This window comes from Abramis brama, assembly GCF_963993115.1.
Source record: "Abramis brama genome assembly, chromosome: 15".
Taxonomy (NCBI): domain Eukaryota; kingdom Metazoa; phylum Chordata; class Actinopteri; order Cypriniformes; family Leuciscidae; genus Abramis; species Abramis brama.
The window spans coordinates 7,076,770-7,220,948 of NC_139977.1; the positions used below are offsets into that span (position 1 = coordinate 7,076,770).

General features: G+C 38.7%; 2 protein-coding genes across 12 annotated transcripts; one reads left to right on the forward strand and one right to left on the reverse strand.

Annotated features, from left to right (window-relative positions):
- Positions 1–728: 728 nt before the first annotated feature.
- Positions 729–104,457, reverse strand: LOC311097905 (rho GTPase-activating protein 26-like). Of its 11 annotated transcripts, none has more exons than XM_084137894.1 (25): positions 103,949–104,457; positions 61,758–61,853; positions 59,597–59,658; positions 58,276–58,347; positions 56,961–57,062; positions 56,703–56,813; positions 56,174–56,278; positions 53,544–53,673; positions 51,730–51,830; positions 49,136–49,230; positions 42,261–42,339; positions 41,363–41,399; positions 41,134–41,199; positions 40,624–40,698; positions 38,820–38,904; positions 37,312–37,370; positions 34,783–34,888; positions 32,957–33,116; positions 26,588–26,738; positions 23,272–23,307; positions 22,066–22,216; positions 9,326–9,355; positions 8,605–8,715; positions 1,793–1,884; positions 729–1,335 (listed from the first exon to the last, which is right to left on the reverse strand). In XM_084137894.1, exons 1-25 carry the CDS (start codon positions 104,100–104,102, stop codon positions 1,247–1,249), a joined length of 2,355 nt encoding a protein of 784 aa, XP_083994020.1. In that variant the 5' UTR covers positions 104,103–104,457; the 3' UTR covers positions 729–1,246. The 11 variants fall into 11 exon arrangements, with proteins under 11 accessions (XP_083994020.1, XP_083994017.1, XP_083994022.1 ...); XM_084137891.1 differs by having other exon boundaries at positions 22,066–22,219; XM_084137896.1 differs by lacking the exon at positions 23,272–23,307.
- Positions 104,458–119,033: 14,576 nt separating this feature from the next.
- On the forward strand, positions 119,034–120,670 carry fgf1b (fibroblast growth factor 1b). The gene is made up of 3 exons (XM_084138212.1): positions 119,034–119,277; positions 119,632–119,735; positions 119,974–120,670. Exons 1-3 carry the CDS (start codon positions 119,073–119,075, stop codon positions 120,175–120,177), a joined length of 513 nt encoding a protein of 170 aa, XP_083994338.1. The 5' UTR covers positions 119,034–119,072; the 3' UTR covers positions 120,178–120,670.
- Positions 120,671–144,179: the final 23,509 nt, after the last annotated feature.

The window sequence follows — 144,179 nt, forward strand, 5'->3', positions numbered from 1 at the left end:
TCTGTATTACACCTCTCCTGTAGTCAATGTCGATCATTACACATATTTGATTAAATGTTGGATAAAATGTGTTCAGAGGAGGTCTGTGTGTTTTATACTGTGAAATCAATGTGCTAATTTGCTATTTTTCCCCATTGTATTTTGACACAAATCTACACTTGGACATGCTGGTTTATTTTCTTCTCAATCCTACGTCTGGTCCGCAAACTTCAGAAACCGATTGTCGTTAAAAAACAACAACAAAAAAGACCTGTACAATATTTCTTTTGAACCAATTGTATTCCGATTAAACCAAGCAATTTCTAACAAAAATAGAATAAAAAATTAAATAAAAATCGACATCAATTTGTATTTAAATGAAGATTTATTGAACAGAAAAAAAATCAAAACAACTGAACCATATTTTTATTTATTCAATATTCTAAAGAATATTAAGGCTCATAAAATTGTACACGATTTTTTTTTTTTTTTTTTTTTTTATGTAAAAAGATCAATTGGGCTATCAAAAAAATTAAGTTAGTGTGCTACAATAAAAATATATATCATTCACATTTTACAAAAAAAAATTATACCTTATCAATTGTCACTTATTTACATTGTTAATACACTCCAAAAGAACACAAATCTCATCAGAGATAATGCTTAAATAAGAGTGGTTTACATGACGTTAATTCACATTAAGAAATAATTTACGCTTTTCCACTTACATGCTAAGAAAGGAGAAAAAATGAAATTCAATTATTTATTTTTTTAATTGCTTCCTGATATACAAAAGAGTGCAATAGTTTCCCCCCACTGATTAACAGATATCTCTTAGTAGTTCTAAACAAAACAGTTACGAGGACCTGAAAGACACAAAACACATTCAAAAAGCCCCAGACTGCATAGAAACAGCACACATATTACATCATGGAGAACCAGGAAGTGCTCACATATTTATATATATATATAAAAAAAAAACATATAATTCAACAATAATTCATGATAAGCCTTGTTTGAAAATCTAAGGAAGAGTTTCTTGATTGTGGCCGAAGCGGCAGCAACAATTTGGTCCCAGGGTTTATTTTTTTCTTCCCCGTTCCCTTTTTTAAACGGCTGCAGTGCACTGTGGGATATGTGGGACGATGATGCGCTAGTGAAATGCCACAGTTGCCAAAAACCCATAACATTGGACAGACACGCTCAGGCATGCTTTTCTGTCGAAGTCCAATTCTTTAGCCTCGCCAAAGACTCCAACCAAAAGCGTCTAAACGAACTCCACGTAGTTCTCCGGAATTAACCCCGTCTTCCCATCCAAGGTGCCCTCCAGCCAGCCTGGTTCTCTTGACCGATGAACTATGAGACAAAGATGCAAAAAGAAGACAACTTTATCCTCTAGTTATCCTCTTATTTCCACAGTGCCAAAGGAATAAGTGTTCCAGATTCAAGTTAAGCTCTATGTGCGGCATCTGTTGCTTAATGTTGATTACCACCAAAAATACCGTCGACTCATCCCTGAGTTCTAATAGAAGTTGACTCTATCCCCCAAAAAAATCATCTGGAGAATTTGAAGCCTCTATTGAATCTTGCAGTAGAGCACGCCTGAGGTTTCATTAAACACTAATCTAATCTACTGCTCCACGGTGTCAAATGTCAAACCGTGGAAGGTCCGATCTCTGATACCTGTTGAGGGGCAGGAGGTGGAACAAAGCAGATATATCGATTTGCTGCTCCAACGCCAACGCTCAAGGCTCAAACCTTCCTAACTAACCAAATATAGTACAGATACTGAGGTTTAAAAATGGAGACGTACCATTGTCGAATATGGTCCCTGCGATAAAGGACAGCTCAGAGTCATGTTCAGCCTTGCAGGCGTATAGTGCACGTGCTTTTCGGAGCGGAGTACTGGAAAAGAAAAGAACATTTGTTAGGGCTGTTAATGAATTCAACATTTCAATTGAATTAAATGCATGATATCAGTATCTGCTCAGAAAAATACATCAAGACAATTCAAAGGCATTATTACGTTTGCAGACTTCAAGATAGATAGATAGATAGAAAATGTGTTTTAAAAAATAAAGTACCATGATATTATTATGGGTTGTTCATAATGTTGACATGGCAATGTTATATTATTATTATTATTATTATTTTACATGTTTTAAAGGGCCATTTTAATCTTTGAAGTACCTTGGGATGCCATGTACAGGACTCATAAAAGAATACACCCCTCGGAACGTAAAGATATTTAAATTTTTCTTGATCACTATTACAACTCATGGAGAGATGACAACATTGAAATTTATTAAACATATACAGCAATTGTAAAAAGTTTAGAAACTTTTTTTATATATATTTTTGAAAGAAGTCTCTTATGCTCACCACGGCTGCATTTATTTAATTAAAAATACAGTAAAAACATTAATATTATTTATTACAAATACTGCGAAACATTGTTCGAAATTAAAATAATAAAATATATTTTAAAATATAATTTATTATTCTGATGGCAAAACAGAATTTTCAGCTTAATTACTCCAGTCTTCAGTGTCACATGATCCTTCAGAAATCATTGTAATATGCTGCTTTGCTGCTGAAGAAACATTTATTATTATTGTAATAATTGTATTGTAATTATAAACAAACTAAAGGTTACGGTAATTAAAAGCACAAGAGAAAAGAGGAATTTTTAGCATGGATTTAAATTCAGCTAATGTGGAAGCTGTTCTCATATATTGTTCCACAGCTTAGGGCTGACCACTGCGAAAGCTCGATCTCCCCTGCGTTGTAAGCGAAATTGTGGAACAGACAAGAGATGTTCATCTCTTGATCTAAGTGATCTGAATGGGTTATGAGTGACAATTATTTGGGGGCTTGGTTTGCTGAGAGATTTATAAACGAATAATAACATCAGTTCTGTATCGGAATGGTAACCAATGCAGATAATGTAGGATTGGGGTGATGTGATCTCGTTTTAGACCATTTGGAGACGAAAGATGGAAAAGAGAGGTAACCCGACATATAATGAGTTACAGTAGTTGAGTCCTGTTGAAATAAAAGCGTAAGTGAATAACGGTTTCAAAGCTATCCCTGTTTAAAAATGGTTTGACTTTGGCTAACCGCCGTATGTGGTAAAAACTGACGCTGACTTGTGGCATTGATTTGTTTGTTCAATTTAAGACTGCTGTCGAGATAAAATCCTAAGTTTTTAACGTCGGAGGTTCATGAAGACTACAAGTCTTGTAATCTCTTATATGCAGAGTTATCTTTATGTTTTATAGGTATGCAGAGTAGGGTGTCATCCACATAACAGTGGTACGACACACCAAATCTACTCATAATTGATCCTAGGGGTAGCATGTACAATGAGAATAGTAGGGGTGCCAGAATCGATCCCTGGGGTACCCCACAATTGAGGTGAGTCGCAGGGGATGAATGAGTAAAAACTTCTGTTAGATAAGAAAGACTGGAACCATTTGAGTACCGTACCTGAGATCCTAATCTAACGTTCCAGCCGAGATGAAAGAACCCTATGATCTACAAAGTCAAAAGCTTAGCTCTAGTCTAATAGCACTAAAGTCATGGTGTCGCCAGCATCTGTCGTTATTAAATTGTAATAATATTTCAGAATATTACTGTTTTCACTGTATTTTTGATTAAATAAATACAGACTTGGTGAGCAGAAGAGACTTCCTTCAAAAATATAAAAAAAGATTTTAATGTTTCCAAACTTTTGACAGGTACAATACTTAATTAATAGAAAAAAAACAATAATAATATCTGTAAAATAAGAAAAGGAGGATTGTGCATAAATTAAGGGTTACAAAAATAAGTACACCCTTGATTAAATTCAACAATTGTGTAATATTCTAGTATGTCCTCCATAACTAAGTATACTCCTCTGACCCTTCTTGGCATTGAGTGTACAAGTTTATGACAAATAATTGTCACATCTATTGTTGAACTCGTGAAGGAGTACCCTGATGTTTGATGCAGAAGACAAATTCTGAGTACGGATTACCTTACTTGGCCTTCACTTCACTTCACTACTAGGATTTTCACCTTGGGAGTATGTATTGAGTCACTGTCATGTTGAAAAAGTGCCCACCAATGCAAGGAATAAGGAGAGAGTTGCATTTTGAACTACAGGTTAGGTTAGGGTTAGGTTCTAGATTTTGAATTACATCACACAATGGTGTGTGAATTCATGACACTATTGATTAGGCACAACTCCCCCACATTCATCCCTATATAAGAACTTTACTATCACTGAACTTCCCTGTGGAGACTGACACCACAATCATCAGTTTGAGGTGTTCAAAACTTTTTAGTAAATTTGGGATAATCTTTTCCAGTTCATTTATTTCTCCTCACAAGTCTGTTGCGATCAGACGTCCGTGAGTCAAAACATGAACACACTGGAGGAGCTGCTTTATTGTAGAAAATGAAGTTGTACTTCTGATAAAACAAGACACTGACACTGATTTTTTTATGTTTAATACGCTAAAGCTACTGGATTTTAAGCAATCTATTTTATAAAGTACTATATATATAAACGTGGCGTGACTTCACTAGAGTGCTGAATTGCAGAGCTTGTGCAAACATATCCACATTTCTATGATCAGATTATTTTCTTATGCGTTATTAAAAAAAAATGCTTGATGTTTTTTCTCAATTTTGTTATGTATTTAATATGTTACAGAGAGGAAAGAGCACAACACATATTTACATATTCATCTAACCATCGCTCTCAGCAGTGTGGGCAGTGTCAGATGTTCGCTAACTGTATATTGCTGCTCACGTATTTCAACCTTAATTTTACCTAAAAATGAAGAACGAAAAAAAACTTTGCCTTGAGTATATCGGGGCCTTAAGCAGGAGGAGGCAACAGACAGGGTCTGCAGATCTCCTACTCCTTTAAACAAGGTAATTGCAAGAAAGAATGCCATCTTAAGAGTCACAAATTTCTCTGCCGCTTACTCTAAAGTCTCAGAGGGTGCCATAGTACTACGGCCAAGTCCCAGGCCGGAACTCTTGCATAACATGCAGGCCTCAGCCGTACAGTACCATGTAGGAAATGAGACACTAATTTGTCTCTTCAAAGACTCAACTCCGACAGGTGTGGTAAACAGCAATGGCCGCCACGTACACCTTCAATGTGAAGGGTGTTAACCCAGCAGAAATGCAATCCTGAAGAAACTCCAGCACTGAACTAACCGGGCAGTTGACTGTGTCCAAATGATGCTCTCTGCACCATAAAGTGAAGCGTCACCATTTAAATGCATACAATTTCCTCCTGGAGGGAGCTCTAGAGTTAAAGGGTTAGTTCACCCAAAAATGAAAATTCTGTCAGTAATTACTCACCCTCATGTTGTTCCAACCCCGTAAGACCTTCGTTTCATCTTCGGAACACAAATTAAGATATTTTTGATGAAATCTGACAGCTGGATCACTCCTCCATAGGCTTCTAGGTGACCGAAACTTGCTGGCCCAGAAAAGTTATTAAAGAGATCGTTAATATAGTCCAAGTGACTACAGTGGCTCAATCTTAAGTATATCAAGCGACGAGAATACTTTCTGTGCGCAAAAACAAACAAAAATAACGACTTTATTCGACTATTCATTTCCTTCTCTCTGGGCCTCGAGTTAGTTTATGTAGTGTTTTAGTGCAGCGCGTCTGTGTTGCACGTCACCACGTAGGCTCACTATTGGCCGACGCTTGTCATGTGTGTGATGCGTGTGACGTGCAACACAGATGCGCTGCACTAAACTAACTCGAGGCCCAGAGAAAAGGAAATGAATAGTGGAATAAAGTCGTTATTTTTGTTTGTTTTTGCGCACAGAAAGTATTCTCGTCGCTTGATAAACTTAAGATTGAGCCACTGTAGTCACTTGGACTATATTAACGATCTCTTTAATAGCTCACCTAGAAGCCTATGGAGGAGTGAGACAGCGCTCAGATTTAATCAAAAATATCTTAATTTATGTTCCGAAGATGAACGAAGGTCTTACGGGGTTGGAACAACATGAGGGTGAGTAATTACTGACAGAATTTTCATTTTTGGGTGAACTAACCCTTTAAGGATGGTCTCCACAACCTCGTTTGAGAGACCAGAGTTCCAAGAGTTGATCCCCCTCAGGGGCCAAACCCACAGATTCCATATTTCCAGACTGTGGTGATAAATATTGCCTCCTACTTGAGACAGAAGATCCCTCCTGAAGGGAATCTCCCATGGAGAGCCGTCCAGGAGAGACATCAGGTCCAAGAACCAAACTTGGGACGGCCAGAATGGGGCTACTATTAACAGACGAACCCCGTCCTGCAAAACCACTCTAGAACTCCCGGGAGCAGATCGATTGGGGGAAATGAGTACAGATATAGCCTCAGCCAAGTCTGAAACATGGCATCCAACCCCAACAGAGCTGGATTCGCATGAGGGAGAACCAGGGGAGACGGTGTGCCATTTCTTCTGATGAGAACAAGTCCATTTCTGCCTGGCTGAACCTTTTTATGGGTGGAGTCCTTGATTTAGGTGCCATGGGATGTAAACTGCCATCACCGAGATCAGCTTGCCCTGGGCCCAGAGGAGGATCTGTTGCGGCAATCTGCATAGAGAGTGTGCAAACGCAGACCTTCCTGGTGATTTGTGTATGGGACTACTGATGTTGTTTGAATGGACAAGGACATGGTAGCCTCTGAGATCTGGGAAGTATAGAAATACAGTCATCATCTCCAATCTATTTATGTTTCATCAAAGATGAAGACCTCTCCACAGACCCTGAATTGAGCGGTCATCTAGGACCGCAAACCAGCCCATGAGGGAAGTGTCTGTCGTTAACAACTTGGCCTAGCCTGATTTTGCCTACGGCTGTAAGTATTGACTCGATGAGAGCAGGAGACAGATGTGCCTGCATAGTAGTTAAGTCCCAATTCACCCCTAGAAAAGTGGTTCTCTGTAGTGGAGAAAGCGCACTCTTCTTGGAGTTCAGTCTTAACTCCAAACACCTCATGTGAGTGAGGACAATATCTCAATGCCGAATCTCCATTTCCTTGAACTGTGCTTGGATCAGCCAGTCGTCGATGTAACTGAGTACACAAATGCCCTGGAGTCGCAACACAGCCAGAGCTACATCCATGCTGCATCTTTGTGAAGGTGTGAGGTGACAAGGCTAGGCAAACAGAAGTACCCGTTATTGATAAGTTTTGCCCCTGAAAGTGAACCTGAGGAACTTCCTGTGTTAAGGAAGGATGGAAATGAGGAAGCGTCCTAAAAATCTATTGTCACAAACCAGTCATTGGGCTTGATTTGAGAGACAATAAGTTTCCGCAGAGTACGGTTCAGATGACGCAGATCCCCATCCTTCTTCAGAACTATGAAGTACTGGCTGTAGAGGACCTGTCTCTTTCGGGAAAAGGGAACACACTCTATGGCTTCTTTCGCCCAAAAAAGAGAGTGTTCTAACAGTCTGCTCAGAGCTGGCCACAGTACTCCATTTAAGCGTGGTGGATGAAAATCAAACTGAATTCTGTACCCTTTTCTACAATTTGCATAACCCAATAAGACATTTGGCAGATGTCTCCATGCTGCCGGATAGTCTACTAAGGGTATTAGCCTCTCGAGACTGACCTCTGGTAATATGCCGGGTACCTATGAAACCGGTACAGAACGACCGAAAATACTTTCCCAATACCCTCCCCAGAGGGAGCGATCACCCCAGTTTCATAACATACCTGGGCAAAGACTGGGCGAGAAGCTCGCTGGAGACCGCTGCGCCCCAGGACACCCGAAGTGGGGTGGTTGGCAGACCGGTCTCCCGAGGGCCATGAGAAAAAATGGGCACACTTAACCCTGGAGTTGGCCACTTCTCCTTTTTTGTTTTTTTTTCTCTTCGGGATATAGACTACTCTGATATAGCCAACACCGGAAGAAACCACAGAACGTACTTCTGGCTGAAGTAGCAGAAGCTTCCCATAGCATCAACATTCTTACGCAGCACTGAGTTCCCGCTAAAGGGAAACAATGCATTTCACTTCTGCACATTGCATCACTCTTCTCACAGCTCTTGTCGGCTCTGAGACACTTGCTGGCATTTCTCCAGCTCTTTTCTTAGCAAAAAAATCACTCATCAAAAAAATTAAAGCTTGAGGGGAAGGCATGATTGCTTCAGGGACTTTGTCACAAGTCCATTCTTTTTGAGTTTCTGTTTCTTTAACTATATTTTCACACGTGCTTTGGAAATCCTCCAAGGAACCCTAATATGTATTCTACATAAAGAATAGAAAAGAAATTGCTGACTTTATTAACTTTCAGAGGAGGTGTAGTCATTTATGTACAGTAAATACATTAGGACAAAAATGCAGTAATCATTCTGTGCAACATTATATAATAGGGATGCCCCTATATGAAAATATGGGCTAATAACCGATAAATGGTTTTTAAAATTTGATTCTGTCTTTTTCTAAATAAAAAATAAAATATAGCACTAAAAACTAATATTAGTGGAGTTTGTGTATACGCTCAGACTTGAGGGGAAAGGTGTGAATTTGCAAAGCTGAAGCTTAACACTGACAATTAGAAAACCGCTATAGATAGTGGTCTAAGCAAGCCAGAGCAGGACACACACCTGAGGGGGGAGGATTCGCTGGAGGGGCTGGAGGCCAGCTGGGGGCTGGAGGGGGCAGAGAACATCGGCCACGAGGGGGAGCGCGGTGAAGTGGGACTGGGTGAAGCTGGGCTGTGACAAACACACACACGCATCCCAGCACCAATGTTTATGTTACAGCTGTATAGCAGATGCTTAGAACTTTCACAAGAGACTTTAAGAGGAAGTTGGCATGAAGAAATAGACATTAACACAGTAAAACATGCTTGAGAGTTTGATGCTTACTGTAACAATTCAGCAAAAAAAGAGACAATTTTGTCATCATTTACACAACATGTCTTTCCAATGTGTGAACACAAAAGATGTTTTATCTTTGTGCAACAAATGCACACACTGAAGCACCAGAAAGAACAGCCCTTTGTTACTGTATGTTTTTTTTATTCCATACAAATATACTGTAGCAGCATAAATATTTGCCAAAATATCTTAATTTGTTTTCTACTGAACAAAGAAAGTCATACAGATGCTGGTTTGGTGAGTAAATGATGACTGAATTTTCATATTTAGTGGAACTGTTCCTGAGTAAAACATGCTGAGGAAAAACATTAGTGATAATTTGTTAATGTAGCATAATGAGTGGGGTCTCTCTCTCTCTCTCTCTCTCTCTCTGTCTCTCTCTCTCTCTCTCTCAAAATTGTCAAAAAATACTTCAATGCTGGCTGCCAAAATTTGATCAACTTACCTTGTACTGCTGCGAACCTTCGGATTTTGACTGTAAATTACAGAAAAAAAATGTTAAAATAATTTTTGCTATCTTAGCTTAATTTGCATGAATATAAATATGCAAAAAGGATATATATATATATATTATTTTTTTATTATTATTTTTTTTTTTGTGTGTGTGCTATAGCAAAAGGGCTAAAAAAAGAGTTCTACTTGCTCTGCCAACATTTTCACATATTATTATTATTATTGCTATTATTTTTTTTACTTTAAAAGTATAATCTGTATATTTATTATTTACAATATTTTTTTTTACATTATTTAAAAATATTTATTTTATACAGTTTTCATTCTGTATTAGAAATCTATATTTTATTTAAAATAAAAAATGTCCAACAATTGCAGGAAAAAACATGATAATGGCATACATGTCAAAACAATAGTGATTGGTTTGTAATTTTAACCCATTCTTACTGCTACTACATGATCTCAAATCATTCTTCAAGCTTTGACAAAATCTCATATACAGTTTGTTATTCAGTTAGATCATGTTGCATAGCTGACAAGTTTAATAACAATCAAAACAAAAGTAGTTTAAGTGTAATGTGCATGATCAAAAACTGTAAGATATAGCAGTTCCATCAACTGGCCTGAAACTCTCTCCCACTGGCCTCGGGCCTTCCTAAATATTGAGGAGCCATTCTGACCTCCAACAGTGGCTCAACCAATAGCATGAGTTTGGGACGGAACTATCTGTTTGTCCAACCAATGTAAGATGAGAAACCTGCATGACCTAAAACATTCATTATTTTTCCAGTTCCGTTTGGTGACATTAGTGGCACAAAAACCACACAATTCACCTTTGAGCAGAGGGAAACAGGCTGTATGGACTGTTCTTACACGTCGGAAACATTCGGCACGACAGAAGCAAACATTTTGTAAACATTTATGGACATATAGTCCCACTTTAACTACAACGTAATAACATTTCAATTAAACATTTGATACAATGCACATATTGTGTGCATACATGTTCTATGCATTGTACTTATCTTTAAAAAATGTAATTACAGCTGTAATTTATTTAATTATCCATAATTCCACTGTTGACCCTTCCTTTAACCCACCCTTAAACCTAACCATACCACCAAACCTGTCCCTGACCTTACCCGAAGCCCATCTCAATAGCAGCATCATGAACACAAGAAGTAAATTGTACCTAACATTACATTACATAGTAGTTAAAGACACCTAATATAAAGTTTGACTTCTAATCAAACACATCAGACAATGATGTTAAGCTATCATGGGTGGTTGCTAGTAAGTAGTTGATACATTGTTGCTGCAGAATGAATCCTCTGTTCCTAATTCAAGCACATCTATGTTCACGTGTCCAAAACAATCCACAGTAAAATACAATCTCAAGTGATACATAAGTTAGTGGATATCATCATAATCAGTTTTTTATTTGCACGGGAGCAAATAAAGCTGCGTATTGGACAATGTGGAATTTGTAGCCTAGCATCCATCGCACTCATCACTAAACTAATGAGCGTCTACTCACAGTAGATAGTGGGGTTGTCATGGGAACAGTGTGACCTCAAGTGGCGAGTTAACTTTAATAATCTAAATGTCCATACATTAGCAGTGTTAATGGACTCTCACTCAGTGAAAATACATTATGCTGTCACATTTAGTCCCTACCATTCTGTATTCCCTGTTTAAACGATGGAAAGTTCCAGTGCTCATTGGTCAATAGAGTGTTTTACACGTAATATTGTGAAAGAGTTTTAGGTTTTGTTTATTTATTTATAAAAAAAAAAAAAGTATTCTAGTGATCAAAGCTAATCCGCACCATTACTCCAGTCTTCAGAGTCACATGACAGTTCAAAACAACAGCGTTTATTTGAAAAAGAAATACATATTTTGGAACACTGTAAATGTCTTTACTGTCACTTTTGATCAATTTAATGCATCCTTGCTAATGAAGTTGCCAAAGAGGAAATTGGTCATTATCTCAGAAACTACTTCTACATATTGACATGAAATGTACTGTTAATGACACATACCTATCGTTGGAACATTGATCTGTAAATACCATGCGAAACTGGTGACATCGCCGGATGTTATAAAGTAATAAAAATGTAAATCATGGTAAATCTAATCATCTCTCTACTGAGAATGATCCAACAAATCTGCTCAACATGACAGTGTGTTTGGCCCACTGCCAGACGCTATATTATAAGAGGCATATACACACAGCTGATTCACCTAGTTATCTCGACAGTTTTCTGCATCCCTCTGCCACCCCAACTCCTCACTCTCGTCTGGTTCCTATTCCCAGCCGAGGAAATGGGGGAGTACTCTGGGTTTGGGCTAAATCCCGAGCTCGGAGCCTGATCCCGTCGGACAGCACGCCAAATGTGCCTATTTTACTCTTTTACTCTATTCAATGTAAGTATAAGTGTGAACTCGTGAAACGACTGCCACAGGTAATTGGACTTTATTTTCTTTTTAATTGATATACTTATTTATTTTCAAAGATTTATTCTTGCCGTTTTTGCCTTTTTATTATGACAGGACAGTGAGTAGACAGGAAGTGAAGTGGGAGAGAGAAAGGGGGAGGACGGGATCGGGAAAGGTCCACGAGCCAGAACTATTTTCAACTTGACCGCAATGTTTTATTCTCCATCATTCAATGCATTTTGCCTGTACATGAATAAACCTTTATGTTATGTCATTGCAGATTAAAATCTATAAATCAAAATATTTATTGCATTTAAGAGAAGGCTCTATCGCCTGTTGCCTCAATAATGTACAGTGTCTTTGGGCGGACACCAACAGCCATTTTAGGATTGTTTGTGATTTGGTCTTAGTGACTTAGGAGTTATCTTGACTACCCCTACGTTTTCACATATTTAGGAGCTACTTTAGCCTTAAGATGTTTTGTGAATATGGCCCCAGATGTGTTTCGACTATGTTCACACTGCAGGCAAAAGTGGACCAAATTTTTTTCTCATATGTGACTCAAATCTGATTTATTTTTTTATTTTTTTAAATTAAACCACATGTAATCTATACTTTTTTATTCTGATTTGGGCCACTTCCATATTTGGTCCTAAACCCGATAGAGGTCAGATGTCCACCGACCGAATTACGTCGGTACTACAGAGTACCGATTCAAATTAAATCAGTCAGTGCCAAATTTTGGTACCTGAGAACGCATCTGGGCGCTAGAGTAAGACTTTTTAAATACGAATCCTGCATGTGGTCGTTCCTCAACCAGACGGCCCGGAATTTTCGAATTTCTCAAGTCTTTCAAGTCCTTCAGGCTTATTTAAAAAACACAGATATGTGTGTTGGAGCAGAGTTAGAACTAAACTCTGCAGGACTGTGGCCCTCCAGGAGCTGAGTTTGACACCACTGTTGTAGATAATTGCATACACTTGGCCTTTGCATTCAAGGTGCCACTTTCATTTTCTAGAATGTGACATTGGCTTCCTCGGCCAACGTAATTCAACTGATAACACCTTTTCTCAAGTAGTTCATCACTCTCAGGCCACCATTGATTTACAGCCTGCCGGGTGCTCTGGGGCCTTTGAGATGAGTATATCAGCACACAGCCACAATTAATATATATGTCTATATATAGATGACAGCATTCATCTCAATCTTGTGGCTTTGGACCGCTGATCCTCACAGCTGATATATAGGCCTTTACCACCGATCACGAGCGCACACACATCTCTTATGTTATGGGGACTTACCAAAAACATAATGATTTTTATACTGTACAAAATGTATATAATATCCCCTAACCCAGTGGTTCACAAACTAGGGTATGTGTACCCCTTGTGTGTTTGTGAGGTGATAGAGGGGGTGTGCAAACAAAATGCTGAGTTTTGCCGTACATTTAATTCTACCCCACCTTAAAATAACATTAAAACAGAGCATGTATTTCTAACTGGCAAAATTCCGCCTCGTGTAAAAACAGGAGAATGGTAGTGCCGTAAAAGTTCAAATACATGACATCCAATCAAATTACCTCATCTTTTGTGGTCAAAACAGACTGCATCAACAAAAGAAGAGTGCATATGATAGGTTGCATGCAGAGTAGGGGTTGAACAACTTCAGATTAAAAAAATAAAATAAAAATAAACGTATGTCTTTTAATGACTTTTAAAGTCGACTCGACGTCAACTAGTCACTAATGACGTCATTAACGAACAAATAGGCCTGAACCTTGAGCTGAACCTTTGAGCATCAAGATATAATCAAACATATATTGTGGAATGCAGAGTATGTAGTTATTTGTCATTCCAACTGTTGGAACTTCAAAAACTTAAACGATTTCTTATCCTGTTGCGCCCCCTATAGGCCAGCGACTCTGTGCAACTCCTAATGCAGAGTGTGCTGCCTTAGGAAATCACCCTACATTACTACCATTCTTGACTATGTATCTGTAAAAGTGGGGTTTCAGCTCTTACTAGCATAAAGAACAAATATAGAACTGCCAATGAGCTTGCGTGCTTAACCTTCAAATACATGGGTAGCATTTGCCTTAACAATGCAGTGTACTTTCAGAAACACCCCACCTTCCCCAGCTCCACCTGTATAGATCTGCTATGTGTAATTCATGTACGCTATATTGTACAGCAGCAGCATGTTTTACTCGCTCACAGCAGCACGTCTGTGTATGTATTGGCAGTAGCAAGTCCCGTACTTGCTCTGCAGCAGCAGCAGCGTAGCAGATCTATTCCGCCAATTGTCATATCCATTACCAAGCATCACCATATCACTTAGAGAGAGAGTTGTCATGACAGAAATATTGTTTGGTCTATTTGGCAATGAAATAACGATATGTGAAATGAAGTTCCAATAAAAGCCAAAATAGAACTGTCCCAAGCAACACACAGCGGTGTTACATTAGTGAAAAAATCTGCAACTTTGAACAAATTAGCAGAGACAATGATTCAATGACCCATTCATAAATACAGCCACTTGCTTCATTACTGAATGAATGATTCAATTACGCACTCATTAAGACTTAAGACAAAGACTAACACCTACTGGCGGTTTTAGTTTAATATTTAAAAGTATTTATCACTTTGTTTCATATTTCTCTATTTAGCATTTTTTATTTAAAATATCTCATAACATTATTTATGCCATTGTAACTGCATTGATGCCACCTCTGAGCAGCATTAAACAGTGTGGAAATACATCTAGATGCAGCTTATGCCACTGCAGTGCAAAGATGGCTTTTGTTGATACTGATTTAATTAGATTGAAATTATTGATTTTGTTTATTTTTTTATTTTATTACATCAATTAAATTAATGGAATTTTAAGAATTTGACATAAAACACAACATACATTTAATAGGGTTACAAAAACGTTGCCTTTATATAGGTAAAAAATGCACCTGAAAATCAATTTAAGGGGGCAAATATTGTCTCTTAATGGAAATCTGCAGTCTAAGTGAAAGAGAAGGGGTACGCAGAAGGATGGGAAATGCCTCAGAGGGTACTCCACTCTAAAAAGTTTGGGAACCACTGCTCTAAACCCACTACAGTAAACCTTCTGCATTTTCATAATAATAATAATAATAATTTGTTTTCATCATATGGATGAAAAATATCCACACAAGATAAATGATTTCTGGTATGATGTAGTACTCGAGTCCGGTCTCAAGACCGATTTCTGCTTTCTCGGACTCGACCCTTCAAAGACTCGGTCTTGACTCGGACTCGGCATAGGCGGTCTCGTCCCCATCACTAGTCCACTAGAATACATACCACTAGAAAATTTTAATTTGCTCTGCATGTCCTAACTATGATTAAAAAAGTCAGGGTGGGCTTAACATGTTGATGACCGAGCATCACTGTTGAAGCAGTTTAGAAAAATAGGCAGAAGATGATGCATGTGGTAAGGATTTTTTTAATGATAGTTAAAGCATAGTCCATATTAAGACGTTAAGACTGCTCCTCTAAACAATTCCCAATCTAGCTTAGTCTGTAGGCCTAACTGTTGATTATTAACTGGGGTGATATTAAATCATGAATATGAAAACTGACATGTTTTTATGGTCTCGGTCTCGACTCGGACTTGCTTCCTCAAAGACTCGGTCTTGACTCGGACTCGCTTCCTCAAAGACTCGGTCTTGACTCGGACTCGACCCTTCAAAGACTCGGTCTTGACTCGGACTCGCTTCCTCAAAGACTCGGTCTTGACTCGGACTCGACTGAATTTGAAAACCAACGGACTCGGACTCGGTCTCGACTCGGACTCGACCCTTCAAAGACTCGGTCTTGACTCGGACTCGGCATAGGCGGTCTCGTCCCCATCACTAGGTATTACTATCCTTGTGGGGTTGGTTTCTCCATACAACGTAGGAAATACCTAAACCACACAGCAGTGCTGTGACTATTAATCTCATGCTATCATGGACGCTTATCTGGATTAACCTTCAATGACTACAAAACAAACAGATTTCCATGTTACAAAAGCAGGACTTTTCCTCCTAAATCCATGAAAATATTTAATGTCATACTGTCATCATCCTATTTTGCTCAATGTCTCTGCATTGCACAGCAGTAAGTAATATTTTTATTTTATTTTGGCATTTTAATCTAATAATCTAAAATTGGTTAAATTAGTTAACCTTCAATCTGTTCCTCTAAAACTGTTGAGTTATAAAAACAATGGGAACAACTATCTAAACTATCTATCCTATTAATACTTCTGAAAATGAGAATTCAAAGTGTTTAAATTTCATACAGTGTACTATTTACTATAGTGTTCATATTAATATACTATTTATTACAAACAGGTTACTTCAAAGTCTCATCAGCATTTTTTTATTACAACAGCAATACATTTGTAAAAAGCATATTTTGTGTAGATTTTGTTACTATCGTTGTTTGGCCATTATGTTTATTAGTCACCTTGTTTTTAGGTCATCTGTCAACAAATCTGCAGTAACAACTCGATCTTACTGGAAACAGTTATATGTCACTGGGGCGGAAACGTATGAATGAGATTCTACGAATTCATATGAATAAGCCACCCATTATCCCAAAAAAAAGTTATGAATCGTCATGACATTAGTCTGTACATTTCAACCAGTTTGACTCATTTAGGCCAATTTGTGTACCGGCTGCAGCGATGATAGACAGGCACTACATCATTGACAGGGTAATCAGCATTCAATCACATAACTTTTTTTTACCTACATTTTGCAGTTACTCTTCTCACATTCAGGCCATGCTTCAGGAGCTCAGTGAGAACACAGTGAGCTCAAGGGAGTCAGGAGAGTTGCTGCCTCCCCCTGAAACGTTATTGTTAGTGTTGCTGAATAGATTTATTTTTTTAATACACACTATTTGATCTAATATTTTGTAACATGTCTTTGGTGTCTTTTTTCTGTCTTACACACTTGTTTGAAAAAGCACCACCTCAGATGCCTCTACGGACAAAATGTTCCTGCTATCCACATAACTGATCTCATAATGAAACTTCTTATCAGTGAGGGAGATACAATGCTATCACTCACTTGTTGCAACTGGCTTTATTATTTTCCTGTCAAACTGAGTCATAGTGAATATCACTAAGAAAAAAAAGCATTAGCACTTGCTAATACCGAATACCCAGAATTCACACATTAGATCAATAAAATCTAAATTATACACGCTTATTAATTATGCATTCACATTTGATACTCAGTTCTCTGTTTACTTCTAATTATGCATGTTCTTGTGCATGTTTTTGGCTTGTGCAGCGCTTTGGTACTGGGAAATACTAGAGTTTCGAGCTTGCTCTGTTAAACGTGGCAGATTTGGAAGTTGCTTTAAAATAAGCAGACATGGCATCTCGATTTTGAATCAAATTTTGATTCGATATATGCATACCCAGACAGCAATATAGTGTCGGCCCAGATCCGGGCCACATCTACATGTGGATTCAACGCGTTCCAGATTTGGGCCAGATCTGGGCCGACACTATGTTGCTGTCTGAGTAGGTTACTGTTTTGTGTTACTTTTCTTATTTGACTGTGGTAGACAGTTTAATAGGTCTAGAAGAAAAAAAATCCCACTGAATAAATTGTAAACCTTGAAATGTATTGTTTTCCCCCCTCCATTTTAGTCAACCCAACATTATAAAATAAATGTTAAAGCTAACTGCAATCTTTACACATATGACTGGCAATCTTCTGCGAATTGCAGTAGATAGAATCGTGATTCGTATGAGAATCATTCGATTGCAATGTGTGTTTCATGAGTCAATTTTTTATATATTCCTGTTTTCATGCGTGATCTACGACACCAAACCATTCCACCCCGAGGAAGATGACTTTGTGTATGAGGGAAATATTTATATGGCAGTATTCAATGAAAATGTCTGAAGGGACAGAATCACTGGATGTTAGCTTTTTCACACTAATCTTGGTATCTGTGTGAGTATATTTCACAGGAATAAAACAATTGTTTATGACGTGAAAGAGTGTGATCTCTTACTGGGAGTGGGAGATTGGGAAAGGGTCGAGGACAGAATCTTGGGGAACACCGGTTAAAAGCAAGACCTTGGCAGTCATGCCTCTCTCAACAGTAAATATGTTGGCAGGAAATTGAGAGAATCTGAGGGCTGTGCTGGGTTCCATAATTTCCGTTCACATAATAAAAACCTCAAAGCAAGCAAAGATTGGCCAATGTAAGGTAATGAAATGAATCACAGATTGTATCAAAACGTTGTTCAGTCTAATAAAACAATCTACCCTTTTGACCCTGAAACAAAAGCTAAAACTAAAAACTATCTGCAAACAGTAAAGATCTCCTAAATGTAAGATGCTGTCTACTTCATAGCAAACATAGAGATAAATCATTGTTCTATTCCACATACTAATTCAAACAGTTAAAACAGATGATGGCAGCAAGGGCGCTGTTATTATGTTCTTGTATTTGCTAATGTATTGTTATGATGTTGCTAGGGTGTTCTGAGTGGTTTCTAGGGCATTGCTACTGTAGTGATTGCTAAGATGTTCTGGGTGGTTGCTCTATGATGTCTCTATTTAATTCATTTTATTTTTATTGTTTATATGACAGGGACAATACCCTCTATATGGTTCTAGATAATAGATGATTTGCAGAAATTAAGAAATATAACAGCCAACAACCAAATTCAAAACACATTAATACAATATATGTGAAAACAACAACAACAACAACAAATAATAATTTAATGTTAGGGTAGGCATTTTTTTATAAACACTTGCTGTTATTCTGGAAACTCTCTTCACATAAACATAATAAAATAATAAAACATAATAAAAGTGGTCTAAATATTAAAACATGTACATATGTTCGTCCAATCATTGAATTCGGTCTGATTAATTAATTCATTGACATTGAACATTGTATACATTTTTGCCCCTAAGGTTATAACTAGTTTTTTTGTTTTTTTTTTGTTTGTTTTTTTGTTATTGGTGTTATAATAATATATTAATGCCACATCTAATCTATAATACATAATATATGATCTAATGCATAATATATAATGTAAAAAGAAGCGGTCCCAATACTGACCCTTGTGGAACACCCATTTCAGTACTTTGATAAGAGAACCTTATACCATCTATTTGAACACTGTTCTCAAGACTCAAAATACGAGTTTCTGGTCATATGATATTCTGGTCTCTAGTTATGGATTGAAACCCTCCTTCAATGTTATTCTAGGGGATTTCTTTACCTGTCTTACAGTATATCCACCAGGCAAAAAACAAAACAAAAATAAATAATAATAATAATAATAACAATCACAAGTAAGCAATGACAAACCTTTCCCCAACAAGGCACATGAATTTGAGAAATCGATTTTGAAGCTAAAGAACTTGGATGAATATTTGAATGCTACCGATCCTGATCTGAATTCTGACTTGTGATGCAGCCTGAATCATATTCACATCATAACTGATCCCCTGACTGAGCCTGGTTTCTTCCTAGGCTTTTTTTCCTCCATTGTCACCCGATGGAGTTTGGGTTCCTTGCCACTGTCGCCTCTGGCTTGCTTAGTAGGGGACACTTAATAGTAAATAATATTATTGATCTGACTGTACTGACGCTGTTGTGTGAGAATTGAACTGAGCTGGAAAACGACATTAGATTTTTGCAGAACTGCTTTAATAATTGATGATCTTTACAATTGAACCGAATCAACACTGAACTGACTTCAGCTGAACAACAGCCGATATCATCATCATTTTCCTGTTATCACTGTGAAGCTGCTTTGAAACAATCTGTTTTGTATAAAGTGCTATATGAATAAAGGTGACTTGGCTTGATATCATTCATATCTATAGCACAAACAGTGCATTATAAGATACACACCAAACTGTAATCCAACGTATGTACAACGCATGTAGAAATGCTTGCCTTATCAAACACCACTAACAACATACAGACTTTTTCAAAAAGTTTAGACTGACTAAACTGCACAGTCAGCAGAGTACAATTTTTGCGAAAATTGCTTGCATTCATATTTCTAATTGGTTGCCAAAAAAAGCAAAGCAATAAGTGTGTTTCACTGAGATCAAAATCTTGAGAACATGGGGACTTTTTGTATTTCTGCTCCGTATGTGCTTATGCTGCAGAGGAGCAGCATTAAAAAAACTCCTCTCATCTCATGCCATAGCTGTGCACAGCAAAGAGCTATCAGAATGGGCCCAAGATAGTGGTTCAAAAATCCATTACCGACCCATGGCCAACCAGAGACGGTGAGATGCATACTTCAAACAGTGTGCCTTACAAAGTGCACACAGTGGAAAAGGGCTGTACGAGATTGGAAAGGTTACAGGGAAAATCATTACTACAGCCCATGTGAGAGGGTATATGTTTGCTTTGAAGGGGATGTATCATGGAAAACAGGATTCAGGATTTTTTTTTTTTTTTTTTTTTACTTTGGAAGTAAAAGATCTATTATGTTTTATCTATTTTGTAGATATGCTCTAACATTGAACCAACAGCAAAGCAGTTAACACATACGCTTTAGACATGAGCTACAGTGCTAGTGTGTTCAACAAAGGTTCAAGTCCGCCCTGCATCTTGCGGCAAATCTACTTGCGGAAAATACATCTCAATTATGCTTTGAACTTCAACATTTTTGCTGCACCTCATTGCATATGGGAAGAAGTTGTGTCATTTACATAAAGAAGTCTTAAAGGTGCAGTACAGGTCAGAGAGAAAATGGTCAAGTAAAACTAGATTCTGAAAACTTTTTGGTGCAAGAAACCCTGACTAAAGGTACCAGGGTCAGAAATTAACTTTTGCATTAAGGCCACGTGTCCACCAAAGCACATTTAGCCAACTGAAAACGCAAGGCGGTCTGCTGAAAACGCCTAGCTGTGGGCGCTTGAGAGCGTTTTGGTAGTGCAGCAGGATTTTTTTCAGTTGAGATGCTTTGCTTGCTATGATACAGAATATCCATAGTGTTACTAGTATCTCATTTCACAGATAGTTTGTTTCTGTGTTGTTTCTATATAAAAATGTCGATACAATGTAATGTATTTGCTCTGGCTCTTGTTTTAAATTATTTTTTTCTGTTATTATGCTTGTTGCCCCTCCTCCACTGTGATTGGACGGCTGGATAATAAGTGACAGTGATGAGTGCTGCGGTTTACTTAAAGTTGAACATTCTTCAACTCTTGGTGACCGGTAAAAAATGTATAGTGTTTCAGCGTGAAATAGACACTCAGCGCCTCGTTACCCTCCTGGCATTTTAAAAACGCGGCACTCCCATTAAAAACAATTGGAGAAATAAGCCAGCCGTGAAAAAACGCTTTGGTGGACACAGGGCCTAAGGGTCAATATTTGCCCTATAAAAGTCATTTTCTGGGACTTTTTTAATTTTGTAAAGTTATTATTATATAAAAATATATATATATATATATATATATATATATATATTTTTTTTTTTTATACAATTACCTTATAATTACCTTATGCCTCTGTGTTTTTATGTAAAATATTACAATTTAGTAAATTAATTCAATCCATCAGAATAGTATAGTCTGTTAACAACAAAATTCAACAAATGCCTTCAACAAAAGCTATTTTGCCTTTGCATTGCCAAAATGGCACAGAAGCCTCATCTGTCATGGCATGTTTCTTTACATAGACTGTTCAATGCTGCTCAAAGGTGGCATAAATGTATTTTCACAGCAATTGCATAATGTTATGAGATTTTACATTTTAAATATCCTACATAAAGTATATAAATATTTATAATAAAAAAAATAAAATAAAAAAACTCATTACAAGGTAGGACTGCAATATTATGACACAAATCATTATTGTCAATTATTGCCCTTGATATTGGAATAAAGTGTTTGTGTGTGGAGAAATTGCATATTCTTTTAGTCTACACTGGCAAAACCATCTGAAAACCAATTATGAATTAGTTTATCAAAATCCAGTCATTCCAATAGGAATCTGCATGATCTGGAGTTTTGCGTGAGGGCAAAAAAGTTCCACACACAGATTTTCAAGTTGGTCACAAGCACTGGCCAACAAAAAGCTGCTTGGTTTGATGATTTAAAACGATGGTTTTTAAATAAGTTTCTTGAACACTCCCCCTACCTGCTGTTGGTTGAACAAAATCATGGCATTGGTTCGGCCAGTATTGTTGTGTTGGGCTGGCTGGGATGCTCAAATAAACAAAGACAGTATTTAACACACTTTTGCTTTAAAGCATGTACTGTACACTTACAGTGAATTAGGCTGACTCGGTTTGGCCAGTTGAAGCCCATCATGATCTCCGTCTCCGGTGGGCAGGCTGTTGAGTCGAGTCCAGTTGTGTGTGCTGTTGCAATTTACTGAGTCTGCACTGGAGTTTACAACCACACTGTTCCTCTTCTCCACTGCTGATGGAAAAGCAAAAATGTTGTTATCCTAATGAAGAGTTAAAGGTATGCTAATATAATTACTCCAGCATGTGGCTAAAACATGGCCAGGCGGGATCTAGTGGTTTGCATTTTTTATGTGGTTTGTATTTCAATAAGCAATTCAAGTTACACTTCCAGTGACTAAACTAAATGGAATCTAATATTGGTGTTAATTCGTTAATTCGTCACATGCCCAGAAGGGGTTGGCAGCATTTTTTAGTAATTGCGAACAGGCTGGTGTCTGGTCATTCTGTAGGTGTGCCAACTTGAAACCCGAAACTATTTCAATAATTGATTCCATTGTCATTTATAGCACAACAATTTATAGACCTCAAACTGAATTTCCTTCTCCAGCTGACCTGATGCACAGAGCTTAGCAAAGTAAAACCGTTTGCATGTAAACAGCCTACTGGGAGACTGCAAAACAATCTTTGGGATTTCCTTTTTACAATTAAGGTTTCATTTGTTAACATTCGCTAACTACACTAGTTAACATGAACAATAATTCTACAGCATTTATTCATCTTAGTTAATGTTAATCTCAACATTTACTAAAGCATTTTATCTGTTAACATTAGTTAATGCACTGTGAACTAACATTAACCGTTTATTAACTAATATTAACAATTGTTAAATGCTGTAATGTATTTGTTTTGTGACGGTTGAGTCCCTTGTTTGTCCTTCAGAAAAATCCTCCAGGTCCCCCAAATTCTTTGGTTTTCCAAAATCTTTTGCACTGATGCTCCAGAAGGAGAAACAATGCATTAAAAGCAAGGGGGTGAAAACGTTTTTAAACAGGAACAGGATAAAGATGTGTTCATTTTCCTTGTTTTGTTTAAAGATATATATATATATTTTTTTTTTATTTTTTTTCATTTAGTGCTGCCCTTCAGAAGCTACAGAAGATACTTACATGTTTCCCAGTAGACAAAATAAGTACAATTTACCTTGATCTTCAAATTCAAAAAGTTCACACTCCCTAGTTCTAAATGCATTGTGTTTCCTTCTGGAGCCTCATGGAATGTTTTCACCTTTTGTAATAGTTGCATAGGAGTCCCTCAGTTGTCCTAAGTGTGAAAAGATGGATCTCAAAATCATACAATCACAGCTGGAAAGGGTCAAATATGCAAAAGATGTATTTTTCTAAAAAAACATTGGGCAGTTTAACTGCTCAGGCTGCGTTTCCCAAAAGAATCATAAGCATAAGTTGATCGTAGAACAATTGCCACCAATGGTCTCTACGAGCATCTTAGGCTTCCGATGCTTTTTGGAAACACAGCCCAGGACAAACAAATCAAGGATCATACAGGTAACGACACACAGTATTAATAATCAAGTGAATGTAAACTTTTGAACGGGGTCGTTTTTATAAATTCAACTTTTATTTTGTCTTGTGGACTATATGTAAACATCTTTTATGTAAAATATCTTATTCAGGACAGTACTAAATAAATAACATGCATTTTGTATGATCCCTCTTATTTTGTTCAAATAATTAACATTTTGCAGATTCTGCAAGGTGTATGTAAACTTTTAACCATGAGTGTATAAACAATATTTGATGTGAAATATATATCTATTTATATCTATATCTATATCTATATATATATATATATATATATATATATATATATATATAAGAGGAAGTTGACTCTACCTAACCCCCAAACATCCAAAATCTCTAGATATCCTTTTTAAGATATATCAAAGTGGTCTCAGAAAAATTCCCTCAAAAAACAAAAGTCTTATTTGTACAACAAACGTGATTTTCAAACCAAATTTCTTCGAATAAGGTCAACGTCACCATATTTGTAAGCCACACTAGAGGGCGAGCTGTCAGGAGATTGTACATCAAATTAAACTCGCTCCACCTGCGCGCAATCATAAATAATGCAATCAACAAATTCAGGTGCAATAACCGCCAGTGTCACGTATTGGTGGCTGAAATTATTGCACGATGCAGAAAATCCAATAACTAAGTCTTTATTTGGAAACATGCAGGAGAATATAGGAATTCTATAACATTACCACACAAACTTAAATGGTAACGGAGAAAGAATTGAGGAAACTAAGGGCTTAAATACACAGTTAAAAAGAAAACTAAACACAACTCTGGTGAAAATAATCAGTCACTATGGAAACTAACTAACGAACAGAACTGGGAACAGAATGAAAACAAAACCAAACACAATGAAACTAAATAGACTTAAACAGCACCAGCACATTCTCTTATTTTGGCGACTGGCACCACATAGTCCCAGAGTGGGTGACAGTTTGACTTTATTCATAGAACCTCTGTTACCTATGTAACCCCCATTCTGTTTCATCCTGGTCAACATGCCACCATATGGGTAAACAGCATACCGAATAAAGTCAGAAGAGAAATGTGGTGAGGCCATAACCACAGGATACAGGACTCTGGCATGTGAGCAGGACTCTGGCTTGTGAGTCTTGAATCTTGGCCAATACTACTGATAGAAGAGTTAAAGGGGGGGAAGTATATAGAAGGCCCCGATGCCACTTGTGTGCTAGGGCATTTGCCCCCAGTGTCCCCTTCTGTCCCACCATTGAGTACTGTAGGGGACAGTTAGTAGTCTCCTGAGATGCAAAGAGATCCACCTGAGCCCTTACGAATCGAGCCCAAATGACTTGCACAATCTCTGGGTGCAGCTGCCAAGACAGGCTCTCATGATCATTGAGTCCAGAGCTAAGCCCAGATGTGATACTATTCTGCATGGAGTAAGCCAGCTCTTCTATTTGTTCAACATCAAGCCTAGTCTTTTGTGTCGTTCCTCGCTTGTTTGGTTTAGGCACATATCAGCCAATTGTCCAAGTAATTTATGATGTAAATTCCCTGCCAATTCCCTGAGAGGAATGAGTGCTGCATCCATGTACTTGGTAAAAATTCGAGGAGCCAGAGACAGTTCAAAAGCGAAGTTCTTACGAGCTGTCTTGAAAGAAAAAACAGAGGTACTTTCTGTGATCTCTGTGGATGGGAATGTGAAAAAATGTATCACAGAATTCCACTGTAGTGAACCAGTCCCCCTTGTCTTCCATTTTAGACTGCTGGAACAATACCCTGGTAATCTGGTGGCTTGGTTCTGAACTGGAGCCTGTATCCTGATCTTAGGGTATTGAGTACCCAGGGATCCTAACAGTTGCATTTCTAGCTGCTTTGTTGGCTGCTGCTGGCAAAAAGAGTGGTGACTGCCCTTCCTCGGGTTTGCCAAGGAACTCTGGGTCAAAGTACGCTGTGAACCTCCCCAGTCTTGGACATATGAGGTTGAACGACCCCAGCCTCCTGTTGCCAAAAACAGTCCCATTTGCCCCATCTGTCGCACTGCATAAGTTAACTCCCTTGCTTTCCGTGCCTGTTCCAGGGCTGCTCCTGATGATGGGCCAAAAACCTCCCCTGGTACAACTGGGGCAGCCACCACTGTTGCACAATCCTTGTCAGAAACATTTGCTTCTGATAACCAAACCTGGCGGCGTGCTTGGACCACTGAAGCCATGGACTGGAAACTTGTGCCAGAAAGCCTTGTCGCTAAAGCTGATGCCTGATAAGCTTTACACAGCTGAACATTCACAGCCCTGCTGCGCTTGTCTGGATGATTTTGTCTCTATCTGTTCCTGCTGTTGCTCCAGCCAACGTACCAAATGTAGGTCCCACCAGAGGCACTGCGGCAAGGCCACAGCTATCCGGCCACGACACATTAACTAACTGTGTTTTGGGTAAGGCGTTAGCGCTAGTGGTGTCTTCCAGGAAGACTGTAGCTCTTCGGCCCTTCGGATTTCTGACGATGGGAGCCTCTAACAAAAACAGATGTCGTTGGTACTGCCAAAACCGGCACTTGAGCTTGCTCTGCTGCCCTAGAAATCACAGCTCTATCTGATGGATCAAGGAGTGCTGGATCTGAGGCCTGGGAAGTATCTTTATCCAGCTCAGAATCTGAAAGATCCTCTGAATTTCATACTTAAATATTACTAATATTTGAATTATATTTAAATTTAAAAGGCACAAGTTCAGTTAGACAGGCAGCCTTATCAGTGGTGCATGATATGCAATGATGTCGTTGTTGATGCAGTGTCGTTGTTGGGTTTTAATGTTTTTGAAATAATATTCGAAATTCGAATTTTAATATTCGAATGGTGGAGCGTGTTCAATTCGAAATACGATCTACTGACAGCTTGCCCTCTAGCAAGGCTGACCCATATGGAGGCGTGTTGACCGGGATGGAATAGAACTGGCTACAGAGTCATGAAGGTCATGTACAGAGTCATGCATTCTAGCATTATTTTTAGTTCTAAAGAACTATAATTTTTTTATATTTTAAAGAAAGCACGTACCTTTGTCTTTCTCTGAGAATGTGGGTGTGGGGAAAAGTGTGAGGGGTCTCTCACTGCAGGACGGGGCCTTGCTGTCTGCACTTCTCCGCCTGGGCAGGTTGAGCTGGGTGTTGCCCTGCCCTCCTCCAGACACTGGCATGTCTTTGAAAATCTGCAGAGCCGAGAGGAAATTCAGATCAGCATAAAGATGTCAGAGAGCCACAATGATGGGATGAGTGTCTGCATAAAAATACAACAGACTGAAATGCTGCCACTGATCCTGGATGAATATACCTTATACCTATGCAATTAAAAAGTTTGATAGTAATGACATTAAGAAAGAAAGGCAATAACTGTGGATGAAAAGTTTATATAAATTAAATTTTGTGCTATCAAGGAGAGAATTACAGGGAGTTTAATGTATCATCATGATTATGTATATAATGTATATAATTATGTATATAATAACTTGTAAATATGAATATTAATTTTTATAGATCTGACTGAGTTTAAAGTGCCATTTGGCCATCACTAAAATACATCATACCATGAGCAGTTAAAATATGCTAGAAAACCTCACTCATTTAAGACATGAATTAAATTATTGACATTAAATTTAACATTTAATTTAATATTCAACAATGATATTGATCTGCCTGTCTTGACACTATTATACAAGAACTGAACTGAGCTGGACGATGACATCACGGTTTACTCCAGAGCGGCTATATATATATAAACTAACTAAATTAATAACTTTTTTAAAACAAAAATGAAACATCACTGAACTTACTTAAGCTGGACTGTAACGCTATTTTCTCCTGGAAACTAAATGTTTTTCGCGTTCTTTAATCGTGTTCTTCAAATTTCTTTAATGACGAGTTTAGTTGTATAACAATGAGCTTTCGCCCCAAAAAATAAGTAAATAAATAAATGCACTGCAATAATTGAATCAATGAACTTTATAGATCTTGCCTCTCATTTACATCTGGTCAAAGAGTTTCATCAACATCACAGCATATATTTTCACCAGTCATGCATCGTGGGAAAAAAAAGCTGTGAATGCTGGATCCATCCTTGTGCCTCAACTTCTCCAAAGGGCTCTTCCATCACTTGAAGAAGACTAACTTGGCTTAAGGGTTGCAAACACATACTTTCCATCTCCAAGAGGAGAATATGCTGGAAGGAACACCATCCTGACATGTGTGTGATGCTCAAACCACTCTTGCACCAGTGCTAAATGGTGAAATTGGAAATTGTCCCAAACAACGACACAATTTCGCTCAATTTGTTCCTGATCACACTGCGGAAAGTGTATTTCATTGTATTTCAAAAAAGCCTTACTCTGTGTTCACACCGCCGCCGGCGAGCACGTCAAAATTTGCGTTCGCCGCCCTGCCAACCATGCCAAAGAAAGATTCCTGGACGCTCTCACGTAGATCGAATGCTTGGTTTTGCAAACTTTATTTAAAGGGGCCGCAAAGCAAACAAGCATGTTGAAGCAAATTTGTGCAGACTGACCACAAGTAGGTTATAAGTTAACCTCATGTAATCTTTTAAATGTGAAAGGGAAAAAATTATCGCTGGAAAGAACTCAACAATTATAGTTACATGTCTTCTAACAAAATAAACCAATTTAAAGCCATGTGTGTAATGTGGCTTTTGTGCTCACGGTTAAGTGCTAGTCTAATCTCAACGTTTATAGGAGACGTTTACATGTCTTGGTCTTTAATTAACATTAATTTGTGTGCAGCCTACGTTACAATAACTGTCCAGGTTGAAGTGTAACCTTAATGCAATTGGTCGGTGTTGATTTGAGCAAATTAATTGCATTCCCGCTGAAAAACAAGCGTTCTAGCATGAAAATGTTGCCTATAAATAGCGTTGCACATCTTCTTATCAAATTCACATGATCAACCTCTTCTCCATTTTGCTTGGGAACTAATGTGGTCGGAAACAAAGTTTACTTGACTGCTCTCTCTGGAATCCTCTCAGGCGGAGGACTTCTACTTTCCGATTGGTTGCCGCCGAACCGCGTCATAGCTCATTACCATAAAGTTGACCTGACTTCAACTCTCCTTGCCGCTCTCACCGTCCAAGACGTGCCACGCCCTCGCTGGTCGGCGGCGGTGTGAACTCACAGTTAGAAACCTTAGAAGCCTTTCTGTGTTGTGCGGCCCAAAGACAGTGTTGTGTGCCACAACATCAGTGGACTGAAGCACTTGCTGACCAGGGACATTGACTGTGGCACAATGTTTATATTGGGCTGAACTCTTTGTCCAGCTTCCCTCAAGGAAAGACCATAATTTATATCATGGTCAATTAGGTTGGCTCTGATTTCATCTGAAACCTGTCTGTATCCTATCCTTCTACCTCTCCTCCCTCCTCTTACACCTTGCTCTCCCCTTCTCCTCTGTCCAGGTCTTCTTATATGTTCTTCTCTTGCTCCTTCTACTAAAACCATTGCCTTCCACTCTACCATCTCTTCTCCCTCTTCCTACATCCTTAACTCTTCTTGCTCCATCTCATCTTCCTATACCATCTATTCCCCTCATCTCTTTCTACCTCTTCCACTGTTCCTCTCCCTCTCAATATTACTCTTTCTCTATCCTCTCCAAAACCTCTCACCTTAAGCAGCATTTCCACCGCAGGAACTTTCCCCAGACACTAGGGACTTTGGGGTGGAACTTCGGTGTGTTTCGACCACAGGAACAAGGGTCTAAATGAAGTTCTGGTTAAAATTTCCCCCTCAGAAAGTCCCTGCTCACGAGGTACTACTTTTTCAAAGTTCAGGAACTTTCCGGGGTGGTTTTAGAAGTCAGTTGCGGTACATGCAGTAAGAGTTGTTTGCTATTCGAATCAACAATGGAGTTTAAAAAATATGACCGATGGGACGACGACGAGGTTCAGGCTTTATTAAGCTTAAATTCAGAGGAAGAAATCCAGCGGGAACTGTAAAGTAGCGAGCAGTCCTACGTCAATCTTCACAGTACTTTAGACCGCGATGGAAACGCAGACAGCAACAGGTCTGGGGGACAAAAATTTTCCCAGACAAATTGTTCCGGGTAATTACGGTGGAAATGCGGCTTTACACCTCCTCGTTGTTGTTTTAGCCGCAACGTCACAGAAAAATAGAAACCGTTTCTAAAATAGAATCATCTCGTGTCGACATCGCGGCTAGTTGGGACAAAAACTCTTTTTATCACGTGTCACGGCATTGCGTCTGGTAAGGATATGGTGTTAGCGTGAACTATCCCTTTAAGCACACTAAATAACTAAATATGTTTTTTTATCGAACAAATGAACCAAAAAAATGCATTAAGAAAATAGACAGAGGGATTTTACATTTTATTCTGGCCTCAGTGAATGCATACAAGGAAAAAGAACAGTGGGCATTCTGTAAAATTTCATATGAGGGGGTCAAATGACTGTGGAACAACATAAGATTGAGTAAAAGATGCCAAAATATAATTTGTTTGGTGAACTATGCTATTAAGAATGCTGAGAAAAAATCCCTTTCTCTTGAGACACAAAATGAATGAAGGTCACAAGTTTTTATGCAAAGAGTCTATTACGTGTTTGTAAATGAAAAGCTTTTTGAGTATCAGGTTTACGTTACAGTCAGTTTACTGTTTATTTCCTGCAGTACATAACTGTGTATATATGCTGACAGATATAGGATAGGTAGCCAACAATGCTTGAAGGATTCATCACAGGCTAACGTCATTCACAGAGTAACAAAAAGACATGGGAACAAAAACGAGACATGGGAAGGTTAAATGCACAGGACGTGGTGACAGCCTTGATCTTAAAACTTACCCAGGCCACTTCACCCCTTCAGGCAGGGGGGAGTGGCTCTATGTCATGTGACTGTGAGGTCAGCTTGAGGAATCAGCCATGAGCCGATTTGCATGTTGCCATGGCAACTACTCTAAGCTGATTTACCCTTAAGCTCCTGTTGGCTTTGAAGTTACCTGTTCCAGCAAACATGGTCTGAGTGTGTCCCTTAAAAAGGGTCTCGCTGCTGAATCAGTGTCGCCTCCTTTAATAAAAGAATTACATCCTTCTTTCATACTTTGGTGTGAGCACCTTTATGGTGAATACGGTGACAGATTGATAAAAACAATCTAATGAGCCATTTAAATCATTAGCTGTGGAGATCATCACCAAAGGTTCAGAAGAAAGAAACATGCTTAACCCAAGTTTTATAGTGTATGACTGGCTATTCTGGTCAGCTAGCAACCATATCTTACAAGCAACCCAGTAAACACAGAACGTTCCCCCAACGTTCCCATTTGGGGGTTTTTGGAACCAAATAACGTTCTAGGAACGTTCTCTGTAGGTTATGTTTTTTTGTAACTCCCAGAACGTAGCAGGAAGGTTCCTTGCAGGTTATTTATACGTTTTATTTTCATAACTATGTAAACTTGTGAGATGACCAATACAGAGATTATTCTAATGCAGAAATGTGTAATTTTTCATAACCATAAACTATATTTTGCAGAATTACATGAAATGAAATTAGTTCAATACAGCTTTTAATAAAGAGTAGAAATTAGATCAGTCAAACGCATTATAATGCTCAGATAAATCCAATTTCATAGCTAAAAATATTAAGCCGTTTGTCTTTCTCGGAAAGCCGTGCCAACTTGAGTAATTAAAAAATTAACGGTCCTTTCATTTTACTGACTGAGTGACTAACATGTTTATCGGTCTCTTTATTGAATAATTACTGATAATTAACATATATACATACATACGAGAGTAAATAGAGATTTCAGAGAGATTTGACACGTCTAATCGAAGAGAAAATTATATATACTGAGTATGTCCAGCTAAACTGTTCAATCCAGTGGTAAGAAATTATGTAATGTTATCCTATTTTGTAATGTGCCGGAGAAAGCAGGCGGAAGCGTGGATCTAAACGCAAGGTTTTTAATGAAATAACACATAGAACAAATAATAAAGAACTTCAGGGATAAAGAAACAAAACCACGAGAATGACAAGACTAGAAGCAACCCTTACATGTACAACAACTGACAAAGTAACAAGTGAAACACAAGGGCTATAAATACACAGGGACCAACAAGCTAAACAAGATAACAAGGGGGTGTGGCTAATTAGAAACACCTGGGGATACTAATAAACTAGAAAAACTACAAAGGACTACAAAACATGACACAGAACAGGAAATAACTAAAGTCCACACAAGACGAGGGAAACACAAGACAGGAATTATTACATATTTGAAGTAAAACAATTATGGAAGCTTGTTTCCACCTCAGAATAAAAAAAATAAAAAAGGTAATTGCGACTTTTTATCTCACAATTCAGACTTTTTTTTCTCACAATTGCGAGTTTATATCTTGCAATTCTGACTTTTTACCTTAGAATTGCGTGATATAATGTCGCAATTGCGTGTTATAAAGTCAGAATTGTGAGATTTAAACTCGCAATTCTGACTTTTTTTTCTCAGAAATACATGTTTATATATCGCAATTTTGACTTTATAACATGCAATTGGGAGATTATTCGCAATTCTGAGGAAAAAAGTCCTTTAGTCCTGAGTTTTTTTTGTTTTTTTTTAGAATTTAGTTTATAACTCACAACTCTGAGAAAAGATGTCAGGATTGCAAAATATAAACTCGCAATTGCGTGTTAAGTCAAAATTGACAGAAATTGTATTTCACGCAATTCTGACTTTATATCTCACAATTCTGACTTTATAACACACAATTGCGACTTAATATAATGCAATTCCGAGAAATAAAGTCAGAATTGCAAGATGTAAATTCGCAATTGTGAGATAAAAAGTCGCAATTATCTTTTAAAATGTTTTATTCTGTGGTGGAAACAAGCTTCCATAAATAACAGTTTATTCATTTTGAATGTCTGTGAATAAATTTCATATTTTAAAAACCCTATTGTGTTGAAGTTGTTATTTGGTGCTGAAGAAACTTAAAATCTGGATTATTGTGGTACATACAAGTTCTATGAAATCTTACATTTTAATGGTCAAATTTAATCCTCCATATAATGATTTATGTGCTTGGATTATTCCTATTGGTTAAACAATAGATCAAAACAAGACAGTCGTAGGCTATACTGATTATTGATGTCCATCCATCCATCCTATGCCGCTTATACTACATCATGGGACACAGCAGTGCTGGATGATTACTGACGTACAGCAGGGTAAATGATATCAGAGTATAGAGGTTAGGAAAACCTACTGGGAACGTTCTGAGAACTTACTGGGAAGGTCAGGGGAACGTTATATTTACGTGAAGAAAACTTTCCTGGCTAACCAACAGAGAACGTTAGTTCTATCTAACGTTTCCAGAACGTTCTGGGAACTCAAAATTGTCAGCTGGGAATAAAAAACATACCCGTTCATGGTTCTCGATCAGGATTTCTACCACAATGTTCTGGAACTTGATGTCCATGATCGCTGCGACGGTCTCTTCCTGAGGCCTCAGAAGTGTAGGGCCGAACACTACGCCGAGGTTAGCGACCGTCATCAGATTCTGCTGGTGGTGACTGGCCACTCTGGTGAGAGAGTAACATTTCTCATTCAGTCATTTATTCCTTATTATAGTTTAGTGCTTTTCTCTATATTTAGCTTTATTTACAGTGTAACAAATATAGGGCTGCATTAACTAAACAAAATCAACAAAAATGAATTATGGAAATAACATAAAATTTGATTAAAAAAATAATTTCATGATGTCATTTAAAGAATAAGAAAAAAGTATTTACTAAAAATGTGCTCTTTTATTCTTATAATGGGATAATTTTCATTCTAAAAAACATCACATGAGTAAATGTTGCTGTCTTTTTAAAACTTGCTGTAATATATTATGCATTCCTTAACATCAAATTCATGTAATAAATTTACTATAACTGAAATCCTAAAACACACACACACACACACACACACACACACACACACACACACACACACACACACACACAGAGTAAGATTATTTTCAGAAATAAGGGTTTTGTAGACATTAGCGCATTTCAGACAGACTGGGAATAGAGGACCTAAAAATAAAATAACAACATTTTAAAATAGTATAATTTTGCCCCTTTTACCACCCTTGTAGTTACACAATTATTACTAAATTTGAAATTGTTTGGTAAAGTAATATGGGTGTTTTGCTTGGTTTTTCTATTGATTGTACAAATCAATCAAACAGCTGTAGTGTGTGTGAGTGAGTGAGTGAGTGAGTGAGTGAGTGAGTGAGTGAGTGAGTGAGTGTGTGTGTGTGTGTCTGTGTGTGTGTGTGTACACAGGTTTATATTACATTGTACCAAATGTCACCACAAGGATAGTAAAACCTAAGATCACCTACATTGTGGGGATCAGCCAGCGGTCCCGACAAGGAAAATGTATTAATAAACATACTAAATTGTGTTTTTTTTGAAAATGTAAAAATGCAGAAAGTTGTGTGTGATGGGTAGGTTTAGGGGTAGTGATAGTGTAAAGGGATAGAAGATAGTTTGTACAGTATAAAAACCATTACGCCTATGGAGAGTCCCCACAAAGATAGCGAAACTGAGTGTGTGTGTGTGTGTGAATTTGATGAGCAAACTCAAAAGTCTGTAAATGATGATTTAGTGTAAACAGAAACCAAGCTAAAAATAAAAAAAAAATCCAAATGAATCCTATGCACATGGCCATTGTGTTCACTGGTATTCTCAGGTGAAGAGATTTATTATAATTTATTTATTATATTAAACAGACAGAGATTTAAGATAATTTCCAGCCGACGAGGACAGCATTCAATGCCAGCGATTCCAGCGAATAAAGGTTATGCAAATAAATAAATTGGGTATATTCAAATTCCACATCCCAAAATCGTTACGGATTATGAATCTGTCCGATCTTTTAAAAAGGATTTTCGCTTAGAAGTTTTCTGTCAAAATCTGCCAGCTTCAGTGAGAAACGGCTCTGCAGAGCTCGGCAGTCAGGGTGTCAAATTAGACTCGCACAAAAGAAAACGGAGCCGGGTACAGGAGGGAAGGAGACTGAGGAAAGGACAGGTGGAGGAAAACAAGCCGCTCTTTTGCTGGACAAACACAAAGGGGAAGTTGAGGCCTTTATTGTCGTCAGCATGCTTGAGGTTTTTACAATGGCAATCCTCTAAGGTCTTTGGCTCTGTTGGATTTGTAACACCGTATAAAAAGGGGCGTCAACCCCAAAACTCACTTGGCCAAGTGTTTCATGAGAAGTTCCAGCATCTGGCGGTTCTTCTCTGGGAGACGGTGCACTATGGAGTGGATCTCTGCCACCCTCGCCTCGGGATTGTCCAGTTCTAGGAAGACGGATAAAAGAGAAAGCGAGAGAGTGAGGGGTTGCAAAGGAAAACAAGCACATTTCCTTTTGTTCCGCATGAACTGTAGGCGTTGTACTGTTGTATTTAACTAGAGTCCAGTCTCTTTGGCTTCGGCCGTGGAAGTCTCGATGTATATTTCAACATTCACTGACAGACTTCAGGGCTGAAAATCTGCATCTGTTGCTGCTGTTGTAAACGGATAAAAGATCCCGTTCCCCACTGACACAGTCTGCACCAACACAGACACATTATTCCAATTAAAATGATATTAATGCTCCTGTGTGTGTGTGTGTGTGTTTGTGTCTGTCTAGATGTAAAAGCACAGAAACTGTGCCACCTAGTGCACGTGACGGCTGCAGCAGTGTTTAAGGGCAAGGATAAGCCACCAGAAGCGGCTCTTAAAGGTCACTGAAATATTAGAGTAATCTAACCGGCTGCCTTGATATCCTAATAATCCCCAGTAACAAGAGTATAATAGATGACATAACAAGGTAGAAAAATATATTGTGGATTATTATATCTCTGTAGCCTCACATTCATTGCGTTAAAAAAAATGGACCTGGATTTGAACAAACAATGCCTGCTTTATTTATTGATTAAATAGTAGAAAAAAGCAATTATTAAAGTTTTTTCAGAACTTGTACATTTTAATATTTAATACCGTATATCTATAATTATTTTGTTCTTTTTTCCCCCTTTTCTTTCTTTTTTTTATTTATTTATATTGTATTGTTAAGCATGTGATATGTTCTGATGTAATATAAAAGTTACCCGTGTACTGCTATTTGTTGGAAATAAAGCATTAAAAAAACATCTATAATTATTATGATTTTAATTAGTTAATATTCTAAGAATTTATTTGAATCATTTTAGCAAACTTTTTTTACACACAAAATACAGATAAAGCAAATTATCTCCTGCAAATATTAAACTGCAAGTCCCAGTTATATAAAGATAGCACATAACCAGACCAGACATGTATTTCATTGTGTTGAACAGAAACTGAACCACTAGACTGTACACAAACATTTTCACACTTTCTCGTCTCTCTTGATTTAGTCTTCTCCAGTTACACACACATTCACAACGTCTCTCACTCCCATATTCCCATCTCTCTCTCTGATGAGGGGCAAACTCCAGATGGTACCTTGCTCTTTATCACATAAACGGCTTGCATAGACAGGAATGAACGAGGGGAGGGGTGGAAAAAAGAGAGAATCTGAAAGGCAGAAAGGGAGGAGTGGAGCACTCTGAAAAAGCCCAGTTCATATGAGGACAAGGGCCTAACGTCACCCTGAAAGGGTGGGAAAGAAAGCAGAGAGAAAGACAGACAAACAGAAACAAAAACGGAAACAATGACAGAGAGCAAACCGAGATCAAATGAAGATAGCATGAGATACAATGGGGTCAAAAAATCATCTTGTTAATCAGTTTTTTTTTCTCGCTTTTTTCTTGTTTTCCTGAACAAAATATTCAAACGTCCTTAAAGCTAGATACATTTACTTGCAAAATTACATTAAAAATGATTTTCTTAGAATATATACTTTAATATTTAATATATTTATAATCATTTTCCCGCAGTACTTACAAAAATGCTTGAAATTAATTAACCATTTTAATCTTTTACAAAGTAATTGGGATAATTTTAGCAAACTGTTGTTTTAAGCAAATATCAAATTGAATGAAATCGGTGCTTAAAGCTGAAGTGGGACATTTCTGACTGAAGATCACTCAAATATTAGTGTATGATATAATATATATCATATAAAATATAGTCTGGCTGCCATGGTATACTAATAATCCCCAGTAAAAATATAAAGTGAGAGAGAGGTATAAAAGAGGCTGACAAGGGGGGAAATATATTGTGCATTAATATATTTCTGTATATTTCAACCTTCATTGCTTTATAGGAAATTAGCCACAGCTTTATTTATTTATAAAACAGTATACAAATATTTATTATAAATGTGTTATATTATATTATAAAAAAAGTATGTATTTTTTTAAGAATAAACTTGCTTAAGAAAAGAATATAATGTCTGAAAACAAGTCTGATTATCTCAGACACAAAATACTGATCAAGAAAATAAATCAAAAATCCAACAAAATGTAAAAGTTTGTGCTTAAAGCTAAAGTCTAAGTTCTTTTTTGCAGTGTGAAAATGAAAGTTGATGGTCTACAAAAAGAAGATCTGGAGGAGGGACAACATCCCCTGAGGTCTCAGACAACAGCCGCCACGCTGTGAATCCATTTTCATTTTTTTGCACTCTGGTTTCCTGCTTTGGACCGAGTCTTACTAGCTTGAGCACTCCTACTCTTTAAACGGTCAAACTGTAGTCAAATAGTATCAGACAATCAAATTAGATCAGTGGAAATAACCAGACAGATGGAGAGAGACTCACTGGCTGCTTTGATGAAGTTCCTCTGGTACTGGTATGTCATGAGAGGGCCCGGCAGCATCCTGATCGAGAGAAGAAGACAGAAGATTAGATAACAGACCAAACAGACAAATAGACTCAAAGACTCGAAGACAAAAGGAATCATGGCGTCCAGAAAGAAGTCATGAAGGTCTTCCTTGACCGGTTTTAAAGTTGTATACTACTTATTCACTAACTTCCGAGAGGTTTTACTTTTAGACTGGAGGCTAATTTGTAGTGTATTAGCAATGCTGTTGAATAATATGAATGGTCAGACGGTTTGTTAGAAAACATCTTATGCTTACAACATTAATGACTATTTATTTTTTTTACATTTTCTAACACAAATGTGAGTGGTAATTGCCCGTGCAAAACCTGATGCCACAGTGCTAGCATGTTGTGGGTGGTTGAACAAATGGGTTCCCTGTGATTGTGAAAAAGTGTGTGTTGAAAACTTGTAGTGTACTTGCAGATTCAGTTTAATTCAATTCACATGTATTTGTATAGCGCTTTTCACAATACATATTGTTTCAAAGCAACTTTACAGAAAATGCATGTCAATTTAGAGTGATGTGTTATCAGATGCTACTGTGTCCAAGTTAAGTATTTCAGAAATGTACATACAAATCACACAGTAAGCTAATAATGTATTCATTTATGCTAGATGTACTTGTTCTGAGTTTTTTCTTTTTTTTTTTCTCGACAAAAAGCTGTATTCCTCTAAACAGATGAAAACGTTAGCAAAATGATTCCCATTATCACGGATCTGCGGAAAACGACTAAAAACGCTGTATTATGAATGCCAGACAAGTAATTGGCGATGATACGCCCGCGCACATACGCATTCAAACGCGCATGCCTACCCAGACAGCAACATCCGGGCCCAGATCCGGGCCACATCTGGTACATGTGGATTCAACGCGTACCAGATGTGGGCCGGATCTGGGACGACACTATGTTGCTGTCTTGGTATAGACTAAACACTTGATACGCATGTGAATGCCGGAACCGTTTTCACAGATTCACGTTTTTGAAGTTTACACAGAGATGATAACAGGATCGCTTTCAAAAAACATATTTCAAAGATTGCGTTCTCAGGCCACCAAAACGGCGTTGCCGTGTAAATGAACGGCCAGGACGCATTAAAAGTTTTTTGTTTTCCGTTGAAAACTCTGTCGTGTAAACTAAGTTAATAACTAATAATATTTACAACAGAAATGAATCAATCAAAAACGTACTTAAACTGGACATTGACTTTCTTCTAGAGCTGCTGTACATTAATTTCCTATTATCACTGTAAAGCTGCTTTGAAACAATCTGTATTGGATAAAGCGCCATATAAATAAAGGTGTATATAAATGAAGGATTTGTAGAAATGATGCTTGCTTTAGCGGTCAAGCTAACTTTTGAAATACTGCAGGGGCTAGTCAAAGCGAGGTGTTGCATTGACTGTTATAACAGTCATGGTCATGTGTGAGTGGGACGGTTGGTACCTGAGGTAGTGCTTTATTGCACTGGTGATGGTCTTGATCTCCCATTCTGTGCTGTCCAGCTCCACATCTGCACAGGTTTTGGGGTCTAGAGGAGGGATTACAGTATCTTATGGTTACCTCTGCTCAACATTAGTACGGAATTACCAACCAGAGTGAAGCTTTATACACAAATGAGGCAGATGTGCTTTGAAAGTACAGTAAGAATACTGTAATATGAGAGGGACTTGAACATGGATTTCGCCATGGTAGCAAAGAACAAGGTCAAGGTATTGACCTTGGTTAGGATTTAAATTATCCTAATTTTCATTTGATTTGACAAGATGAACTGAGAAAAGAAAATGTCTACCATGCAAACGATCCAACTCCACAAAAAAAGATCATCGTTGTTGTAGTCAACATATCTGTCTGCACAAGAGCAATGCATGACACACTGTAATCAATAACTCTGTCTGCACTGCAAGAGAGGAATGTGGCAAACCTAGATACATTCCATTATAATCAACGAGCAGTTTACAGTGTAAATCAATGACGCAACGTGACAACTAGACCCCTCACATTACAATTAAACACAGCTGTCTAAAAACTACAAGTGAGCGTTGCAATACCATGGTACCAATAGACACCATGGTCAATGGTATCTATTTAGTTTCACTGTCTAATTTGACAACATTCGCTCTCATTCACTAAGCATGTGTATGAACAAATTTGTTTCTAACAATATAAATCTTTACTATCACTTTTTATCAATTGAACACATCCTTGCTGAATAAAATTATTAATGTCTTTCAAAAAAGAAAGAAAAGAAATTACTGACCCTAAACTTTTGAAATGGTAGTGTATTTTGTTACAAAAGATTTCTATTTTAAATAAATGCTGTTCTTTTTTTATTATTATTCATCAAAGAATCCTTAAAAAAGTATCACAGGTTATAAAAAAATATTAAGCAGCAATGTTTCCAACACTGATAATAACTAAGTATAAAACCAGCATATTAGAATGATTTCTGAAGGATCATGTGACACTGAAGACTGGAGTAATGGCTGATGAAAAATTCAGCTTTGCATCACAGAAATAAATGATATTTTAAAACATGTTAAAATAGAAAACCATTATTTTAAATTGTAATCATTTTTCACTATATTATTGTTGTTTTTTTTCTGTTTTGTTTTTTGTTTTTTATCACATAAATGCAGGCTTGATTAGCAGAAGAGACTTTTTTTTTAAAACATTAAAAATAGCAATGTTAACCAGTAAAATATGTATATATATATATATATAGGTATCTGGATATAGACGCAGATATGCATATGTACAGTAGGCTAATCAGACATCTGTAATGTCTTCATAAAGATTGTATTGGTTTTGAGCTTGTTTTGAGGCACTCTTGGCATTGCTGGAAGATCTTGCTGAGAACGTGTCTTTAGAGAGCGTCATGTTTGCTCGCAGAGCTCATGAATGGACAAGAAGGCAGGGTCTCGAGATGGTCAGACGTCTGTCTAGCGCATGTTTACATCTTACTGTAAACAGCTCCAACAGAGCATTTTGGTTTATGATACAACTTCTCATACCAGACAATTGCCAGAACTGATTTACCGTTTTTTATGAAAAGATCCTGTTTCCATATAATCTCTTCATGTTAATTTAACAGTAAAGACTGTATGTGTGAAAAGGCTCTAATATGTTACTTGAAACAATTTTAAGGCTGAGAAATTGTATAGGTGACATTTATGGCTGAAATTCATTTAATTTTAATCTCCTAAATTCACTAAAGCAAAATGACCAGCCGCAGGACGCTGATTCTCACCCATGGCCAGGCCGAGTAGTTTCTGCACTCTGGAGTTGACGCCAACGATCCTGTAAAGTCCCTGTTCATCGATACCTGTCATAGGAAACCAAAGGTTGTCAGACATAGGCTGCATCTGAAATCGCATACCTTAGTAAGTCCGAATTCACAGTACTCATAAAAGAGTAGGCGAAAAGTCCCCGGATGACCTACTACTTCCAGTGAGATCCTGAAGTGTGTATACGAAGGACACTATACTATCCCATGAGGCCACGGGAGAGGATTTATGAATGGCAGTGACGCGACGTAACTGACGCTGGTAGGTCACATGATAATGACATCATGGTACATACTACACTCAATCGTACTGTATATAGAACATACTTTTTTAGCGGTCGTGAAGTAATTACTTATTCACAATAAGTACCTACTCAAGAGAGTATGTGATTTCGGACGTAGCTTTAATCATGTGCTGGTCACCATCTGACCTTTATTTCTGAACAAAAAAAAACAAAACAATATGAGGTGTACCTCTGGTTTCTACGGCATAGATGAATTTTGTGACAATGTTGAAGCCGATGACATCTAATTGGGCCACTTGAATAGAAAGTACATTGGGACAAAGAAAACATCAGAACAAGTTCATGGTAAAACAAACAGTAATATAAAACATACAAATGTTCATGAAAATGACATGATAAGAGTGTGCAATTCTGTGATTCTTTTCAAATTGAGATGAATGAACTGGTGCCATACTTACTGGCTTCATTCTGGCTATCCCGATTGAGGGTGTACACCTGTGAGAAGACATTGTGGTTATGATTGTGGCAGTTAACACAAAATAATCATCTCCTACTTAGCAAGTACAATTTTGTTTTACCAGTCGAGCGGTCATAGCACACAATGCAGACGCCTCATTTGCACTATTTTACATGTATAATCTCTTTGCTTAGAGCTTTTGAAATCAGGCTTCACCATACTGAAAGAGTCATTCAGCATGCTAGCACGTTATCTGTTTCAAAGCCTAGTGAGCTGCCTTGATAGGCATGGCGGACAACTGAAAAATGGATTATAAATGTATAATTAATTCAAAACCAAATAATATTTGATAATAATTAAAATGGTTATCTATTTTACCAAATATTTGTGAATTTGTATGCTGATTAGCTAAGCAGCATGCTAACAGCTAACTATCAAAATCAACTGTCGAAGGTTTTTGTCCTGTGCGTTATTTATTTTTTATGTGATAAGCACTATTTGAGATGTTGCCTAAAGAGTGTTTCATCAGTCACTGATTCTGGCTCTAATCAAGTTAGCATGCTGTCCTTAAAAATATGTAGTATTGTAGGCAGCAGACAAGCAAGGCAGCTCACTAGATTATAAGACAGAGCCTAAAACATCCTACAATACATTTCAGATTCAATTATGAAGCAAATGTTTAACTAAACCAATGTATGGGAATTCAGATCAAAAAAAGAACACAGGCTAAAGGCCTTAACATGCATATTTATGAGGCGCAATGAGTCTCATGAATATGCATTTAAAACGAGAATTCACTTTATCTGATGCACAGCAGTGCCAAGCATGTGAAAGTCTCTTAAGATGAAGCCTATCAGATTTGAAAGCGAAACAAATTTATGATCTTTCAGATAAAGTACCGGTTCTCTTCCGTCCATGGCTTCCATCCAGAGTCTGCGGTCTTCTTCTGACAGCGCCTGCATGGTGATCACGCCAGGCCTGAAACATGCACACATGTCCACACGTAGGCATGCACAGGGGCACACACACACACACACACACGTTGGGTTTTAATGTTTTATGGGGACTTTCCATTGACATAATGATTTTTATATTGTACAAACTGTATATTCTATCCCTTATCCCTAAACATTTCTGAATTTAGTATGATTTTTAAGCCAATTTGGGGACCAAAGAATTTCCCCACAAGGACAAATATTCCGGATATTTTGTCACAGGGGTACAGTCTACATGCACACACACACACACACACCTCTGATGCATGCGCTAAAAAAAGTGTACTAATTAATTGCACATTTTTCTGTAATAGCGATTAATCACACCTAACAATACATTTTTTAGTATATATCTATATTGTAATAATTTCACAGTTAATCTTCAAATGTAGAATAATAATATAGAGTTATCAAACACAGTCTTCACTGCATAAATTATCATTTAAAAATAGATTAAGCCTTATTAAAGCTACAAAAGTTATTCAGTCAAGAGCAGTGAATGATTTTCTCTTTGTCTTTTGTTCTTTGATTTACATAAATGACAGACATCATAGCAGCAGGTTTATTAGGCTGCTGTCACTTTAAGACCTGCCGCACATGACGCGGACCTGACAACTCTTTACGATCATTTAAGACTTTATTTAACTAATTTAAGACTGTGCTTATGAGGACACTCAACAAAGCGGGTATTTTGGCATTCTTTTGTGTGTTTTTGTCCGTTCAAGTGCGAAAGAGAACGTCTCGGGTTACGACTGTAACCCTTGTATCCCTGAGAAAGGGAACGAGAACTGCGTCGATAAGACACTTTGGGGAACGCCCTTAGTGTAGCGGCTCTGAAGCATGAATGAAACTAAGCCAATCTTGATTGGTGTTGCGTCATGACGTAACGTGTGACGGCATACACAGAAGCTACAAAAGGACGCCGGCACACAACAGAGTTAGCTTCTGCGATGAAGCAAGTCGCTCCCAGGCAGGGGAAGGCGTGGCGGAGGGACGCAGTTCTCGTTCCCTTTCTCAGGGAACAAGAGTTACAGTCGTAACCCTTAGACATTCCCTTTCGGGGGAACTCAAACTATAAGACACTTTGGCGAACGAGTACCCACTATGCCACAATGAGCCCTGCCTGTCCCAGTGTGAAGCTGCACACAGGCACACTTAGGACGAGAGCACTAGAGTGCCTGGTGTAGAACGAATGTCCAGGCTATAGAATCTGGTGAAAGTGTGAGGGGTGGCCCATCCTGCTGCATCGCACACTTCTTGGATTGGGGCCCCTGAAAGGAGGGCTCTAGAGAACGCCATGCCTCTGGTTGAATGAGCCCTCATGGCCAAAGGTGAAGGAAAGCTGCGCACCTGATAGGCCATAGATATAGCCTGAACGACCCAGTTACTGATGGTCTGTTTAGATGCGGGAAGCCCCTTCTTGGGCAACCCGAAGCACACCAGCAACTGGTCTGACTTCCGCCATGAAGAAGACCTCTGGACATAAATCTTGAGCTCTGACAGGGCAGAGTAAATGAAGTCTTTCTTCATCTGCCGTCACGTGAAGTGGAGGATGAAAAGCCTGCAGAACCGTAAGCCGTGCCACATTAAATGGCACTTAGGCACATTGCCCGGCCTGGGATGCAAGATAGCCTTAATGTCGCCTAGAGAAAATTCCAGGCACTCATGAGATATAGAGAGCACCTGAAGATCTCCTACTCTCCTCAGAGAAGTAAAGGCTAATAAAAAAGCTACCTTGAGGGAAGGTTCTTGGCCTCAGCCGACTCCAGAGGTTCGAAGGGGGCCTCGACCAGTCCTTCGAGAACCACTGCCAGGTCCCATGTGGGAACTCCAGTACGAGACGCAGGTCTCATCCTCTGAGCCCCACGGAGGAAACGTACGACCAGCTGATGTCTCCCCAGAGGCCCACCACCCAGAAGAGCGTGGAAAGCCACAATGGCAGCCACGTACACCTTGAGTGTGGACAGGGTAAGACGAGCCGAGAGGCAATCTTGGAGGAGCTCCAGCACTGAAGCCAACCAGGCAGTTAACTGGGTCCACCTCACGCTCTCTACACCAAGTGGAAACACATTCCACTTTAGGCCGTACAATCTCCTCGTGGAAGGAGCTCTGGAACTGAGTATGGTCTCAACCACTCCAGCCAACAGGCCAACCTCTAGGTACTGAGCCCCCTCAGGGGCCAGGCCCAAAGTTTCCACAGGTCTGGTCGACGGTGAATATTGAGCCCCCGGCCTGTGGAAACAGGTCCCTCCTCAGAGGAATCTTCCAAGGCTGGCCTGCCAGGAGTGCTATAATGAAAACCATACCCGAGCCGGCCAGAACGGGGCAACTAGAAGTAGGCTGATCCCGTCTCGATGGACCCTCTCCAGAACTCCCGGGAGCAGGGGGAAAAGCGTACAGCTGAGCCTCGGCCACTTCTGTACCATTGCATCCAAACCACAATGGACAGTGGGACGTCCCTCGAGACGCAAACAAATCCACTTCCACTGGGCCGATCCTCTCGCATATCGACTTCACCACCTCAGTGTGAAGTCTCCATTCCCCGGGCCTCAGCCCCTGCGCCTCGACAGGATGTCTGCTCACTGATTCTGGTCCCCAGGGACGTGCATTGCTCTGAGAGATAACAGTTTCCCCTGGGACCACAGGAGGATCTGATGCGCTAATCTGGATAGAGGGCGCGATCTTCAGAGCCGCTACGCTAAGGGCGTTCCCCAAAGTGTCTTATCGACACAGTTCTCGTTCCCTTGAAAGGGAACTCAATGCGGCCAGCGGTAAAGGTGCAGTAAGCGATTTCTGAGAAACACAAATCGACACCCAAACAAAAACACCCCTACCTAAAAGAAATACACCCCTCCCTTCATTGTACGATATGCAACACAGACAATGACTAACCACTTCAGACAGCTGGCGCAAGTGTGGATGAATCAGCTGCGATTCAACAACTATGACTGCATACAACAGAATATCTTGGTTCTGTGAAACATAGCAAAAACCAATGTTAATCTCATATTGAGCAGAAACAAAGCAACCTCTGTGTTGCTTGCAAGAGTACATTGGTGATCCGTGGATCGTTTTTTTTCTCCTGTTTACACAGCCAGGACTATGTACAAAGTACAAACACAATATTTTTTGAGCACACAGAACAGACATCAAGCAAACACTGGAAAAATTATTTGTTTAAATGTTGGTTAAAATTTTCAACAGCGTTTCTCAGAAATCACTTACTGCACCTTTTAAAGTAAATATATTTTAATGTACTAAATTATAACTGCATCATTAAAATTTTTGAAATTACAAATATATTTAAATACATGACATACAAGTTTTGAATGCTTGTCAGTACATTTGATAGTACACTATCCATATTTCAAACACAAGTATTAAATTGCATAAAAATATGTACTTAAGTCCTACTTACAGTAAAAGAGTCAAAAAGGCACAAGTATATTCTTTTAAAGTATATTATTTCTGTAATAAACTTAGTAAACGTATGCTAAAGTGTACTTTTTTTTAACAAGGACAAAAGCATTCATAGTTGAAGAAACATTGCAATTTTACAAAATACTCCGGTTTTTCCGATTGCAAACCCGCAAAAACACTATCCAAACACCTTCCCATATGTTGGCTTAGCCAATAAAAAAATGAACATCACATACACAAAATGTCATTGTTTTCCACACCACCAGTGCACTAACACATTGTAAATCTACTAGTGGCTTCTATCCACAAACTCATTTAAAAAGCCCAGTTCTATTACCATCACTCTGCCTGACCCGACATTGCCTAACCTTCAGTTGTCACATGGGTTAATGGTGTGTGAGTGTGTGCTACTGATTTACTGATGGAGCTGCCATACTGAAATATTAAGAGGTTTTCCAACACACGGCACAGTACACTGGCTTTTACTTGTATGCTAGGTACAGCCATATTTCTTCAGAAATAAAAGTCAGAGAGTGACCAGCACATGTGAAAGTCTGTGGTTCCCTTTCAGTCAGTCTTTTTCAACATTACGTCAGAATGACTGACGAATTGGGATCTCGCCTAAGAGCCCAATCACCTTCGAGTGTAAACTAAACGAACCAATGCACACTGCCATACGATATTTGATTCGCAAGCTGCGTCCGCAGCGCCCATAAATACGGAAGCGGGTGTGCTCGCATTTCAGCTTTTCACTTCGGAGCCGAGCACTTGTGTTGTTGCGATGCAATCATTTGTTCAAGTGATTTACTACGAGTCAGGAAGAAGCTCTGCTTACCAGTGTTGGTGTGATGGCGCTACAGAGGTGGTCGCAATCTTCAAGAGCATTTCCTGCTGTTTCAATGGACACCCTAAAAGAGCTTTCCTTGCACACTGCACTAATTCCTGCAAGCTGTTCTGCGGCCGTTTCCCCTGCGCGCTTCAGCACTAAAAGAGCTTTTTTCCCTAAAAGAGCAAACACGTCTTTTTAAAGATGTTATTTCTCCCGTGCATTTCTGGATGCATTCGTTCCTGTCCTTATCTGACGGCCACGGTCGCTGTCTCACATGCCTTGCCACAAGCATGCTGAGGCATCTATGGGTGGCTCATGTTTTCGTATGACCGCGACTCTTTTTTCTCCGGAAAGCTTGAGTCCCCTCTGCTGTTGACAAGCCGCTGCTTGTCAAGGATCGAGGATCTCAGCGAGAGTTTATCTGCCGGGCAAAATCCCTGTGGACCTCCCACTCCTCACCGTGTCGTGTGCCGTCGAGCCGCCGGTTGATGCAGGAACTGCGCATGATGACTGACCGTGATAAAGTCGCAGCAGAGGCCCTCGGCCGGACGATGTCCGCCTTGGTCCAGAAGTGTTCCCTGGCTAAACCTTGTAGGGGTGCGAGATGTCAACAAAGTGCGCTTTCTCGATGCTCCCATCTCACAAGGTGGCCTTTCCGGGCAATCAAAAGCCTGCTGTGAAGTGCTACCATGCCATTGTGAGCTGCCCCTCAGTCGGGTTTGAATTGGGCCCTTCACAAGCAAGGGACCTGGTGCTCAGTCACCTCAGCCAGTTGGGACTTCGGGTCAACTGGGAGAAGAGCAAACTCTCCCCCGTGCAGAGGATCTCTTTTCTCGTTATGGAGTTGGACTCAGTCAACCAGACAGCGCACCTCACAGAGGAACGTGCTCGGTCAGTGTTGGACTGCTTGAATTCACTCAAGAGCATGACAGTGGCCCCACTGAAACTTTTTCAGAGGCTCCTGGGGCATATGGCATCTGCAGCCGCTCGGATTGCTTCATATGAGGCCGCCTCAGCACTGGCTTCACGGCTGAGTCCAAGATGTGACTGAAAGGGAACGTCTCAATTATGTATGTAACCCTCATTCCCTGAAGGAGGGAATGGAGAGGTTACGTCCCGTCGCCACAGTTGCTGTACCACCGCTGAGCGGCCGGTGCTCGGCTCCTCAGCAAACACCTGAAATGCGAGCGCACACGCTTCCGTAGTTATATCTAGCTATAGCTATTTATCAAAGCACTGATTTGACTGTCAAAGGACTGTTCATACTCATACTCTTTGCAAATCCTGAAATCTGATCCGTTTGTCCAAACAATGTTGTCAATATCCGTGATAGCTACATCGGTTGCTATAGAAATAACATTTTCTTTTTACACCATCTGAGAATAGCAGTCAGTGTGGAAAGAGAAGATGGAGAACTGGAAATCATGTTCATCATGACACATTGACTGTGCTGAATCATTAGGTAACATAAACAGAAAAAGCATTACTGTAACATTCATGTGCAGACTGTGTGTGAAATTATTTGCTTACTAAATGGCCACAGTAAGAAAAACTAGTGAATTCAGACATACACTCACTGGCCACTTTATTAGGTACACCTTGCTAGGGTTGGACCCAGTTTTATGTTTAATGTTAGTTAATAATCATTGTTTGTTCATGTTAGTTCACAGGGCATTAACTAATGTTAAAAAAATAGAAATTTTAATTTTAATAATGTATTAGTAAATGTTGAAATTAGCATTAACCAAGATTATTAAATGCTGTAGAAGTGCAGTCCATTCTTAGTTAATGTTAACTAAAGTAGTTAACTAATGTTAACTAACGAAACCTTATTGTAAAGTGTTACCACTCTATGACCAGAGGCATATTAAAACACATTAAAATCCAGATAAATATACAGGCTCGTCGCTTTCCATTGTCAATTGCGCGAGCGTCGAGTCTGAGGAGGAGGCGGGGAAAACAACAACTCTCTCAAATATTTTTCATTTGAACTGCATTACCCATTTCAACCGCTAGCTGTCAATATTACATACAGTGCCTTTAAACGCAAATATAATAAGGTATACTTGAATCTTAGTGGGGAAAGAAAAACTGATTTAATTCAAGATATATATTCTGTGGAAATAAATCTTATTATCTGACATTATCTGACTTATTTTCTGGGAAACAAGACTAACGTATCAAAATATGTTTGCAGTGTGCAAAGCGTGGTGTGGGCTACTACCTAACAGTCCAACATTGCATCACCATTCTGAGGAGGGCTGAGGACATTTTGGCCTAAAGTATAAAGTAATCGCCTGCTCTCTCCTTCCCTCAACCCATGAGATGGCCACTTCACCTCTATATTCCTAGTTGCTGCAACAGTTATGACAGGTTGAAGCTATCTGCAGTGTACTCTTTTCATGCCTGGCAGACCTAGTTAAAATCTCCACCCCCTTTCCTGAGTAGCAGCCAGGAAGTGTGACTCCTGCTGGATTGTTATGTGGACTAAAGCGCCATCTGGTGGCGGGTATGCGGGCCGTCAACTCACCGGTCCATGGCTTCAATGTCAAAGCAGAACCTCTTCTCAATGGAGTCTGTTTTCCTTCTGGTGCAAGATTTGAGCGTAAAGATTTCCTCATCTCCCTGAAAGAGAAACGTAAAGTTGAATATAGGCACCAAATTCTCACTATTTGACTGATATTTACGTGTGCCTGGACAGCTGAAGGGAAAATGTGACCAGATGTTCTATATTTACAGACTACACTGTCATCACATAAATGATTATATAAATGTGTGATAAAGTGTCAGGTTACTCCATATCTTCTTGCAAAGTCTGGCCAAGGAATGGGTGTTCAAATGCAGTGGGCTATTTTTATTTCAACACTTCACAACTCCTTTACCGACTAACAACACATTACACACATGCCTCTGGAGTTCATTACCAGAGCGCTGGCATTCTCTTTTTTCAGTGTCCTCTCCACTTACAGTCTAATTGTTTCTATCAATACACTCTACTGAGTGACTTCTCTCTAGTTTTCTTTCTCTCTTCTCATACCAGAAAAGGTGTTAAGGTAAAGCTAGCGTAACGATTGCAGACTAAACAAACTGAGCTCATGTTAACACTCATCTGAAACTAGAAATGACAAATGGGACACTCTGCAGTCTAGTCTACAATAAGTGTGCAAGACTTTAAGTGCACAATTAGGGATAAAGTCATGTGTTAAGGAATATTCTAGGTTATTTAATAATGTTTCCTATGGGAAGCATTAGTATTTGAACCCTTAACCTGAAGTATTTCATTTTGGTCCATAATTCAACCACACCGTTTGTGCTGCAAACATGAATTATCATATTGTGTGCCTTGTTGAGCTGCAGTGTGCTATCACTACTGGAATTGATAACACTTACAGTTTTTATTACGAAAATACTTGACTTGGACCAGTAAGCAGCCCAGAACACCCTAGCAACTCCCTAGTAACCACCTTAGTAAAACCTCTGCTTATCAACCTTTGTCTGTGTAAAGTAATATTTTTAACTCATCACATTGCATGTTTAGTTCAATATATGTTTTTTTTTGTTGTTGTTGTTGTTGTTGCCAGATTTGACTTCTCTTCTAAAACAAATTTTTCATTAATATTCTCCATATATAGCTCACTAAAATGTCATGCCAAATATGTTGAAGATGAGCGGACAGGCAGTCAACTGGTTTCGCAGATGTGAAACATTAGGTTAAAAAAAATAGAAAAAAATACTGGAATATATAAATGAATATTTAATGTACATTAATTACAAAAAAATCTATCTTTTAATTCTATTTAGAATTGGTGTTTGTGTGAAGTGGCTACACAAGCTTCTGTAATGTGTACTGAATTTGAGCTGTATTGAACTGAGACCGCAAACATGATTCAAATTCAAATTTGATTTTAAAGAAAATTAGAATTAAAATAGAATGAAACATGAAGGAAAAAAACAGCACTAGAACAATGTTATATATTTTGCTGACTTGTGTACTTACATAAACTCAGTATTACAGTACTAACAGTATTTACATCCAGAGAAATGTAACCAGTGTAACGGCCTACGGTCAATGATGTCATATCCGCATTACCCTCTTCGGAAACACCAAAGACGCTTTAATATATTATGTGTTTTATTAAGTGAGCAACTGCTTGGAATCATTGTTATATAGCTCAACACGGTTAGCACGAAATAATTCATTTGAAAAAATTATTCAATGACTCACTCATTAATATTTCACTTGTTTCATTACTGGATGAATCATCATTTTTTAATGAATCTTTTGAATGAATGATTCAATGACAAATAAATTTTTTAACAGTCACTTGTCGCCACGTCAAGATATTTTTCTCGGAGGGTGAGTCACTCTATTTTGATCTCTGCTGTAGAAATCAGTGTTTATATCCAATCTATAAACTTTTATCCCAGTACTTCTGTGATCATTTTAATTATTTTTAACACAGCTATAGTTTAGGAATGAGATCACGTGGGTGATAGAAACGAGGTCGTTATGTTTTAACGATTAATCATGCAAATATACGTGTTGGACTCGTGCAATTCCTCTGTTGTTGAATTGTTTAAAATTGCAATTCGGTAAATAGCTCTTCCTGCCATTCCACTTGTAACTCCAGTGGGTGACAGCAATTCAAATTCCAACTCAAGAATCGAAAGCAATTTTTTAATTCTGCAATAACAAACCATACAAACAAAGAAACTATTTGATTCTGAATTGAATTTGTAATCATAATAAAACACGTTTTCTGTTTGCTTTTCTCTTGCGGTCGGCACGCTTGTGTGTTTAGTTTGGTTGTAAGTGGTCAGAATGTAATCAGGCCGCATGCAGTCCCTGGAGTGAGATTCGTGCTATTGACCCTGTGTGTGTGTGGCTGTGGAGAGTGGGACGGGCACAGAGCCAGGTGCAGACACTAGTGCCAGCTCAACCATGCGATACACAGCTTTCTGTGCAGGATAAGAGTCGTGTCAGTGCCAGCAGGGGTACAAGCACGTGGCCTGTGCCAGAATCCACTCTCCATTCCAAAGGTTACACATGCTGCTGAGTGAAAGGGTGCGAGAGAGTTTGTATGTGAGGGTGTGTGTGTGAGAGAGAGAGAGAGAACAACTTACAATTTTGCCCCCAGACTTCTGATCGAACGGCATCAAGGTCATGCGTTTGGGCTCTCGGTGATAGGAGCAGTAGTACTTCACCCATGTGGACACGAAGGAACCTGATTTGGTACAAATGAGAAAAAGACAGTTAGACCACAAGATACGGAGTGTAACAAAACATCTCCTCGGGGGTCATAATGACCCGGACACTTTTTTTTTTCTTGTCCAGAAATCTTGTCTATAATGATAAAATATTATCTTTTATATTTATGTGTGATTTTTATTTTATTTACCTCTAAATTCTTGAATTGTATTATTTTAATTGAAAATATGCTTTTTACATTATTTCACACAAAAAAAGAAAAGACCATCGTTCCAGTCCAATTCTAATGAAAACATCATAATAGATCTCGCATTCAGTCATTGTGTGTCTCTGCTGACCTCTTGTGGAAAACAAAATACATTAATCTGCATTTTGTGATAATTGCCACTCTATAGGAACTCCATGGAGATTCTAAATAGAGCAAATAAACTCGAATATTAATTCACTACAATAGACATTTCTCACTAGAAATGACATCAAATGTGGAAAACATTGGTCAAAAACATACATTTACACACAAACTGACCACCAACTGCAACTTTCAGATGCCATCTTTCTTTTTCTAGCTCAACTGTCACAGAATGGAAAGCACAGGATTGTGGGATATCTAAGGCTGTGAAGGATACATCTATGCTGCCTTCAAAAAATCGATCAGATGATGGGATATCAGGAGAAAGGAAATGGAACTTTTACAAATATACTTTAGGTAGGCTACACTTTATATATCTTGCATTTAAAGACCGACATTATACAGAGATCATACTATACTTACTAATAGTGATATTAAACACATTTTAAGGATTAATATTAAGAAATGTGCAATGTGCAATAAAGAAATACTCCAAATAATGTTTAATGATATTTATATCAGTAAGTCTTAAGCGATATGTCAGTAAATATGTTAATGGATTTGTAGTATACTTAGAATGAAATAAATGTATTTTAAATACATTTGGGTAAAGGTTATTTTCACTAGGGTTGGAATGAGTCCTCAGAAGGAATCATCTTTAAGCTTTCGGACGCTGCTAAAATATCCAGAGCAGAGGGTCCCCAGGACCAGGAATGAAAACCACTTCCATAGAATATAAATTATGCTAAAATAACCCTAGTGTGTTCCACTTCACTTGTAGACAGACACAAGCAAACTTCCCAAAGCACTTTATTACGTGACAAAGCATTACCACTCACTGCACATTTCATTTCAATCTAATGAATAAAATGTTGGCACAGTCACATTTATATGTTTCGGAAGATTTCACTTTGAAACTGCCACGAACCAAAAAACAATGTAATATCTTTGCAAAAATGACACCACAGGCACATATTTTGGTTGCAACAAAAGCCTGGGTTGCAAAAAAACTCTGTGAATAGGGAATCCTCATATAAAATAACAACAGTTGACTATAATATAAAACAACTGATTTAGAGTCTGTGATAAATACAATACATTTTAGATACTATATCCACAAATATACAAGTAGTTTGAGAATGCAGGGAGATCAGTGATCAATGATGTCATTCGCAATGCTTCATGGTAGAGCTGTTTTGCCACAATTTCTGTGTCCATGCAAACTTCTCTGAATGTTGGGTCGCCATTTCGTATTGTGGGTAGTGTAGTAGTAATTGTAAATTAAACACAATTATAAAGAAAACTTCTACAGAGGCCACAAGTCAGTGTGATCAGTTGTGTCTTAGAAATAAGAGAGAAGCTCCACACTTTTCAACTTACGTTTCTCCTGCACAAACAGATATCCCTGCATTGTGTGCGTACTCATGCTCTTGTGCTCGTGTGGGTTTTCCTTCATCTTCTTCATCAAACATTCCACCTCTGAACGTGTACTATCAAACCGGTTCCGAGTCTGAAAGACCACAGACAATTTAAGAAGGTGAATGCTTCAACAGATACTGTATGAAGATTCGAGAATGTTTGTTCTTACATTAAAAATCCAAAATTCTTACATTAAACTACTGCTTAAATATAACACATATCTGACCAGGCTCATTGTGACGTGGCCAGTTTTATCATAGTTGTAATTTATATTTGGCAAAAGGACATGCTCCCATCAGGGGTCAGGGGTCATGTTGACATCCTGTCCAGTGAACATACACTCATCCCAATGGACTTAACAGAACATGACATGGTCATGATTCTCATTTGCAAATTATTAAAGGGATAGTTCACCCAAAAATGAAAATTCCATTAATTACTCACCCTCATGGTGAACCCGTAAGACTTTCGTTCATCTTCGGAACATAAATGAAGATCTGAGAGCTTTCTGTCCCTCCATTGACAGCTACGCAACTAACACTTTGATACTCCAAAAGGTTTTAAGGAGATCGTAAAACTAATCCATATGATTTGAGTGCTTTAGTCCAAATTTTCTGAAGAGACTCAATCGCTTTACATGATGAACAGATTGAATTTTATTCACATATAAACATTGATCAGCGAACATAAACAGAAGCTCAACCGAACCTGCTTAACGCACGAGAACAAACCTCTTGCTTAAGCTCAAATGTGCTGCGTAACACGAGAATGAACCTAATTGGTTCTTACAGAAGCTCAAACGTGATGCGTAACACGAGAATGAACCTCACTGGTTCTTGCTGAAGCTCAAACGTGCTGCGTAACACAAGAATTAACCTCATTGGTTCTTGCTGAAGCTCAAAAGTTATGCGTAACACAAGAATTAACCTCATTGGTTCTTACAGAAGCTCAAACGTGATGCGTAACACAAGAATGAACCTCATTGGTTCTTGCTGAAGCTCAAACGTGATGCGTAACACAAGAATTAACCTCATTGGTTCCTGAGGAAGCTCAAACGTGATGCATAACACAAGAATGAACCTCATTGGTTCTTACAGAAGCTCAAACGTGATGTGTAAGAATTAACCTCATTGGTTCTTGCTGAAGCTCAAACGTGATGCGTAACACAAGAATGAACCTCATTGGTTCTTACAGAAGCTCAAACGTGATGCGTAACACAAGAATGAACCTCATTGGTTCTTGCTGAAGCTCAAACGTGATGCGTAACACAAGAATTAACCTCATTGGTTCTTGCTGAAGCTGAAACGTGATGCGTAACACAAGAATGAACCTCATTGGTTCTTACAGAAGCTCAAACGTGATGCGTAACACAAGAATGAACCTCATTGGTTCTTGCTGAAGCTCAAACGTGATGCGTAACACAAGAATGAACCTCATTGGTTCTTACAGAAGCTCAAACGTGATGCGTAACACAAGAATGAACCTCATTGGTTCTTGCTGAAGCTCAAACGTGATGCGTAACACAAGAATTAACCTCATTGGTTCTTGCTGAAGCTCAAACGTGCTGCGTAACACAAGAATGAACCTCATTGGTTCTTACAGAAGCTCAAACGTGATGCGTAACACGAGAATGAACCTCATTGGTTCTTACAGAAGCTCAAACGTGATGCGTAACACAAGAATGAACCTCATTGGTTCTTACAGAAGCTCAAACGTGATGCGTAACACAAGAATGAACCTCATTGGTTCTTGCTGAAGCTCAAACGTGATGCGTAACACAAGAATGAACCTCATTGGTTCTTGCTGAAGCTCAAACGTGATGCGTAACACAAGAATGAACCTCATTGGTTCTTACAGAAGCTCAAACGTGATGCGTAACACGAGAATGAACCTCATTGGTTCTTACAGAAGCTCAAACGTGATGCGTAACACAAGAATGAACCTCATTGGTTCTTACAGAAGCTCAAACGTGATGCGTAACACAAGAATGAGCCTCATTGGTTCTTACAGAAGCTCAAACGTGATGCGTAACACAAGAATGAGCCTCATTGGTTCTTGCTGAAGCTCAAACGTGCTGCATAACACGAGAATGAACCTCATTGGTTCCTGAGGAAGCTCAAACGTGATGCATAACACAAGAATGAGCCTCATTGGTTCTTGCTGAAGCTCAAACATGCTGCGTAACACGAGAATGAACCTCATTGGTTCTCACATGTCAAGCAAACATGCTTGAGCTTCCGTTTACCACAACTGATGTGTGAGTTTGGACTAAAGCGCTCAATTCATATGGATTAGTTTTACGATCTCGTTATGAACTTTTTGATGCGTCAAAGTGGTAGTTGCGTAGCTGTCAATGGAGGGACGGAAATCTCTCAGATTTCATTAAAAATATCTTCATTTGTGTTCCGTAGATGAATAAAAGTCTTACAGGTTTGGAACGACATGAGGGTGAGTAATTAATGACAGAATTTTCATTTTTGGGTGAACTAACCCTTTAATGCACTAAGGCTATAAACTGAACTAATTCTGCTTTTTTTTTTTAATGTGTAATATCAACATCTGTGACGGTCTGTTGTAAGAAATGGACTCACATTTTGAATGCTGATAGTGAGGTCTGTCTTGAAGTGGTTGAAGTCTTTGGCCAGTTCATACCCATGATGATAATATGTAAATAGACCCTGTAGAAAAGCCAGCAACTACACACAACAACAAAGAGGAAAGCAGCTGTCGTGAAGAGGAAATACAATATTTAAAGATGTATAACTGCAATTATATTTAGCAAATTTAATTTCAGTCAAAATTATAAGAGCTTTACTAAGAAAAAAGTACCAGACAGAACCATCCCAGCAAACATTGGTCCGACGGCAACGTCGTGTCCCTGGCTAAAAATAGTTGCGGTAGGATGGCATAAATCGGTAAAAATATGTAACACAGAACAGCTAATGTCAAAGACGTCCGTTCAATTTTCATTTTGGAACTATTTTTCAACCATAACGGGACGTGTTGGAGGGACGTCTTTTCATTAAACGTCCAAATGTTTGCTGGGATGGGATGCCATGTTTTAGGCAGTGATATTGCATTTTTGAAGAACCACTGCAATAAAATGAGATGAAGTTTTACCGGCTCCACAAAATCAAACATTTTTCTTTCCTGAACTTCCTGCACTTTGAAGACATATTCCAGTGAGACCTCATAGAAGTGCTGCCTCACGTGGTCCACCTGGTTATCCGCCTGTGGGGAAATGTGAAAATCAGACAGAATACCCAACTGAACAAATCCACATGAAATCAAATTGGGGGTTTGTAGCTTTTAGTCCCTTAACAGCATGCAAAAAGGTAATTTCAGTATACATAGATTGGCATTGAGAGCAGTACATACTTCATGAAGGTGTGCTTCCTTCTTCTTGGCAGACAGGCTGAGATGTTTCTCCAACACTGTACAATACTTCTCTGTCTCTTTATCATATTTCTTTTTGGCCTCCTATGGGATAAAAATGCAACCTCTTGAGTCAACTCAAACAGACAACAGCTATAAAGTTAGACTATATGAGGAGACTTGCATGTATGTGTACATGTACATTGTACATTATTTTACATTTTGAAAGCAGTTAAGTTGTTTCTGTTTGAAGTGCATGCATTCACTTTAATTAAACTATATCATGTAGCGCGTTTGGGGTGGATGCTGAAGTTCTCAGGCTGTTTCGCTTGTCTCGACTGCGATTAGACAGATAACCTAAATATCTCTGTTCTCCTAACCCTTGTGAAAAAAAGTGTGCGTAATTGTACCGAATGTGAACTTGTAGAGAGCTACAAATATTTAAAGTTTTATACAAAATTGATGAAATAAAAGACCACTAAAGAGTGCTTAAAGAGCGTAATTTCATCAATTTAAGCTCCGTTTTGTGTTTCGTTTTAATGGTTTGTGAAGTGTTTTACGCTCTTTGTGTTTATTAAAGACTATTTCATGTGTCACTCTCTTGTGGATTTACTACACGCTCATCAGTGACAAAAGCATGAGTATTAAAACATAATGATTTAAAATGTACTTTAAGCAAACCTTTTAATTTTATACTATTAGAGAGTGCACTTTTTGTTCAAAAAATGTGACTACATAGAGACAGAAATATATACACAGAGACAGGTGTGTAACTAATCAGAAACCATGACAACTAATGAACTAGATTAGAAATACAGGCAAAACATTGACAAAAATAACCATAGCTGCGTCCCAATTTGCCTAATTATACTATGCCCTAAATGTATTCCATTTGCATTCTGATAAATGTACTTTCAACACAGTTTGGCATTAAATTTTAATGTTTTTTATTTATTTTTTTAAAGAGAAATGCACAACCTGTTATATGTATCAAATTAAGCAGATTAATTGAATCTGTTAATTTTCATCATGAACACAATAATAAGTGCTTACACAACATAACCAACAGATGGCAGTGCTGTTTGAAACGTTAAGGCAGTTTCTTAGAAGCACTTTGAGCTGCATTTGCTCGGCCCACATGGAATCTCCACGTGTTGACTCTGTAACATCAATGATCAAACATCACCCTTTGAAGAGGGTACTTCTTCAAAGGCATTGATAACTAAACTGTTACGTGATGGCGGGAGTTCAGAAACACAATAAGCCTATGAACACCATCACAGCATACAGTGGTTTGAACAGGAACTTCTACTCTCACCTTTGCAGCTGCAATCTGCTCCTTCCTGAAGCGCTCCAGCGGCAAGATCAACACATCATTGGCATTTTCAATCTGAAGAGACACAAGTCGCAGAGTTCCTTTCATTACTTACATCCAAAACTGACATTTCAGTCAACATTTACACACCATCATGACATCATCATGTGACATGCCTGAAAATGCACTCTCAATAATTTTCTTCAGTGAAAGCACAGTTATTATATGGCCATATAGTTTGTTTTAGTAATTAATTTTAATCAATTGCACAGTTTTTTTTTTGTTTTTTTTATAAAGTAAAAAATGTAATTTACCCACAATTTAAGGCCACATGAAGTGGGCCATTTGGGATCCAGCCAAAGAAGGCTCTTTCACACCAAAAGCCTGGGTGAAGCCATCCTAGGTGTATATGACATTCTTCTTTCAGACAAATACAATCGGAGTTATATTAAAAAATGCCCTGGCTCTTCCAAGCTTTATAATGCCAGTGAATGGCTGTATGTCTTTGGAAGTCCATCAAAGTGCATCTATCCATGATAAAAGTGCATCTATCCATCATAAAAGTGCTCCTCACGACTCTAGAGGGTTAATAAAGGTCTTCTGAAGTGAAGTGATGCGTTCGTGTAAGAAAAATATCATATTTAAAACTTTATCAACTAAAATAACTAGCAGACGGCAGACGGCCGTATGCATCGATTTACGGCGAAAGACTAACCCTTGACCTGACGCACAACGTAATGACGAACGCGGTTGCCCAGTCCTGTTTGTTTGAACCGCGAGAGGCGTCAATTATTACTTGTAATGCGATACATATACATAAATCCTAGATTGCTGGATATATACTGACACCGGATATACAGTATACTGTATGATGGTGTAAGCACGCATCAGCAAGTTGCATCAAGTTGCAACTTTGCTTGTAAACTGTAAATCACCTGCAGTTACACAGTATCTAACAAGTGCGAAAAAAACAAAATCACATCCATAAGCTCACAAAGCTACCTACAATGTGACAGTTAGCAAGGTACAAAGTAGTTGTTTATCTGCTTCGTGTTCGATTTTGTCAGCAGCACCATGGTATAAACGCTATAGCAGAATATCTCTCTCTCTCTCTCTCTCTATATATATATATATATATTTATATATATATATATATATATACATATATATGTATACATATCATCATACTGTCCAATGTTCTTAATGGAACGGAACTGGTTTGGAATGATTTGGTAATTTTCATTTTTGAATGAACTATTCCTTTAAAATATTAGTGATAAGCATAATGATAATGAAGCTGATGATGATGAAGAAACCAGCTCACCATTCGTGTCCTCTCATCTTCCAGGTTCTGTAAGACTCCAGCAAACTCCTGTAGTGATTTAGCTTTGAAAGAAAAAATATGAGACTGGTGACCACACACACACAGCATCTTAGCCATATTATGTTAGTTTGCATCTACAAGCACTGAAGTCAGACATTTGTCATTTTATAAATCACCACAGAAACCAGGACATCAGGTTTGTGTTCAACAAGCGTGTCTTGTGTCTGTGTGACAACCATGAGAAGGTGACAACACAGATCTGCCATGTGTTTAGTGCTCTTACAAAATACCAGTGGCCAAATACCAACATTTCTGAAAAGACTGTGTTTAACACTAGAAAAAAAAGGGGGAGAAAAAAAGAAAAATTATAAAAAGAGAAAAATAATATTTTTTTTCCTGAAATTAACCAAATGTTTGTATCTGTGCCGATGGTCAAAAATAAAAAATAAAATAATAATAATAATAATGATGATAATAAATACAACTAGATTCTGTTATTTTTCTGAAGAAAATGTAAGGTACTTGCCCATGCAAAACATGATGCTAAAGTACTTATTACAGAAATATATATACTTTAAAATAAGTTTAATTGTGAACTGAATGTAATGTTTTCAGAAACTTGCAAAATGCTTGTCATTTGCATTTAAATGAAAATTTATAATTTACATTTATTAATTGCAATTTGTAGCTTAAGAGTGCTTTTTTACCCACTTAAGAAGGATTTAAGTACATCTTTTAAAGTGTTCAGCCGAATGTACAGACATTTATGGTCAAAGAAAATATACTTAATGTCATGCATCTAAATATATTGTAATCATACATTTATAATAATGACATAGCAATTTAGCACATGAAAAAATCTATTAACTAATAGTAATATCAAATAGCACACTACAGTTAAAATCATACTCAGCTACTTTGCATGTGCTTTAGTATGTTAGTCAAGACATCAAAATAAGAGTATGAACATAACGATTTAAAATGTACTTTAAAGTCAAACTTATAATATGAAAAAGATTTGAAGTACACTATGTGCACATTCGATACAATAAAGTGCACTTATTTTTCACAAGTTGTGGACTGTTGCCAGGGCGTTGCTAAGGTTTTAGGGTGGTATTTGCATGCTGCTATGCTAAGCCAAAAAAAAGAAGAAAAAAAACCCCACTAAATTATATTTTGGTCCCTAGATACTGATTAGGTCCTTACTTCAGTGCATTTTTCTGGTTGATTTTTTTTATTTATTTTTTTATTGTCCACCAGGCAAAAACATCAAATTGTTATAAAGCTAGTAAAACACCTCCATATAGAACTGATGCATTATATGACATTCATGTCTGCAGCAAACATGTATGTCTAACTATGTGCAGAAGTAATACTGATGCTTGCCTTTCATATCGAAACTAAAGCCGCTAACTCATCAAATCTCTCAAGATACTCAACCTCAGACATGCACTGGATGCATTTACTAAGAAAACTCCAGAGTCCAGATATAATAAAGTGGGCTCTGCTGTGGCCTATGGTTTTAATGTTCAAATTCATAAAGAACAATGTCAACAGAAAGTAAGAGACTGCAGGACTGCAAGGCTGCAATTGAAGATGAGATCAGAAGAAAGGCAAGTCCATACTTGTTCCTTCTTCAGATTCAGCCAAGCAGGATTTCAGCAAGTTTCCATGTAAGGTGCCAGGACTTACAGAAAGCCACAAAAATTCCCACAGGTTCCAACACTTAAGTCTTTGATGCCACACCGTCAAGTGAAATTATGGCAAATACATAAAAGTTGAGCTTAGTTTAATCGTGGTTGAATGAAATGGTCATGTGGATGGCACTCAGTAAAATCTGTCTATTTGAGTTAAAAGCTTGTAATGAATATATTGTGTAAGAACTGGAGTGGAATCAGATGGCCATGGATCAATTTGTGCTCAACCGATTCTCTTTAGAGAAACAATGATGAAGCTGGTGCTTTTAAGGTTGAGTTCATAGATCACATATGCTTTCTACAAATGTTCTATGAATAATAGCATATTGAAACAAGTTTTAGGGTTTAAAACCGAAGTATAATGCTGATGATACTTTGGTTTCATGATGAAGTTTTTTTTTTTTTTTCTTCATTACACTGACCTTAACAACAAACATTCAGAAGAAGCAATGTTGTGATCTTACCAATGCATATCTCATCATCTGTTTCTGCATCACCAATGCACTGGAATTTAAACTCGTTCAGCGACTCTGCAAACTTTCTCTTCGCTGTGGACAAGTCTGCAAAAGATGTGATAAAGAGATGTGTTAAAAGAATACGAGACGAGAATAACACAAGGTGACAAAACCACAAATTGTCATTCAGAAACCGAGAAACATGTACTTGACTTTGGAAACTGTGTGCTGTCTGGGTCTTTCAAGACATAAGGCTGACAAAGTGAGTGAGAGTTCTGTGAGGGAATAAGAAAAAGAGACTACAAGGGGAAAATGTCCAAGAAAGAAAGCTAAGAAGAGACAGAATGAGCCCAAAAGACCCTAAAAATAAATACTGTTTGTCATGGAATGAGAATTTGGCTGCTGAGATCAGCTTATAAATCGAAGACAGGCCCCTTGGTTTTAGATTGTCATAACTATGGAAAAATTCTTCTTCAAAATAGCATACAAAAGAAAAAGCTAGAAGCTAGATGGCAACGTCTCTAACACTTTTTGGTTATCATTTGAGGTAAATCACATATACTTAAACAATAATTGATTATATTTGGTTATCTTTTGGAAATTGCAAACCAGTTCTATAGAATCAATTATCTATAGAAATCTATAGATGTTCCAAATGAACGATAAATCATTAAGATCACTTGGATTAAATGATAGACAAATGTATTAAACTGCTGCCGGTTGCATAAACCGTTAATACTAGTCTTACAAGTTCATCACCTACAAAATCTTTTTTTTTTCTTTCAAAGCATTCATAACTTTTTAAAATCAGTTACAAACGTAGATTAGCCTTATCTGATACCGAAAAGTAAGACTGGTTTCCCCTTGACTAACTGTTAGTGAGTCATACTAGATAAGACATTATGGCATAATGGCTTGATAGCATTAACATAATGGAAGACAGTTGCAGTTAATGAAAAGTTTATATAGATTAAAACTATTATATGAAGTGTGAAGGGTTACAAATTTAAGAATCTATTTCAAATATGCTTCTGTACATAACATCATGGTAAAGAATCTCTTAAGGTTAAGATCTCAGCAAAGTTGCAATTTCTGTTCTCTCCTTATTGTCAGACTGATGGGATTAGCACACGAATGATTCACTGAGAATCTCACCTTTTGTTCTGCAAATGGCTTTCGGACCCAAATGGCTCTTGGAGCCTTATACTGATTGAATTAGGATGGGCCAGACCCTCAGTCTAGGGTGTTACCTTAACCTGTATACTTAATTTGCATGCTTTGTTCAGAATCTCCACCTCTATGTAATCCCTCCCCCTTGGAATGTATATAACTACAATGCATACTGTATTAGCGTTAGATCATGTTGGAAGTACTACAGCAACGCACAGCGGAGTTCTCAATAAAGAATAACTTCCGTTGAACGCGATCCCAACTGTCTCCTGGTCTCTGCTTCGATGAAAGAAAACTTAATTTGTAATTAATAATTTGTAATTTTGTGTATCATACTAACAATTGAAAATATGCTGAAATGTTTGAAAAAATAAAAGTACATTTTAAAGGTGCAGTGTGTAATTTTTAGCGGCATCTAGTGGTGAGGTTTGCGAATTGCAAACAGCCAGTCACTGATGGCCTATCCCTCAAATTGCAAACTCGAAGGATAAGCTACGGTGGCCGACGTATGATCGGAAGATGTCGTCGTCTGAGTCTGAGTCAGCAGAGAGTAGCAAGTCAAGCAATGAGGTTCCTTTATATTATATTTTATATTAAATTATATTTACTTAATTATTCAGTAAAACCACATGTTATTGCGATTGTTATTTTTACTTGTTCATCATTGTGTTAGTCTTTTATTCACTGACTTTACCATAGCTTGTTTCCATGCTAGTTAGTATAAGATAAGAGCTATGGATAAGAGCATCAAAGCAGCTAGGTAAGGGGAAATAGCTAACGTTACGATGTCCGAGGCGTCGTTCAGACAGCATGTTTTTCTCCACGTTTGAGTCAGGGACAACCTGAGTATTCTGCTGCGTCTTTTTCTGCTGCTTCTCATTCAAGTTAGTGACGAAACGCGCTCTGTAAGCACTGTTCGTTCGCTGTCGGCTACGGTAGAAACATGACGTCACGATATGTCGACCTTCATAGAAGGGGGGTGCCCACGGTTATGTAGATATAAATGACTCATTCTAAAGTAATAAAAACATAACGGTAAGGCCTTTATACACCACTGAAAACATAGTTATGGATCTTATATTGCATTTCTGTCAATAGATCCTCAGAAATATTACACATTGCACCTTTAATTACTATTATCAGATTATTACTAAAAGTTTTGAAAATGTACAACTTGCTTGTGGTTCCAAGCCAATACAAATAATAAATAAATAAATAAACTTGTACAATTCCTTGACTCCACTAAAGGATTTGGCTTGGCAGCTCTTTTCAAAAGAATGGATCACTCACAGCGATATGAGCCAAACATTCTGTATATGACTCAAAGTGTCAAAATCAAAAGCACATTTTGGGCAAACTTAATTCCCTGTGTGTAAACTCTCTCAAATACAAATGACATAAGTAATAATAATCAACTCAGTTGTAAGTTTGCCAGCATACAAATTCTTTAGGACATACATTTACATCTTGTGAAACAAATTGACCCAGTTTTTCACGGAAAGAAATACGACTCTGTTTGGCTTACTAAGCTACAAGTTTACAAGACGTTTTAAAATGCATGAACAAAACTGTAAAATTGTTAAATCTGCATGAATCTCTAATAACAAAATTCACACCAATTACCAGTGAAGTTATGACATCGCACGGGTATATTCAAAAGCATAGTCGTTTTTGCTTTGGCATCAATAATAATTAAATTTGACAAGTATTGGGATCGACTGCTGATATTTAGGTAAAGTGACAACGCTTCTTTCCAACAATCTTCCACTTGGTATCTACGAACAGTTATTTTAGCACTCGGGAATCCAAGAATGAATTTTTAAGTAGCAACCGGCGCTAAAAATAATCAGCTTCTATTGACATCCACAAGCTTTTTCCTCCACATGTCCTCTAAGAACACAGAATTCCCCACAATTTGTCTCCTCCAATGTGCCCTGCCTTCCTGCCTTCTGCCCAGCGACACAATGGTGCCGTCCAAGCGCCCGGAAGGAATGCACACGTACAGTTGTGTATGTACGCACAAACACTCGCAAATACAAGCCAACAAGACAGGAAATCAAATAAAAAGATGCAGCATTTTTTGTTTCCAAAGGCTCCAGTGGAATGCTGCTGACGCTGAAGCCTCAGTGCACCCGGAAACTTTAGTTAACATGCTGCTTGCTTGCACTGCAAATTTCCTCTACGTTTTAGAGGCATTTTTAATCTAAACTAACCATGCCATGTCATAAAAAGGTCCATTTCATTTTCACAAGAGACTCCTTAGTCCTCTTAATGAAGGACTAAGGAGTTTTTCAGTTTTTCACTTTTTCAGTTTTTTCCTACATATTTTCATGGTCACCACATGGCTTCTTTTGGTCACACCACATAAAAGTTTTTCAAATATTTTAAAGGGATAGTTCACCTAAAACTTAAAATTCAGTCATCATTTACTCACCCTCCAGTCGTTCCAAACCTGTATAAATTTATTGTGTTCAGCTGAACACAAAAGAAGATATTTTGAAGAAAATGGGTAACCAAACAGTTGATGTACCCCATTGACTTCCATAGATTGGAGGGGGGGGGGGATACTATGGAAGTCAATGTTCAACTGTTTGGTTACCGACATTCTTCAAAATATCTTCTTTTGTGTTTAGCAGGAGAAAAGAAATGTATAAGTATATTTGGAACAACTTGAGGGTGAGTAAATGACAGAATTTAAATTTTTATCTGAACTATCCCTTTAACAAAACTGCTTTTTTCCCCCCTAAGAAATAATAATAATAGTTTACTCCAAACAATGATTTTCTATTCCTGAATTATTTTCTTTTAATTAGGCTTTTTTACTGAAATATATCAGCACACCAGCCATTTCTGACTTTACACTTCCCTAAACTATTAAAATAAAATATAATTCAGAAATGTTCATCACAGAAGAGCTGTATTCAAGTTAATTGTACATATGAATAGCATCTGATCTTATAATGTATTCAAAATACATTAAAATACCCTAAAAAATTGTCATTGCATAAAAATACTAAAATATCATACACAGAAAAAAAATGTGTGGGAGTGATTCCTGTATTCTTTCCACACAAGGAGCAATAACATGCACATGTCCACAGTGACAGTGAAGTGAGAAAATGGAAACACTTAAAACTTTGTAATCTGGCCTTGTTTCGAAAGTTTCCTGCACTGGGATGAGACAGATCGCTGGTGGTGTGGAACGGATACCAGCTGCTGTCTGCAGGGAGCTCCCATTTATGTGAGGGAGGATCGGCCCTCCCAAATCCTTCATCATCCTTCATCAACTATTTCGGATGTTCCTGAACATGTGCATTTTTTATTCTCTCAAATGAGATGAATGAATCATACTTACAGATGAGCTCAAGGTTTCTAACTAAAACCAGCAACAGTACAAAACTAAAAACTAAAACAGTACAAAAGTACCTACATTTTTAAGCAGCATGAATGAATGTATTTTTTCAACAACAACAAAAAAGTTTTTTCCAGTAAGAGCTTTTTATGGAAAAAATCCTACATTGCTACATGCCACAGATGTAATGCATTTATCTGAGAAAACTGAATCTACTCGCTTTTCTAGAATCTCTCTCCCGTAGTGTCTGGAGGTGCAAATGATTGTTTTGCCCATGATTAATTAGCTTCAGTGTAGTCTCAGGGTACGTTTACACGACAACGATATGGTTAAAACTGAGAATTTTTCCTTTTGAGTTTTTCTCATACAGACAGCACCATTGTCAAAACGATCCCCATTCACACGGATCCGAGAAAACGACTAAAAATCGCTGTATTCTGCTGCCAGACCATTAGATGGCGATGTAACTCTGAACACTTAATACACATGTGCATGACGTCATCGTCTTCAGAGACTCACGTTTTTGATGTTTACATGGAGACCGTTTTCAAAAACTCACACTTTGAAACCCGTTTTCAAAAGTTTGCGTTTTCAGGCACCCAAAACGGCTTTGCCGTGTAAATGAACGGCCAAAACGCACAAAAAGATTTATGTTTTTAGTGGAAAATGGTGTCGTACAAACAGCCCCTCAGACGTGATGCCCACGGACAGTTGGCTGAACGTCTGATGCATAAGGAACGCAAAATGGGAAACACTTTGGGATTTTTGAAGTCGTCATCTGATTGGTTGAATTCTACAGGATTTTGGGAAGTTGTGTGTGTCGACTGTGACAATGAGCGCTTATCAGAATCAACTAAATGCTGGATTTTCACAAGTATGGGAAGTTTGAGGCACCATTGTTGCAGTAATCTTAGTAGATGCAAGCCGGTCTGTTATCGTAGGGACATCAACTTAACATTTTCACGCCCCTAAACATGATGCAGAACAAAACAAACTGTCAGACTAACGGCAGAAGGTCTGGCTACGCTAGACTAGCTTCAGTGTAGTTAGCTTTCTGCTAGTAGTGCAGCTACTGTAGCTCCTTTATCAAATGGGTAGCTTGTGGTTTAAATACATGAAATTATGTGTATCTTGAAGCTTAGTGAACTGCAATTTCTTCCCAACATACAATATTTCTCATGCTACCCAAAATTTCTGCAATGCAACTGTCTGCATCGTAATCTGGAAGTGTTTTGGAATGCTAACAGAAAGATGTCATGAACAGAGCCATTGGTTGAGGTCCAGGAGCACATAACTCAGCCTCAGCCAAGTGAAGGAGTGTCATTTGTTTCTCAAGACCATTACGGAAGACACTTAGCAGTCACTTTGTACACCCCACTTGCTCTGTTAAACATGTATATGTGTGTTATGTATACAGAAACTAGATGCTAACCTAAAAATCACAAACTTTCTGAGGGAGATCTGTCTACATGTTGTAACACACTAAACAATTTATTATTGTTATTGTTTTAAATAGACTACTTATTACGGAAAAAGTGAGAAATGAATGCAATGTTTTCGAAAACGAACTGCGTGTTATTTACAAATAAATAAAAATGTATTATTGTATTTCTATGCAAATATATCAATGCAATTAGTTTAACTTAAGAGTGTTTTTTTTATTAAGTTGTATAAGTTAGTAGGACTTAAGTATACATTTATATGTACAGTAATTTTATAAATACTTCTTTTGTCTATGTCTATGATAAACTAAAACATAATTTGCTTACATCATTTCTACTGAAATTTGTATGTCATGTATTTAAATATATTTGTATTTGTAATGATGAACTTGCAAATCAGTTTTATTTCAATAATACTCTATTATTTGACTGCAAGTACAGATTTATTAAATATGCGTTTTAAGATTTGAAGTACATTACACGTAAGCACATTCTTTTCCCCGAGGGTTCTCATTTGAATTGAGAGCTACAGTGGAAATGATCAATGAATAATGTAAATGTCGGTTATTCCTCATACTAATCTATTGTATATGAATACAGAAGACTTAAGACTGAAAACTTGGCAGCCAAGTTAAATACATCTTTTCATACAATAATATATAATATAATAATAAATAAACAATAACCAATTATGTGGGTAATTTTGTTTCCACCTATTTGCATTCTTTCTGATACTCATAGAGGAAAAAAAAGTCAGATCTAGAGCAGTATATCTGATAAAAGCCTTTGTAATGGAGGCCAGTGAAGACCTGGAAGACACATCTCTCCAGATGGTCCAAACGGCAGAGCTTCCATTACACACAGCACTTTACCAGCAGGGAGCTGTACTGGGCCACACAGTGAGAGCTAGTCAGAAGCCAAAGTCTACTCAGCAAAACACAGCCACATCACTGTTGGACACATACACACACATATTATAATGTCCAGTGAGATATTTTACTTGGAACACTTATAGGAGCAAATCAATTAAGGTATAATTTGAAGAAGATGCAGATATGTATTCAAGTTCATTCATTCATAACAAAACAAACACGTTCTGACAAATGGACCATAACAAGGTTGTTAAAGACCAAACATGTTGCATGGGAATTTGCATAAACAAAAGAGAAAATGATGCCATACTTAAAATGATGCCATTGCGATAGATCACACTGTTAAGGATAAATGTCAAATCTACAAACAAACAAAAAACGACTGCACAAGATGAACAACAATTGTTGCAACAGCAATTGTTTAGTAATTTTGCAATTTAACTGATACTATAAGGTGAATGTCAACTAGAAACATCTGGGCCATCTTTACATGTGATGTCATTATTTTACATAAGGCTATTGAGAATTAAGGGGATTTTTCTTTTGATTTTGGGATGAAATATTGATGTTTCTTGACAGCTTTCACCACACACTAGTGTGCACATTACAAAGTTTATACAGTTTTATCATTTGTATTTTTTATGGTTTTAGCACATAAAAGGAGATATCTTTTTGAAACAAGGCCAATTATGCATTTTTAAAATCAACACCTTTGTCGACAACACAGTAAACAAACATGAAGGAGACAGATGAGCAGTTGCTCAAAGAATGAAGGCCTGCAGTTTCACTCTACATCCTCGAATTGACCTCTGTGGAATTGACGCTTGTTGTTTTTGGGTCAATTTCAGAGCACTGCAATTTCTGCTCATTTAGTTTAGTCAGCAAGATAAGATGAAAGCTGCAGCCATGTGGGATTTGTGTGGCCGCTGTGCTGACTGACGCTTGCAGCTGAAGTACAGTTACAGCAGTGTTAGCAACTCAATGAGCATGAAATTACTTGTTAACCTTCCAGAAACGGACGCTGGAATTCATTTCCTCCATTTGCAGCCCTCAAGGCAAAAAAAAAAAAAAAAAATGTCAGTGAAATTCTCAGAAAATGTAAATACCAATGAATTAAATCTTGTGTTTTCTCTGCTGTAGTAACATTCATACAGGAAGTGGATTTTGATGGAGTACCGATGGACCATGAAAGTGGATTTCCGACACTTGATGCACACGTCCTTCAGAGATTAGGACAGTGGTATGCCACAGGAAAAGGAAATGAATAATAGGGTAGGAAGTGAGTTACAACCGGATACTTAATCCCTGCAATGTCAGCAAATACACATGAATCACTGCAACAAACTCACTAAAGGGCCTGTCCCACAAGTAGACTCAAACCAACACTATTTTGGTTAGAGATGTCAACAACTGCTAAACAACTTATTTTGTTGGTCTGTCTGCCTCCAACATTACCCTACATTGCATAGATGTTTCTTTAGGGTTTTCTATAATATATATGTTTGTTTTTTTAGCATGTGAAGTGCAAAATATGGCTATTTTGTAGCTCACCTGGTAGTGCAGTTATTCCTAAACGAGGAATAACAAAACTTTAAGAAAATACCTTTGTACCCCTTTTCTGATTTACTCACTGATCAAGTGAGCTGTGAACACATGAGACAAAAGTAATTGTTGAGTAATATTTTTTCATAACTCATAATCATCCATAAGTAATATTATGTTACAGAGAAGTACAATTACGCCAGAAATGCAGAAATCTCAAAAGTAGTATCAGTCCGTGCAGAAAGTGAGGCTAAGACTATAGAATAACACAAGACTCGTCTCTCGTATTGTTTTGAATGGGGAAAAGTGCAACGCTCAATAGGGCGGAATAAGTCCCGCCTTCTAAATAAGAGCCAATCGCGATTGGTTAAGTCATCGCATCACTGCAGCTGCCGTTAGAAGCTCCGATTCCTATAGAAACGGTCAGACACGCGTTTCCACTGCGCATGAGCTTGATCCAACCTGAAAAATGTTGTTTTCTGTCATGATTCGAGTGTTTAGAAACAAAATTTATGAGACAGTTGTTGTCAGATTTCATTGGTGATTTCAAGTATGAAATTTAATCGTAAGCTTGGCGAACAGTTTTGGAGAATTTGATGGTTCCCCATTCAAAGAGATAGGAGCTGCACTTGCATGCCCGAGAGGCGTTTCAAAGATGGCCACCGAGTGAAATGACTTGTCGTAAAGGGACTTTGAGTGAGGTCAGTGCTAAAATGGAAAATTGCTCATTAGAAAAATTTGCCTGTAACAACATTTCAAATTTCTTAGTTTTCATGCTAGACATTATGAACCTACATTTGCATAATTCCTTTGTCCACCATACACTGAATGGCTGGTGCAACATTAATAATTTGTGGTATTAAAATGTCTCGGTCACATATGGTAACCCTCGTTCCCTGAAGGAGGGAACGGAAACGCCACGTCGAGACCGACGAATAGGAATCTCGCTAAAGAGGCCAATCTACTTTGAGTGTAACTAAACCAAGCCAATGCACATTGGCATGCGATAATTGCATCAGCTGCGCTGCATTGCGGCACGTGCATACAATGAGCAGCATGTGCATCGTATCTTCAGGTTTTCGCTGAGGAGCCGAACCAGAGACCTGGCTGCACCAGCAGGGCGCATCAGATGTGGCGACAGGACGTGGCGTCTCCGTTCCCTCATTCAGGGAACGAGGGTTACCATATGTAACCGAGACGTTCCTCTTCAGTCGGTCAGTCGACGCCACGTCGAGACCGACGAATAGGAATCCCTACCAAAGGGCCACAGCTGCTGACCCCATCCAGAGCCCTGTGCAAGCCTCTTGCCCCTTCTTGCCTGGAAGGACGATAGGAGAGGGCTTACACAGAGTATATCTGTCACTGTTGTTCCGTGATAACCCATACAGTGAGATTAATGGATAACACTGGGAAAGCGTGCCCTTTCTGTTAGGAAGGAGAACGCTGCGGAACCCAACAACAGAGCTATCCGGAGAAAGAAGAGTCGACCCTCATGCCGACGTGGTCATGTTCCCATGCGAAAACATGAACCACCCATGAACACAGTCTCACATGTTTCCCAGGCATGCGAGACAGTGATCGTGACAGGAAACTTCCTTGAGAACTGGCTCTTTTAGATAACACTGCTTGCATTAGAGACAGAACAAACAAACCGCTCGGCTCTGAAGCGAAAAGTTGAAGATGCGATGCACTTGTTGCTCATTAATTGCGCGTACACTCGAAGTAGTTTGGCCTCTCTAGAGAGATTCCTATTCGTCGGTCTCGACATGGCGTCGACTGAACGACTGAAGAGGAACTGTAATCAGCACGGAGCACTTAGTGGAGAGATTATGACTGTTCAGAAGGCAGTAATAAGATAATATTCAGAAGGCAGTAATAAGATAATATTCAGAAGGCAGTAATAAGGCAGAGTCATTAGCATATGCATATGATCAAAACATCAAACAAGTCAAAATTATACACAAGGATATTATTATCACAATTAGCAAAGCAAGAGCAAGTTGCCCTGTAGCAAACGCTGTCTCTGGTTTGTCTTTGGTCATATTGGTTCTGTGTCATTCTTTTGCCCTCTTTCTTTACTCTCTGTGGACAGATGTTCTGCAAATATACTGTCTATGTGAAATAGTGGTTGGCATGACATTTACAAGGTGTTACAGTATTGCATTTTCTAAAAAATACATATTAAATTATTACTCTTGACTCGAGTTGACTGAGGCAGAATGATCTTAATATAGAGAATGCATAACAAACCCTTTGTAATTGTAAATACAATTAGGCTTAGTGCTGCTAATTCAGTTTATGTTGTTGGAATTACTCTTCCATTCAAATAATTCAATGTTTATCTTTCTTCTTATCACACTCTAGCATTCCTTTACTGTCAGCCAGTGTCTGATTTGGCTCATGCTCAGTCAGTCTCTCCCTCACTCTCCGAGCCTGCCTCTGCCTCATCTTGAATGGAAGTATGAGACAATTAATTTAACATTATACAGCATAAATCTATATTATACACTGTACTATGCTAAGATACTTCTCATTTTTGAAAATGTATAGTATATTACCTTTTTTAATCATGTATTCTATTGATATGGTCTTAATAAAATATTATAAATATGATGTATGTAATAGATTACTAGTATCAACTAAGACAATTGATTATAATGGGAAATATACCTTACAACTTTCTCCTAAATATTCTATATGATGATTTACCCACTGCTGGACATGCTGGAGCTTTGAATCCATGTATGCAATGTTGAACGGGCTTTAGCAGCCTCTCTTCGCTCTTACACTTTCTCTTTCTCTTTCTCTCTCTGTCTTCTTTTTTGTGAAGGCATTGTTTTTTGTCTACAAAGTGTGCCGACAACAACAAATTTGGTGTTATTTATAGATCAGATTGGGTAAAATAATTTTATTAGACAAGAATTCTAATTATCTTCCATGTGGATATTTTGCACAAGTTGTTAGCAATATTAGAAGACCAGGAGATAAACATTACCGACAGAAATACAAAAACAACTACCAGATTACTAATTCCACGGATCAACCACTGTCTGTAATGTGGATTGTAATATGTAATCTACCTGTCAATGGGACGACATTCTGTAACCGTCATATCCACTCTCCAGAGAGCACAGACTGAGTGATGCTGGGGAGTGAGCGTCGAAAAAACAGAGCGGATTAGCAGAAATAATATAATTTTCCATTAATCCTGTGTTTGCGTCTCTCGTATCGTGTCTTTTTTTTGCAGTATTACATCATAATGTTAAAAAATCCAAAACCAGTCATTTTAGGAGCTTGGTTTTTATACAAGCTGTTACTAACGAGGAAGTTTTAAATTCTGAAACTTGCAGGACATTTCTACAGTACCTCTTACATGTCAAAAGATTAAGGAAACTTTCATTTCTCAATTCATGACCCCTTTAAAGACCGCATTTTCAATTAGATCCTCACCTCAACTGTTCTTGCCATGTGACAGAATAACCAACCAAAATGGATCTAGCAGTGGTACAAATCCTCCTCCTCACCCAGGGGGATTGTTCCCACGAGGACCACATGCGTGACATCGTTGACTACCCTGGTGATTGCCTCTGTGTGTGTTTTTTTAGAGCTAGACTCAAACCACCCACAAAGGCACGACTGCCCAAGGATAGTCCTCAAGGAATCTTTCGTGAGTGGGTATTCCTTCAATGTGGATCCCCTTCCTTTCACAGTAGGTGAGGAGGAGAATTTGAGACCCTGAGTGCCCACACGCGTCATGGACCTTCAGCCAGCCGCCATGTCTGTCCTGGAGCCATCGCTCATTGACCTGTCCTACCAGGAGTTAGTTCCTACCCTGAAAACCACCCCTAAAGTTTTCCTCTGCTGGTCCCATCCGGCTTATTAGACTCTATAATGGGATTGCTGGTCCTAATTTGGCCCTTCCTCCTCCACTGGTTCTGCCAGCCATGTGAACTCCCTGGTTCCATCCAGTTCCCTGGCTCCTCCTCATCCTCCTGCTCTACCGGCTCTTCTCAGCCACCATGGCCTTGGGAGTTGTAGAATTGGGAACAGATCTGACCCTTCTGCTCCACCTTGACGCTCTGAGCCCATGATTTTTCCTCGGCCCTCCGATCCTGCAGCTCAACAGTTGCTTGTTGATCCCTTGGTTCCACCGTAGTCTGTCTTTCCTCTGGTTCCACTGGTCTCCCTTGTCCCACTGTCTCTCCTTGGTCTGTCGCCCCCCTTGCTCCAGCATGGACTTCTGGGCCTTTGGCTGCACTTGGGCCCTTATCCCCTCCAGCTCCTCCATTGTCCTCATTCCCACCGGCTTCACCTCGGTCCTCTAATCCTCTGGCTCCACACTGGTCTTCTAAGCCTACGCCGTCACTCTGACCCTCCATTCCTCTGGCTCCACCTTCATCTATGTCAAACATTACTGTAGAATGTCTTTTTTGATTATGGTCAAGTACAAAAAAAATCCATTATACTTTTTCTGTAGACATGAGTATGTATATCTAGCACATAATTTCTGAACCACTTTCAATGATTTCTTGAACACTCCCCTGCCTCCAGGTAGATAACCCTGCTCCAAACTCATGCCACTGCTCAAGACAATTTTGCTGTATCAGGTTGGTTGGGATGTTCAAACAGAGCATCAGCGAGTTTATACTTCTAGGGAATCAGCCAATGAATGCCTTACTTGTAGTTTTCTCTGCATATTAAGCTACCAGAGGGGGGGAAATCCAAAATCCCAAAAAATTACATACATTCATTGCCACCTCATTACTATTTGATAAGTAACCCTTACTCATTTCAAAGTAAAGTTTTGTCATATGCGTTGGATCAATATGGCTGGAGATTTTTAGACCCAAACATTGGCCCACCGGATTGCATGCGGGCATTATGTCAGTTTAAAAAGGATGTACAGCAGTTGTTTCCTGAAGGCCAAAAAGTAAATCAACACAGAAACAAAAAAATAAATAAACATCAGACCACACAATGAAAAATCTGTGCCCCCAACACTCTCTATACCTCTCAATATCCTGTTAATTACTTTCACTTGTATAAACATAGTCAATTGGTTGCTTAAAGAATTGTGAGATTAGAGGTGTGAAAAGCATGGACAAAACAAGGAACAAAGATCAAGATTAAAGTCGGCATATCACGAAAAACAGGATTTTCTTGCTCTTTTGAATAAAAGAACTTGATCGTCTATGTAACGTTCGTTACTCCAAAATGATAATCATAAAGCCAAAAATGACTGTTTATTAGAACTAAGTTGCAAAAATCTTTATTTTATGACATTAGAACCATGAACATTAACAAACATCTGTTCACATTAATAAATCAATTGCTATTCAGAATTCAGCCACTGATGAACTGCACCACATTACACATTCAAATAAGTTAGCCAATCATAACAGCAACCATTTACATTTATTAGTCTTAAAGGTATAGGCTAGCAAACAAAACAGTCTCAACATAGTGAACTTACGGGAAAAATGTGTATGATAAAGAGAATGTGTCAACCTCAAAGGCCACATTCATATTAGTATAAAGAATCAAAACAAAACAGTATATAAAACATGTAGCTGCTTTGTGTATTCAAAGTGTGATAAGTGAGGACGCAGACAACATTACATGTTGTGCTGGATAGGTTAACAGGAGGGATCTCGTGACATGGATCCGTTGGTGGTGTACAAAAGAGAGCAGTCGAACATGTGCTGGATACACACCCTTTGTCTCGGCTAAAGCTGCTTTTGTCAGCATGGCTAAAGCTGCTTTTGCCAGCAAGTGTCAGCATGAAAAGCAGTGAGCAGGTGTGTTTGTGTGTGCATGAAAAAATGAAAGCAAATTGTATTGGTGAACAACATTGAACAGTTTAAAATATCACCTAACCCATTAACTGTTACCATGACTGCCATGGACTTTTACACAAAAACCAGCCTTAAAGCTTAAGTGTTTATTTAATCAATTGCTTAATATGCAATATTGGTTGTGCATTTGGGGTGGAACTATCTGTAACAGAAGAGAAGGGTGTTCAGTTGCTCCCTACTGTTTCCCATATTCTCCATCTGTTTGGGCTATGGGGCCGGGTGGCAAGACACAAGCCTTTTCTGACTAAAAGGAACATTTAAGCCTGGCTAATCTTTGCAAAAACAAATATCCAGTCACCGGTCTGATAAGACCAAGATTGAAAATTTTGTCCAAAATTGTATGTTATGTTTGGTGCAAAAACAACACAGCACATCAGCAAAAGAACAACATACCCAAGGTGAAGCATGGTAGTGAAGCATCATGTTTGGCGGATGCTTTTCTTCAACTGGAACTGTGGCTTTAGTCAAGGTGGGGGGAATCATGAATAACTCATGATGAATATAATTTTCACCTTTCAGCAAGACAATGATCCAAAACACAACAGATCTAAATCAACAGAAGAATCGCTTCAACAAAAACAGATTAACGTTTTAGAATAGCCCAGACCTGAATCTATAGATAATCTGTGGGGGGACCTGAAGAGGACAGGAGATGCCCTCACAGTTTAGCAGATCTGGAATGTTTTTGCAAAAAAAAGGTGTGGGAAAATTTTCCCACGAATTCAAGTCAAGTCAAGTCAGTAAGTCAAGATGTACCAATCTGATAGACTCCTATCCAAAGAGACTGAGAGCTGTAATAAAATCAAAGGGAGCTTCAATTAAGTATTAGTTCAGAAGTTATTCCAAGAATGGTACGAAAAGGTGAAAATATCCAGTGAGCGGCAGTTCTGTGGGTGAAAATGCCTTGATGACAGAGGTCAGAAAATGGCCAGACTGGTTCGAGCTGATTGAAAGGCAACAGTAACTCAAATAAGCACTCGTTACAACCGAGGTCTGCAGAAGAGCATCTCTAAATGCACAACACATCCAACAATGAAGCAGATGGGCTACAGCAGCAGAAGACACAATGGTGCCACTCCTGTCAGCTAAGAAGAGGAAACTGAGACTACAGTTCACACAGGCTCACCAACATTGGAAAGTAGAAGACTGGAAAAATGCCTGGTCTGATTTCTGCTGCAACGTTCAGATCGAAATTTGTCATAAACAATGGTGTAATGGTGGGATATTTTCTTGGTACCCTTTGGGCCACTTAGTAACAATTGAGCATCATTTAAACTCCACAGCCGACCTGAGTATTGTTGCTGATCATGTCCATGCCTTTATGACCAGAGTGTACCCATCTTCTGATGGCTACTTCCAGCAGGGTAACGCACTAGGCCTATGTCACAAAGCTCAAATCATCTCAAACTGCTTTCTTGAACATCATTTTACTCAAATGGCCTCCACAGTCATCAGATCGCAATCCAATAGAGCACATTTGGGATGTGTTGTAACGGGATATTCGCTTCATGAATGTGCAGCTGATAAATCAATAGCAACTGCGTGATGCGATCATGTCAATATTCAATGTTCAAAATCTCTGAGGAATGATTCCAGCACCTTGTTGAATCTGGTGCCACGAAGAATTAAGGTAGTTCAGAAGGGAAAACTGGGTCCAACCCTGTACTAGCAAGGTGTACTGTACCTAATAAAGTGGCCAATGAGTGTAAATAAACTTTAAATGTAATATCGAAAAACACTACAAGAAATTATAATCAAGTACTTTTCATGTGTTTTAGTATGTTAGTCAGCACATGAAAATAAGCGTACTGCTTTAAAGGAGAAGTTCACTTTTAAAATGAAAATTCTGTCATCATTTAATCACCCTCATGTTGTTTCAAACCTGTATGAATTTCTTTCTTCTGCTGAACAGAAAGGAAGATATTTAGAAGATTATCAGTAACCAGACAGTTTTTGGGTCCCATTGACTTCCATAGTATATTTTTTTCCTACTATGGAAGTCAATGGGACCCAAAAACTGTCTGGTTACTGATAATCTTCTAAATATCTTCTTTTCTGTTCAGCAGAAGAAAGAAATTCATACAGGTTTGAAACAACATGAGGGTGATTATATGATGACAGAATTTTCATTTTAAAAGTGAACTTCTCCTTTAAAGCACAACAAAAGATTATTAAAACAACGATTTAAATCGCACTTAAGTGTGATTAAACATAGTCATAACTATGTACTGTATTTAAGTACACTTAAACGCCCTTGTATTTTATGCAAGTACATCCAGCATACTTTTAAGATTGGAGCCATTTCTAAGGCTCAGTAGCCTAATGCTTCAAGCATTCATGTCTAGTCTCTAGAAGCAAAGACATTTAAGAGCCATTAAAATGACTTTCCTTAGTGTGAAGATGCAAAAACAAATAAATAAGGAGTTTGACTCAATGGAGTCTCTTCTTTTAAGCCTTCCCCCATCTTTTCAATCTTTTTACTCTTCTGTCCTTCGGCCTGTCCCATATCTATTCTCCACCCTCCCCATCCTGTTCTCGCTGCAGTGTTCGGCCACATAGCTCCAGTCTCCTAGCAACCCCGACAAAGAGGTTCCCAAAAAAGTCAGGAAGATTTCTTTCTCCCTTGTTTCCCCCCTCTGACGGAATCCTACTTTAGGGATTCAGGCTTTTGCCATGGCTGATGCTGACACAGCACCCAGAGAGATAAAACTGGTTTGGAGGTCACACTGAAAAAATAAAATGAAATCACTTCTAAGTTCTGTATGGTAGCGCAGCACGCTCCCCCTCACTTCGGGCTGTGTTGATTCTGCCATTTTTAACACGCTGCAACAATGAAACTTAATGCTGGTCTGCAACAGGAAAACCATAAAGTGCTCAAAACAGCATGAGCAACTGTTGCATATGGTTTACCCAAAGTGAAATCCTTAGAGATGTTCAAGTTTATATAAAATGATCTTAACCCTTGTGAAAAAATTTCACTTAATTGTATTGAATGTGCACTTGTAGTGTAGGCTACTTCAAATCTTTGAAATAAATTTTAAAAAACTGCACTTGCAGATAATATAATATTAATGAAATGCAAGTTATCTTAAATGTACTTAAAGACAGTAGACTTTCATCACAATGTCTTTTAAAAAGTGCACTTTGTAATATTGTCAAATTAAAAGTTCTACTTTAGAAGTAAATTTTAAATCATTATGTTTTTTGTTTTTTTATGTGCTTTAAATAAGTGCATTTATTTAAGTACACTGCATACTAATTTGAACTGTAGTGTGTTATTTGCTTTTATGTTTAAAGATATTAAATTGTAACTTCATCATTACAAATGTGTAATTACAAATATATTTAAATACATTGCATACACGTTTAAATAGAAATCACATTATATTTTAGTTTACCATAAATATTTGTCAGTACATTAGGTACATGCCTGTGCAAAAGTTGCCACGATGCTAAGGTATTTAGGGTGGTTTCTAGGGTGTTCTGGCTGAATGTTTTGTAGTCAAAAGTCAAAACACTTTGATATTCTGGTCTCTATATGGCTCCTTCAATGTAAAGCCCCTTTCACATAGCGCATTGATCCCGGGAAATTGCCGTAAAATTGCTAGAGTGCCTTCTGTGTGAACGCAAACACATCCCGGGATTGATGCCGGGATCGATGCAGGGATGGGGACCTATAGTAACATTGCCGGGATCAGTCCTGGAACTGTGTGAACAAAAGCCAGGAACAATGCCGTAAGGGGTGTGTCGTAGTGATGACGCATGTGCTGCCTTTCTACAACCTAGGCTACAGCATATGGGGAACGAGCCACTCGGCAAACCCAGTGCCGCTGCTGGGGAGTATGGACTCATCTTCAAGTAGAAATGAAGAAGAGGAGTTATCAACAGAACTGACATCTGACAGGAGATATCACATCCTGACGACACGTGTCTTTACGGGATCTTTACGGGATGTGTGTGAACGCACTCACAGATTCCTGAAAATCACTGGCAGTGTGAATGAACCAAAATCAAACGATCCCGGGTCAAATCCCGGGACACATTATCCGTGTATCTCTGTGTGAAAGGGGGTTAAGTTTACAAGATTTTTATTGTTTTGTAGATATTTCACACCTTTTCCTCCACAAGCTGCATGATTTTAGGTATCATTAACGTCCATTGTACAACGTTTAATTCATAGGGTATAGTTACAGTTTCTAAAAGCTATAGTTGGCAACAGTGTTGTTAAGCACCATTCTCACATATATAGCACACACTCGAAGATTGATCACACATAGCAGAAGTTTTTGTCAGATGAATGATAATTGAACCACTAGATCAGGGATGGTCAACTTCGGTCCTGGAGGGCCACTGTCCTACAGAGTTTAGCTTCAACCCTAATCAAACACACCTGAACAAGCTAATCAAGGTCCTCAGGATTACTAGAAAATTACAGGCAGGTGATTTTTTCAGGGTTGGAGCTAAACTCTGTAGGACAGTGGCCCTCCAGGACCGAAGTTGCCCATCCCTGCACTAGACTATTCTGTTCATGGGGAATTTAAAAGTGCCTTGTGGGAATGTAACATCACAGAACAATAAAACTTAAGAATTGGGGCATGAAGGGAGGTTAGTTCACCCAAAAATGAAAATTCTGTCATTAATTACTCACCCTCATGTCGTTTCAAACCCGTAATTGAATCTGCGGTCGAGAAATGTTGAATGAAGTGCTAAATGAACCATCGTATAATTTCTATGACACGTGATATAGATCAGTTATGCTTCTACAGGCGTGTAATCTCATCATATGTTGCTAACTAACGGTGCTGTAACCTCATTATAGTCTGGCAGTATAGGGAAGGACAGTATTCTGGCCCAGCTGGAATACAAAAGAGTCATTATGAACTATTTAAAACGAGTCATTTAATCCAATAAAATTATTGGGTGTAAACAGCATTCCTGCACCTGGCTCACAGTTTTAGCTGTATCTATATGACACTTGACCTGAAAGAACTGCATCCGTTATTCCGGCTGACGGGTTACCGGGGTGACTCCCTGACCTCTTTCCGTCAGCTCCCATTATGAATGAGGAAACTGTGACGAATCTTCGGGAAAAGGAGCTCCACATAAATGTGCATGGAGTACTGTTGGTTAGTAGTTGGCGTTACATGTCAACAATGAATGCACTGTGGATAAGTAACCTTTTACACCTTTTTGAATGCATATGATGATATACTTTTAGGTAATATTGGAATAACATGTGTTAACATCATTCACTGTTATGTTATTCTTTAGTTTATCCATTTAACAATTACTCTGTCAACATAAGTTAAGTCTGACATATGAAATATTAGGAATAAATATAAATATTTTTTAACAGTTTATTAAACCTTTAGATAAAATTGTTAAAAAAGAAAAAGTTTGCATCTGTTTGTATCATATTTGATACATCAGGTTTTGATGGCTCATATAGCATGATATAGGAGAATACGGAGATCATTCCCGAGGCTCAAACTGTGCAAAAATATTCAATTTGCTGCCAATTTAATTATTTATATGCTGAAAAAATTTCTGATAGTTTGTAGTTATAATACATTTATTCACTTTTTAAGCGTAGACCTGAAAATGAAATTTCCAACTTAAACTGTCGTAAATTTTGAATGCTTTGGAGGACAGACAAAAGTCACTTGGCGGATTATCGCTGAAGTAAAAACGGTATTAAAAAAGCTGTAGAATATTTTAAAGTTTGTTAAGTTTACATTTTTATATGAAATATATATTTTCCAAAACTTTTTTACTCTAAAACTGTCAGAAAATCAAATGCATGAAGTTGTGTTCCAAATTTGATGTTGATATCTCAAAAGGGATGCAGTACTAAACGTTTCCACTAGATGCGGTCATTTTTGACAATTTTCTTTTGTTCAGGACCATTGTGTGTGTGTGTGTGTGTGTGTGTGTGTGTGTGTGTGTGTGTGTGTGTGTGTGTGTGTGTGTGTGTGTTTTCACGTAGCAAGTGCCAAAACCTTTACCAAGTTTCACACTATTCCAATGAAGTAACAAATTCTAAGAAACCAAAATGTTTTTCAAAATGACCGAAGAACCCAAGAAAATCGGGAACCTTGACTTTTACATGTTTACAGTTTAACGCAAGTAACAGTTTGGCTTGTAATTTTTAATTAATTTGAAAACAGTGTTTATGTTAATGATCACTCAGGCCCTTTCTGTGGTCTTTCAATTGATACAACTGCAAATTAGACTCTAAGGAGAAGTCTGATTCAAAAAATCTGGAGTGGATAATCAATATTCACTTTGATCCTCTTAGAACTTCTTCCAGCATCGTTTGCTTTCCCCAAGTAGAAATTAATCATTCAAATTATTCATGAGATCAGCATGCCAACATGCTGAACATGTGCGTGTGTTATGCTTGCAGGAGAAAGGGAGGGCAGCACACGTCCCGAGATGAGTGTGTGCTGGCGGGTTGGTTGGGATCTCCGCTTTTGCTCGCCAGGAAGAGGATTCTAGGTCAGCAGGGAAATCCCATTATTATGGCAAGCCATGATGGATAACTTTAAGCCTACATGCATGAGCTTTTGCGCTCACTCGTGTTTGTGTGCTTTTGTGCTGTTCAAGCACTTCTTGCAGAGAGTGTGTTTAATTGTGTTTATCGGGGGCCGAATGTATGCTCGCATAAGCTGCTTTTTCATCGGTCAGAATGTAAAATAAACACCTGCCACTCTTGGTGCTGTCCAACGGACGTGCTGGCATGGATTGCTAGTTAGTAAGCAGGCGGCGGGTGATCGCTGTTATCTGGACGAGGCAGAAGGGCTTGAGGAAGGTGCCTGTACCACACAGACAGCAGACACCCCAACCGTGAAGGACTAGGAGGGTTTGGCCGCTAGAGCTGCAAAAGAGAGTCAATCTCATATACCCCCCATGTTAAAATGCCCAACTTTACAACAGAACAAAATATGTTTACAGCCTGGTACTAAAAGTGGTTTTGGTCTATATAGCTCATTTTGCCCTTCATGAAAACTGTGAGGGGGTTGAATTTTGCCGGATTGCCGCTGTTGTCACTACTAGCCGTTTGTCTGTTAGCGTCACGTCACCTCAGCTAATCCCGCCTTTTTGCCCATTTTCGTTTATCTGGGAGTGACGCGCTGCCAACCAAGATGGCGACGGCCGGCTCCACCAGGGGGGCAATCATTCGGAAAAAACTGAAGCTTCCCCGGGCGCCGCCATTGATTAGCAGACTCCCATTCATTTTGGCGTCACTTTGACAGCGAATAACTTTACATCTGAGGCGTTTAAAGACTCAAGCCGTTCACACCACAAGCACTCAGGGTTGTTTATGGTAATGGTCTTTCTGAGCTATATCTATAATATTTTTATCTAGAGCCAAAAGTGCTTAATTCAAGCCCTTTTCCGCTCCGTGCGCATTGCTTAGAACACCCACCCTCGCTAAAAATATAAAGCGGCGCATTAAGAGCTGAAGACGACGCGGTTATTTTAATAACAACAGTAGCAGAAACACGGTGAGCAGCAAAATATATACTCAAACTAAAACACTGCAGAAGACGAGAATGCAGCTTATTTTTTTATCTGTCATACAGATGACTCTGACCGTTTAACTAAACCAGGTTTGAGACAAGTTAATATGTGGCGTTTTCATACATTTTCAACATTTTATCTTGCTACACCACTACTTCACTAGAAAAAAACAGATGGTTTCTGCGGCATGCTATTTTGAAACAGCTGAGTTTCTGTCAGGCTACTGAACAAATTGCTACGTTTATAGCAGCTATAGAAACACTTTTAAGTTGCTTCTTCCCCTTTCTGAGACTCAAATACCTCTGAGATCACTGCAATACTCCACACTTCTCCATTTATATTTATATATATGTGAACAAACAGTAATTTCTGACTAAGTGTTCAAGTTCAAAGCTAAACGGACTGTATCCTCTAGGTGTTGTGCTGTTGTTGGCACTCCAGGATTCACAGGAATAATAGGCCGGAAGAGCAAACTCTCGTGCTTCAGTAACTTCACTGGCTCCTTCAGAGCCTGCTGCTGTCTCGTGAAGAAAATATCTGGCCTTTTACAAAAAGCATCTATGCTCTTTTCTGCTTTTACCATCCTCTGTTCCAAGTCAAATAAGCCAATTTATGACATAATGAATGAAGACAGGCTTTAGTAGGTCAGCTGTAGTCTTCATGCCTCACTGGAGTCCCAAATTGCTTTGGAAAGCATCTCTCAATACTTTAGAATAATAATAAAAAGATTTGGCCATAATTATAAATGTTTTTGTGTTTATTTGAATTTAACATATCTTTTCAATGTTATAGTTTATTGATGGGTTAACAGATAAAAACGTTTATTGTAAAATTATACAGTATTTTACAATAGTTTTTAAGTGTAAATTAACAGCACATTACTGGCTACTGAGTTGCATTACTATAATAGTTTACACACTCTATAGCAGCATACTGCTAAATCACAGTAATACAATGGAATCACTACTGTGAGGTCACAGTATACAGCGGTCATTTTACAATTATTTACTGTAAATGATACAGTAACTTACTGTGACAAGTAATGTAACTAGTTGCCTGTAATTTACTATGAATGTACTGTCAAATAATTCACAGTGCAGCAAATAAACGAATATACTTTTTTTTTTATACTGAGCTATTAAAATGAAGCAAAAGGAAAGTGTAGACTGCAGCATCTCTAAACGTTAGAATAATGATACTTTTAAAAAATATTTGGCCATCATTATGTTTGCTATAGAGCAAAATAATGAATATACTTAATTTTTATATTGAGATATTCAAACTTAAGAAAAAGAAAATTTTAGAAACTGCAGACTTACGTTGTTAAAAACTTAAGTTAATATTAAAAACACTAATTCAAAAACATTAAGTGTAATATTTAAAAAAATTACATTGGTTTAAAATAATATTTTATACTGTACAATATAATATTAATACTGTACAATATATTGTTAATACAATTTTTGTGCCTAAAATTCACATATTTTCCAAAATCATTACACACATGTGACCGTTAGTCTGTTTTTGGCTGCTGTGCATTTAAAGGTGCTTGAAGTGACTAAAAAAAAAAATGGTAACCTAAAATTGGTAACATCTATATTGACTGTTTTTATTCAAGTCAAAAATATTAAAGGGATAGTTCACCCAAAAAAATAAAATTAGCCCATGATTTACTCACCCTGAAGCCATCCTAGACATTCTTCCCTTATGACATTCTTCTTTCAGACGAATACAATCAGAGTTATATAAAAAAATGTCCTGGCTCTTCCAAGCTTTATAATGCCAGTGAATGTCTTTGGAAGTCCATCAAAGTGCATCCATCCATGATAAAAGTGCATCTATCCATGATAAAAGCACTCGAAACGACTCTGGGGGGTTAATAAAAGTCTTCTGAAGTGAAGATGCGTTCGTGTAAGAAAAATCTCCATATTTAAAACTTTATCAACTAAAATAACTAGCTTCCGGCAGATGGCTGTATGCATCAATTTATGGCGAAAGACTTGACACACAACGTAATGACGAACGCGGTTGCCCAGCCCTGTTTGTTTGAACCGCAAGAGGCGTCAAAGCTTACGCTACTCCTGCATCCTACGTCACACAATGTCAAGTGTTACTCTTTTGGCGTAAGTCCACTTGCGTACGGCCGTCTGCCGGAAGCTAGTTATTCCCTGATGGAAAAAAATATATATAAATGCTAAGTATACTTGCAGCCAGACTAATTATCAGTATACTTCAAGTGTGTTAATGATTAGTTAACGTGAAATGTGCTATTTTGAAACAACTAATTTGATACTAAGTATATTTTAGTTGTAATTAAATTGTAGTAAAGCATAAATTTAAGTGTATTTAGTGTACTTTTGTGTACTAAATTGGACCAACTACAAGTATACTTAGTTTACTTTAAGTATATGCCTGTGTAGGGACTAATTGCATGCTTGATTAGTGATATTAAAGTGTACTTTATTTGTGTTACAAGTACATTACAAATTCATTACGAGTGTCTTCGAAACATACAAGCAATATACCATAAGTGTATTTATATATATAAAAAAAAAAAAAACATTGTGGCATTTTCGCCTTTTATTAGGATAGGACAGTAGCTGGACAGGAAGTGAGGTGGGGAGAGAGAGACAGAGGAGGAACGGGATCAGGAAAGGTCCACGAGCCGGGACTCGAACTCGGGTCTCCCGAAGCATGTCAGCGCACTTGCCCACAAGGCTATCATGGTGTGATATATTTAAGTAAAAAGTCCAAATACTCCAAATACTCCAAATTACATTCTTTGTCTTCAATAACAAATGTACATTATTAGACAAATAAAACTTAATAAAAATACTATATGTATTTTGAAAGTATACTTGTATACAATGATCATTTCCAGCACACAGTTAAAATATACCTCAAATATATTTTAAATAAAGTGCAAATACATACACTTTTAAAAAAATAAACTGAATTTTCACTTCAGGTATATTTTGTATAAAATATATTTTTAGAAAATATACTAAAGTACACTTATTTTAAAGTGTGTTAAAAGTTGTATTGTGAAAATAGGTAAAAGCATGATGCTAATACACTTTTATTATATTTAAAGATATTACAATTTTTGTTAGTATATTTGCAATGTATTATTGAAAAAGGGAATATATTTCAAATACAATAAAGTATACTTTTTTCACTAGGGTTTTAGTCGATAAAGTTTTAAATATGGACATTTTTCTTACAAGAATGCATCGCTTCGCTTCAGTGGGCCTTTATTAACCCCAGGAGCCATTTGGGACACTTTTATCATGGATAGATGCACTTGAATGGACTTGTCATGGAAGAATGTCATACACCTAGGATGGCTTCAGGGTGAGTAAATCATGGGCTGATTTTCATTTTTGGGTGAACTAACCCTTTAACATCACTGAATCCACCCTGTTTCAATAAAACTCATTTTTATGGGTTAGATCATGTAGAAAAGCTCTCTGCTGCAGGTTGTCACTTTTTACAGTGTAACTTCTGTGCCACTAAATGGTGTCAGTAAACTTGTTTTAAACGTGTTTCATAAATACTTATCCTTGACATTAGTCAAACAATCAAGTAGTCCTTCCCCAAACTCATGTAGGCTAAAGTCAATATAAATATGAACCTTTGTTCATTGTATTCACAATGAAATTATATAAGGCAAAAATCATATGATCCCATGAAGTTTATGAGACAATAATACATGGAAGATTGACATTTTTTATACAATGCATTGGCCTTGGATATCTCTTTAGATATATACTGTGAATTGACTCATCTTGAATTGAATGCATCTCATCTTGTAAACTGTTTAATAAGGTTATGCATCAAGAAAAGCTCTGTCAATACTGAGCTTAAGCAAGGTCTTGGCTGCTGAGGGTTTGGATCCGTGCACAGGTGCTAATCACCAAATCACTCTGTGCTGGTCTACAAATCGCTCCCAGATTTCACGGTTTCTTTGAAAAACAAGCACAAGGCTTGAATTTTGGAAATCTCTCTGGCCAACAGTATTCCTCGAACCCCTAGAGCCTAGAGGGGGTTGTGTGGAGATTAAAAAACTGTCAGCAGGGGTTATTTTTGGAGCTGTACGAGAGGGAAACGGTCCCGGAGCATGCCTCTCATTGCCAGTGTGTTGTGGTTTGTTTGAGTTGGCATGCGGAGAGCCATCCCTGCTCACAGTCCACAGCCATTAGCCCTTCCTCCTCCAGAGACCACCGAGATCATGTGGTGGGGGGGGGGCACTCATCTGTCATTTCTGCCTTTACATTAGAGTGACGTTAAAAAAGCAAGGTGGACCATTAATGCACATAATTATTTGAAGTCTCTTTTTAGCCAAATGTCAGGGTGACACTAGCTGTCCTGATAAGATAATGAAGGGAAAAAGCCTAATTAAAAATGAAATTCTTTAAAAACTAGTGTGGTATAATCTTCCCTTGTGGAAAAAGAAGTACACTTTAGCATACTTAAAAAAAAAAGAGTACTTATTATGGAAATGATATAATAAAAAAATATGTTTTCGGACACATCATTGAACGCTATTTACAATTAGGCTAAATGTATTCTAGTTTAAGTTTATATTAAATGCGATTAGCATTCAATTAAAGGGTTAGTTCACCTAAAAATTAAAATGATCCTATAATTTACTGACCCTCAAGCTATCCTAGATGTATATGAGTTTCTTCTTTCAGCTTCTTTTCAGACTTTCTTCTTTTATAATGGAAGTGAATGGTACCCTAGATTTTGATGTCCAAAAAAGTGCATCCATCCATTATAAAAGTAATCCATACGGCTCCGGGGGGTTATAAAGGCCTTCTGAAGCGAAATGATGAGCTTTTGTATGAAAAACATCCATATTTATAACTTTATAGACTATAATCTATTTATAACAGACTATAATCACTGGCTTTTGGTAACAGTCGTACACGAATCACGTGACCTCTGAGCCGACGCATGACGTAGGATGTAGGAGTAGCGCCAGCTTGGAAGCGCCAGGATATTTTTTAATATAACTCCGATTGTGTTTGGCAGAAAGAAGAAACTCATATACATCTAGGATAGCTTGAGGGTGAGTAAATTATGGGATACTTTTTATTTTTGGGTGAACTAACCCATTAAGAGTGCTTTTTTTTTTTTTTTTTACTCAAGTAAGTACATTAAATGTAATTTCATAATTACTTCTATTGTCTTTAATTTCTAATTAAGTACTTTACATTACTTTAGTATGTGTCAACACATGTCACTGTCAACACATCAAAATAAGTGTACTTTAAAAAAATGACATGATGATTTATAATGTTCTTTAAAGTAAAACATTATTACAAAGTGCACTTTTTAAAAAATTTTAAAAGTGGGTTAAGAAACTCGGTCATTAAATTGTTCTGTCTTTCATTACACTTAAGTGGCCTTTTATTTCATTAATGTTAAATTATATGCAAGTACAGTTTTTTTTTTCTTCAAAAATATACTCATACGATTTGAAGTACACTACAATTGCACATTCAATACAATTACTACTTTTTAACTTGAAAAAAATATAAATTATATATATATATATATATATATATATATATATATATATATATATATATATATATATATATATCCATTTCAGTTAAGTGCTGCCTACATTATGTAGTCAATTAGTCTATTCACTAGCTTTTACAAGCAATCTCATGATTCTGAGCAAGAAAGACTCTCCTTCCCCAATGAATTCACATTCTATACAATAATTCTTTTAGTCTGAACAGTAATGAGAGTTGCGTTGTGGCTGAAAGGGATCAGGTATCTGATCGCCGCCCCTTGTGACTGCTTGCTGACACAGCGTTTTTGTTAAAACTGACGGCCCGGCCAGTAAAAGTCTGTAAGAGAAGATAAGAGCCGATGACAGACTCTCTGCAGCCCAGTCAACGATCCTGGTTAATTATTCATCCGTTTCCCTCAAGGACCTGCAGAGTCAATTCAGCAAATCATCAATTCCCTCACTAGAAAATGGGATTCATTTTTACCTGGGACTAGGAGAACCCTTGTGATGAAGTACATGTTAGAATATTAAAAAAAGAGTACTTATTACAGAAAGAATATATTTTGAAAGAATACATTTAAGCACAAATTAAATGTAATGTTTTTGGACACTTTAGTATAGACTGAAGTATATCTTTATATGCACCTTTTATAAACTTTTTTGTTTGTTTGTTTGTTTTGTTTTTTAATATTTTAAATGTAATTTCTATTGAAACTTGTTTGTCATGTATTTGTATATTTGTAATTACACAATTGTAATGATGAAGTCACAATTTAATATATTTAAAATGTTACCTTTAAATGTAATATCAAACAACACGCTGAAGTTAAAATTATAATCAAGTACGGTTACACTTTATTTTAAGGTGTCATTGTTACAGTGTAATTAGGCTATATATTTAAGTAGTAATAGTTAAATAGTAATTAACAACATGTACTTATAGGGTTAGGCAAGGGATAGGATCTGGTTGATTAGTTGAATGTAATTATGCATAATTTGCTGTTATTACTATGTAAGTACATGTAACATATGTAACAAATACACTGTGAAATAAAGTGTTACCTCAAGTTCTTTACATGTGCTTTAGTATGTGTCATGTCTGTTTTTTGGTTTTGTTTCATGTCTTTTATTTTGAAGTTTTCCCAGGTTTGTCATGTGATTTCCCTGACCCCATCATGTGACCCTGTCATGTGCTTCCCCAGTTCATGTGTCTTGTTTTCATTGGTTCTTTGTTCTTTGTGTCACTTTCTGATTGGTTCATTGTTTCATATGTCAGTGCCATTGATTTTTCTTAAGATGCACACAAGTAATGTTTTTTTTTTTTCTAAGGCACGTTTATAAAAGCTACTTAAATGTCCTAATTGAAATAAGGCCCAGTCCTGACTTAATCTAAGCCCTGTCTGTGAAACCAAGTCATAATGTTGCTAAATTATAATTCTTATTTTTTAAATTCCACAAAATATAAATACAAAGGCTGCAAAATTAAAGTGGCCAGCAGTTCATTAGTGAAACTCTTCTAGTGTGAACTTTCAGGCACCAATCAAAATTTGAGGACAATAAACTACATGAAAACAGTGCTTTTTTTTCTCTCTCTCTAATTAATAATTTTGTAACCTGTCTGAAACAGTTCTTCCTAACATCAGCAGCTTTTCAGATTTAACTTTAGCAGTTGATCCTGCAGTCTTTGGTTTAAAGTGTAACCTGTAACCTAAAGCAGCAAAATCAAGCATTCATTTGAAAATGTAATGAGAAGAACTTAATCACCAATCGATTACTGGCAGGACATTTCAAGTTCCTGCCTCATCTCCAAGAAATCTGGACCTCAACGGTTCTGTCCGGCCCAGCCAGGCCCTGCTAACACTGGCCCATTGTCTTACTGCGCTCCTCCTGGGGACTCACTGGTTCTACACTCATCGAGTTAGGACATGAGAGAGCAGCCTCGGGCCACAATAGTCAGCATTCAGAAAGACACAGAGAGAGTTAAATAACCCAAGGGGACTTTACCCAAAGCCCACACATTTGACAGCTTTAGAAAAAAGGAATTTGGGACAGTGACTGTGGATCACGTGACTGATGAGTAAGAGAAAGAATATACATATTATGCAGGCAAAAATCACAGAACAAACAGTAATGTTCATCTCTAAATCCACCAGTTACGCAGAATTCAGAGATCCGTTTCGAAATTCCAAAGTGCTTACAGCATTTTCTGGGATTGTCAGATGGAACAAAGGCCTGTGTTCTTAGCAATATCAGTACTGTCTCATGCCTGAACGCCCACTTCCACTTTGTTCCTGTGCCGTCACCAAGCCAAAGAGAGGTTTTTACTGTATAACAGACAGTGAAAGGCCTGACTGTGGAGCAGTATTTGGCACAATGATGGGGGAAAATCATTATTAACAACATCTGTCTGAATTACATGTCAAAAAAAACACCTGCGTTTTGCTTTCCTCACCAATGAGACAGCAAATACTGGAAAATGCTGAACGTGAAACCTACAGCAAGTCTCAGCAACACGCTAATGAAGCCCAAGTGCGGCGGGTTGCAATTAGAGCTGTGAGCAAAACACAGAAGTGCTTCGGCCAACTGAATTTTAGTTGTACGCCTTGCTGCACTTCTACATATAAGAGAACATTTAACCATTTGGACACTTGTTATTTTAAACAGAGCCTGTGGTATAATGATACCATGCTATTAGTTACTGTGGTTACTCATCGTCAGACAAATCAGAGTTCATGGAATGGAATTATATGTACCGCTTGAGGCCAAAACTTGGGTTTGAATTTCCATTTTGTTGGTAAACTGTTCATTGAGGTGAGCTTATTTTCAACACTCTTTTCCTCAACCCAGGCCCATTGGAAAAGCAAGCCTCTACCAACATGTTTGCAGAACTCCAAAGACGTACGTGTGAAACACGAGTCACAATAAAAGAGCTCAAAGACATGTAGAAGCCAGCTAAAATATTGTGTCTGTATCAGCAAATGTGTTTTATCCCATTTTTTGTTAAAGGATTAGTTCAGAATTAAATTTTCCTGATCATTTATTCACCCCCACGTCATCCAAGATATTCATGTCTTTCTTTCTTCAGTCGAAAAGAAATTAAGATTTTTGAGGAAAACATTGCAGGATTTTTTTCCATATATTGGACTTCAACGGGAACCAACGGGTTGAAGGTCCAAATTGCAGTTTCAATGCAGCTTCGAAGGTTCTACACGATCCCAGCCGAGGACTAAGGGTCATTTTCTAAAAAAAATAAACATTTATACTTTTTAACCACAAATGCTCGTCTTGCACATCCATGACTTCACGCATTACATAATCACGTTGGAAAGGTCACGCGGCCAATACTACAATTCAATACAAAAATGTAGGGTAAGGTGAAAAACTCAATCTCATTTTCTCCTCCAACTTCAAAATTGTCCAACATCGTTGTTTTACCTTTTATTCATTAATTTATTTTTTGTAAAGGACGTTTGACTTAGTCTTTGCACGTTCGCTTTGTAAACACTAGGTCGGTAATTCCGCCTACGTCACGCGTGACATTTCAGCGTGATTACGTAATGTGTGGTTAAAAAGTATATAAATGTTCTTTTTTTGGGGAAAATTACCGATCTTTTCTCTTTTCTCTTTCTCTTATCCCTCGGCTGGGATCGTGTAGAGCCTTTGAAGCTGCATTGAAACTGCAATTTGGACTTTTGAATTTTGATTTGGACGTTGATAACCATTGAAAAATCCTGGAATGTTTTCCTCAAAAACCTTAATTTCTTTTCGAATGAAGAAAGAAAGACATGAATATCTTGGATGACATGGGGGTGAAAAAAAAATCAGGAAAATTGAATTCTGAAGTGAACTAATCCTTTAACAACACAATAGAGAATTAACCTTTAACACCACTCACTGGACGTTTAATTTCAGAAACGCCACGATACGTAATAGAACCACCTAATAAAACATTGCCAGATTCACATTCTTCTGTGGGACGAGGGTTTTATTGATCAGTTGCTGATTGGAATGTGAACAGTGTGTGTTGTATACTGAATGTGATTCTATTAAACTGCAGCATGGCCTTGCACATCAGAGAAGTGACTCATATTACAGGAAACCAGCAAATGACAATTTCATCAAAAATTGCAAACAAATGTTACTAAAAAGTATGCACAATGAATCATTCCCAATAAGACAGTGACAGAAAAGTTTGTCTTTTTTAAAGTTTCACTCCCTAATACAAAAGTTCAGTTATCATTGTAGAAATGCACTATTTTAAACCTATTTTTACTATAGTATTTCTACTACAGTACTATTCTTTTTGGCATGCCATGTAATTTCATATGAAAGCGATAGTTGTGGTTCATTTTAATGAGAAAAAACTGTAAAAATAACTTTTAGGAGTTTGGCCTAAAGGATATGGATTGTAAGTCACAAAACATATTAATTTGCAAAGAGATTTGGTTTATCAGTGAAAAAAAGCATCCGTTAATTTGCATTTGTTTGTCTGTGAAAGCCGAGTCAAACGTTTAATTGCGCTTCTCCTATAGAGTTGTGCAGAGATGGCGTCAGAACCCGGAAAAGTATTTCGCCGCTGGTTCCTTCGAGATTTTCCTATGGGGTTTTATAATGGGGGTTTTCAATTTATGACTAAAATAGGGTCTGTGCTGTGGTAAACATAACTTGACGATACTTTGAAGTTTTGTTCTACAACATAAAGTACACACACCCATACCAAAACCACGAACTTTGAAGCAGTAATGTTTATTTTTTAAAGCGTATGTTTCTAATAAGTAATAAGAACGTTTGGGGTCTGAGTGTGTGCAGTTTACGTTGTAGAACAAAACTAAGTATTGTCAAGTTATGCTTACTTTACTTTCAAATAGAAAAAACACATTATAAAACACATTATAAAAGGAAAGAGAGGCGAATTAACTTCCTGGTTCTGGCGTCATCCCTGCACCGCTCTATGGCACATTTTGACTGTGTTAGTGTCCGTCTTTTGAAAACTGATTTCAAAAACGATACCGTTTTCGTCTCCATGTAAACTCAAATTTGAGAAAACGGTGATGTCATGCATATTATGTGTTCAAAACTCAGGCGCATAGTGTTTTTATTACAAAGTAACATCGCCAACTACTGGCTTGGCAGCATAATACGTTTTTAGTTTATGGATCCGTGTGAACAAGGATCGTTTTGACAACGCTGTCGCAAAAAATGCAAAGTAAAAAATCTTCCGTTTTTAGGACATCGTTGACATGTAAACATACCCTAAGCTACAACAGGTAAGCATGTCACCATCCAATGCTTACACCATCCAATAATCACAATAAGCTTTGTGCTTTGCTACTTTTGATATGAAACGAAGTTTGATCTTTCAAATTCTGTCAATTTTATAATGAAATTCAAACAATAAATGTGGTTTTGGCGCTCCTTAATTTGGTGTGATAGATCGCTGTTTTTGACTCCGATCAAGTGGCAGCACGGAGCACAAAGTGAACCTATAGTTATAGCACAAACAATAAACATGAATGAACTTCAAAAGATAAAAAAGAAAAAAGCAGTACAACTCTAAAACGCTCAATCACTGTTTCAACCGTGGAAAGACGTCAATAGAGCAGCTTGTAAACAGTAACGCAACATTACATTTACCTCAAGAAAGCCATTCAATGTCCAAAGCTTGTTAATTGGTTAGAAAAAAATAACTCTAGAGGAGCATTTTGATAATTTTATGCACAATATATTACATATGCATTATATTTTGAACCTGTTGTCTTCATTGTTTAATGTATTTTAAAGTCCCCCTGTAGTCAATAATTTTGTCCCTTAAAACTCATCTTTGATCATCAACATTACATATTTAAACGTTATTTCTTTGAAAAAACATTTTTTCATGCCTTAAAATAGCTTGAATGTAACTCTACACCTTTAGCTCATTTAATATACGCGGTTCTATGAATATGCAAATGAGCCCCGCCTCCACTCACTCACACCAGCTCAGAGATCCACTCGCTGACGATCACATGTTGATCTGATTGGTTACAAGGTCGTTTGTGACATCAGAAACACCAGCGATTTCAAAGCGTGTTTTTGAGACTGTCTTTGGTTCACTGCAGTTTTATAAACAACATTAAAAGCTTGATTTTACACCACAGGGGGACTTTAACATAATTTGGAAACATAATTTTAAAAGTTGATGTAAAAACTGCCTCATAGTTTTTATTATTTTTATTTGAGTGTTGATTTAAAAATAAAAATGTGATTAATAAGGCAATAAGCCCCAAGAAGCCCCACAACTAAATTCACTGTAAACTGTGGCTTCACAGTGCTTCTTCTTCTTCTTCTTTTTCTTATTAGAATTATTAATGTTTGTATGTTATAGGTCCATATCACAAAGTAAAAGAAACAGAAAGAAAAAATAAAATAACATACAAACATTATTGAACAAGGCACAACCAATCAGAATCAAGGACCGGGACTATCCATGTTCTAATTCAAGTTGTAGTATTACTATTATATTAGCAGTACTACAATTCTATTGTAGAATATGAGAATGTTTTTGTTTTTTTTTTCTTAAAGGAATATCTAATATAAAGGCTTCAAAAGTTTCTTTTGGCTCTTTTATTCCTTTAAACTCACTGAACTGCTGGAATAATTTCCTGTGCAGGTACAGTACCTAAATGCATTTCACAACCAGCTGGAAAGCAATGAGGACAGAGTCATGAAGCAATCCAAGAAAACATCTCCCGTGTCCTCTCTCTGCCCTCCACTCATTAACTTTTATGGTACACCAGGAGAATGTTAAAATAAGATCAATTTAATGTGTAACAGAACTTAAGATGTGGCACACGCACACAAAATCTCACACAGGCTGAGCTGGCTTCCAAAGCACACATAGTTCCTCAACCCCTGACTGCTGTGGCTCTCTAATTAAAAAGCCCTGGCAAAGCTCACCAATGAAACCTGCCGAAGCCTGAGTCAACACAGGTCATGTTCAAGCAAAAGTTCATCCAAGTCCACAGGTCAGGTTCATAACAAGAAACCTAGAGCTCCTGCATCGTTTTACCTTTCAGGTGGTTCTGTTTCGACATTAAAGGATTAGTTCATCAAAAAAACACAAAAAAAGAAATTCTGCCATCCTTTACCCACTCTCATATTGTTATAAACCTGTATGGCGCTCTTTCTTTAATGAATCAATTTTGAAGATTGTCCAAGCTGCTCTTTATTAAAAGTTATAATGAAGAGCATAAGCAGAGTTATAAGATGTGTTAGAGCAGCACAATTCTGGATAAACTGAGAATAACTTTTCTTTTTTTTTCAAAATTGAGTTTTGCTGCACGATACTCCCATGATTCTGAACAGACAACTAAATAACATGTAATTTACTAAAGGTTCTGACCGAATATTATTTGCTGCAGTCTATTTAAAAATGTTAAATTATTTAGAACGAATTACTTTTAAAAAGGATTGGAGGAATGATTCAATGACACTCACTTATGACACTCATGACATACTTCACTTGTTTCATTATTGAATGAATCAGCATTTTTGAACGAATCTCTTGAACGAATGATTCAATGACTTAGTGGCGTAACAATGTGATCAATACAATTGTTATTTGAAGCGCTAAGTTATTTTCAAAAGGTAACTATCCTTTTCCAAGATAGTGGTAAGTGGTAAATTACACTGGATAAAATAGCTCTATTTGTCTTGTACAAATGGTGTAATTTTGCAGCAGGTAGGCTAGCAAAAATATGTTTATGTTAGCTACCTGCCTGACGGCAAACGCTGCTTGTAACGAACAGTTAGTGCAACTTTTTTTTCCGAACGGACGGAATATGGTTACATACTGTAATATGTTTTTTTTTTAACGGGATAAGGAAGACGCAGATCTGTTCCAGAATCACTGTTTATCGTATTTAATGACATGACATTGCTATAGCTTTGTAATAGGTTTTGATGAAAGTGACATACATAGCATGCTATACTAACTATTCCACCGTGATAATCTATTTACCAAATGGGGGTTAGGAAAACCACACAATAAATTCTGTGCATCAAACATTAGCTTTGGGATGTTTTTAAGCATTGGTAGTTGTGAAAGCAGCTGCATCCATTCCCTTCTAATATCAAACTATGGAAATGCTAACATATCTTTTTGGTAACACTTTATAATAACCATCATTAATAGATGGTAAATTGTTATTTAATATTTAGTTAATTGTCATTTAACTGTTAGCAAACAGTCTTTTTACTTAATAAATACTTTGTAACCCATCTATAAACATTATTTAACCAGAAAGAGGCAGAGGAACATGATTTTTTCATAGCTTATCTTAATGTGCTAGTGTCGGGATATACAGTAGTGACAGTTTATGCAAATATGACATTATTTTTATAAGTTACCAATGGATCTTGAACAGTTACTTCAAGGTTACTGCAAATGTTCAATTGTTGGAAATGTTCAAATTTTATGCCTAGTATATGCAACAGCATTATTTGCACTGTAAACATTTTTTATTTATATAATAAATAAAATTATATATTTATAATTAATTAATTATAATTATAAGAGGGGGGAGGGGGGGGGGGCTTTTGGGGGGGCCTCCATGTCCATTTTGCTTGGGGCCCCCAAATTCCTTCAAACGGCCCTGCGTACTGCATTACAACAACACCAGGGCGAGTAAATGATGACTTAATGTTCATTTCAGGGTGAACTATCCCTTTAACAGCTTAAACATTCTGCCAAATATCTCCTTTTGTGTTTGACAGAACAAAAAAAGTCAGGTTGGGTTTCTGGAACAACAAGAGAGTGAGTACATAACAAAAGATTTTGTTTTATGCTTGTGTGAACTATTTCATTTTGTTAGGCAGAAAAATGTAAATGTTAAAATGTCAAAATTAAAACTTGACCCAGTTGAGGTTGACAGAGATTGGTTGCTCAATTTGTAGCATGGAGAGATTGTGACACATGCTATGAATTCATGAAGGATGTTTTGGTCAAAGTGGCCACTCAATTGTGGAGCACTGAGCTAAACAGGAAGTCTTAGCCAGTGAGAATGTGTGTGCAAGACCAATGCATCAAAAGTGTGGAGCGTTCCTGAATCACAGCCCATTACCTAAAGGCCTTGTACTTCACAGCATATCCCAGAGCAGACGGCCTAAAACCACAAACAAGTAGCCATGAGTCAATATACTGCCCCTTCTCCACAAATGTTATGCCTCTTGACACTTCAAAGAAGCTGTGAGCAGCAGTTTTTTTTTTTTTTTTTTTTTTTTTACTCTACAGAAAATAAAATGATTATAGGCTAAATTCTGCATCCAAGAAGCAGGCCTAAACATTCAGGAATACTGCTGCTTCAATACAAGTTAAGCTTTAGCTTTAGACACACATTTAAAACCTGGAACATTCTTAAAGAGTCTTGAATGGTTTATTTTCCTGCCTGGAAAGAGGATGTTGAAAACTGTGGTGCTCTATACCCTTTTCCACTGCATGATGGTCTAAAATGAACCCAACAAGGTCATAATGATTCCCCTCGCTTTTTTCCCTTTAACCTCAAACTTTTTATTATAAACCTAAAGACCAACACAAGCTTATAACACTTGAAGTAAAAAAAAAAATATTTTCTGAGGATGCACCGAATGTTAAAATTCTGGCCAATAGGACAAGACAATAATTATTTTCATGCTGTGGCCAATAACCGATGAATGGACAATATTAAAATTCAATACTATGTTTTTCTAAAAAATAAAACACTAAAAACTAAAATAATTCATTTAAAATAGGCCTAACTACAAGTGAATTTAGGAATCCCAACATTATAATGAACAGTATGAAAAATGTATATTAAAAATATAAATGTATTTTCATTTTGACACGAGCAAGAGATTATATTTAAAAGAGCAATTACATTGCAGGTGTTTTTAAAGATTAACTTTATGTGAGTGTTAGATGACAGCAATTATAATCTAAATGTAAAAATATAGAAATGAGCATGTAAATCCAATATCAACCATCTATTATCAGCCTATAACCATGTGGATCCGATATATCTTTTCTGAAGAAAATGTGAATGAAAATGTGAAAAATTTACCAAAAAAAAAAAAGTTTCAAACTTATGTTTAGGGATATGACCTCATATGAGCAATAGTAATAATCATGCTACAAACTCATATTTCATAATATACAGTATTTCTCCAGTAATAATACTTTAAGGCAACTGGCTATGTATTCCAATTACCAGCCAGAGGACAAATTAATTTAAGAGAGGGAACATGCCAACCATACATTATTAATACATCTGGAGGCAACGCCATCACTTACTATAGTAATAGAGAGCCTCCATCAAAGACACTTGATTTATTGATTGATAGTAATCCTGGGTTTAAGAGCACACCTCATGCAATTACAATCTCATAGTATATCAGAGTTTCTTTATTAAAGAGGATATGTGATAATCCTACAAACGATAATCCTGCTTTACTCATGCTCAACGCGACAGACTGAAGCTACGCCAGCTACCGTAGGTTGCCTCCAGACACAGAGGGCTGAGATTATAGAGCGACAATAATTATCAAGCGGAGGCTGCCCTAATTCCCCCCCCCAGCCCACTCCTCACACAGCACAAACCAAGCAAAACACACACGCTGTTTCTTTGTTCTCCTCTCATGCATTAATCTGACTGTGGATGTGCCCTCACTTAGCACCACCGAATGTATCTTTTCCCCATTCACAGCTGTGCAGTGTGAAAACAGCCTCATCCATTGGGAGCATGTTCTCCTTCCGTTCATAACCTGTGAAACACTCTGCAGTGTGCGAACTCAACTTTCTAAAGGCCCCCTGTGGTGAAAATCAAGTTTTCAATGTTGTTTATATGAATGTGTGTTGTTTTGAATATGCTTTAAGACAAAACATGTGCAGTATTTTCTCATTATGCAGTATACCATAGGCAGTCTCAAAAACGCCCCTCTCCCCAACCGTGACAAATTTGTAACCAATCCCGTCAACTTGCGGGCCGGAGCTTTTCCTATCATTATTTCTAAAGATGCTGATTTGTAGAAGGCAGCTCTCTGACTCTGAGATGGCGAACGGGAACATGGTTTGAGTAACACATTATTAGCTGTTTGATAACGTAGTCGAGCCAAAGGCTAATCATATCAATTACTATAAACCCTAATGCTCAAAATAATGAATTGGTTTGAGTCGAGTTAACTTAAATTAAACAAATTAGTTCAATCAAATGAACTTTTATGAGTATTTAGAACTTTCCTATTCTTTTGAGTTCACAAAACTGACACATTTTAAGTAATCTGAATTGTTTTGTTGTTTGAGTTTTAAAAACTTGTTTATTTTAATTTAGACAAACCTAAATTTAACTGAAACTGGGCTGGGATTTCATATATGTTAAATGATATTTGTTAAATGTTCTATAATGCCATATTCATTCAGCAATTGCTATGCTAATGCTATCAAAGCATTTCGGTGCGTCCGAAATCGCACACTGTCTGAGTGGGTACAACATTTGATTTTGAACTTTGCGACCGTAAAAAAGTATGTTCTATATAGTATGAATGTGTTTAGTAACATTTCTCCGGAGCGCAAACACAAATACGCACAGGAGTATATATTTAAGGTAAAATATGTTTTGTCAATATGATATTATTACAGGAACAACTGAGTGTGCTCTTGCTTTCGTCTGAGGGTGCTTAGCACCGTAGAGCCGGACCTGCCTGTACAATTCTCTTCTTCTGAATCAGTTTCTGGTTCAAACATATATGGCTAAATTAAACCAATATTTCCACTTGCCATTGTGTGGCATTTACTACAGTTGATCGAGTGAATCAGGGAGTCCGAGCTGGTGTGATTGAGTGGAGGCGGGGACTAATGTCCGCATATACTAAATTAAGCTTTAATCCAAATTTTCTGAAGAGACTTGATCGCTTTATTTGATGAACAGATTGAATTTTATTCACATATAAACATTTATCAGCGAACATAAACAGAAGCTCAACCGAACCTGCTTAATGCACGAGAATGAACCTCATTGGTTCTTGCAGAAGCTCAAATGTGATGCGTAACACGAGAATGAACCTCATTGGTTCTTGCAGAAGCTCAAATGTGATGCGTAACACGAGAATGAACCTCATTGGTTCTTGCAGAAGCTCAAATGTGATGCGTAACATGAGAATGAACCTCATTGGTTCTTGCAGAAGCTCAAATGTGATGCGTAACACGAGAATGAACCTCATTGGTTCTTGCAGAAGCTCAAATGTGATGCGTAACACGAGAATGAACCTCATTGGTTCTCACATGTCAAGAGAACATGCTTGAGCTTCCAGTTAATGATTTTTTATATGCGAATAAAAGCCTAAATTAAATCTGATCATCATATGAAGTGATCGATCGAGTCTCTTCAGAAAAATTCGACTAAATCACTCAATTTATATTGATTAGTTTTACGATTTCTTTTTGAACTTTTTGAAGCGTCAAAGTGGTAGTTGCGTATAGCTGTCAAATGGAGGGACAGAAATCTCTCCGATTTCATTCAAAATATCTTCATTTGTGTTCCGAAGATGAATAAAGTCTTACGGGTTTGGAACGACATGACAATGAGTAATTAATGTTCATTAATGTAATTAATGTAATCAGAGTTTTCATTTTTAGGGGAACTATCCCTTTAAGGTATGAAGAAATTATTTTTACAGTAAAGAAAAAAACGTTTAAATATGTCATTTTGATTATCAAAGATGAGTTTTAAGGGTTAAAATTGTTGACTGCAGGTTTAAAAAAAAAAAAAATGTATAACTCCTTCAAACATTATTTAGGGGGGTCAGACCCCTCAGTAAATTTGCACCCTGACTTTCCAACAATCCATCAACCACAACATTATGTTAGTCACTCCAAAAAAACAACAAAAAACATAAAAATGATTCCAGGAAAAGGCTGCATTCTCATGCTAAAAAGTGTGTTGCAGCAACGCACAGGCCCATCGAAGGTCGTGGTGTCCTGATGTCTGTGAATCAGTCACAGCTCAAACCGTACTGCAGATCTGGGCTCATAGATCAAGCCCAGCTGAGAGAGTGACATAGAGCAGCCATTCGCACGGTTCGACAGGTTCAGAGGTGATCAGCCCCCAGGACAGGAGGAGAAAAGTCAAAGCAAATCACAAATGAGTCAAACAAGGCAATCTCATACACACGTTTACGCAAGTAAAAAAAAAAAAGAAGAAAAAAAGAGGAAGGGTAGACCGATAGGGAATTCAGGCATTGTGAAATAATGAGTAACAAAGTTACAAAAAGTGTGAATTGTCTATCCTTTGGACATAGCAACCAAACAATAGTGATTAAACTCCAATTCACAACTTTACAAGCCAGAATCATTCAGAAGAAATGTGACTGCAGTGATACTGGCATACACATTAACTTTATGTTTAAAAAAGAGAGACTTGGTTCGCAATTGTATTTAAATCCCATATCCTTATATTGAAGACAGGATCTGACCCATAGACCAAAATATCCTAGTGAAAAAAAAAATAGCTTGACAAATAACAATACCTTAGCAATTACTGTTACCCTACACCATACATGTCAAAAAATGACATGCTTCCCCTATAAAACAGTCCTTCCTCGTGCCACAATTTGGGTGTTGCCAAAACACGAGTTGCTGAGAACATTTGCTTATAACCTTTGAACCTACCTCAACTCATTCTCTGTCTTTTAATGTCAATTAGGATATCAAAAATACATCTGTGTGGAGTACTAGACCTGTAATTACTGTTCGTGGGGGGTATTAAACATGATTTCAGGTCTCAAGACTGTGGGAAGAAGCTCTATGTTGACACAAAATAACAAGTTAGTGTGTTAAGTATTTATGAAGCAAGTCTCTCTCATGACAGGTCACACATCGCATTAGCTATTGAGTGGAGCAAAACATCAGCAATGGATAAAGAGGACTGGAGGGGTTGGTCTCGTGTGAAATCAACACAGTGACTAGTTGTAATTATTTTATGTTAGGCAAATTGGTGGAAATCTCGTACATTTTGTCATTCATACATTTTGCATTACAACAAAAAGTGTAATAGAGAAGCAAGAGAAACTTAACAAGCAAACATCTTAATTTTCAGGGATTACTCAAATGTCCTGACAAATGTCATTAAAACTGATGATTCCAATAATAGAAACCACATCAAAGAGGAGGCTTTTCCAGCTATACAACTTTATATGACAAACCCTGAGGAATTTGAAGCTGTCAAACTTGGGAGCTGTGACACGCCTCGGTATTTCAACACCTTACTTCTTAAGACATGTCTCTTGAGTCAACACAGAGAGCCGGTTTGGTATTAATTCTGCTAGGACTGGATGTAAGTTCTAGTAAGCCCTTGTTCTGTTATAGGGTCAGACTCTGTGTGTTTGTTTTGAAAGGTAATGGGGAGTGGAGTGGAAATTTCAGGCGGGTCTGTATCGGTGGGTCACTGCGACTGTGATGCACTTCTGAAATGTTAGTTGAACCTGTTCAAAGTTAATGAATTCTGCTAGTATCCTGCAAGAACACCCGTGTAAACCTGAAGGGAAATGACTTAATTGTAATTAAAATAATTGCAACAACAAAAAAATAGCCCTGGGATTTTTTCCTTGTTTAATGTAGGCTAAATGACATTCAGACATTTTTAAGTGTGACTTTTTGGGGCAAATGGATGTGATAATAATTTATGACTGTCTTAAAATCGACAGATTATTCAAAAGAAACACACTTAAAGGTAGTTCTACAAATGTTAAGCTCTCTACTATGTTTTGACATTTAATCACTTACTTTTTAAGGACTATATATTAATCGAAAATTGGTTCCTTGTCTTGTGTAATAAGCAATCTGTTACAGATTAATAAACAAAGTACATGCCCCCAACATTCATAAGCAAAGCAAACATATCTTACTTTTCAGGGCTTGAATTAAAGCTTTCCCATCCTTGATCAGCTCCTTGATGAACTTATTGGTCTTCTCTAATTCCATTTCATGAGACTTCAGCCTCTCTCGGAATTGCGGGCTGTCCAAATAGCAGTCGCTGAACTCTAACGCAGGCAATCCCATTCTTACTCCAGTTCCTCAGTCCAGGACAAGAGAGGAATGCAATGCAGATGCAACTTAACCGCAACTTTAACTAATAATAAAAGGCATAGAAGTGGAAACTACATAGCTGTAGTCGGAAACGGATGCAGTCTGACAAAAATCACAAGTGCATCTCTTCAACAAAGCCGCTGCTGGAGAAAAAAAATCTTAAAATATTTGAAGCGATCTGTCTATCAAGGGAATCCAAGGAATACCCGTGCGCTTCTCATGACGACGTCATAATGTTCGTCTGTAGGGTGATGATAAAACAAAACGCGGTAATTGCGGACTCTGCTTGGGCGTTTCTAAACGCGTCTGTACCAACCTACCATGAAGCGGATAATCCTGTGATTGGCATGTCTTTCGGCCAATGGTGTCGCGGGATTCCGGAGCGGGCTGTGAACGCGGTACGCACGCTTTGTATGCGACAGGATAAGAACGTGATTGGTTGGATGGTCAAGAGCGATGATGTCACTACGATGTGAGGATTTCATAGTTCAGTTCACATATCTATCTATCTATCTATCTATCTATCTATCTATCTATCTATCTATCTATCTATCTATCTATATGTCTATCTATCTATCTATCTATCTATCTATCTATCTATCTATCTATCTATCTATCTATCTATCTATCTATCTATCTATCTATCTTTGTAGTGCACAGATTAATTTATGAGCTCCACACTGTAAAAAAAAAAAAAAAAGTTAGGCTACTGCCTTACATTTGTAAGTACAATCAACTTGGATGTTTAAGTCATTTAAACTCAAATTACATTAAACTGACTTTTTAAAAAATGAGTTGAATCTTATAACTAAAAAAGTTGAAAATTGCTTAACTTATTTTGATGAGTTAAAGCGACATAAAAACATATGTTGTAATAATTTATTGATCATAGAACTTTTTTACAGCTTAGAAATACTGGAACAGAGACTTTTTTTCCCCAACCATCCTGAATTCCTTGCTCCCAATTTACTCCAGCATTTGTCTCACTTTCTCTCTATATATATGTCAGTCAGAATCTTGTTCAAACCTGTCAGCATCTCCTGAAGCCATTTAAGGCAATGCTAATGAAAAGCACAGATATTTATAACATAAACTGAAAGAAGAACCGATACCATATTGCCATCGCTGCTGGGGAAGTTCACTTTGATGTTACTATATGGCAGCGGAATTGACATATTGGTTAAGAAAGAAAGGAAACTTTTTGAATCTTGTGTTGCGAGAGTCTCTACCGATGGCTGATAAATATTCCCTGGGCGTGAGTATATCTCAGTGTCATAAGAACTGCCTCATATCATTTCATACCTGCTGGTCTCTGTCTGCATCTCTGATGTGGAGTATATTGCCACCATGTGTCTAAAAAGGGACATAAATTATATTGGGTAACACTTTATGCACTGTATGGTAAGGCCCACTGTTTTTTTCTATATAGTCTATTAATGTATCAACTAGCTTATAAACTATTAATTAACTATAAACTAATAGTTTGCAAATTATTTGTAAATACTTTTTTACTGTATATTTATTATAAAGTGTTGCCTTATAAGAAATTATATGTCATCTGGTCATTGTTATCATTCTTTATACTTTGAGTTTAATTGTGATGTATATACGCACAAAACATTGTTAATTCTTTATTGATCCTTTACAGGAAATTGCATTGTCACTGCAGCTTCAACACACAAAAACACAGCAACACACATAACAAACAAGTTCCGATTCTGTATGATCTACAATATAAACATTTAAAAAAAATTATATATACAAATTAACAGGAAATAAGAAATGAGCGCTATACGTACGAAGATAAAAAAGTGCAAATGATGAATTCTTCGCTCCGCCACCAGCTGGGCCATGTCGAATTCAGTTCCTACAGAAGAGCCAGCCTTCTTAATAAGTTTGTGGACTCTGTTTGTGGTTTCGTGGATGATTTTAGTTCTAGGAACTCCTTTTGGAGGAACTAATTTAGCTCCTACTTCAGAGTCGGGTCTAAACCAGCACTATAGGAACTATCCGTGACGTTAGTGTACGCTGATTGGCCGAACGCATGCACCAGCACCCGCCATTTAAAAAAAAAAGGCTGTGTAAACACACAGATTAAAGCCTATATAATTACTCCAGAAACTAACTCTACGAACATGGAAAACAGTGATAGATGGTCCTCTTGACCTTTACACTGAGGAGAAAATCCAACGCAACTTTTGAGGGGACCAAGAGAAACATTATTATGTATTTCTGCTTAGCTAGCAACACTGGACAACCACACGGCATACGCTAATAACTTTTCATATACTGTCTTTCTATGTATAACCGTTCTATCTAATAACGTATTAGAAAGGACTGTTAGACAGATCGTAAACTAATGAACACAAGCACTGTGTTCTAAGGCTCTGGCATTTTCCGCACCGTGAAATAAAGGTTCGCCGCGCCGTCAAAATAAAAGTCACAACAACAAGCGCGGCTTACGTCACTTCAGAGTTCCTACTTGCGGTGCGAAGTCAACCAGGAAAACGTTCTTAGGGGAACCATTAGTTCTCGGGGAACCAGGAAGGGAAGTTCCTAGAAATATCTGGTGCGAAAGCCCCTCATGTGGCTCTTCCAGTCCAGGTTGTTGTTGAGCTGCACACCAAGGTATCTGTGACCATCTCCACATCGATGCACCGGGTGGTGATCGGAATTGATTGTTTCCTCTTCCTCCAAAAATCCACAACCATCTCCATGGTTTTTGAGATGTTAAAGTGGAGATGGTTGTGGTCGCTCCAGACCACAAATTCCTTAATTGTTCTCCTGTATTCCTCCACCTCTCCTCCCTTAATTAGGCTGACAACAACCAACCGTATAGATGGTATACGGGGAACGGGGCCAGAACGGTTCCTTGTGACGCCCCCGACAATATTCTGCAGATGCACATACTGTGGTATGCAGGATATAGTTCATGCACCACAGGACCAATGATGAATCTACCAGCATTCTGGAATTCCGGCTGGATTGTATTGAAGGTGCTTGAGAAATCAAAGAATGTGAATCTCACAGATGCATCAGGAGTGTCCAGGTGTGCATGTATCCTCTGTAGCATGTAAATGAGGCCATCATCTACACCCATGTTGGGCTGATATGCAAACTACAGAGGATCCATTTGAGTTGACATGCTAGCCTTGATGTAAGAGAGGACCTGTCTCTCAAACGTCTTCATAATATGTGAGGTGAGCGCTACAGGTATAATCGTTGAAAACAATGAAAACATGAACACCCAACATGACGCTATGGGACTAGATTATCTGATTCAGTGATCCATTTGTGTAGCCCAATGCATTACTGCATGCCAACTGAAAGCATCACCGCTGCAATCCTCTCCATTCATGCCATCAGCCACTCCAGCTGCACCTCCTAGCGAGCCTATGCAGGTTTACTGCCAACAATCGCAGCCCCGGCTTATGTCCCTTTCAGCTCTCTCCTGCAATACACAATACTCTCTCTTCACGGCAACACCGATGCCCATCCCATCTAACCCTGTCCGAGCACAGATCCTGGCAGAAATTCAGGATGCTGGCTCCAGAGGCAGACCAATTCCCAACTCCAGTACCTCACTATTCAGAATTAGAGCTGATATTCCCGTAACCCACCCATTAAAACCCCTTCTCGACGCATCACTCGACACCATCCTCCAAGCAGTCTTCCCCAGAACCCTCCAATCCTACGTGACAGCATTTCAAAGCATTCCACTTCTTATATAACATGCAGTTTCCCGATTTTTCTCTCCTTTCAATCACCTCATTTATCTTCTATCTGAACAGCGTTAAGGGCCTCCAAGTCGGGTCCATCAAAGGTTACATGAGCGGCGTCCAATTTTTCCACAAATTGATTTACGGCGCTCCCTCCCCAGAGATAAATAATTCACAAACATGATCAAAGGGATTCTAAGGGAGGCCCATCTGCCCTGACACCAGACAACCCATAACGCTAGACATTCTCACAAAATGTATTCATACCACTGATCTATATAATGACTGGATAGCTCATGACGTTCTACACTGCCAGCAGGCAGTGAAGCCACCGGAAGTGTTCAAGCGGCCATCTTACGGTTCCCTACCAGCAGAGGCTCCAACGGCTGTTATACAGAGATTGGTAGCTCCGACGGCACTTTTAAGATGACCCGCTGTGCAGCATACAAGCGTAAAACGACGTTCACAAAATGATGTAGAAAAACTGCCCACAGGTTGTAATTCAAGCCCTATAAGTAGTAATTTATATGCACAATTGTCACTTTCTCCGAGGCAAGAGTAATGCTTCTTTCAAAAAAAAATAATAAGCAACAGTCAACAGTAGCCTATAAGACACCTCAGAGCAGCAACAATCACAATTAAGTGTCCGGTAGCGACACCATTTGACAGCTTCAAAAGAGCTTTGTGCAGAGTCAGTTTGCCGTTACTTACATTGACCCATACAATTTGTATTATGCATTTCCTGAACATGTACTTGCAAACTAATCAAACACTTTATTTGAACAAACTACTGATCTATAAAACACAATCAGAAAGAGCTATATTTTAAGTAGCCTACACATATACAATATTTTTTTCTTCAGTGACAAATCTTTCATTGTTTTATTTGACTGTTAAAATTGTTTATCTGCCATTTGAAGTTGAACAGCTCTAATCAAGTGATGTTCAAAAACTGTCAAACCATGTGCTTAATGTTGTGTAAATAAAAACTTTATTTGGCTGTTTGTGTACAACTTTGTAGATTTCCAAAAGATCCTGTCAGGAGGAGAGAATGGGTTGTAAAGCTCAGGAGGCAAAACTTCAGGCCATCTGCTTACTCCCGCCTATGCTCCGATCACTTCACTGAGTGTTTTGATAGGACAGGACAGACAGTGAGGCTTTTCTCAGATGCTGTACCATCAATATTCAGTTTTCCTCCACATCTGCAAAAGGTAGACAGATAATTGCTTAGTAAAGTAGATTAGAAAGCTTATTGTCAATATAAATTCTAATATAAGAGGAACACAAACCTTGTTTTCTAGGAACAGACCAACAGAGAGGCCCCTGTATTAAGGGACACACAGGCAGTGTTGGACAGCAGTGAGGACACCTCTGACACCACAACTGATAATCCTCTTCAGGCTCCCACAACAAATGAGCACAGCTACTGCTTTACCAGTCCAAAGACCCTCACCAGAAGGCCGATTAAAGCAATTAAAACAATCAAATATCACAAAAAGAAATCCAGAATGTACAATAAAAAACTTAAAAAAACTGGAGAAGCACTTTTTTTTTTTCAAACCTTATCATTCAGTCTCTCAGGGAATCTCAGTTATTGTCAGAGAATGGAGCATTCATGCTTGAAAACTGTTCTGATGTGCCATTAGAAATCCTGAAGAGAGAAACGTGGTAACACAAAATACCATCCAGTCCTTAAGTCATTTGTACTTACACTGCAATTCTATTCAGCTAAGGCCTACAAGCATGTCAGGGAGACCTTCAACTTGGGTTTACCTCACCCATCAACAATAAGAAGGTGGTACAGCAGCACTGGAAGAGATCCTGGATTCAGTGAAGAGGTACTAACCTCTCTCCAAGCTAAATCATCAGCAGCACAGGCCAAGGGACAGGAGACGCTCTGTGCACTAATGATGGATGAAATGTCCATTATGAAGCACATTGAATGGGATGGCAAAAGAATGACTGGTTATGTAGACATTGGCACAAAAATAACAAATTAAGGCATACCAATGGCAACAGAGGTACTTGTATTGATGGCTGTCTGCATCCATGACCACTGGAAAGCTCCAGTGGCATATTTTTAACACATGGAATGACTGGGTCAGAGAGTACTCTGGTGTGGCAATGCATCCATAAATTGTCAGATGTGGGAGTGAGGGTGGTATCCCTGATGTGTGATGGTCCATCAACACATTTTTCTATGCTCAAGGACCTTGGAGCAGACTTGCATTTCACAAACCTGAACCCCAGTTTCCCAGATCCATCGCACAGCCACAGAAGGATCCATGCCATCTTAGATATCTGTCATATGCTAAAGCTGGCACGCAACACCTTGGGGTCCTGTGGCATTATTGTAGATCCCTGTGGAAAGAGCATAAAATGGGAATACATCAAGTCTGCACCGACTGCAAAAGGACGAAGGGCTACATAGGCAACAAACTGAGATCAGCTCATTTAGATTGGCAAAGTCAAAAAATGAAGGTAAACCTTGCTGCACAGACCCTACGCACCAGTGTGGCAGATGCCCTCCGGTTCTGTGAGCGACACCTGCAGCTCCCCCAGTTTGCTGGCTGTGAGCCAACATGTAAATTCCTGGAGACATTCGACCGCCTTTTTGATCTGATGAATTCCAGAAATCCCATCGCCAGGGGATTTAAAAGTCCCCCGAGGCCTGTTAATGAAAACACCAACATTGCCTTCTTAATGGAAGCTTACAATTACATTAGTGGATTGAAAGAGCCAGGCATTAACGGACGACCCCTTGTTGAAACAGGCAAGAAAACTGCCTTCATTGGCTTCCTGGTGGCAATAAAAAGTTTTAAACAATAATATGACATGTATGTGAGACCACCGACATCGCAGTTACAATATCTGCTGACTAGGGCTGGGACGGTTACCGCATTACCGCAATACCGCGGTCACGTGACGCCTACCGCGGTCTGAGCTCGTCACCGTCATCACTGCAAAAAAATAAAACAAATAAAAATACAAATAAAAAAATAAAATAAATAAACACTGGCCTTCACATGTGTTCACGTTGTGTCTAATGACATGGATTCATTGATTCTAATGACATGGATTGTGTCTAATAACATTGTGTCTTACATGGATTCAAGGTTTTCTAAACAAAACTTATCATCAAAAGATGGAGCAAATCCGACCTTTCGCAAGTTCGCAAGTTGTTTCATGACACATAATAACATTCCATTCGTAGGCTATTGACTATAACCCCTTATTTACACTCTGTGGCGCGTTACGGCTGCGACGCGGCTACCGGAGCTGATCGCGCTCACTCTGTGTTTACAACAGCCACGACGTGGCGCGTTTCAGAAGCGTCTCTCCGCGCCGCTTCGCTAAAGATAGGCGCCTAGTCTATTTTCGACGGACGCCGCGTCCAAGCCGCACCGTAAATAAATAAAAAAAGTAAAAGCAGGACCTCAGCTTTTAATTGCACGTGCTTATTTAACACAATTCTCTCACGTGAAGACCGCATTTGTCAACCCTCGCGGAGTCGCGGCAAGTGCACACTCACAGCACCAGAGAGTAATCTTGACGGCACTTGCAAGAAAATGGATAAGTAGGCTACATAATCAAATTCACAAATATTACACCATTTAAACATTATTATTAAAAATACATAGGCTATGAGTTACTAAAACAATATTTGTCAAAGAATACACTTGTTCACAGTTTGAACGTTCTTGTTTCCATTTGTTTAATTTCAAGATCTGAGGTGAATTATCCATTGTTGTTTTTACAGCTACAAAGCTGGAGCACTAAACGATATTCAAAGTCACATTGCATGCTTTTAACATTAAATAAAGCACATAAACACTACCTGAGATTATCATTGACACACTTTGTTTGTTGTTCCAGCCGCAACATCGCAGAAAAAAAAAACTGGGGGAGGGTGGGAAGGGGGGTTGAGGTTTAAAGCGGTTTATCGCAATACCGCGGGAATTTCTTGCTTTTCAACCGCGGTAAGAAAAAATCCATACCGTCCCAGCCCTACTGCTGACCTACAAATTTATCCTAGACCACCTTGAGTTGTTTTTCGCTGCCATTCGCACAGCTAATGGATGCAACAACAATCCAACAGCGAGGCAGTTCAAGTCAGCATTCAAAAGAATGGTAGTGAGACATGCCATCAAAGCCAGTGGCAACTGCTCTCCACTGGACAGCACAGTGGTACTGGAGGCAACACCTTCTGATATGTTGTCTTTTCGGCGAAGCGACATGCAACCTGAAGCAGAAGAGAACACGGAAACAAATATCACCGCAAGCCTTCCCAGTCTGTCCATGTTTAAAGAGGGTGTGGCCGGATACATAGCTGGCTTCGTAGTCAGAACAGCTACAAAGAAGATTCACTGCCCTACCTGTTTATCAGGACTCAGTGTAGAGAGCTCTTTTCAAGATGAGTTTGGACACACCCTCATCAACATGAAGTCCCGAGGTGGACTTATCAGACCATCAGACAGTGTCCTAAAAATCTCCAAAACAGCTGAGAGGTGCACTTACTCACAAGGCACATCTCAGAATTGGACAGCAAATTTAAAACCAGGCTATCCACACAGGTTCTGGAACTCCATGGTGGCTCTGCATTTAAGGAACTTGAGGCACACATGTTCAAACTAGAACCATACAACAATCATATTTTCCTTCTCAATAAGTACATCGCAGACAGCCACACCAACATCAGGCTCCACTTCCTTGCAAAGGAAACATCTGCTGCATCACACTGCAAACGGCTGCGCAAAACTCTGGGCAAGCTTGTTCTGCATAAAAATCAGTAAGATAAAGAAGTTTCAATTTCCAGCAATCCTTGCCGGCATGAATTCACTGAAGATTAAAAACCTCTAATTTTAAACCTTGACCATGTCTCTCTCTCTCTTTCTCTCTCTCTTTCTCTCTCTCTCTCTCTCTCTCTCTCTCTCTATTTTAAATGTAGTTATATCCATTTAAAAATAATCTATTTTTAAAAGGTCAAAAACAAACAAGTCTAAATAAATTTTTGCATCAAATGTCACTACTATATAAAGCACTGCAGTTTTACAACCAGTCTACTGTAATGTTAGGAAAAGTATCTGCATTGCCATTGTTTTTCCTCACAGAGCTGGTGCCATGCCATCCTGATCATGTGCACACATTGTACCATCCCTTTAAAGGAACACTCCGACTTTTTGGGACTTTAGCTTATTCACAGTATCCCCCAGAGTTAGATAAGTCCATACATACCTTTTTCATTTCTGTGCGTTCTGTAAGTGTTATTTGACGCACCCACCGCTAGCCTAGCTTAGCACAAAGACTGGATGTAAATGGATAATGGTAGCATACTAATCCCAATAAGTGACAAAATAATGCAAACATTTTCCTATTTACATGTTGTGATCTGTATAGTCACAGCGTGTACAAATAACAAGGCTATATGAGACAGAGACCATTTTTAATCGTATAAATACTGGGAACTATATTCTCACTAGGCGTAGGAGCACAGCTACTTGGGCGGAGTGATTAGCGCAGCACACGAGACGCCCTGTGGTGAGGAGCAGAGAGTTCGCTCAGAGTTGGAGTAATAGAGTCAGCAATTACTAGATAGTAAATTTATAGTTTACAATCATGGGTGTTCGCTGTATTGTAAAGAGCTGCAACAATAAACAGGGGAGACCAGGTAATACTATGATGTTTCATAGAATTCCAACCAAAAACGCTGACCTGATGAATCGATGGCTACAAACACACCTGTAAACAGCATCACGAAGTATTTCGTTTGCTCTGAACATTTTACTATAGACGACTATTTTGAAAAAATGCAAGTTGCCACACGGACCATGAAACGTGTGCTAAAGGATACAGCCATCCCATCGATAATAAAGACAGGACAAATTGGATCACCTGTTGCTGCGGTAAGTGTTCCGTTATGTTTTGAGATGACTAACATTAGCCATACTGTAACAGTGCCATGCTAATGTAATGTAACCTTAGTAGTGACACTATTACGTGAATAGGGGCTCCGTGTATCCCCTTTATTGTTATTATTGTGTTGTCATGAACACACTGTATCGCTCAATAACAAATGAGCGGCGCTAAATGTAACTCTCAGGACTGTAACATTCAACTTGCTAATGAACAGCTTCCAAAGTTTGTAACTCCTCGTCTGTGTATTCTGGCTCAAAACTATATGGTTCGGGATCTTGGTTTCATACACAGTAAAATTCCTCTGACAATTCCTAAAAGTCAGCCATGATCACGAGTCACGTCTAGCTAGTTAGTCACGTTTGTTTTGTTTACGGAACCATCAACAGGGCGTCTCGTGTGCTGCGCTAATCACTCCGCCCAAGTACCCACTCCGCCCAAGTAACGTTAGCTGTGCTCCTACGCCTAGTGAGAATATAGTTCCCAGTATTTATACGATTAAAAATGGTCTCTGTCTCATATAGCCTTGTTATTTGTACACGCTGTGACTATACAGATCACAACATGTAAATAGGAAAATGTTTGCATTATTTTGTCACTTATTGGGATTAGTATGCTACCATTATCCATTTACATCCAGTCTTTGTGCTAAGCTAGGCTAGCGGTGGGTGCGTCAAATAACACTTACAGAACGCACAGAAATGAAAAAGGTATGTATGGACTTATCTAACTCTAGGGCAGTGGTTCTCAATTCCAGTCCTCGTGACCCACTGCTCTGCACATTTTGTATGTCTCCCTTATTTAACACACCTGAACCAGATCATCAGCTCATTAGGAGAGACTCCATGAACTGAACTGAGTGTGTCAGATAAGAGAGACATACAAAATGTGCAGAGCAGTGGGTCACGAGGACTGGAATTGAGAACCACTGCTCTAGGGGATACTGTGAATAAGCTAAAGTCCCAAAAAGTCGGAGTGTTCCTTTAACTGACTGAGGCAAAAACGTTTTTTTATTACGATATAATAATTAATTGTTACAACGACTTATTTGTTCCCTCGTTTTAATAAATCGTGGACACGTTGAACTAATTTTAATGAGGAGGTCAGGGTTAGTAAGCTTCTTCTTCTTCTTCATTCAAAGGGAAAATCACAAAATAAAACACTTTATTACTGCCACCTGCTGTTAGCCTAGACAGACACTTTCCAAGCTCCTCTCCGCAGTATCAAAGCAATTTTTAATAAGCAGGAAAAATTTCCGAATTTAAACAAATACCCATTTAAATGCTTAGGATGTTTGCGTTGTAAGAATGTAAAGGGAGACTTTAGATTTAAAAACAGTGTCTCGTTAGGCAATGTTTTCTCAGTCAAATCATAAAATGTCCTATTGATTCAATAGAATGTGTGAGCTCACTAGGGAATACCAATATGGCGGCGCGGTGGCTTCACTGTTTATGACGTCATGAGCTATTCAGTCATTATATAGATCAGTGATTCATACCCTTCGCACAGGTTACCGGCCCCTCAATACCACCCGTACACTCGACACCATGTTTATTTTAGCCTTTTTTGGTTTTCTTAGATGCTCAGAAATCGCTATCACCTTCTAATTCGACCCAAAAATCCACCCCGCCCTATAGCGAAACAATCTCATACTTGATCAAACAAAGCAAGAAACCAAGCAAAAAAAAAAAGGCTATTTTATCTATATTTTCAACCTCTCGTCTCCAATCTAACCATACCAAACCATCCTTGCGTACCTTCAACTTAGAAACTCTCAGCCTAAATCTCCTTTCGAACCTCTTTTCATAGATGACTCCAACAAACCCGTCACACGCTTTTGGTTCCAAAAACACCTTTTTCCAGACACTCTTTCCGCATCGGGGCAGCAACCTCAGCAGCCCAAAAAGGCCTCTCCCAGCAGCAGATCCAAGCTCTTGGAAGATGGTCTTCAGATGCTTTCCAAAGCTACATCAGAACCGACCAGTTCCACATCAAAAAAGCCCATCAACCCGTCCGCTGCGAGAGCCCTCCCAGTCTGTGTCCATGTTTTTTCTCTTCTCTGTCCAACAAGGCTTACCCGTCCGATACCGTGAGTCTTGATCACACCTCACATGCCGTGAGAGCTCTCCTGACCGGGCGTTTCAAATTTCTTTCACCCTGCCGTCGGCCAATAGGACCCACTCACCCAACGCTGTGAGCTGCTCCCGTCAGAGGCTATGTGGGTCCTCTCGGTCGGTCTATCTAGGGTGTATCTATATTCCAGGGGCTATATATTCTAGCTGAACCCCCAGCTTGAGTTTTTTTAAGGCGACCGTTATCTGTCCAGAGAGGCAGAGCTGGACGTCATTTGACTCTGCAGTGAGCACCACTTGCAATTCAAAGGATCTGTTGGATTTACATCACGTAAATTCATGCATTTTTCCATAAATATATAAAAGTAAGTGGCTGGTGAACTGGGAGAAGAATAAACGTTATTGTTTCATACACAATGTGTGTCTGATGTGAATAAAATGCTTTTTATTAGGATTAATTAGGAAAGGATTAATATTGCAGCTTCCATAGACATCAGTGTATGTAATTTTAATTTAAAAAACTATAAATCTCGGTTTTTATATAGTACTTCATTTAAATGTCTATTTAAATATCTGAAATCTCAAAAAAACATTATGTGGTTGAAAACACTGAATAGTTTGTGATATATCAAGTCAAGTCAAGTCATATATGAAAAGCACATTTGATTTTAGCAGTCACACTGGTGTGATCGTACTACTCAAAGTTCAACCCAGTTTCGGGGGTGGAGGGGGGACAAATTGCCTCGTGGCGCCGGCCCTACTTTTGACCACGGCTGTAGAACGACTTCTGAAGGATCATGTGACACTGAAGACTGGAGTCTTCAGCAAAGACCATGAGGACCAAGTCCTCTGCACAGAAACCCTATGGCCAGCTTCAACTTCTCCTTCTCATATCAACTTCTTCAACTTCTCGCGTGAAGTATCCCGATTTTCAAGCAGGAAATGGTTGAAATATTCTGAATGATATCAAACCACAATCTCACTCGTAATGCAGCCTTGAATCATAATAACTCTGTGTTCGTTCGTTTGGCCAGAGGAGAACTGGCCCCATGAGCCTGGTTTCTCCCAAGGGTTTTTTCTCCATTTCTGTCACTGATTGAGTTTGGGTTCTCTGCCACTGGCTTGCTTAGTTGGGGACACTTAATATTCAGCAATATTATTGATTTGACTGTACTGACACTATTGGATGAGAACTGAAATGAGCTGGATGATGACATCAATGGTTTCTCCAGAGCTGCTTTACAGATGAATTGAACTCCTTTGATATTTGATGAAGTTTGCAGAGTTATTGAACTGAACCGAATCAACGTTGAACTGACTATTGTCTTTTTAGAGCTGTTTAACTGCAGAATTTAATTCTGTTTGCATCATTATCTTCCTGTTCATCACAGTAAAACTGCGTTGAAACAACCTGTATTGTATAAAGCGCTATAGAAATAAAGGTGACGGAGAAATGGCTGCTGAAAATAAAGCTTTGTCATCACAGGAATAAATTACATCTTAAAATACTGTATATTAAAATATAGGTTTTTAAATTGTAATAATATTTCACAATATTACTGTTTTTACTGTGTTTTTAATCAAATATAATTAATTTAGGATTTTTTTTAAATTATTTTACTAAATTATCTATATTATGTCTTATCCAGTAATCACATATGGAAACATATAACTGGAAAAGTAATGGAAATTCAGAAGGATTTATTTGTCAAAAGAACCTTTGTCACTTATCTGTACATTTAGTAACTACACAGTTAAACTATTACTGCATGTCAAAGGTTCAGAAAAACTGGGTGTGTAAACAAATGTGCAACAAATAGCGACGAATAGATCTAAATATAGGATGTCCTGAAATGAACACAGTTCACTGTCTGGGCAAAAGATGAGGTCACATATCTTCTACCAGATCTGACTGCATCGACTGCAGTCGTGCCTCGGTGAACAGACATGGTGTTCAGAGTTCAGGTCAGTTGATAACCAGATTATGTTACACATGGTTTTACGAGCATATCGTAGGCCTCACATCACACACATAGACTGCACTGGATAGTATGCAAAAGCAGCCTTTTTTGCCCTGGGATGCATCTCATAATACTAGTCATCCTTCAAGAGAACGAGAAGAAACCTGCCCACTGACTCTATCCAGACTATCCAGAGTCAAAAAACCCCAAAAGGACAAACTCTGTTCCAGAGCTACGAGACTGCATTTCTCTTTGCAGCTCTGAAACGAAGTAACAGGTAAGTCTCAAACGTTGCTGGTCAACCCAGTTCATTAGCACTCCATTGAGGGCCATCATTCACACCGGCTGCTTTGCACAGTGTTCCCGACAACCTGTCTGGCACTAAGGCTCTACTTCCAATAAATACAATGTATCCGTGCAGTGGCTACTTGGAAAATATGCTCGGTGTAGGCCGAACGCATTCCTGCTCTGTTTGTTCTCTCTTGCTCTCCGAACATGTTTCTGATAGCTTTTCAAACCACTTCAGATGTGATGTCTGGCTGAGGCCCTTTGAAGTGAATGAAAACCAAACTACCTATTGGCCTTAAGGGGATAGCAGTTCACCCGAAAATGGAACAAAATACACAGCACATCACATATGGCAGCTTGCATGTTTACCATATGTGAAGTGGTTTTAGATATATAGGCATTTATATGTGACTAAAAGCCTATATTCAATCTGTTTTTTATGCCTTTTATGACAATTTTGGATCTTCTAAGTTTTCGTTACCTGGGCTTTCAATGGAGAGACAGAACCCACTCGGGTTTCATTAAAAATATCTTCGTTTGTGTTTTGAAGATTAAACCCTTATGGGTTTGGAACAACATGATTTTTATTTTTGGGTTAACTATACCTTTAAGAAAGGATCTTGAAAGGACCATAAATACAATTACAAATTTGTTCTCTTATGAGAATCTTTTGTATATGTACTGTCAACCCTGGCTATATGCAATTTAGATTTCAGCGTTTTGTAATAGCGTAAAAGTAACATAACATTGTAATATTTATTTACACACACACACACACACACACACACACACACACACACACACACACATTTGTAATATACTTCTTATGGACCAAAATTATAAGAACCATAATTATAATTATGTTTCAGAATAGCAGAACAAATTTGGCTGTTTATAATAAGACAGTGTGAAGGAGGTTGCATGACACATACTCGTTATAAGTGGTAGTTGAGCTCGGAAGACGGATCCATTTCACTCGCAGGGGTGTCCATGCCCTCAGCGCGTCTCAGAGCAACACTCTGCGCCATGACCGAGCGGGATATCCCCGCTTTCACACTGTTACCGACGACCACCGACCAGAAAGATCCCAAACATAATTCTCTACAAAAACTCTACTGCAGGAATGGAGGATATCATCTCCGGATCCAACCCGGCGGGACTGTGGACGCGAGTCGACAAGATAACGACGTTTACAGTTAGTATTTGTTTGAAGCATACTGGACTGTTACCTGAGATTCTCTTGATTATTTCCTAACACAGAGCTAAATGTAAAAATGTTATCTAAAATATCTATGAAATAATGTTAAAAGCGCTTGAACACGTGTAATTTATGCTCACATATGTAATACCTATGCAATCAAAATGTTATATAGTAATAGCATGCACTATAAAATGTAATTAATTTCACGGAAAATAATGGAAAATGCCACTGTATAACAACCTGTGAATTGTAACAACTGTTATATGGTTACATATTGTTACCTTACCATAGGTAAGAATAATCATAATGTAACAGCAGTATAGATGTTTTATGATTATTGTATGACAGCTCTTTTGAAGGTAAAAGCAGTGAAAGCAGGATTGGTGGCCATCAGGGGTCATGAGACTGGACTGTACCTGGCAATGGACAAATGTGGAAAACTTTATGGCACTGTAAGTAGCCTATTTGTTAGTTATAAATAATTACATTTTGAGCAAATTCACGACTTTGAGATGTTTAAAATGAATATTTCTACTCCTACAAATTATATTGAACATATTAACACCTCAATCGTTCTTTAAACTGGAGCACGATGTTTAAACTTGTTAAATTCCTGAACTCTGATTCATTAAAATGATGGCTGATTGTAAAGAACTATGTCACAGCTCTAATCTCTGTCCTGTGTGTCAGGCCATGTTGAACGATGAGTGTTACTTCATTGAGAAGATAGAGGAGAACCACTACAACACATATCGTTCACAGAGATATCAGGAGAACGGAGACTGGTACGTGGGGATCAGAAAGAATGGACGGACAAAAAGCGGCTCCAAAACACACAAGGGCCAAAATGCAATCTACTTCCTGCCAATTCCAGTGGATGGCAGCATACAGTAATGTTTCGGCATGTCGAGGCTCTCAAAACACCCCAAGCACTATTAAGAATTATAAATTAAATAAGTAAATGAGAAGACAATGCTTAGTTAGCCATTATATCTATATAATATATGTCTATAAATAAAAATAAAACATTTATTTTTTTATATTTATTTTAGATAATTTTGTCTGTACAGGTGAATATAAAGAAAGTTGAAAAAAATATTACTATTGTATTTTTTTTTTCAACCAATACAAGTATTTTGTTATCATTTGAGCCTTTGATATAGAAATATTTTAAGAATGTCTGATCCTTTCCTATGTAAATATACTGTATAGGCTACTAACTTTACTGTATATTTATGCTGTACAAAATAATTTTAATATATCTGAAATGGCATAGCTTCAATGTGACTGTGAAAAGTACTTTCAATAGTGCAACAATAAATAATTGTAACCATTTAACATCAAATAAAAGGCAATAAAATTGATTTTGTGGTTAAAAACACATTGGAAACGACATGTTGTATTATTTTTATATAACTGTGTGACCAAAATGATATTCCCATGCTGTTAAATCACACACTTACATGCTTTAAAAAAATAAATAATAATTAGGAATTTAAATACCTAAGTCATTTAATTAGTCATTTAGACTACAGCTGATAGGTGAAATTACACTTTTAAGGAACAAATCCAACTGTATTAGACAACTGAACAATACATTTCATCCTGGACCTGTCTATGGCTCCTTTTGAGGAGTTTTTGAATTTTACAAAATATTTCTGCTTTGTGCATCCCACCTTACATTGGTTTGGGATCATTTCCACCAGCAATTAGGATGTATTTTAAGTAGTTTAAGGAGTTTGAGAACACAAAATGAACTAAGGGAAACAAAACTTTTCTTTGGCCTAGGGTAATGTTGTACATGATATATATACTGTATGTATGTATATATATATATATAGACCCTTTCCAAAAAATTAGAATATCATGGAAAAGTTTATTTATTTCCATAATTCCATTCAAAACATTAAACTTCCATAGATTATAGATTCAAGGGCCCACAACTTAAACGATTTCAAGTATTTAGTTGTTTATTTGTACATAATTTGGGCTTCCAGCTCATAAAACCCACGAAAACAGGATTTCAAAAAATTAGAATATTACATGAAATCACACAGTAATTACACAGTGATACCATGGTCATTGAACCAGGTTTTGGTTCTTTTGGCAGTGTGGGCAGGTGCAAATCCTGCTGGAAAATGAAGGAAGCATGAAGTGCTCTGAAAATGTCCTGGTAGACGGCTGCGTTGACTCTGGATTTAATAAAGCACAGTGGACCAAAGTCCTCTTTTCTGATGAGAGCAAATTTTGCATCTCATTTGGAAACCAAGGTCCCAGAGTCTGGAGGAAGAATGGAGAGGCACACAATCCAAGATGCTTGAAGTCCAGTGTGAAGTTTCCACAGTCTGTGTTGGTTTGGGGAGCCATGTCATCGGCTGGTGTTGGTCCACTGTGCTGTCCACTCAACACAGTCGTCTACCAGGACATTCTCAGAGCACTTCATGCTTTCTTCAGCAGACAAGCTTTATGGAGATGCTGACTTTATTTTCCATAAACTGCTTATTAATGTCTATTAATGCTTTATAAATGATGAATTAACTGTTTAGTAATGCTTAACTAATGATTAATAGCGTGCAGTTATTATAAAGTGTTACCGATTTATTTCCTGAAACTGATCTGGAAATATCCGAATGCATGCGTTTTTTTTCCTGTTTTCATTGTCATAGATCACATCTGATCTGTGTCACATGTGAGCGAAAAATCGGAATTGGGTCACATTTCACTGACAGTGTAAACGAGGCCATAGTGTCGGCCCAGATCCGGCCCACATCTGGAACGCGTTGAATCCACATGAACTAGATGTGGCCCGGATCTGGGCCGACACTATGTTGCTGTCTGGGCAAATATCTTCCATCAGGACAATGATCAAAACAAAACATCAAAATCAACACAAAAATGTGTTACTGAGCACAAAATGAAGCTTCTGCCATCCCAGTTCCCTGACAGAAAAAAGTTTGCTGCTTAAGTTGTTGTGGTGTTGATTGGTTAGTATCATTCTGATTGGATTATAAGAACAGACTGATTGCTATATAAGGAGGGAAGAAGTGAACAAAGAAGATTGGAACTAGAAAAAAACAAAACAGAACCTACACGTGACAACTGTAGTATCATGGTAGTGGGTTTTGTGTGGGTTATGTGTGGGTTTTGTATGGGTACCCCCTCCCCCCCCCACACACACACACACAAATGAGTTACAATATAATGTAGAATTTATTGGGATAAATTGTTTTGAACATAAGGCAGATTGTTCTTTCCCCAGCAGATGGCAGTAATGTATTTAATTAGCCACTTTTCAGTTGACTTGAGTGGAAAATGGCAGCACTCCACACATTTCAGAGCAACCTCAGAATATATAAGTGAAACTTTCTTGTAAGAGTTTCAGTGTAAATTATTTCCAGGTTGCTGATTGATATTTAGTATGGGCAAAAATGCAGATGGTCCTGCTCATATAAAGGTACCTCACTACCTTTACGGAAGGACAGCTGAAGCAAATGGCCAATTACAACAGTATTGGTTGGAAATGAGACCCCTTCTGTAAACAGTTAAAAGTTGAAGAACTGTTTTTATAATGCAAATCTGTGAGGTTAAATGACAAACACACACACACACACACACACATTATCAAACAAACAGATGTACGATTGCATATCCACCCACACAAACACAAGGGAGCTCTCTCTCTCTCTCTCTCTCTCTCTCTCTCTCTCTCTCACACACACACACAGCCCTGCACCCTGGCCTCCAGCCTTTGGGGCCATGGTTGGAGCAGGAAGGGAGCCATTCACTGTAAACTGAACAAGCAACAGCTTCCTCTGGGACTCCCCCGGCGCAACTGCAGCCAAGATACCAGCATTATAAAGCACTTTGACAGACCTCTGTCAAAGCGGAAGACAAATCCTTTCAAAATTGTACAAACACTTCTTCATTACCTCAAGTACACACACACACACACACACACACACACACACACGCAAACACACACACACCCCCTTTGGACGAGTCTTAAACCGGAGTGTGTTGTTGACATCTGCGTGAATGCATGTGTGTGCGGCCTTACTCTTCTACCTTGCTGTTGTTCAGCCTCCGTCCATCCAGGACGGAAAGAGGGGATGCATGCAGGTCAGCTGATTCCACTGTAATTAAAGACTGCTTTCCATCTGCTGAAACACTTTGCAACGTCCCGAGCGGCTGCAAAAGCTATGAGGCTGAAGGGGGGGGGAGGATACGAAGAGGATGGAGGGAGGAAGAAAGAAAGGGTGGTGGTGGGGTGGGGGGGGGGGCATTGGGGTAGAATGGAGAATTCCTTACGGTGTGCCTTGCATGCTTGCGGTAGGGCCTCGGAGAGCGGCTTATTAGGATCCAGACCTTCTCGTTTTCAAAACTGCAGTTCTGGGCTGTGTGGACACATTCTTTGGATAAATCATTCTTTAAACGTTCGTTTATACTGTTATCACAGGGATGTCGTCCGGGGGACAAGCGGAGAACGTTGTGCCGGGCCCACTAAGGTTCTCTATAGAGTGCTGCATTAATAACATATTTTTGTAGGCCAACCTCGGAAGTTAGCATCACTCTGGTTCCCTCTACAAAAACCTAATAGGGATTTTTCAGTGGCTTTTGAATTGTTGCAGAAAATAAGCTCTGTGTGCAAAACAAAAGTTTATGATTCTTACATGTTTTGTTCATCATGATAACCATCACATTTGTACACAACTTGTATGCATTTTAAAGCCTAAATACAATCACAAGAATCTTCAACATCACCACCATTAAGCGTCGACAGCTCTTTCAGTCTTTAATTAAAGACATTTTCTCTGAAAGTTTGAGTTAGAATAGTTTGTAAGAGCTCGACTATAAACACAACGAGTCTGTGGACTAGTGAGAAGATGAGTTCATGTTCATGTGCCCCATTTAGCCACATGCTAGCAACCACCTTTTTCAAGACAAGTAAAAGGGACAAGACAAATCACAAGGGGTATTACTAATCTATTGTATGCTGTAGAATAAAACATGAAATATCTTGAGCTTGTGTTCACCACAGATCTTATATCAGACATCCACTCAAAAAACTCATTGACTTCAGGACGATGTAACCGGAAGTGCTAAAATGCTAACTCGTTATAACAAAAATATGCCATCTCTGCAGCTCTCAATACTGGTTAATAGCAAACTCATTCATATTTTATCCCAGGTCACAGGATCACAGTGAGATGGTAAATTCATGTTAAAATCTGGTATATTGGCTATTATTAATATTATCAAGCAGACTTACTCATAATGCATCTTTTCCCATGTAAACATTCCAGAATAGCTTCGTTTGTAGTATGAGTGATGCTTGCATGTTCAACACTCACCATCACAATGCTTCTGGGTGGTTCCCAGGTTATTAGGTCAGTGACTTGATTAATGTTTGTCCCAAATATTAATTAATTCAAACAATACACAAAATCATGTGATGACACCAACATGCAGAAACATGAAGGGGAACAAAAACATAAAACAGGAAATAGTGTCACAGAGAGGACCCCTGTAACCTCAATGTCAATAAGTCTCTTAAAAATCTGAAAACGTGACCTTTTTATGACATGTCAAGGCTAGTTCAGGCTGTAAAATGTTATAGTGCTCTTATATATCGTTGACCCTGTTGCTATGTTGTTGCTAAGTTCTGAATGGTTGCTTGGGACTTCTGGGTGGTTGATAGGGTGCACCGTAAAAAGTGGTTACCTACAACTATTACCTTAACTCTTTCCCTGCCATGGATGAAGTTTTCCATAGGCGCTATTATGCATCTTCTGAAAGAGTACAGAACCTCTGGATAGAAAACACAAGCAAAAAAGGATCAGAAACAAGCGATAAAAGCTTATGTACGTTGTAGTCTTTGTTCAAAATGTTTCTTTTTTTATGAAACTTACCCACATTCAAGTGATGATAAAAAAAAAGAATGCATGAAGCTATAAACAGCTTTCTGGGGGCCATGAAAGTTTTGTGAAAATTATCAAAAATTGTTTAAAAAAAAACGCTGGTGGGGAAAGACTTAAGGAGCTATTTCTACCCGATTTAACCCATAAAAACGAGTTTGTTGGTATAAATGAATGTATTTAGTGAACATCAGTTAATATAGATGTTACCATTTTTAGGTTACCGTTTTTGGTTACCGAGTGTTTTGGCCAGTGAAACACAGTAAATTGACCCCATTATGTTCTTAATCTTATTGCGAAAAAATCTTCTTGGTGAACGATATAAATATTTTATCAAAATTTAATAACTTGCTCTCCATCTGAAATGACTTTCTTTTCAGCTGACATCATCAAGCTTATGCATTTTTCAATCCCTTCCTCCCAACCACCTGTCAAATATTAAACACATTTCACGATCCAATCCATTTCTGATGGAAAAAAATCAACACCCACCACACACTCTCCAATCAAATATTCAAAAATATGTATGAATATGGAAGAAAAATGGATTGTGAAGGTTTCCTGATGACTGATTACAGCAAGCTGAAAAAACAAATCGCCTTAATGTAAATGAACAAATGATGATGAAAATCAATTTTGAAAATAAATGACGTTGTGTAATACAGGACCTGCCAGATTAGAGAAATGTTGGGCCAAACTGTACAGAAAGATGCAAAATATATATTGTGGAGTGATTGATGATTTCATAAACCTGTAATATTATGCAATCTGACATCCTTAAATAAAAGTCAAGTCAAGTCATCAAAAACAAAAAAACCCAATGTGTATTTCAGTAATAACAGAAAATCCCACAGAAATGAACTGACTATATTCATTGGGAATCCATTGTGTATTTTCTTCTCAGCGTGTTGATCACCTTTTCCTCTTCCTGTGAGATATCAGTCAGATTTCCATAACAACCAGAATACCAGCTAGCCCACCACATTCTCATTCGTCACACCTCCCGTTCTTATTCTCACAACTGACCGATTCATTGACGGAAAGAGCTAAAAAAAGACTCTCACCCTCTGAAATATCTAAAAAAGAGTGTGGAGTTACGATAACAAATACATGGCAGCTGTACTCTCCCTTTGTGCGTCACACTAACACAAGCGAGGCTCTCGGCAGGATGCGTTCTGTATATTCCCATGATGTGATACAGCGCAAGCTATTACATCTCCATCCAGAAGAACAGGAAGTCCACCTCCTGTCTTTCCTACTTCCTGATTATAAACCCTCTTGGCAGGAGAGTGTGAATGGAATATTACCATCTTTTATCCCTGTCCCATTTCTTTGATGAGCTGTAATACATCCTCAGGAAATAGGATATTGACATTAGTTTCAATAATTAAGTGGCCGTCAGAGAGACTGATCTCATCTAAACTGCACTCTTGTGTGATGTGTGCTAAAGAGTTTTTATTTTTGGCATGAAACTGGGTCACATAGAGTATGTTATGATAATCACTTTTTTTTTTTACCACACAGAAGCCCAGTCATTGGGGTTTGGGAAAATGGTCTTAAACTAAGGAATGGGTTAAGAAACCCCGTTAGAATTCACTTCAAAATGAAAATTCTGTCATCATTCACTCATCCTCAAGTTGTTTCAAACCTGTATGAATTTCTTTCTTCTGCTGAACACAAAAGAAGATATTTTGAAGAATATCGGTAACCATAGTAGGGGAAAAAATACTATGGAAGTCAATGGGTTACATCAACTGTCTGGTTACCGACATTCTTCAAAATATCTTCCTTTGTGTTCAGCAGAAGAAAGAAATGAATACAGGTTTGAAACGACTGGAGGGTTAGTAAATGATGACAGAATTTTCATTTTGAAGTGAAATATACCTTTAACTTTCTTTGTTCCTTGGAACACAAAAGAAGATATTTAGCAGAATGGTCACGTTGCTCTTTTCCACACAATGCAAATTTCAAACTCCAAACATGACCAAAATCACTTCAAAAGTATCATAAAAGTGGTAAATACCTGTATACTTTGTACATATATGTGTGATATCTTTCAAAGTCCATTGAGGAAATAGGATAGCTTTGTGTGAGGAAATTTAAACAGAAAGTCAACTCAAAACTCTGCAGAACACAAAAGAAAATATATTTTGAAGAACTGTTAGGTTTAAACAGCATCAGACCTTATTGTCTTTCATAGTATGTAAAAAAAAAAAAAAAAAAACACTAAGACATTTTTAAACAAAATCTTCTTTTGGGTTCCACAGAAGAAACCAAAAAGTCATTCAGGTTAACGTGAGGTTGACAGAATTTTCATTTTTGGGTGAACTGTCTCTATTTAAAAAACAACTCAAATCTCGCTCTGTTTCTCTCACAAAACTATCGTATGATTATGAAAAGAATTACAGAGCATGAGTAAGGACACCTTTTATGAACATTTTATGATGAAGAATGAAATCATATCAATTTGGAACAGCATGTGTCAACGATGACTGAATGTTCATACCTGTGTCAACTAACTGTAATGTCCTCATGGAAAAAAAACCCAAAAACAGTTAGCTATAAAAAAAAAAAAAGAAGTGGTCTGGATGTTTAACATCCATCATCACTTCCTTTTTCCTTTTCCAGCCATTCTCTAGATAGAATCCCATTGTAATTAAAATAGTCACTGTCTAACCTAACAACAAACAAAAACCACTGAGTCGTGGCCCTATTTATGGTGAATGCCTCACATACCAAGAATAACCCAGGCATCTCCTTCCCTTTACGATGTCAATGCTGCAGGATACACACACACTTATGCATGTATACACACACCCATTCTTTGTCCTTCATTCATTGCCTCTTTTTGAGCTGTATCCTCTCTTGTGAAAGAGCAGGAGACCTGCTGTAATTATTCCCTTATTCACAGGAATGTCCAAACAAATAGGCCTTTTTGAAGCGGGCCATTGTCTCGATGTGGGAGTGGATCAGGTCTGGCGCAGGAGGAACGGAGTAGCTTCCTGAGGACAGAATGTCTCGAGTGAAGCCACGCAAGCACTCCCCCGACCCTAAACGTCCATGTTGACCAAAGTCCTAATTTTAGGACAGATAATCGGATGCTTCCTGGGAGGATAGATGCATGTAGTTCTCATAAAAGTAGATTAGAGTGACATTACACAAAAGAGTAACATCCTTCCATGGAATCCTAAAAGCAGGACAGGACATGGCACAACACAACATCATATATAAACACACTATACTATACTAAAAATTACACAGCCAGGAGAAATGGTCACCTGGTTTAGCCTGGTTTCACCCAATGAAGGTTTATCCAACATTAAATGGAGTTTTTCCTTCCTTGCCACTGTTGTCTTGGCGTACACACTATCGACTAAAGATATTTTGTATGTATTATGTATTGTGTCTTTTATATTGTAAGTATGGCATGACTTTCAATTAACTTTTCAGTTGACCTGTTTACTGTTACCCCCCTTTTTTAGCATAGAATTAAAAGTGAACTATCTGAACTTAAATGGTTGTAATTCATGAATGCAGACCTAAGGGTGGTCACTTTTTAAAGAAGACATCCAGCAGATTAAGTGAAGTGCTGACGTGAAACCATTTAAAAAAGTATTAAAGTGTAAAAAGGTTACTGTAAAGCAAATGTACTGTACTAAACTTAAAAAAGGCATATTTTATAGAACAATATATATTTTAGAAAATAATTTGGACTTTAACGTTGTTATAAAAATCAAATCCATGTCTAACCAAGGTTTGATCCAAATTTGAAGTTGATATCACAAAAATTGTGGTCCCTGTGAGAATTTGTCCAGGCGCTATAACAAAATTAGCCACCGTGAGACACACACATTACATAGCATTTCTGAAACAATATCACTTTTTAACAGAACAATGAACTAATTTGAATCCTGGAATCTCAGATCTTTCCAACAACATGTTTTGTCAAGATTAGAAAAAGATTTGATTATAAAAAAAAATTTGTAAAAATTTGAAACATGCCCACTAGGGGGAGGAGCCCGCCACAAGGATTTACAGTACAGGTGCGATGGAAATGCAATGACCAATTTCAAAACGGATTCAAAGGATGAGTTTTGCGTTTATGCCTTCGAAAGATAACTCATTTATTATGATTACTTAAATATGTGATAGGGGAAAAAAGGCTATAAAAAGCATGGCTATTTGCTCATAATATTCTATCAATCATGTTAGTATCTAGTATTTAGTATCAGAACTAATGGTGCCAGATTTGACAATAAATCACTTCGCAAAAAAGTCTGAAGTTGTTCGTGATTCAGTTTGATTCATTCCGTTTGCAGTGATTTCTCATTCCAAACACTGTAACAACATTTAACAGAGAACAAAAAGAGGGCTGGATGAGGTGGACATTTACCTGGCTATAATCCATTGTAGCAAACAAAACTGGCAGAAGTCTTATCAGTGAAAGGCTAGAAATGCCTCTGGTGCTTGCACACTATTTTCCATTTGTATCCTACTCTAGTACAGAATTTCCAGCTTAAGAATACAGTAGAAGCTGCATAGAAAATGCTTAGCCTGTGTGTGTAAATGGATCACACATCTGTGTATTGACAGGAATGGGTTGGTCAGGAAACCCGCAGGTGTTGTTGGCATTGCATTGAGAGTTAGTTTCTGGTAGGACAGGCTGCGAGGGGTGTAATAAAGGTGGGTGTGGTGAGAGGTGGTTGGAGGGGATTTTCAGGCTTACTGGTCGTATTCTGGCAGGGCCCTTTAAGGAGCCGTCAGGGGAGACGTGTCGCTTCCTGTCTGGAAGTGTGTGAGAGCTCCAGACACACATCTGTGTGAGAGATGAGCTGTCCCTGGTTCCTGAGAGATCTCTTTCTCCCTATTTGTCTAACTGTGTGCCATGCTCTTCCTTTCAGTAATCTTTTTCTTTTTACTCCTCTGTGACTGTTTGTTTTTACAGTGCTTGGAAGGCAGATCTTGTTATTCTCCTTCGCTACAATTCACTGCGGTTGATTCAGCTTAAACTCCATACAAATTTTGTTTGCAGATCATTTCATATAAAGTGCATTTCATAGATGTGTGTGCAATTTTTGAAAAATAAATGTAACATTATACTTCAGATATCTAACCATCAGTGTTTGCATCAATGTAACATTTGCTAAATTGATTTTAGTTTTTTGTATTTATTGGTATTCTGAATTGGGATTAGTCATTTCTTTCTAACATCTATATTATTACTATACATTGCACATATACATATAAATAAATAAATGAATTATAAATTAAATATATAACAATAAACTATATATTTAAGCACTTTTCCAAATCTGTTTATTTTTACTCTGCATAATTTTCTGTATTCAGCTTGAATCTGTTAATACAGCTTGACTACATTCAATTGTTTATTTTAGAGATTGTCAGATCATTTTCAGTACACTAAATGTTGGCTTTTCATAAACGTTACACTTTAAAGTTTGAGTTCTGCTGTCAGATCTGGTCTGTGTTTGTGTTTTGCTTCAGTTGCGACTTTTAGGGTACGTTTACATGACAATGATGTACTTAAAACGGAAAGGTTATTCGTTCAGTTTTCTTTGTTCATACTCATCTGTTGCCATGGTTTTTGATTTGCATTCATGTGTCTCATCTGTGTCTTGTTAATATCTCGTTTAGTCCCGAGTGTTTCCTTGAGTTTATATATATCCCTCAGTTTCAGTTGTTCTTTGTCAGATCTCGTCTCACAATAGGTGTTGTTCTCTTTTCTGTATTTTTGTTTCCAGATAGCCTGAAGAAGTGTAATTTTGAGTTTATTTTGTTTAAAGAAAACTGCAAATAGATCCAGCTCTTTTTTCTCTGTCTTTTTGCAACCCTAATCTAATGTCAATGGTGTTTTTGCTGTAAGATTTGTATACTTAATTGCATTTGGTCTTGCAACGTTTTGAAACTTCGAATCAGCTGAAGTAATTGGTTCGCCAAATGATTTCAAAGTGGCAACGTTTTTATTGTAAAATTGCAAATGTTTTGTTGAAGGTGTAATCAATTAAATGCAATTAATAATTCATCTAATACCATTAAATATGAAGTGTCTTTTATACTATGTGATATTTTATTAAATTGTAGGCTTGTTTTTTTTTTTCATATATAGACACTAGTTCATGAGATTGCCCCTAGTGGTGATTATTGAAATTTCAAATAATTTAGAAACCATGACATGTAACAAAGCCTTGTTTACTGAAATCACATGACATTGTTTGCTTCGAATCGCCAATTCGAAATGATTCGCAAACGATTCGAAGTTTCCATCAACAAAAAAATCATATATAGACACTGGTTCATGAGATTGGCCCTAGTGGTGATTATTGAAACAGCTATGACATGTAACAAAGCCTCGTTTACTGAAATCACATGACTTTGTTTGCGTCGAATCGCCAATTCGAAATGATTCGCATTAGAAGCTTCCATCACTATTTATTGGCATACTGATTTGTGATTGGTCTTTTCTTTCTGATTGATTCTCAAGCACAGCTGACGGAAAACAAGTAACGCATTGAGTGTCAAGACAACAGCAAAGCAGAACCAAATAAAACCCAAGCTTGCCTAAAACTAACACTATTCTCAAGCCAGTTTACATTTTTCAAGTTTTAATATAGGTTCTTTTGTATTCTGTCTCTTTGTATACATTGCTGTAACCTATACAGAGAAGAAATGATAATGTCAGAATCTTCCCAAAGAACCCAATAACACCAGGCCAGTGAAGACACGGCTCACGAAACGTAATGTTTGCTTTGTCCTTGTGTTAGCTTCTGTTAAGTTCTTTCTTTCTGTCAGACTCTACAGCAAAAGGAGGACAGGAGATTCGGCAGCGGAGAAGGATTTCTAATCAGAGGTCCCTTTGGAGCCGGTGAAAGGAGCAGTTCCACGGTAGACTAGAGAAGAACAGGAGCCTTTGGGGCCCCGCCAGCGGAGGCCAGCTCACACATCACTGCTCGCCTGCGTCTTTGTATGCATGTGGAATTAAAAGGATGTGGGTGAAAGTTTGTGAGGAGCAGAAGCAGAATTTCTGTCCGTTCACTCTTTAAATCACACACGATTGACTCGAGATATTCTCAAGAGAGAAACACTGAGTTTTAAACCACTTGCACTCTGCTGGTTTCCCATTGCGAGCAACTTTGCTCGTACCTTGTTTTTTTTTTTTTCTCTCCTTCTTCTTCTTAATGGTGTAAATTACAAGATGGACCACATCCTGATCTTTTTAAACCTACATAGCAAACCTCCAAGACCGTAATCTCTTACAGGAAAGAGATACTTGGCACAGGACAGCTTGCTGACAGACACATGCAGACTCACGTTTCCGTACCATAAATGGGGAAATATCAGTTTACACTCTTAAAAGGGCCTAGGTTTTCATTTGACAGTGACAAAAGGAATTGTTTTCTATTTGATGTCTCCTTTTAGGACATTAACCAGAGAATTGTGTAAGTTGAATGAGAGGAATGTGTACAAGATAACTGGAAAGATATATATAAAAAAACACACACATATATATATATATATATATATATATGATATATATGATATAAATAAAATATATATATTAAAGCTGAATACGGAGGCCCTAAAAGGACATGGTGATGGAAAAAATATAAGATGGGATGAAAAAATATATTTCAATGCTTTTGCTTTTTCTCACAATTATAGTTATATTGGTACTGACCGCACATTTTACAAGATGCCAATGACACTCAGGGTCTGTTGCGCACCAAATCCTCTGACATCGGTCTGTCAGTCATCTCTCCTTACTCTAGTCACATGATCAGTGTGTTCTGATGTTCTGCAATGTAACTGACCACTAAAGCAAGCCTGTATCTGTAAAATGCGTCATTCATTTTCTGTGCCTTCCCGAATTCAGATTTAGGCTTTGGGCACATCCGTATTTTATTTCATGTTGACTTTAAAATGAAAGAGGGGTAATTTAGGAAAGAAAACCAACAGGATCACTATTCTCAGGTGTAGTTCTGCAGTTAGACACTGATTTGCACGATATAAACATATGGACAGTATCTAAAAACCTGCAAAAAATAATGAGATCATGTTGTGATAACATAAGTTTGTATGACATGAAATACGAGAGGGAGAGAGAGAGGGAGGGAGTGAGAGAGAGAGTGAGAGAGATTTTCACCAAACCCATAATCTGTGCATCTGCATTTGTGTTTGCATCTTGAGACAAACAGGATGTTTGAGCATGAAATGTTCCACAAAGCTTTGAAATGGAGGTGGACACGGCATTCATGGGGTTGTGTGTGTGTGTGTGTGAGGTTTCCCCACCGTGCCCCTCAGCACAGCATATACAGTTACTCACATCCCCAGGAAGCGGAGGTATGACATCACCCTTATCAGCCACTAACTCTCGGCCTCTCCGAGAGGAGGAGGGGAGCGCAGGAAGACAGGAGAGGCTGTGAGATGGATTACAAGTGGAGGAAGAGGAAGGCTTGAGACTGTTTTACATTTTTTACATTACAAAGGTGTTTTACATTAGTGAAGAGACAGAGCGGAGCACGAGAAATGCAATCAGTCAAACGGCTGAAATTTGTTCAGTCATATTGAAGAGTGAAATCTGTCAAGAACTTGTTTGGGCCACATATGCTCTGATAAAAGGTACAGATTTAATGCACTTTAAGATTCTTTTGAAAAAGGCAACTGTGGACATTTAACAAAGATTATTATTATTATTATTTTTTTTTTTTTTTTTTTTACAAATATATAAAAATAAAAAAAATCTTTTCTAAGACAATTTCTCCCCCAGTTCTCATAACTATAATGTGTATATATATGTGTAATATATATATATTTATAACATTTTAAATGTCTTCACTGTCACTTGATTAATTTATTGTGTACTTGCTGAATAAAAGTATTAATTTCTTTTTACTTTCTTTCATTTTTTAGTATATTGTTATTTTAAATATTACTAAACATTTGAATTGTAGGGTATCTCAGTTTTCACAAAAATATGAAGCAGCACAACTGTTTTCACAACTGTTTGATAATAATAAAAAATGTTTCTTGAGCAGAACATTTTCTGAAGATTTCTGAAGGATCACAAGACACTGAAGACTTGAGTAATGGCTGCTTTGCCATCGCATGAAAAAAATAACATTTTAAAATATATTCAAATAGATTTTTTTTGTGTGTGTGTGTGTGTGTGTGTGTGTGTGTGTGTGTGTGTGTGTGTATTTTGCCTTGATGAGCATGAGACTTTAAAACAATAAAAAATTACTACATCAATTAATTAATCCACAATTTGACATGTAGTGTATATAATCCTTATGGTCCAGAAATAGGAGAAACTTTATTTTCTAGATATTTTGCAGAAATATATATATTTTTTTCTAAATTTGACCTGCATGTTTTCATGAGACTGAGCCTAAAAATGTAGATCAGTACAAGTCAATGCTATGATGCAGAACATTGATAAAGCAGCTCTATGTTGACCTGTGTCACATGCCTGTCCTGTCTTGTCATGCACATGGGTGTTTTATTGTTTTGAGCCATGTGCTCATGTCTGCCGTTTAGCCCCTCCCATCTTGTTATCCAGTTATTGGTTAATTTGCTCCACCTGTTGTGTTCGTTACCCTCCTTTGTTTGTTCCCCTATTTAGTCTCCTTGTGTCTGTAGTCCTGTGCTGTTACGTTGTCTAAGTTTTGTGTTTGTTTCCTAGTGTTGTTCCAGTTTAAGATTTGTTTAAGTATTTTCCCCCCTCGTGGGTATTTTTGTTATTCTTTGTATTGTGTTATTTTATTAAAGTTCACCTTTTGTTTATGCTGCATTTGAGTCCTCGGTTTTGTTTTTGACCCGGTCGTGACAGAACGTAACAGCCATTTTGAGGACTCAGCAGAATGGATTCTCGCAGACCCTTACCTACGACATGGGACAGAGAATCTTTTAGAGGGACCCGGTTGGTCATATTTAGGGGAATTCGTGGAGGACGCAGGGGAGGAGATACTTCAGGTGGGCACCGACAGTACTCTCCAGTTTGGTCATTTTCTGACCAAGGACCGGCAAGGTTCAGCCCCGAGCGTTTTTCATCACCTGTTCCCATGGTTCCAACGCCTGTGACTCCAGCACCAGTGATTCCTGTGCCAGTGATCCAGAGTTCGGGGACTCCGAGACGCAGAAGGAGAAGAAAGACGGTTCACGTCACGTCTGCCCAGTCAGAGACGGTTCACGTCACGCCTGCCCAGCCAGAGATTGTTCATGTCACGTCTGCCCAGCCAGAGACGGTTCACGTCACGTCTGCCCAGTCAGAGACGGTTCATGTCACGTCTGCCCAGTCAGAGACTGTTCACGTCACGTCTGCCCAGTCAGGGACTGTTCACGTCACGTCTGCCCGGCCGGAGACTGTTCTCGTCGCGTCTGCCCAACCAAAGACTGTTCATGTCGTGCCTGCCGAGTCTGTGTCCCCTGACAGGACGTCTGCTGAGACATTGTTGAATTATTTTTCAACACTGTTTAATATCCTGGAGGTTCCCGGGAGGGTTCATATCACGCCTGCCCAGCCAGAGATTGTTCATGTCGCGTCTGCCCAGCCAGAGACTGTTCACGTCACACCTGCCCAGCCAGAGACTGTTCATGTCGCATCTGCCCAGTCAGAGACTGTTCATGTCATGTCTGCCCAGCCAGAGACTGTTCACGTCACGCCTGCCCAGTCAGAGACTGTTCACGTCACGTCTGCCCAGTCAGAGACTGTTCACGTCCCGTCGGCCCAGCCAGAGACTGTTCATGTCCCGTCTGCCCAGTCTGAGACTGTTCAGATCACATCTGCCCAGCCAGAGATGGTTCTAGCCACGTCTGCCCAGTTGGAGACAGATCGGGAAATTCCCATTCTCATGGTCGGGGGGGCACTGACCGGCTATTTAGAGCGTTTAGCTCGGATCCTGGAGACGCCCTTCAAACCTTCAGTGTTTGTTCCTGAGCCGGAGCCAGTTCCTATGTCTGAGCAGGTGGTGTCTGTTCCTGAGCCGGTGGTGTCCGTTCCTGAGCTTGAGCCGGTGGTGCCAGTTCCAGTGCCTGAGCCGGTGGTGTCTGTTTCTGAGCCGGTGGTGTCTGTTCCTGAGCCGGTGGTGTCTGTTCCTGAGCCGGTGGTGTCTGTTCCTGAGCCGGTGGTGTCTGTTCCTGAGCCGGTGATGTCTGTTCCTGTTCCTGAGTCGGTGGTGTCTGTTCCTGAGCCGGTGGTGTCTGTTCCTGAGCCGGTGATGTCTGTTCCTGTTCCTGAGTCGGTGGTGTCTGTTCCTGAGCCGGTGATGCCAGTGTCTGTTCCTGAGCCGGTGATGCCAGTGTCTGTTCCTGAGCCGGAGCCAGTGTCTGTTCCTGAGCCGGAGCCAGTGTCTGTTCCTGAGCCGGAGCCAGTGTCTGTTCCTGAGCCGGAGCCAGTGTCTGTTCCTGAGCCGGAGCCAGTGTCTGTTCCTGAGCCGGAGCCAGTGTCTGTTCCTGAGCCGGAGCCAGTGTCTGTTCCTGAGCCGGAGCCAGTGTCTGTTCCTGAGCCGGAGCCAGTGTCTGTTCCTGAGCCGGAGCCAGTGTCTGTTCCTGAGCCGGAGCCAGTGTCTGTTCCTGAGCCGGAGCCAGGGTCTGTTCCTGAGCCGGAGCCAGTGTCTGTTCCTGAGCCGGAGCCAGTGTCTGTTCCTGAGCCGGAGCCAGTGTCTGTTCCTGAGCCGGAGCCAGTGTCTGTTCCTGAGCCGGAGCCAGTGTCTGTTCCTGAGCCGGAGCCAGTGTCTGTTCCTGAGCCGGAGCCAGTGTCTGTTCCTGAGCCGGAGCCAGTGTCTGTTCCTGAGCCGGAGCCAGTGTCTGTTCCTGAGCCGGAGCCAGTGTCTGTTCCTGAGCCGGAGCCAGTGTCTGTTCCTGAGCCGGAGCCAGTGTCTGTTCCTGAGCCGGAGCCAGTGTCTGTTCCTGAGCCGGAGCCAGTGTCTGTTCCTGAGCCGGAGCCAGTGTCTGTTCCTGAGCCGGAGCCAGTGTCTGTTCCTGAGCCTGAGCCAGTGTCTGTTCCTGAGCCTGAGTCGGTGGTGCCAGTTCCAGTGCCAGCTCCAGTGCCTGAGCCGGTGGTGCCAGTTCCAGTGCCTGAGCCGGTGGTGCCAGTTCCAGTGCCAGTGCCAGCTCCAATGCCTGAGCCGGTGGTGCCAGTTCCAGTGCCTGAGTCGGTGGTGCCAGTTGCAGTGCCAGCTCCAGTGCCTGAGCCGGTGGTGCCAGTTCCAGTGCCTGAGCCGGTGGTGCCAGTTCCAGTGCCTGAGCCGGTGGTGCCAGTTCCAGTGCCTGAGCCGGTGGTGCCAGTTCCAGTGCCTGAGTCGGTGGTGCCAGTTCCAGTGCCAGTTCCAGTGCCTGAGCCGGTGGTGCCAGTTCCAGTGCCTGAGCCGGTGGTGCCAGTTCCAGTGCCTGAGCCGGTGGTGCCAGTTCCAGTGCCAGTGCCAGTTCCAGTGCCTGAGCCGGTGGTGCCAGTTCCAGTGCCTGAGCCGGTGGTGCCAGTTCCAGTGCCTGAGCCGGTGGTGCCAGTTCCAGTGCCTGAGCCGGTGGTGCCAGTTCCAGTGCCAGCTCCAGTGCCTGAGCCGGTGGTGCCAGTTCTAGTGCCTGAGCCGGTGGTGCCAGTTCCAGTGCCAGTGCCAGCTCCAATGCCTGAGCCGGTGGTGCCAGTTCCAGTGCCTGAGTCGGTGGTGCCAGTTCCAGTGCCAGTTCCAGTGCCAGCTCCAGTGCCTGAGCCGGTGGTGCCAGTTCCAGTGCCTGAGCCGGTGGTGCCAGTTCCAGTGCCTGAGCCGGTGGTGCCAGTTCCAGTGCCTGAGTCGGTGGTGCCAGTTCCAGTGCCAGTTCCAGTGCCTGAGCCGGTGGTGCCAGTTCCAGTGCCTGAGCCGGTGGTGCCAGTTCCAGTGCCTGAGCCGGTGGTGCCAGTTCCAGTGCCTGAGCCGGTGGTGCCAGTTCCAGTGCCTGAGCCGGTGGTGCCAGTTCCAGTGCCTGAGCCGGTGGTGCCAGTTCCAGTGCCTGAGCCGGTGGTGCCAGTTCCAGTGCCTGAGCCGGTGGTGCCAGTTCCAGTGCCAGCTCCAGTACCTGAGCCGGTGGAGTCTGTTCCAGTTCCTGAGCCGGTGGAGTCTGTTCCAGTTCCTGAGCCGGTGGAGTCTGTTCCAGTTCCTGAGCCGGTGGAGTCTGTTCCAGTTCCTGAGCCGGTGGAGTCTGTTCCAGTTCCTGAGCCGGTGTCGTCTCCGCCGTGGCCGCCCGAGGGGTCGTCTCCTCCCTGGCCGCCCGATGGACTATCTGCTCCGCCGTGGCCGCCCGAGGGGTCGTCTCCGTCGTGGCCGCCCGAGGGGTCGTCTCCGTCGTGGCCGCCCGAGGGGTCGTCTCCTCCCTGGCCACCCGATGGACAATCTGCTCCACCCTGGCCGTCTGATGGACAGTCTGTTCCTCCCGTCCCGCCCTGGTCTGTCCCTCCCGTCCCGCCCTGGTCTGTCCCTCCCGTCCCGCCCTGGTCTGTCCCTCCCGTCCCGCCCTGGTCTGTCCCTCCCGTCCCGCCCTGGTCTGTCCCTCCCGTCCCGCCCTGGTCTGTCCCTCCCGTCCCGCCCTGGTCTGTCCCTCCCGTCCCGCCCTGGTCTGTCCCTCCCGTCCCGCCCTGGTCTGTCCCTCCAGTCCCGCCCTGGTCTGTCCCTCCAGTCCCGCCCTGGTCTGTCCCTCCAGTCCCGCCCTGGTCTGTCCCTCCTGTCCTAGTGGAGCGTCTGGTAGCCGCTCCTTAAGGAGGGGGTTATGTCACATGCCTGTCCTGTCTTGTCATGCACATGGGTGTTTTATTGTTTTGAGCCATGTGCTCATGTCTGCCGTTTAGCCCCTCCCATCTTGTTATCCAGTTATTGGTTAATTTGCTCCACCTGTTGTGTTCGTTACCCTCCTTTGTTTGTTCCCCTATTTAGTCTCCTTGTGTCTGTAGTCCTGTGCTGTTACGTTGTCTAAGTTTTGTGTTTGTTTCCTAGTGTTGTTCCAGTTTAAGATTTGTTTAAGTATTTTCCCCCCTCGTGGGTATTTTTGTTATTCTTTGTATTGTGTTATTTTATTAAAGTTCACCTTTTGTTTATGCTGCATTTGAGTCCTCGGTTTTGTTTTTGACCCGGTCGTGACAACCTGTTAGTTTAAATCATTGAACTTGAACTCAGATGTACTCATTACATAATAGAAGCAAACCACCACACCATAAATACCACCAGATTTGGATAATAGCACCACTACAATAACAACTTCCCCCTGTACAGCTATGAGTAATCATTAAAAAAGATGTGTTTTTCGAAAACAACCAGCTCTATTGCATAGTTCACCTAAGCATGACCTTCACAGGCTTATTACACAATACTGCAATCCAGCATTGCGCCATTACAAAACTGGCTTGATGCCTTCATGTCAGCATATCTGACAGCGTATGTAACAACTGACCAGATATCCTCCTGAAAAGTCTGTGGGGAAAATATGGAAGTTGCGAAAGACAGGACGAGGATCTGGTTCGCACATGTGTGCTTTATTACAGTGTGTCCAGCAGAAGCTCTGTATTATCTGTTTTCTGATTGAGAGCTTGAGGTGGGCCGTGAGTCCTGTCTCCAGGCTGGACCCACAACACACGGCCAGAGAGGGCTACAACTTCATTCACTCTCCGAGAGCTGAAAGACACCACTGTTGCTGTACAGTAAATGAGAGGAAAGAACAGAAGGAGAACGGACGAGAGAGCAGGAAAACCAGATAACATCAACTTCATTCATTGCCTGTGCCCTGTAATCAGAGAAGGAGAGAAGAAGACAGGAGAAGTAGACGTTTGGGCTGAGTTAACAACACTTATGAGCAAACTAACATTCAGTGTTTCTCAATTGGTTTTGCTTTAGAATACTGATTTTATATCGGACATCAAGTGGTAACACAGTAAAAAATAAATATAAGTATTCACACTTGTAGTTTGGTTCACTTGGACGGAACTTACTGAACATCCAAAACAATGCTGTGCGCTGGCTAAATGTGCATGCATGTGATGATATTTTTACCAGCTGAGAACTCATGAAGAGCTAATAAAATGTGTGAAGGAGTCAAAACAGTGTCCGGAATTCCTGTGTTGCACACAAATGAAGATCTACTGCAAGCAGACGGCGTTTCCGACACCTGTTCCGAACTTCTGGGCAGTGTAGCGTATGAAGCATTCTGTCCGTATTAGGGTCTCATCTTGTGACATCACATCCTGTTTTTGGTTTGTTTAGATGTCTTTGGTCCGTGTTGCGTTCATATTTCAGTCAAACTGCACCAGTTTTTTTTTTTTTTTTGGTGCGCTCCAGGGTTCAGATGGCAGCGTTCACACTTATTCAACTGAACCAGACTAACTGGAGGATAGCAAGATGTCTGCCTTGTCAATTGTCTTGCCTTGAAAAGAAAAGAGAAGCACAGTGCTATACTAGAGCTTATCCACAAAAGTCAGTGCTTTTTACCTGCTGCGTTTAACGTTGTGCTATTACCACCCACTGAAAGTAGTCATAAAGTGGAAATTAAGTTTTTTTTTTTTTTTTTTATCATGGCAGGAGCAATTCATTAAATGAGGGAGAGGAATGTTATTATAGTCATATATCAAGATGGCAGAACCTGATTTCACCAAGTTCAATATGTTCCTGAATCAACATCTTTGTTCATCCTGGAACAACATTCCAATCAACCAATCAGATCTGAGAGACAAGTGTACAATTTATGTCAAGTTTAGGCTTGCAGCCAGGCTTAGGTGCTTCTATATCAGTGTTATTCACCTGACATTTCCCTCTGATTTTAGGGATAAGTTATGGGTAGAGTTAGGTTTAGGGGTAGGGACATTTTAAGACATGAATGTTGTTCCAGGATCAACAAAATGTTGAACAAGGACCGCATCTAACTCAGCAAAATCAGGACGTGCCAAATGAGCAGTGTTGTATAACTTTTGCGGGCGAATCCATAGTTTCTCTGGGGAGAGCAAAAGTTTCACAAGTGAATGCAAAAGAACTGAAATATATTGAACAAATATATTTTTAAATTAGGGATCCTGTACATTTCAGACAAGATGTAGCTTATTTTAGGGTAGAAAACCAGCAGGTGAAAATCACTGGTGGCACAAATGAATGATTATCATATCATTATTAGATGGGAGAACAACTCAGCAAACATCTACATTTGGAAAGCAAAAGATTACTTTTAAGCAAAACAGTGGGTGGAAATTAAAGTTAAGCCTTGGAAGCTGTCTCATAAATGTTCTGCTTAAAGTCAAAGACATTTAAAAACATAGCTTGAGAGACACCTTAAGACAAGCAACAAATAAAAGTGAAACTTCACTAGAGTTATTTAATGTTCACACCTGAAATATATTCAAGAATTTTGTTGAGCTTTGGTTTTTAAGGCAACTCAACAGAACTCGTGTATATTCTTTGTTTCCAGAATTAAATCTGTAGTTTTAGACAAATGGAAGTCCAAAATCTTTTTCACTTATTTCTTTGCTGTGGCAGAACTACCACTTTGTTGTGCTTTTGTTGTGTCACCCCACCCCCCAACCCAAAGGACTTTCGTATAATTTTCCAAAAAAGTCAAGTGTCTGTAGTCACATTAGCATGAACTTAGAGAAGAGAACAAGTCTTGTCGGCTAGTTTTGGCTGCAAGGGACACACTTAATGAGAACTGCTTGACTGGTACATGCCATTGCTTCTAAACCCTCTGAAAAGTTGTCTGTGGATGCTTTGAAGTAAATCCCCAACTTCCCCTCCCCAAGGGCTCCTCTCCATCTGAATGAGCAACCCTGCATCCATGTTCCGCCTTTCAGGCTTCCCTTCCTGATGGTCAGCAACACCCTCTTTGAAACACAGGAAGTCCAACCAATAGGCCTGCTGTTCATCACCAGTATGCAACAACAAGACCAGGATACGGGGCACAGATTCTGCCCTGCCACCAAAAGTGCCTCATGATCATCTAAATGGGGCGGCCAGGCTGGGGGGTGGGAGTCGACCCATTATTTGAACTCGGCCCTGGTCCTTTTGTGAGCAGCTCACTGTTTGAATGGGAGCGATCAGCCAACCATAACAGACCATAATGCATTTTCTGCCTCATCCACAAGTCTAGAAGTGTGCCTCCGGTTCCCGGCACCACTTCACATCAGCAAAGCGGCGGCCAGCATGGATGCACCATGACTGTGAGTGGAATAAAACTGCTACTCGATCTGCTGACAGCAAACATTTCAGCCAAAAAAAGATGACAGTGACAATGCATCTATCACTATCACATTGTTTCTGTGAAATTTGTTTTCAAGATCAACTTTGTTAAAACGGGTATTTTTCCTTTGTTGACAATTCCTTTGCATTTCATTTTGCATTTTAACATTGTGAATATTGCATGATGGTGATAAAACACCCCCAAATAATTACCATGGATATAGTTTCATGGTAATACCATGGATTTAGTATTGAAAGGGGTAGTTCAGCGAAAAATTTAAATTTTGTCATCATTTACTCACATTGTTCCAAACCCGTATGAGTTTTTTTCTTCTGTCAAACACAAAAGAAGATATTTTGAAGAATGTTGGTAATCAAACTGTTGACGATCGCCATTGACTATATGGAAGTAAATGGTTGTTTGATTACCAACATTCCTCAAAAAAATCTTCTTTGTGTTCAACAGAAGAAGAAAAATCATACAGGTTTGGAACAACTTGAGGGTGAGTAAACGATTTTTATTTTTGGGTGAACTATCCTGTGTGAACTAGAAGAAGATATTTTTAATGACATGATTTTTAAGCATTAAAACATTAAAGCATTTTGGAGTATACCAAATGCCATGGTATATAAATATGGTAAGCATTCCATATCATGGTACGATAATTTGACACCATATAGTACCGCCGCAGTAATTTTTGTAAGGAAAATGTTGTGTAAACTGTAAAAACACCGGGATCTTTAATATGTGCCATGAGATTTCACATGCATGTGTGTTTGTGAGAGGCCCTCTTACATGAAGAGTTTGCCTTCAGTCTTTAGGTTTTAAGGGTTGATTTTAAGTGCCTACAGCCCTTTCCTCTCATTCTCCTACAGGATTAGCATCCATCTTTTTTGGGAAGGGGGAAATTAAGTTGCTGGATCATTTTACAAGCTGTAGGGAAGAAGGAAAAGAGCCAGACAAATTACTAAATGAATCAAGTAGGGGGGCGCCCAATTTCAGTTACCCCAGTCAGAGCCATTCAGCCCCGGTAAGAGCGAGAAGGCCTGTGCCCAGCCCTGCAGTGCCGAAGAAAGGAAATCTAGGGACAGGCGGCTCCATCAGTTATTTTCTCTGTTTTCAATGGCCAAACTACTTAATGCAGGTAATCATTCATTCGCTGGCCAGAGCGATTGATCTGCCTGCATTGACACCATTATATGAGAACTGAACTGAGCTGGACAATGACATCACTGTTTTCTCCAGAGCAGCTGTAGATAAATGAACATTTACAACAAAAATGAACCATCACAGAACTTACTTAAACTGGACTATTTTCATCTAGATCTGCTGTACAGCTGAAACAAACTCTGTTGTATTATTTTCCTGTTATCACTGTAAAGCTGCTTTGAAACCATCTGTATTGTAAAGAACGCTACATAAATAAAGGTGACTTGACTTGATCTTGTCCCTGGTTAGAATTAGAATTTCTAGTCAACATGAAATGCAGCCTCTTTGCAACCAATTTTACTTTGGTAATCTGACGTATTTCCAAGAGAAACCATATAATCACTGAAACAAAATTTAGGCCGGGGCTTGATTTTATTCATTGGGAATTGGTTGGTTCATGAAAAGTGGAAACTGGAGCCAGAGGGCTGAAAATTCAGAGTGATTTGTGACATCAGCTGAGAGGGAAAGTCATTTCAGAGGTGGAAAAAAAGCAATTATATTTTATGACAAATTATGAAGACAAACTTGAATAAAATTGGAACACTGTACATCATACACAATAAGAATAGGAACGTG

Excerpts from the sequence above, each read along its gene's own strand:
- LOC311097905 (XM_084137891.1), bottom strand. The coding sequence starts at position 104,102 with ATGGGATTGCCTGCGTTAGAGTTCAGCGACTGCTATTTGGACAGCCCG. Across the intron at positions 42,340-49,135 it reads GACATTGAAGCCATGGACCG|GCCTGGCGTGATCACCATGC; the intron begins GTGAGTTGACGG and ends TGCATGTTTCAG. Across the intron at positions 37,371-38,819 it reads GCAATAAAGCACTACCTCAG|GATGCTGCCGGGCCCTCTCA; the intron begins GTACCAACCGTC and ends TCTCTCGATCAG.
- fgf1b (XM_084138212.1), top strand. The coding sequence starts at position 119,073 with ATGCCCTCAGCGCGTCTCAGAGCAACACTCTGCGCCATGACCGAGCGG. Across the intron at positions 119,278-119,631 it reads ACAAGATAACGACGTTTACA|CTCTTTTGAAGGTAAAAGCA; the intron begins GTTAGTATTTGT and ends ATTGTATGACAG. Across the intron at positions 119,736-119,973 it reads GTGGAAAACTTTATGGCACT|GCCATGTTGAACGATGAGTG; the intron begins GTAAGTAGCCTA and ends CCTGTGTGTCAG.